This window comes from Salvia splendens, chromosome 16, assembly GCF_004379255.2.
Source record: "Salvia splendens isolate huo1 chromosome 16, SspV2, whole genome shotgun sequence".
Lineage (NCBI taxonomy): Eukaryota > Viridiplantae > Streptophyta > Magnoliopsida > Lamiales > Lamiaceae > Salvia > Salvia splendens.
Window position 1 is genome coordinate 23,737,463 of NC_056047.1, and position 144,179 is coordinate 23,881,641.

General features: G+C 39.1%; 8 protein-coding genes and 1 pseudogene across 14 annotated transcripts; 5 read left to right on the forward strand and 4 right to left on the reverse strand.

The window, feature by feature from the left end:
• The first annotated feature begins 40,862 nt into the window (after positions 1–40,862).
• Positions 40,863–45,115, forward strand: LOC121770888 (protein ANTHESIS POMOTING FACTOR 1-like). Of its 2 annotated transcripts, XM_042167671.1 has the most exons (12): positions 40,864–41,081; positions 41,216–41,307; positions 41,401–41,444; positions 41,709–41,809; positions 42,327–42,427; positions 42,509–42,575; positions 42,676–42,775; positions 42,856–42,969; positions 43,053–43,190; positions 43,288–43,372; positions 43,926–43,975; positions 44,419–45,115. In XM_042167671.1, exons 4-12 carry the CDS (start codon positions 41,727–41,729, stop codon positions 44,560–44,562), a joined length of 882 nt encoding a protein of 293 aa, XP_042023605.1. In that variant the 5' UTR covers positions 40,864–41,081; positions 41,216–41,307; positions 41,401–41,444; positions 41,709–41,726; the 3' UTR covers positions 44,563–45,115. The 2 variants fall into 2 exon arrangements, with proteins under 2 accessions (XP_042023604.1, XP_042023605.1); XM_042167670.1 differs by lacking the exon at positions 41,401–41,444 and having other exon boundaries at positions 40,863–41,081.
• Positions 45,116–49,203: 4,088 nt separating this feature from the next.
• LOC121771168 (protein WUSCHEL-like) lies at positions 49,204–50,924 on the reverse strand. Its single transcript, XM_042167954.1, has 3 exons — positions 50,493–50,924; positions 50,257–50,330; positions 49,204–49,633 (listed from the first exon to the last, which is right to left on the reverse strand). The coding sequence occupies exons 1-3, from the start codon at positions 50,800–50,802 to the stop codon at positions 49,349–49,351; spliced, it is 669 nt and encodes a 222-aa protein (XP_042023888.1). The 5' UTR covers positions 50,803–50,924; the 3' UTR covers positions 49,204–49,348.
• A 7,794-nt stretch (positions 50,925–58,718) lies between these two features.
• LOC121772682 (RNA demethylase ALKBH9B-like) lies at positions 58,719–62,535 on the reverse strand. 5 transcript variants are annotated; one of them, XR_006044387.1, is made up of 7 exons: positions 62,174–62,526; positions 61,318–61,863; positions 60,169–60,254; positions 60,012–60,097; positions 59,624–59,695; positions 59,145–59,540; positions 58,719–58,945 (listed from the first exon to the last, which is right to left on the reverse strand). XR_006044387.1 is itself a non-coding variant. In XM_042169875.1 (6 exons), the coding sequence occupies exons 1-6, from the start codon at positions 62,316–62,318 to the stop codon at positions 59,357–59,359; spliced, it is 1,119 nt and encodes a 372-aa protein (XP_042025809.1). In that variant the 5' UTR covers positions 62,319–62,526; the 3' UTR covers positions 58,719–59,356. The 5 variants fall into 5 exon arrangements, 1 of the variants encoding a protein (XP_042025809.1); XM_042169875.1 differs by having other exon boundaries at positions 58,719–59,540; XR_006044389.1 differs by lacking the exon at positions 58,719–58,945 and having other exon boundaries at positions 59,399–59,540; positions 59,806–60,097; positions 62,174–62,535.
• Positions 62,536–67,217: 4,682 nt separating this feature from the next.
• Positions 67,218–67,796, reverse strand: LOC121770387. Its single transcript, XM_042167124.1, has one exon. The coding sequence runs from the start codon at positions 67,794–67,796 to the stop codon at positions 67,218–67,220; it is 579 nt and encodes a 192-aa protein (XP_042023058.1).
• An 8,946-nt stretch (positions 67,797–76,742) lies between these two features.
• LOC121770388 lies at positions 76,743–91,087 on the forward strand (annotated as a pseudogene).
• Positions 91,088–119,562: 28,475 nt separating this feature from the next.
• Positions 119,563–121,179, forward strand: LOC121772467 (serine/threonine-protein phosphatase 7 long form homolog). The gene is made up of 4 exons (XM_042169583.1): positions 119,563–119,596; positions 119,672–119,759; positions 119,846–120,292; positions 120,384–121,179. The coding sequence occupies exons 1-4, from the start codon at positions 119,565–119,567 to the stop codon at positions 120,627–120,629; spliced, it is 813 nt and encodes a 270-aa protein (XP_042025517.1). The 5' UTR covers positions 119,563–119,564; the 3' UTR covers positions 120,630–121,179.
• Positions 121,180–122,157: 978 nt separating this feature from the next.
• On the forward strand, positions 122,158–125,872 carry LOC121770702. Of its 2 annotated transcripts, none has more exons than XM_042167471.1 (2): positions 122,158–123,921; positions 124,026–125,872. In XM_042167471.1, exon 2 carries the CDS (start codon positions 124,043–124,045, stop codon positions 125,513–125,515), a length of 1,473 nt encoding a protein of 490 aa, XP_042023405.1. In that variant the 5' UTR covers positions 122,158–123,921; positions 124,026–124,042; the 3' UTR covers positions 125,516–125,872. Both variants share the same exon structure in this region, with proteins under 2 accessions (XP_042023405.1, XP_042023406.1).
• Positions 125,873–127,047: 1,175 nt separating this feature from the next.
• Positions 127,048–127,728, reverse strand: LOC121770389. Its single transcript, XM_042167126.1, has one exon. The coding sequence runs from the start codon at positions 127,726–127,728 to the stop codon at positions 127,048–127,050; it is 681 nt and encodes a 226-aa protein (XP_042023060.1).
• A 3,452-nt stretch (positions 127,729–131,180) lies between these two features.
• Positions 131,181–133,381, forward strand: LOC121769911 (peptide methionine sulfoxide reductase A5-like). The gene is made up of 4 exons (XM_042166693.1): positions 131,181–131,474; positions 132,371–132,483; positions 132,568–132,712; positions 132,886–133,381. Exons 1-4 carry the CDS (start codon positions 131,199–131,201, stop codon positions 133,081–133,083), a joined length of 732 nt encoding a protein of 243 aa, XP_042022627.1. The 5' UTR covers positions 131,181–131,198; the 3' UTR covers positions 133,084–133,381.
• Positions 133,382–144,179: the final 10,798 nt, after the last annotated feature.

Sequence of the window (144,179 nt, forward strand, 5' to 3'; positions counted from 1 at the left end):
AGCGTCTTCACGAAAGTCGACCACCTTGGGCAGATACCATCGGCGAGATAGTAACACATGTGGTATGTAGTTCCGTTGACGGTGAAGTCGATCGTCGGTACTACACCATTCATCACATCATTGAAGAGTGGTGAAGAATAGAGCACGTTCAAGTCGTTGTTGGATCCGGCAATGCCGAAATATGCATGCCAAATTCATAGGGGGTAGTCGGCGACCGCCTCAAGGATAAGTGTTGGGCCGCCACCTTTGTGACCGCTTAAGTGTTTCCCCCTCCAAGCAGTCGGGCAATTCTTCCACCTCCAATGCATGCAGTCAATGCTGCCAAGCATTCTGAGAAAGCCATGGACTGATTCGTGAAGACGAAGCAACCGTTGGCAATCATCGGTGGTGGGTACCCGAAGGAATTCATCACCGAAAGCTGAACGAACGCCCTCACAAAAATTCTTTAGACAAAGGATTCAAGTGGACTCACCGACATGCAAATACTCGTCGAAGAGGTCGGCCGTTTGCCCAGTAGCGAGTTGTCGGATGGCACACGTACACTTCTGCAACGGCGTGACACTTTGCCGGCCGGCTGCATATGGACCTGTTTGGAAGAATTCAACACGTGCGGACAATGTGTTGACAATTCGCATGAACAGGCGCTTTGACATGCGAAAACGGCGCCTGAAGTAATCTGCTGGAAACCGCGGCTGGTCGACAAAATAGTCTGCAATGAGCCTTTCGTGAGCTCCCTCCCGATCACGATGGATGTAGCGGCGAGTTGATCTAGTTCGTTGAGGAGGAGCGGGGGTATTCGCCGCGACATATGCTTCGTAAGCGGCCTAATGTTGTTCGTAGTATTCTTGTTCTTCGCGCTCCGCTTCCGCCATAAGATGGGTGAAATCCATTTGAGGTTTTGAGTGAGGGATGAATGTGTTGATAGTTTGTATGAGAATTATGAATGAGAGATGAATGAGAGATGATTTGAAGTGATAAATGGATGATGAATGTGTGTATTTATAGATGATTTTGGGGGAAAAAAATAAAAAAAATAAAAAAAAAATTCATAAAAACGGGCAAAAAACGGCCATATTTTTATGATTTGGAATTTTTTTTTTATCATTTTTAAAAATTAAACAACGAATTTTAAATAAAAAAATTCAAAGTCAACGGCTATGCCGTTGCCCAATCGCGTGCCGCCACGTCGCCTGCTCGCTGGCACGGCGCTGCTCGATGCATCGAGCAGCGGCGGCGAGCCTCGTCCTTGTCAGCGGCGCGGATGGACGCGGGGCCGGCGTCCACCGTTGTGCATTCTCTTAGGTTGCTGTCCTTATTTAGATATTCATAAACATTCATTTTGACATATTAACCCAATATTTTCAGTGCTTGCAGCTATTGTATTCATGTAAGATAGTGATTCCTGGCTATATAACACCGATACGCCACCCTGTTGCCGTATCGCGTATCGGATACGTATCCGATAGCGATACGCGACGGATACACCGTCGATACGTATCCTGGGCGTATCCGCGAGCTGGGCCGTATTGGGCCGGGAAACCTCAGATTCGATACGTATCCTTCGGCGTGTCCGCGAGCTGGGCCGTATTGGGCCTTCATCCTCCTCTATCTGCAAAGATCTGAGGTTCTCCTCTTCGAAATCAACGTCCATCTCTGTCGAAGAACTTCGCAACTTTCAATTTACGAACTTCAATCCGATTTGGGAACAAAATCGACAGTTAATCGGATATGAAGAAGAAGAAGAAGAAAGGGGAGGCGCCGCTATTGCCTCAACTAGGGATTGAAGAAAATTGGAAATGGGAGAATGAATTGGGCAAGAAGTAGTCACGATGGAAAAGGAGTATATTTGGGGCTCATTTTTTGGGCCAATTTATTACTCCATTAACTTTGTCTAATTTTGTAACTAGAAATAAATATTTTGATCAATATTATTGGTAATATGGATAAGTATAACCAAAAAATCGATGTGGTGTAATCGACCATAAAAGAAATTGACTTTAGCTTTTAATATTTTGTAATTTTATTATTTTTATTTGTATAATAACATTAGAATATCTATTTTGTAATTTATTATGCACTATTATTATTTATTAAAAAAATAGTTAAAACGTATCCGCGTATCGGGTTGTTTGGGAAAGAGCCGTATCCGCGTATCCGTATCCTTCGGATACTGATACGCGTATCCGTATCCGTGCCGCATAGATTCCTGGTTTACTTTTTCATATTGCTTTGAAATCATCTAGTTTTTCATGATTAGTCGTTGTTCTGTTTGAATTGTTTTCTCGTTAGTAATCACTATTTCCAATTAGCATCTCTGGTATTATATAGTACACAAGTAGCTTTATCGCTATGGCTTTACTCATCTTTATGGTTTGCTTCCTGTAATGAGCAACAGATCCTAAAATTGAAAGACGGGGAAGCATTATGTGTCCTTAGAGATATATTTCATGGGAGAACTGCAAAGCAAGGAAGATCATGTCCAGTTGTCCTGCTATCAATGATTAAAGAGGAAGAGGGAGAGAAGTATGATTTAGCAACAATTGACAAGTCAGAATTTATTCTGCTGGTATAAATGCTTTTCCTTTTTGTGTATAGGGTTGCGAAGCCGAATCCGAGCTCGTGGTTCAGTGTGCTAAAGAAATGCTTTGCTGAATCTGAACGTGTTCTTAAAATGTTGGGGATGCATTATTTAGAGAAGGCTGCCGACTATGACGCTTTTTAAATGCTTCAGAAATGCTTAGGGTCTTAAATCTGCTATGCATTCATGCTCTTGGCACCAAGTAAGGATGTTTCTGTTTTAAGTGCCACTCCCTTTTTCATTTCTCACCTAGATTGATTTTCTTCTACTCCTTATGCACAGAAAGCTAAGAAATTGGATAGAATACCAAAAAACACAATTTGACCAGAAGGCAGAGGAAGCTAAACTTAAGGTTTTTGAAGCAAGAGCCGAGGTAATTAAACATTTTACACAAACTAGACTTATATCACATTTCTTCCTCTTCTCATACTTTACTCTCAATTGATAAAGACTTTGAAGCAGAAAATAAAAGAGGACACTGCCAAAGCTATTGATGCTAGGGATGGGGAGCAGGAAGCAATTGTTTCTCTTAATAGATCTGCTGCAGAGCTCGCTCATGGAAAGCTGAGGCTATGCTTTTGAATCGGAAGTTCTATAATATTTATACTGCTTTTTATTGTTAAGAAACAAATTCAAACCAGAATCCCTATTTAAACTGAGAACACGAGTATGGAGATCTACGACAAATGAGGCCATTAGAATCCCTATTTAAACACGGGTCACGGGTTCAAACTCCGCCACTCGCTTGGAGACATTTGACCTTAATTCGCAAACCCGGTTGAGCAGGATTAGTTGAATTGCTCCAAAGGTGGGTTCGGTACACCTTAATTAGAAAGTTCAAATTTTTTTAAGTCAAACTAATAAGGAAATAGTTCATACTTTTCCGAGATGAAGGGAGTATGATTTTATTCATTTAATTTGAAATTACTTTTTATAATTACTACTCTCACATCCATCCATGAAAAATAATCTTATTTGTAGATGACACCATAAGTCATGATACCACATATTTATCATTTATGTTTTTGCTTACATTTTTTTGCGTGAGTTATACTTTTAGAATTACTATTATTTATAATAAATCTTTTACATAATTCTATATTATAGATTTATAATATGTGGTATCATGACTTACGTACTAGTTAATATTTTAAAATGTTGATTATTTTTAAAATTAATTGTTTGAATTATTATTTCAATTAGTATTGAATTTATCAAAATAGTATTATATAAAATTTTGAATTATTAATATAATACTGGGGAAAATTAAGAATTTATATACTTCCTCCGACCCATCCAAGATGTTAACATTCTTGAGTGGCACCGGATTTTAGGAGTTATTAGTTGAAGTAAGTATCGAGAAAATAGTAGTTAAATATTTTAATGAGGAGAGATGAGAGAGAGACTTATTTTCTAATACAGAAAGTGGATATCTTGAGTGGAATAAACTAAAAAAGAAAGGTAAATATCTTGAGTGGGACAAACTAAAAAAAAGGTGGACATCTTGAGTGGGACGAAGGTTGTAGTGTTTTTGCTTATTCGAAAAGGATGAGTATTACCGGTTGCAATTAAGACAACTCATTGTTGATTTTCTAACAATGTCGACACAACCGGTTACCTCCCCTCAAGCGCTTTTGGTTAAAGTCGTTAGCTCGACTCCTTCACACACAGCTTGCATCATTTCACTCCCCCATTAATGGGGTTGTTGGTTTCTTCTTCATGTTTAAGCAGATACATTCTTGCCAAACTCTTCTTCCACCAAGTTTTCTTCACTATGTTATCATTTGATTTGAGCTTTAACTTCGATGTGATCGATATTTGAAGTAGCTAGGAATAGAGTGTGTGCACTATGTGTTTCTTAGTCCAACAAGTCCAGAGGATTCACTAGACTACAGGGTCTAGGAGATCATGAATCTATCAGAAATGGTCGTTGGACACACTTTTCAATGCTTCAAAACCTTAACCCATCATACTATTGGCTAGTATATGGAAGTAAGGATCGACCCCACAGAGACGGAGGTGTTAGCAAGTATTTAGAGGGTTTGGGAAAGGTCGGCTGCTGCCACGCAACTCATGGGTTAAGATTTCCTTAAACTACTGGACTCGAGGGAATTAAAAGCACTTAACTAAATACTGGACCTAGGAAACGAGAAAAACATGAACGCATACATGACTTATCATATCGTAAAATTAACTAAGAACGAATTAAGCAAACTACCAGGTCAAGTAAAATATTTTCTCAAAACAGTGAGACAAGTACGCCAGAAAAAGCAGTGGGAATAATTTCCCGAATTAGCTACGGTGACAGAAAAAAGCTGCAAAAGCAAATAAACAACAAATCTGACTCTAACTACCAACGATCTTCATCTTCTTCAGCAAATATGAAATGAACACAGACGCAACAGAGCATCAAACTCGGAAAAACAGGACAAACTCAGATCGGCCTTCAAACATTACGATTTAGCAGGAAAAAACTACCAGATCTACACTACCAGGTCGAGTAAATCGAAAGCAACAGTAAACAACCATAACCATGCAGATCCAAATCAGTATGTATCAGATCGACAACTCCAATTCACAATCCACTCCAGATCAATCCAATCCAAATTCGACCACATCTAGATCCATATCCATCAACTCCAATTCAAACAATTCATCAACAAACCAACTCCGATTCAATCGATCTCAACTCCAAATCGACAGCCAATTGCAAAAAACATCCAAATCAGTAAAAACCGAAATCAAGCATCAAAACCAACATAAACTTACATAGCAGCTGGAAAAAAAGGTTCAAACAGAATAGCAGTCGCCGAGCTTCTGGCAAAAAAGTTCACGGCGAGACAAAACAACAGAAATGTAAAAACGATTGTATCTTCGCCCCCGTGGGGACGGTGTTACACCACAGACTAAGCTAAACCGAACCCAATATGCCCAGAATTACCCCATCAATGCCAAATGCTTGTGTGAAGTGAGCTAAAACTAAAAGTGGAACTAAGGAGTGTGTTGAAGCTGGTGTAGAATGATGATGCCTCTCTTCAAGGTAGTTGTCCCTTTTATAGTTGAGGCTCATATCCCTAGGGAACTCCTTCTTCATGATTTGTCATTTTTGCCCTTCAAAAAAAGGATCCTTCAGAATTTGCTTCTTGTTCACTTATGCTTCCTGCCAGCGTTTTCATCATTTCCCGGTCAAGTAAATTGCTGGCGCTTTTTCACTTTAATTTCCTCATTTGTATGTCCGGTTGATTTGCATGCATTTCCTGGGTCTGGCAGATTTTTTACGCACCTGAACTTACAAACATTTATTAGTTCACTAAAATCGCAGAATTTAACCCCATAACTAATGCATGAAATGAGCCTTATCAATATTCCTGCTTCCTTTTCTATCGCCTTCTTGGGCTCTCTTTTCCTTCCTTTGCAATGAGTTGATCCACCATATGGGCCAATAGACACTGTGGTAAGGAAATGTTCTCAACCATGGGCTTGACCACCTGTGTCTTCTGAACCTCTGTGATGTGCACAACTTTGCACTCTTTCTTCATAGCATTCTCTTCCACCTTAAGACTCTTCGTAGCATTGTCCAGAGCCTTTGTCCTAGCGGCAATGAGCTTAGACATTATTGTATGAGGTGCCGAGTTCGAGCCCTCTTGACCTCAGTTGTAATTTCCTCCTTTATATAGGAGTTTATTTGTAATTTCCTCTTTCATATTGGAGTTTAAAAAAAAGACTCTTCATAGCATTGTGAATGGACAAGATATGTCGTTTGTTGCCCATGTAGAGAGTGAGCTCCCCACTTGACACATCGATCAATGCATTTCCCGCAGCTAGAAATTGTCGACCAAGTATAAGCGGCACATTCATGTCTTCCTCTATATCAAGTACAACAAAATCAACATGAAATATAAAGTCATTGACCTGCATTAGAACATCTTTTATGATCCCTTCAGGATAGGTGACAGATATATCGGTCATTTGGAGAGTAATTGAGGTCGGCTTGAGAGTGTCGATTTTCATCTTCCTGAAGAAGAATAGGGGCATCAAGTTGATGCTCGCCCCTAAATCACAAAGTGTCTTTATTTGTTTATCATTACCAATGACGCACGATATGTTGAAACTCCCAGGGTCCTTAAGCTTTGCCGGCAATTTCCTTTGGATTATGGTACTACAATTCTCCGATATGCTCACTGTTTCATACTCCACCCACTTCTTCTTCTTGGAAACCATATCTCTTAGGAACTTTGCGTACTTGGGCATCTGTTGCAATGCATCTACCAGTGGAATATTTACATTCACCTTCTTGAAGATATCTAGGAGTTTTTCAAACTTTTCATCGATGATCTTTTTCTTGATTCGGGCAGGGAACGACACTTTAGGAATATATGGCTACAACCGAGGTGTTTCAGGCTGATTCTCTTCTTTCTCAGCAGCATTATCTCCTGCAATCTCTTCATCAACTCATTCTTCCACTTCATTTGGTTGGTTGCTCGCACAGATGGCTTTGCACTCCTTGGGGTTGACGGGCTTGATAATTGTAATTCCAGGAAATTTGCCCGACTGTTGTAGAGCTCCCACGGCTTGGTAAATCTGACTGACTTGGGTGTCAATGCTCTTCATGTGTATGTTCAAACTTTGCATATTAGCTTCTACCTTGTCCAGCCACTGATTAGATTGTGCCATGTACTCGCCTATGTGCTCTATGAAAGTCATTAGGACTTCTTCAAGCTCAACTTTCTTGGTCTCCTTAACTTGGCCATCAGATACTTGGAATCCGGGTGGCGGTTGCAAGGCATTGTTTAGGTTCTCGTAAGGCAGGTTAGGATGCACCTTGTTCCCATCGTGGTTGTAATTTCCACCCCCTTAGTTGGGGCGGTAATTAATGAAGTTTCTATTTTTACCACATTTATGAACATAGTTCACTTCTTCGACCCCTTGTTGGTTCTCTAACCTAGTTGGCTCTGTTCCCATATAACCAAGCTTGCTAGTTAGGAAGTCCAGCTGATTGGACATCGTGTCCATCCAATCAAAATTAGAAGTAGACGCCACCCTGTAGGATTTGCTCCTTTCAGTCTTTCCCCCTTCGTCATTCGAAGCCACTCTTTCAATCATCTCTAGTGTTTCAGCTTCTCCCAACTTAAGGAGTGATCCCCCTGTGCTCATGTTCAATTCATGCATTGCCTATAGAGTGCTTCCCTTGTAAAATGCCAGAATCTGTTGCCCCGAGCTTAAACCGTGGTTGGGGCATCTTCTTATCAGATATTTGAATCATTTCTATGCCTCTTGAACATTCTCCTGATGCTGCATCACATACTGAATCACTTCTGTCTGCCGCTTGAGTGCCTCACTAGGTGGATAATATTTCTCCAAGAAGAGCTCCACTATTACATCCCAAGTTGCGACCGAGTTGGGACCCATGTTATCGTACCAATCCTTGGCGTCATCCTTCAAGTAGAATAGGAACAGTTTGAGGCGGACTTGTTCATCTGAGACACCATTAGCCTTTACAGTATTGCTGATCTGTATGAATTCAGTCAGATGTTTGTTAGCATCCTCTGAACTCCTGCCACCAAATGAATGTGCCTCTGCCATGTTTATCAATCCGACTTTAGTTCAAAGCTGTTGGCGGCAATCCCATAGTTGCCAACTGGTGGGTTAGCAACCGTCTGTATGCAAATAGATTCTGCACTGGTGCAAAAGCTGGCCTTTCCTCGTTCTGTTTATCCAACTGCATCTGCATGGATGCCATCTTCTATAAGAGTTTAACGACAACAGGGTCGTGATGTTGCACATTGTTGTTCTCATTGTTCTCTTCATGGTTGCGCTCCATTTCGTTCTCCATTAGAATTGGAGAATGAAGCTCGTACTGTATAGGTGATGGATGTGGAGACGGAAAAGGAATAGGTGATGGAGGTGGAGGTGGAGATGGATAATGAGAAGGTGGACGCCTATGACCCGGCGAAGATACCTAGATCCTTTGGTTTAACCTCCTCTGAGCGTTCCTCTTCTGTTGGATGCTTCGATCTCGGGATCGATGGATTCTAAAGGTGGACCTTTAGAACGTGTGTGCATACAACTTGAATAAGAAAACACAAGGATTAAAGAATTCAAAAATAAAAATAAAAATGAAGCAAATAAAATCTAGACTAGTAATCTCAATTATTGTCACGGTATTAAGCTATAACGACAAAAAATTGTCCGTGTCACGGCGCCAAAAACTTGACTCAACTTATTTTAACACAAGTAATACCCGCAAGTGTACAGGCCTAGTGCAACAATTAGTAAGCAAGAGTATCGTATCCTACAGAGACAAATTTGTACTAACTTAAGTACCACGAAGAAATATTAACTACCATTTAAACAAATAGGAAATTGTTTGGTTTGTTCTAACAACTAATGAAAACATATAATAAGGAAGTAAGCAAATAGGAACAAGTGAACAAGATGTGAAAAGATAATGTGGAGAAATGTAGAATTCAATGATCTGATGCACAATTCCAAGCTCTTATCCAATCTATTTGCCTTACCTTTTAGTGTCCCTAAAGTTATTAAGTCGATCACAAAAATAGTTTAAACCTCCTCCCGAGGTGAGAAACCCGTAGATTAGGTGCTATGATTGAAGTCCCCTTCTAACCATAAACCCCTAACTCCCAAAAGCACGATATGATCAAAGACCTCACTCAAAACCTCAACTCTCCCGAGTTTATTGTATTAATGTGTGAATTATTCATATTTCCAGATTAATTATTTCATCTCCCGTTTAATCTAATTAATCATACACAATCAAGTGGTAATCAAGCAATTGAAAGGAATAAAACCAAGAATAATCAAACAACTACAATAGCAAGGTAAGAACAAAGTCAATTGGATAAAAACAATGAAATTAGTGCATCATCACCGAGAATTCTACTAGAAAGGGTTTAGCTACTCATTTTCTTCATAAAAACCAAGTTCAAAACTAGGAAATCGATCAAATAGATGAATAAATGTTACTAAGTATTCCCAAATGACGAATTGACGAAGCAGAAACTTCAATCTTCAAGATTAAGGCCTCTAATCTTCAAAATCGCCTTTAGAAGTGCTCAAAGGTGTGTCTTTCGTGTTCTGGGTGGCTGAGAGTCTTCGAAAATCATGTTGTAAGTGGTATTTATACCTCGGCAAAATTTAGAAAGAAATCTGTAACGTCGTCATCGACTCGGTCGAGTAGGGTTTGATCCCGCAGTGATTCGATCTGAGTCAGATCTTCTAGGCACACTTTTGCAAATATACTCGGACTGTGTAGAACCTAGGAGGGAATGGATTTTTTGTCTTGAACAAACTCCATTCTACTCGAGTCGAGTGGATTCCATGGTGAATGCAACTCGATTCGAGTGGAACAACTCGGTGTTGATTATTAGTTGGTCACTTGATGCACTTTTTATTAGCACTAAATAAACCTGCAAGTATATAGAGTATATATAGGGTAGCTAAAGGTTAGTACCGAATATCGAACACAGGGAAAATAAACACAAATTATCTACATTCTACTAAGCTTCTTTTACTATTTGAAAAACCGAAAGTTTTGGGATTTTTGAAAATAAAAACAGAATCAAACAACTAATGCAGATAAAACACAGAGACAAGACAGATGAGATAAGAGAATTCCAGGGATGTGCTTTCACAGTTATGGTTATACAAATTCCAACTACAACACCCTAGCACAGTTCATACTTTGATAGAACGAGTTACATAAGTTTTGTCCATGTGGCACAAGTGTAGATTACATACACTAGGGGCGTCAATCCTAGATTTGTAACTCCCTAAAGCTCCTAAGACCCTTGAAAAGTCCTCACTCTCAATTAACAGTGCCGTTTTAAAGGAAGCTAATTGTAGTGTCAACTAAGCTCTTCTAACTCGCCAACCTCCTCTCACGATTATGTAGCAAGTCAATAGATCATCACAAAATGTCTCAATTAAACGTGAAGCAGCTATCCAACACTTAGAATAGAAACAGATCATGAACAAAACGAATATTAAATAAAAAAGGATTGTATAACCAAAGTCGTTACTAACACATCCCTAGAATTCTATGAATTTAGTTACACATGATGGAATAATCTAAAAACATAGTTTGTAGGGAAATCATAAAGAACATAAGAACTAAAGCAAATAAAACCCGAAGGTTAAATCCTTGTAGCCTTGATCTTCTCTTGATTCTTTCTTCAAAACCCTTAAGTAATGGAGAACTCTCAAATATTTCTCTCTCTGGAATTATGGAGCAAAAAGAAGGTCCTTAATGATGAAGCTTAAAGGGGTATTTATAGCTGCAAATTCGTCCCCCTTAATTAAGGAAAAGGCAGCAAAGTATGGTAAATATTGGGAGGAAAGTAGGTCAAATCTATGCGCTGCATTTTCCCAGCGGGCCGCTGCATAATCTTCAGTGGTCGCTGGTGAGTGATCTGTAGACTCTGTCTCTTGATCAGCGGTCGCTGCACTTGGCTTCAGCCGTCGCTGGCAATCATCCCGCAGCTACTGGAACTTCTGGAGCGGTCGTTGCGCACACCCCAGCGGTCGCTGGGCATGTTCTTCGTTTCAGCACAACTTTCCCGGAGCGGACCGCTATCAGTTCAGCTGTCAGTGTAGGCTAGCGGTCGATGGGTATGTTGCAGCGGACCGCTGGACTTCTTGAAAGCTCCAGATTTCCAACTTCAACTTTTAGCTATTTTTTCGGACTCAATTTTACACATTTCTCACAAAACACGTCAAAATACCAAAAAGAGATAAAAATATGCAAAATATGGACATGTAATGCGACTTTGACATTCAAAACGAACAAAAAAATGGCATTAAAATAGTGTAAAATCCGAGCATATAACTTGGACCGAGTGGTATTTTGGGTTGAGGACCACTAGATCGAGTGGAACTCTCTGGACTGGAAACATTTCTTTGCAGTGTCACTCGAACCGAGTGATTATTCAACTTGTGGTCACTCGGTTTGAGTGACATTCCCTGAATCTCATCTGATGTTGCTTTCTTATCTTTTTACGCTCGTTTCACCTATTTTCTTTGAACATTCTGAATAAACTCATTAAACTCCCAACAGTCATGTAATTGATCAAAAATTATAGAAATAGACAAATAGTCTCCACATTACACACACTTTATGACCAATTGAACCTATCATAAACATGAGTTTGTCACCCACCAGAAGTCTGCGGACCCTGATAGCTGAAAGGATACACAAGTCAGACGTTCTCAATCTGTGTATTGCAGAAAATCAAATATAAGCTCGAGTGCACATATCCATGATTCGGCTTTAGTGGGATCGCCCATTCCGTTGATTATTGGTGACTTTTGTTTCAAGAATGTTTCCTCGATCCTCAAGGCTGGTACTGGGGCTGGTGGAGGTGGGGGTGGAGGAGTTGGCGTTACCGCTCCCCATTCTTCGAAACCACCCTGTTGCTCTCCCTGTCCCTCCGGGTCACCCTCGGAGTCATCTGGCTATCCTTGGCACGTCATTCTACATTTACAGGAATATTACTTGATAAATTACTTACACATTCAACCACAGAAAAATTTCAAACAGATAGATGATACTCTCTCCGTCCCATAGAAATAGGCCATATTTCATTTTTCGTCTGTCCCATAGAAATAGTCCAATGGAAACCTTTTTCTCCTTCTTTTTCCTTTATCATTTATGGGCTCATAATCCACTACACACTTTGAACTACTTTTTCTCTTTCTCTCTTACTTTACCAATTATACATTAAAACCTGTGCCGATCCCTAACGACCTATTTTTATGGAACAGAGAGAGTATAATTTACTACCACACTTAATTAAATATTACATAATCGTGCTGATGACAACAGATAACTATAACGATAACATAGATTAAAGGAAACAGTACTTAAACCAAGATACACTCGATCATGCAGACTCGAGTGGCTGTTCATACATATTCAAATTATCAGAGTCTTAAATATATAAATTTATCAGAGTCTTAAACGAAATGAGTGTTGCCTTCATAAAAGCACAACGGAAGCAAAAGAACTCGGTTCTATGTATGAAGACATGAACCTCCGAGAGTTTATTCTTGATGGACTAACTGTTAGGGTTTTGTATACTAGAAATCACATTTCGAGTGATTGAATACTGTAAAACTCTATATATTCTTTTTCCAATGAATGCAACAGATTATTTTTGTCATAATGTTGTTATGTTTTACATTTAATGGATGTTTATTGCATGTTTAAATGTATAAGCCAACGTAACAAAGTCTAAGTCTTTGTTTTAGTAGACCGGTTGTGGGCGCCGTCCACTTTAAGGTAACACGGTCAGTTCTGAACAAAGAAAAATAAGAATTTCACAACCTAGATAGGCCTAGACTACCTATTGAAATAAGATGACATTGGTGTGGTATAGCACTGAATTGGATCTAAACGGCAAGACGAGTCTTTATGCTATCTACTGAAAGACGAGGTCTTGATAATTAATTTCTTAATCAATGTATGTTAGCATTGAGCATACGATATTGATTATCTACTACTTTGACTTACAAATAGGTGCGGGTTTTTCGTAACCCAACGATCCTGGTATCTTGGGTAGTGGTGATTAATATCTAGCGGTACTAGGATTGCTATTATATTGAATCGTGCGCGAGGTGAGTCTCGTTTCATAACATCCACAAGAGGAGCTCGAAACAAGGTTTTATTATTCGGAACATAGCTAGTTGGAGTTTGATTACTCTATGAATAATAAATAAGTGTTTCTTGCTAAGTCCACTCTTGGATTATATAATATGTTAATTAATTAAGTCCATAGCAGACATTGATTAATTAATGGATGTTTCTATCTTAAGCGCGGGAAATATTACACACAAATAGAAACCCGAAATACTTGTAATTTCGGATTTGGATAGGCAGTGCAATATTACTTCTTTAGTGGCTGACTGTAATATTCCAATATAAGCTTATATTAAATTGTGGGTTCAATTTAATTAGTAAAAAGCTATTTGGGGGAGGCCATATCCAAATTCTTCCTTAGACCCCTGACTGGGCCTAATATGTGACTTAATATAAATAAGAGAATAAATGAGACAGAAAACACACTTGTTTTTCTTAAAAAAAATTCGTCCCCCTTATTCCAAGGCGAGGAACGATTTTTTGTTCTCCTTCCGTGAGCAGGATTCTGTCTTCTTTATTTAAGTCCTAGTATTTTGGTGAGATTTGCCCACACAAATATCAGCTTACAGTCCGGGATACCAGTCAGAAGATCTGAGGTCGAGTACTCAAGATCTTCACGTGGAGAAGACCCAAGCCATTTCGATTCTTAAGTAAATCAGCAAGGTAAGTTGGCTTACTTCGTAGCAAGCATGTTTTAAGTATTATTTATGCTGAAGCATGTTTAAATTCAAGTTATAAGCATGATACATGTGATAATTACACGAATAGAGTTAATCTAAATAATCTGCTAAATAGATTAGTTTTTATGTGATCCGTTAGAACGCACGCTTCCGCTGCCAACCCCTTCAATTGGTATCAAAGCCAGTCTTTGGCTCTGATTATTTAGATTTAAATTTCGCATAATTCATGTATGCATGTGTTATTTGATTATGAAGCATGTTCTTGGTGTTTTGTTTATTTATTTTGCATGATGAACTCAAGAACTATCGAATCAAGAAACTTGAATATTTCGATCGTACGAGACGTGCAATCCGTCGGCCCTCACGCCGAGATGGATCGCATCACGCGCGATTGAGAAAGGGTTATCAATTGAGTGGAAGCCAAGGGTTCACGGTCACAGGGCGACACGCAGACGAGCAAGGGCTCGTGCGCGCCGCCGACCGAGAGCAAACCCTAGGCGGCGCCCGCACTAAGGTCGACGCTAGGCAGCAGGCGCGGCGTGACGGTTCGACCCAGAGCCACTGAGACACCGCGAGCCACCAGGCAGGAGATCCTGTGACGGAGCCCTAGCTCCTGGCCGAGACGGGTGTGCCTCTAGGCGAGACGTGTGCCGGAGTAGTGGGAGCGGAAGGCTGAGATGGGTGGTCAGAGCTGACCGAGAGGAGGCGCGCCACCGCGCACGCTGCTGGCCGAGAGCTAGCACCACCCGAGGAATCACGGCGCCGAGACGGAAGATCGTGGCTGGCCGAGAGGAGCCGCGCCACCGCGCATGATCCTGGCCGAGAGTCTACGACACCCGACGGACCAAATGGCCGAGACGCAGGCGCCACCTGTGCGCTACTGGCCGTGACGGCGTATTCGTCATGATCCGGCGATGAACTCGTCGGATCTTCGTCATTCATCGTTCGTGCAAACCTCGTGCGATGAGATAACGATGAAAGATTATTTTAATTATTATTTAATTTTTTAATTAAAAGATATCATTAAAATATTATTATTTAATGGAAATAATATATTTTGGGAAGATTTTCCTAGATTTTAGGAATATTTATATTATTATCCATATCTATGGAAATAAATAATATTATTTTGATTCCTAGATGATATGGACAAGAATAATTTAATAGTTTCCTAATATTTATATATCTAGAATCCTAATTAGGATAGATATGTAAGAATACATTAAATAATAAAAATTTCTCTTCCTAATCTTGAACATAGAAATAATTTGAATTTAATTTTTCGTGTCTTATTAAGAATTAAATAACTTGTTTATTTTAGATATATTTTATAGTAGACATGGATAAGAATTAAATTCTAGAATAATGATTTCCTAAAGGAAGATACCAAAGTAAATAAAAGATTTAATTATCCAGCAAATTAAATGCCAACAGAATTTAATTAAGCCTTAATCTGCCTCAAGGCTAAGGATAATTAAAAGAAAAACCATAGCCCAAATATCTAAGCTATAATTACGAACTTAATGTTTGTATATGATCTCCATCAATTGGTCTGTGATTTATGAAGCTTATTTCTAATATTATCGCCACCCATTATGTGAGGACAATAATCCTACGAAATAGCAAGTTCATGAGGGCGGACTTCTCAAAGATAAATAGTATGAACTAGGATGTGGTTTCCAATATTATCGCCACTCATTATATGGAGACAATAATCCTAAGAAACTGCGAGATTCAGAAGTTCACACGGGATTTATGAGATAACTTGATTTTGTTAGCAGCACATGAACATTGTTATGAGAGTGTGTTGTAGAAATGAGACTCTGTAATGCTAAATTCGGTGGTCTTTCTTAGGTAACATTAGGCGGCCATGTCATTATGTGGTCTCTAGACTATTCGTCGGTGTTGTGACCAGTAAAATTATAGAATTTTAATGCGTATTGACCTCTTATGGAGGGTACAAAATTTTAATTTTACAATTGTAAGATTTTGAAAAGTTTTATGGTTAATCTAATGAAACTTCTTACATAAGCATATGACAAATAGTAAATAAAACAGTACAAATCAAATCGTCAAGATGTCATTCAATCCTCTTTCTGCAATTCTTAAAGAAAACAAACTCGAGGGCCAAAATTACATAGAATGGAAACAAAACTTGGACATCGTTCTTACAGCAGAAGAGTACAGCTTTGTACTCACAACCCCGCGACCTCCAGTGCCGCTGGCTAATGCTGCGGCAGGAGTCAGAGATGCACACAGACGGTGGCATAAGGCGAATGAGATGGCTAAGTGCTACATGTTGGCTTCTATGTCTTCAGTACTCAAGCATCAGCATTCTGCCATGGAAACGGCCGCCGAGATCATGCAGAATCTCAAGAATCTTGGTACTTAGAATCGAACGGCTAAGTCCCAAGCCTTTCGGAGTATCATGTCGAAGACAATGAAGGGAGGTTCGTCAGTGAGGGACCATGTCCTCGAGATGATGGGCCACCTCAACCAAATTGAGGTTTTGGGAGGGACGATCGATCCTGAGTCCCAAGTAACAATCATCATTCAAAGTCTCTCCCTAGCTTCCAACAATTCAAGCTCAATTTCGAGATGAACAAAAGGAATTACACCTTGGCAGAGCTGTTGACTGAACTTCAGTCGGCAGAGAACCTTATGGTTCAAGCTAAGGCGGCCATGATGACTTTGGCACCTTGTTCCTCTGGCTCTAAACCTGGCGCAGGAAAGAAGTCGGCACCGAACTCAGGAGCGGCCAAGATGGCTAAGGGAAAGAAGAAGAAGAAGAAGAAGAAGAGGGCAAACAAGAAGCTCACGGGGAAGTGTTTCAAGTGTGGTGAGAAGAGGCATTGGAAGCCAGACTGTCCTAAAAGGGGCAAGGCTACAGGTATGCACCAAGCTCTAGTAGTCGAGTCTTGTTTGACTTCGACATCTACATGCACTTGGGTTATTGACACAGGAGCTACTGATCATATTTGTTTTGATCCTGAATTAATGCATGTGACAAGACGGCTACATGATCGTGAGATCGAAGTCCAGCTGGGCGACGCTACAAAAGTGGCGGCCGTTGCAGTGGGAGATATTTATTTCCATTTTAGTAGTGATAGAATTTTGATTTTGAAGAATGTTTTGTTGATACCTTCTTTTAGAAGAAATTTAATTTCGGTTTCTAAATTGGTTTTTGATGGATATTCGATTTCTTTTAATGACAATTGTGTTATTAAGAAAGATGGTTCTTATATATGTCGTGATATCATGGAAAACAATCTGTACACGATCACGTCTATATAGTTTATTAATCGCAAATCAGAACTCAATACAACATCAAAAATTTCAAAGAAACGAAAAGAACCTTCAAGTTCAATGAACGAAACGTACTTATGGCACCTTAGACTTGGTCATGCCAATGAAAGGAGGATCCATTCTCTTGTGGGATAAGATCTTATTAAAGGTCTAGAGGAGGAACCTTTTCATAAGTGTGGGTCATGCTTAGAAGGCAAGATTACCAGGAGACCTTTTAAGGCTAAGGGCAATAGGGCCAAGGAAGTACTTGAGCCCGTTCATACCGATGTATGTGGACCAATGTCAACAGAGGCAAGAGGTGGTTTTCGATATTTCATCACATTTATTGATGACTTCTCGAGAATTGGATATGTCTATTTGATGGGCCACAAGTCAGAATCCTTTGACAAGTTCTAAGACTTTAAGGCTTATGTGGAGACGCATCATGGAAAGAGTATCAAACGCCTGCGATCTGATCGCGGAGGCGAGTACCTAAGTGCCGAGTTTTTGGACTACTTATCGGAGTTGGGAATTGAATCCCAACTTACTGCGCTGGGCACGCCCCAGCAGAACGGCGTTGCTGAAAGAAGGAACAGAACCTTGTTAAACATGGCCCGATCGTTGATGAGTTATGCACGACTACCTATTTCGTTTTGGGGACATGCCTTGCTTTCCGCAAGCCATATTTTAGACAACTTACCGTCAAAATCCGTGCCTACTACTCCTTATGAGTTGTGGACTGGGCGCAAGCCCAATCTAGCACATCTCAAGATTTGGGGTTGCCCGGCTCATGTATTGGAAAAGGATCCAACTAAGCTAAGATCAAGGACGGAGGTATGTTTGTTTATAGGGTACCCTAAAGGATCAAGAGCTTATGAATTCTTTAGTCTCTAAGACAAGAAAGTCATTGTGAGTACTCACGCGACATTCTTAGAGGAAGACTATGTAATGAATCATAAACCCAGCAGTGAAGTGGCTCTAGATGAGCTAACTTCAGTCACAAGTTCCATTAACCAAGAACCCGTACCTAGTGTACAAACAGTTCCAGAAACTTCAACTTCTACTCCAAGCATTGTAGTGCCGCGGCGCAGTGGGAGGGTCTCTCATGAGCCCGATAGATACATTGGTTTGGGGGAATCTATGGATTACTCTTCGGACGGCAATGTATTAGATCCCAGGAACTTTGCAGAGGCGCTGGCAGATGTCTATCATTGTGAATGGGTAAAAGCAATGGATTCGGAACTACAATCTATGATAGACAAAGACGTCTACGATTTATCCGTCCTACCCGAAGGTTGTACTGCCATTGGGAGCAAGTGGATATACAAACGTAAACGTGGACCCGATGGACGAGTTAAAGTCTTTAAGGCAAGACTAGTGGCCAAGGGGTATACCCAAAAGGAAGGTGTCGATTACGATGAGACTTTCTCCCCGATGGCCATGCTCAAATCGATCCGGATACTATTGTCTATAGCAGCTTATATGGATTGAGATGTATGGCAGATGGACGTTAAGACTGCGTTCCTGAACGGCAGTCTTGAGGAGACCATCTACATGGAACAACCTGAGGGATATGTCATAAAGGGCAAGGAACACATGGTTTGGAAGCTTAAGAAGGCTATTTATGGCCTTAAGCAAGCATCTAGATCATGGAGCCAGTGTTTCGATCAAACTGTTCGCAAGTTTGGATTTGGCCCAAATGAAAGCTGCGTTTATAAGATGATTGAAAAGGGGAATGTTGTGTTCTTAGTTTTATATGTAGATGACATTCTTCTAATTGGAAACAATAAAAAGATGTTGTCGTCAGTAAGAACTTGGTTGTCAAACCAGTTCGAGATGAAGGATATGGGAGACGCGGGACACATCCTCGGTATCAAGGTTATTCAGAATCGAGAAAAGAAGATGTTGTGCTTATCTCAAGAACCTTACATCAACACAGTACTTAGTCGCTTTAGCATGCAGGACGCCAAGAAAGGTTTCTTACCTTTTAGACATGGCATCTATCTATCTCAAGAGATGTGCCCCAAAACGTCGTCTGAGATACAAAGAAGGATTCCATAAGCTTCGGCAGTTGGAAGTCTCATGTATGCTATGCTTTGTACGAGACCTGATATTTGCTTTGCTGTTGGCATGGTGGCAAGATATCAGTCTAATCCGGGCCAAGGACATTGGAATGCCGTAAAGAACATACTCAAGTACCTTAAACGGACTAAGGACTATGCTCTTGTTTACAATGCAGTCGAGCTCTGTCCTTTGGGATATACTGACTCAGACTTTCAAGCTGATCACGACTCGAGAAAATCTACTTCAGGATATGTGTTCACCTTAGGAGGTGGAGCTGGAATTTGGAAGAGTGTGAAGCAGAAATGCATCGCGGACTCGACCATGGAAGCCGAGTATGTGGCCGCTTCGGAGGCTGCAAAAGAGGCAGTATGGTTCAAGAACTTCCTTATGGATTTAGGTGTGGTTACGAATCTGCCCAAGAGCATCACCGTTTATTGTGACAATTCTGGTGCTGTGGCAAATTCGAAAGAACCAAGAGCTCACAAAGCGAGAAAACACATAGAGCGGAAGTATCATATCATCAGGGATATAGTGCAGAGAGGAGACATACAAGTGGTCAAGATTGCGTCAGAGAACAACCTGGCAGATCCTTTTACAAAGGCATTGGCGGTGAAACCGTTCGAGGGCCACATTGAAGGGATGGGAGTTCGACTCATTCAAGACCTCAACTCGCTTTCAGTATAAGTGAGAGAAACTTAGACGTGTGCAGTACTGTCTTGTATACTCGAAAGCTGTTTTGAGTATAAGTGGGAGATTGTTAGGGTTTGTATACTAGAAATCATCTTTTCAAGGGATTGAATACTATAAAACTCTATTTTCCAATGAATGCAACAGATTATTTTTGTCATGATGTTGTTATGTTTTACATTTAATGGATGTTTATTGCATATTTAAATGTACAAGCGAACATAACAAAGTCTAAGTCTTTGTTTAGTAGACCGGGTGTGGGCTGCGCTCAATTTAAGGTACGCGGTCAGTCCTGAATAAAGAAAAATAATAATTTCACAACCTAGATAGGCCTAGAGTACCTATCGTGAAAGGTTGCAATGTCAGACCGATTATTTCTAAGCCTTATTGAAATAAGATGACGTTGGTGTGGTATAGCACTGAATGGATCTAACAGCAAGACGAGTCTTTATGCTATCTACTGAAAGATGAGGTCTTGATAATCAATTTCTTAATCAATGTACATTAGCATTGAGTATACGATATTGAGTATCTGCTACTTTGACTTACCAATGGTGCGGGTTTTTCGTCACCCAACGATCCAGGTATATTGGGTAGTGGTGATCATTATATGGCGGTGCTAGGATTGCTATTATGTTGAATCGTGACCGAGGAGAGTCTCATTTGATAACATCCACAAGAGGAGCTCGAAACAAGGTTTTATTATTCGGAACCTAGCTAGTTGGAGTTTGATTACTCTATGAATAATAAATAAGAGTTTCTTGCTAAGTCCACTCTTGGAGATTAAAATATGTTAATTAATTAAGTCCATAGCAGACATTGATTAATTAATGGATGTTTCTATCTTAAGCACGTGAAATGAATTACACACACAAAAGGAAACCCGAAATACTTGTAATTTCGAATTTGGAAAGACAGTGCAATATTACTTCTGTAGTGGCTGCTTGTAATATTCCAATATAAGCTTGTATTAAATTGTGGGTTCAATTTAATTAGTAAAAAGCTAATTGGGTGAGGTCATGTCCGAATTCTTCCTTAGATCCTTGACTCGGCCCAATATGTGACTTAATATAAATAGGAGAATAAAGGAGACAGAAAATATACTTTTCCACATCATAATTTTTGTCCCCCTCATAATTGAGAAAGGATCGAAAATTGCTCTCCTTTCGTGAGCAGGTTTCTGTCTTCGTTATTTAAGTCCTAGTACACTAGTGAGATTTGCCCACACAAATATCAGTCTACAGTCCGGGACACCAGTCAGAAGATTCGAGGTCGAGTTCTCAAGATCTTCACGTGGAGAAGACGCAAGCCATCTTCGATTCTTAAGTGAATCAACAAAGGTAAATTGGCTAACTCTGTAGTAAACATGTTTTAGTAATTGTTTGTGCTAAAGCAAGTTTAAAATTCAAGTTATGAGCATGATACATGTGATAATTACGTGAATAGAATTTATCTAAATAATCTGCTAAATAGATCAGTATTATGTGATCCGTTAGAAACGCACGCTTCCGCTGCTAACCCCTTCATTATCAAGGTAACACTCGGGGTTTTCACAAAATGGTCGGAGCTTATTAAAAATCTTTGTTTTGACTGCAATTCAAATTCTTTCTGTATTTTTCCATATCTGATCACCTTGTGCAGTAGAGATAGTGTTTTCTCACGGTCACCGTAACATTCTTATGCCGAGAAGGTGGCAATCTTCCTCGGTCACCAGACCCGCCCTTTGGCCATAGGTCTCATGTGTAAACTAGTCTGAGTAGGGAGACAAGCCTCACTTAGACCTGAATTCGATTCAAAACTGACTTGACCATAGCCATCAGATAGGCATTAAACACAAAATATTTATGGCAAGACAAAATCAGTTGAAAGAAAGAAGATAAACTACGAACATAAGTTTGGGTTTTCATAAAATATCACTTGAAAATAATTTGCATTTTTATCCACATTAGTATGAAGGATAGAAAAGTTAATATTGTATGCTTTCTCCGATTAATCTTAAGTTCCCAAAATTGATTTGGCTTAGGTTAGATTACTAAAATCTAATCCGAAGATTAAATTAAATTATTTTAAGCTTAATTACACTATTACAAGAAACCATAACAATTTAGTTAGTATGTAAAGAAAAATAATTAAATCTTAATTAAAAACATAGGCTACATTTTTAAAACTTATCCCAAATAAATCATTTTTTCGAACTGGGCTAGTATTCTCTTTCTAAATTGAGCCCAAATAATTAAAATGAGCCCACATACAAATACCCTCTCCTCACCTCCTTCATCGTTAAAAATATGAATAATAATTTATTGTACAAATGATTACTATATCCGTCCCACATTTACTTTTCTTCACTCATTTTGTAAAAATATAATAAATAGTTAAAGTCGAAAAATAGTAGAATAAGAGAGATAATTATTTATTATATGAGTAATAATTTATTGTACAAATAATTATATTTATATATGTGCATAACATCAGTTTTACCACAATAAATTTGATTTATAAAATACCAATAAAATGATAAAATATACCTTTAAAGTATAAATGATAAATATTTATTATAATATTTTTTTTCATAAATAAAGGATTGCCAAATGCTATAGTTAAGTTTGAGGTGGAAATAAAGAGCAAAAGTAAGAGAGGATATTTTTTGTCAAAAAAGAAAATGACTCAATTAAATTAATACAAACTGAAAGGAATACAACTCAACTATTTTGGAACGGATGATTATAATGTAATTGGTTAGAGTATCTCCAAGGGGAGAGGTAAAGTATATAACTACCATATTCACATTTTTTTATGAAAAAACATTCTCCAATGGGAGAGGTATTTGAGAAAGTATTATACTGAGTACATTTTTCCATTTTGAAGAGATATCTTTAGCTCTCTATCAATAGAGAGGTAAAATCTCATAACTATCATATTTGTCTTCTTTTCATGAAAATTCATTCTCCAGGGTAGAAATATTTGAGAATGTATTACACTTTATGTTTTTAAATGCATTTTTTACTATTATTTTATTTTAAAATATATTTTACCTTTTCATATATCTTTCCCTTTGGAATGTGTTACTTTTTGGAGTGTATATTTCACTTTTTGAGAAGGTAAATAGATGATATACATCTTTCATTTACGTTTCCTTCTTGGAGATGCTCTTAGTATGTGTTAAGATTTTAGTATATCAAAATTTTTTGTATTTTTAATTTGTTAAAGATTGAGCATTTTTTTATCACTATTATTTCTTTGATCATAATTTTATAATCTTATTAATATATAAAGTTTGATTTATAGTATTTTATAAATATTACTGGTATTACTTTTTTAACTTTAAATACAAATAAAAATTTCAAATAAATTCATGTCTTATCAATATATAAATATTATTGGTATTACTTGATTATAATTTTATAATCTTATTAATATATAAATTTTTTTTCAATTGGTACAATCATATATAATCATATATACTTGTACACAATACGATGATAATTAGCTAGAATACAATATGTTTGCAATTGCAAATATTTTTAATTAATCATTGTTTACAAAATACACGCAATAATAATCCATATATATGGCTGTTGTAAAATTTTGTTTCTTTATGCAAAATCATGATATTTTATTAATGAGATTACGAACGTATAATAACACAAAATGTATATTAGTTCCATCTCTTTTACCCAATAATTTATTTGCTACATTTTCCAATATTGCTTGTCACGCCCGCATTTTCTGATAGAAAACACGGTTAATCGCAATTAAAGGAGGGTTAAAGAAGCGAGTAAGAAAGGGAAAAACAACACGACAACACCATAACTCGAAGTAACAGAAATAGCTCGAATAAAAATTAGAGTATCATCTCAATAATTGACAACTCAAAGGGATAATATCTCAACAATACTGGAATTCAAAAGAAACAACATTCAGCGGAAGCATTCGAGAGAAGAATAGTAGTATTAAGTATGAAGACATAATATATTCGGAACATTTTATTTACTATCTTCTTCACTCTTGTGCTCAACACCCACCACGCTCGTCACAGCTCAACATGCACATAGAAAAAACACATGCATGGCTGAGTACTTGATATACCTAGTAAACAAATGCCAAAACATTTTAATAAAAACAGTTATATCATGTCGCCATTGAGTGACCTCGGGGTTTTAACTTTGGAAAGGCCCCGAGACACTAAAATATTTCTTAATCACAACTTTCAACTCATCTGAAACTGCCATATCTGTTCTTTAGGGTGCCGTGTAAGGTGGCCACTTTCCACGAGCACGAAAACTGGTCAACCAGTTCAATGACTCACGGTCCTCATCATGTACACTAGTCCGAGTAGGGACACACCCTTGCTAGGACCTGAATTTGATTACCATGATCCGGCATAGTAGGGTGACTCCTAGCCCATCATCAACATCAACATCAATCTCATCAACATCAACCTCATCAACTCGTGAAACGAGAATGTGGCCGCAAACTCGATCACTGGACCGGCCGACCCAAAAGATGGCTCACGATCCTCATTGGTGTACAATAGCTTGAGTAGGGACTCACTCTAGACCCAAATTCGATTATAATAGGTCTAGTAGGGACAACTCCCTTGCTAAACGAACAGATAGACATTTCTCAAAACAAAAACATGACACGACATACCTTTTGCAAACTTTATTTTTCTCATAAAACGTATTTGAAACACCAATCATTTTTCTATCAAGGTCGAGCATCAAATCACATCACAACAACAAAGTTGAGCAAGTCCAGAGCCTTTGTCCTAGTGGCAAGGAGCTTAGACATTATTGTATGAGGTGCTGAGTTCGAGCCCTCTTGACATCAGTTGTAATTTCCTCCTTCATATAGGAGTTAATTTTGAAAAAAAAACAACAAAGTTGAGCAATTCACAACCACTAAAAAAGCTACGTCACTCAAAATGATGCTCAAACTGATATATTAAAACGAAAGCTCTTGAAAATACTTTAGTTTAAAAAGTCCACCTCATTTGTTTAATTTTCTAAATTTTGAATTTCATTCCGTTCTCGAATAGCTTGCGTGAAGAAGCCCCTTGCTTAGTGTACTCCGGCTCAATCCTCCATTCTTGAATTTGTTTCAGTCCAACTAATTAAAGTCCAGCCCAAAAGCATGAATTAAAATAGGCCCGAGCTCCTTTCCTTTGTTTGAACAGTCAGCCCCATATTTCCATTTTTAAGCCCAAAACCAAATGAGTCCAAGAGAAAAAAAAGGAAAGAACGTATGTTTCACAGCAAAACCCAACTCTCTCTCTTTTCTAATCTATTCTTATCATATATAAGAAAATCGTGACTCCCCAATTCTAATCGTGATTTTGGACTCACAACGAATGGGTTTCATATTGGACTAAGAAAAAATAATTGTTTAAACTCAACAAAATAATTGTTTAAACTCAACATTGCATAATTCTTCTCTCAACAAAAGAAACAAAGGCGAAAATACGTTACATTAGTAATAAAAATTAGTAGAGACATTGAATAGAATGGTCGGTAAGTCGGTCGTGGGGAAGTCATATTAAAAGTGTGTAGATTAATTATCACAAATAAGTTATAATAAAAAAGTGAGCACATGTCTACATGTGCACCCTATCCCTATCCCATGATTTGTAAATTTAATTTGACTTAAAAGCCTCCTACACCGCACAACAGCGATATTAGTCTTGTTCTTACATAAACATAAAAATAAAATTAAAACTACATAAAAATTTATTAACATAAAAATAAAATTTTAACTACATAAAAATTTATTACTAGTTGTGTTGTGTATTATGGTTCAATTAGTAATTAGGACAAGGACTAGAATATTAAATCGCCTAACTGTAACACCATTATTGATTGGACTTTAAAAGATTTCATTAGTAGGGGCCCCTCAAAATTGTTGCGTTAATTAATTAAATATAGATGAATTATTCCAGCATTTTAAGCCAAAATTTCTGGCCAAGTCATTGTCCTGGGGTATATAGAGAACACTGCTTTTTAGTTTTGATTACAATTTCTCTAACGATTATTTACAGCCTCACAGAATCAATCAATGTGACATATAATGTTAATTATTCGTAATCACTTAAGATAATCATTTTACGTCACTTCTTTAATTTACAATAAGCCCATTTTCTGACACAAAATATTATGGATAAAATTTTAGTTATTTGTGTAAAATTGTCATATCACAATTTTTGCGATTTAAAAAACTAGGCAAAATTAAAGATAGCACGATTTTGAAACAACAATACACGGTAATTTGTAAATGTAGTAAATGAATGCTTTATCTACCAATATTTATGAGCCGTGTTATAAATAAATGTCAATGTATGTAGTAGTACACTCTTATTAAATATTCAAAAACAATATTTTCACGATCCGAGTGTTTTATATTGCTAACTTTTTGAGTTGGTAACTCTGCTAACTTATTAACGCGATTTATTAAAAATGTCAACATGATAAAATTAAATGTCAACACAATATATTGAAATGTCTACAAAATTATGTCTTTACACTGCGTCAACATGATAAAATTAAATGTCATCATATTGACATTTTTAATACACTGCGTTGATGAGTTAACAGAGTTAGTTAGCAATTTAAGAAAATTAGCAATTGATCACACCCCTTCTCAATTCTATACACAAATAGATAATATTTTTTTTCCGTCCCATAAAAATAGTTAATATCCATTTATAACAACCTTTTTGTCATTCTCAATTGAAAAATAAAATATTTTCTCATTCTCTTTTAATTTATCATTTATGAGTCTCACCATCTACTATACAATTTTAATTATTTCTTATTTTCTCTCTTACTTTACCAGTTGCGTATTAAAACCGTACCAACTCTAAATAGCATATTTCTATATTACCATTGAATTATAAATGTACCCATTAATCATTTATTAACTACTATGCATGTGCTTGATAGATTCTCCTTCACTACACACACAACCTCACACACACACATACAAATTAACCAAACCACCATGATCAAGAACCCATTCTGCCGTCCCCGCCTCCGCCTCCGCCCCTCCGCCGCCAAGAAGTCCCCCATGTCTCTGCTCGACCGCCTCCGGGAGGCCGTCTTCCGCCTGATCATGATCTCGGCCCTCGCCAAGAATCGATCATCGCCAGAGCCGCCATCGTCTGAGCATTACTGTAATTACCTCAACGACCACCACCACAGCGAAGCCATCGCCGACTGCATACAGTTCATCAAGAAGTCCACCACCACCGCTGATGATGATGATTCCGCCTCCGCCGCCGCCTTTCCTCTGCCGGTCATGTAATTACAGGAGTCGTTTAATTTGTGTAGTTTTCTTTTTTTTTTCTTGGGTTTTAATTTTACATATTCCCTTACACAAACATATGTAAATTGATGAACATTCAGAACCGGTTAGCTTCTTTTTTTATTTGGTTGTCTAATTTGGGTTAAATTGATCTTGATTTCTTGGTAGCTTGGTTCCTTAAAATCAGATTGTGACAAAAAAAATTACTCTCCAGTCCCTATTATTTGGAAAATTGGTCTCTAAAATCATAAACTTTGCCTAAAATTTGATATTTCCTATGAACTTTGAAATTGATATATAATTACTCAAACTTTGCACTTTGTTAGGTATTTCCCACGGCATGTCTATTACTATATTTGACTAACTTACGAGCCTTTTTTAATCATATTTGACACAATTAAATCAACGTGGTTTTCAACGGGACCTTTTATCCTACATGTTATGAACTTAAAAATTGATTTAAAATGTCATAAAACGTATCACGGTTGCTTACGTAAAATAAGATTTTGATGAATATATCTTATTTGAGTGAGTTTGGGAAATACCAAACAAAATGCAAAGTTTGTGATATAATAGAACAGTTTTAAAGTTTATGGGAAATACCAAATTTTAGACAAAGTTCATGGTTTTAGAGACCAATATTCCTTTTTTATTTGGGCAATTTCCAATAATCACTTTTACTATTTTGAGTAAATAAACCATACCTTTCAGTTAAAACTATTGCATAAGCAAGTCACATATATATTCCACTAAACCCTTTTGTTTTTCTTAAAATTAGACAGTTTTTTTTTAAATTCACACTAATAAAAATGAAATATTTATTGAAGACATAAAAAAAATATGCTATAAATAAAATTCAAAACACTCCCTCGGAAACTATGGTGAAGCATAATTCGCCTATCAACCGTAAAGTAGAGTCTCGCAACTTTAAACAAAGTAACAACAAGGTTGTTAATATAATATTATAAAATATCACTATAAATTAATGAATGAATGATTTATATCGTTTACTACATATTTTCACTACGAAGATAGAGCATCCACAACCGTGCTCTTGCCAGCGGCACGGTTGTGGGCCCGGCCCCACTTTTTCTGTCTGTTCTCTGGCAAGAGCACAACACCCACAGTTGTGCTCTTCCGCAAGGACGAGCACAATTAATTTAAAATTCAATTAAACAATAACATTTCAATAATACTAAAATTCATTAAAAAAACCTAAATAATATTACAAATGACAAATAAAATAAAAACGACATAATTAAAATCCTAAAAAATTAAAAATTACATAATTAAAATACTAAAAATTAAAAAAACCACTACGCATTGCCGAATTTCGCCCACATGTGTTTGATTAGGTCTTCTTGTAGTTGATTGTGGATTCGGGTATCGCGCATTGTGTGCCTTGTCTCGATTCTTTGGCCGACCGTCGTATGCTCGCCTCGGCGTGGGGGAGACCTCGCTGTTGAGCTTCCGGCTTCGTCCTCGTCGTAGAAGCTAGCCGCCCTCGGCCCTTCGTCGGCTATAATCATGTTGTGTAAGATAATACACGTGAACATGATGTCGGCGATATTATTCGCATGAACAAGCGCTTTGACATGCGAAAACGGCGCTTGAAGTAATCTGCCGAAAACCGCGGCTGGTCGGCAAAGTAGTCGGCAATGAGCCTTTCGTGGGCTCCCTCCCGGTCACGATGAATGTAGCGCCGATTTGATCTGGTTCGTTGAGGAGGAGGAGCGGGGGTATTCGCCTCGACATATGCTTCGTAAGCGGCACGATGTTGTTCGTAGTATTCTTGTTCTTCGCGTTCCGCTTCCGCCATAATATGGGTGAAATCCATTTGAGGTTTTGAATGAGGGATGAATGTGTTGATAGTTTGTATGAGAATTAAGAATGAGAGCTGAATGGGAGATGAATTGATGTGATAAATGGATGATGAATGTGTGTATTTATAGATGATTTTGGGTGGAAAAAAATAAAAAAAAATCAAAAAAATTCAGAAAAAACGGGGAAAAAACGGCCATATTTTTGGGATTTGGAATTTTTTTTTAATCATTTTATATAATTTAAAAACAATTTTTAAAATAAAAAAAAATAATTCAAAGGCAACGGCCCAATCATAAGCCGCCACGTCGCCTGCTCGCTGGCACGGCGCGAGCGCAGCGGCGGCGGTCCTCGTCCTCGCCGCTAGCATGGACGGCGGCCTTCACTCCCACCACCGTTGTGGATGCTCTAACCAATAAGTATTTTTACTAAAAAAGTTACGCGAGTCGAACTGTATATTAATGAATGACTTATATTGTTTAGGCCATCCACAATAGGAATAGCTCAGCAATAGCCCAACCATAGCCTAGCCACTGCCACATCATCAGCACTAAAAATCCTCCTGCCACATCATCAAAACAAGTAAATAGCCCAGCAATATCCTAGCCACATAATATCCACATCATTGTTAACAAATATATACAAAAAAATATAATTAACAATCACACAATATACGAAATTTAATTTACGAGACATATACGAGAAACATTAATAATACTATTAAAATTTTAAAAAGTACAATAATTTTAAAATAGTACAATAATTAAAAAAAATTACAATAATTTTTAAAAAAAGTACAATAATTCACTCCTCGTCGCCGTCGTCGTCTCCTCAATCGCTGTCGCCACCATCGCCTCCGCCTCCGTCGCCGCCGCCTCTACTCCCGGCGGCTTCCCTCCGTGCCGCCTCCAAATCCTCCTGCATGCTCAGGAGCAATGTTTGAAGCAAACTCTTCTCCACGGGGTCCACCGCCGCCCGCCATTCGGCCATCGTCTTGACCATCTGAGCGCGCGTTTGTTGACGAGCGAAGAATTTGAGATCCGCTGTGGATTAGCCAAGGGGGGATGCCGACTGGACCTCCTGTGAACCCCCGGCGACCCCCCTCGCCTCCCGTTGAGCCCGTCTGTGCCCAACCGGGCGAGTACGGCGAGCAAACGAACGAGGGGTCGGGACCTCCTAGGCCGTCTCAGGGAGGTCGTGGGAACCACCGCTACTGCCGCTGAAATCACCGGAATAGTTCAACCGTTGCTTCTTCGGCCAGCCAGAGTCGACACCTACTCGGAACTTCTCGGAGTCGTTCAGCACAAGATAGCAGCTCCAGTAGGTGAATTCCTTGTACACCCCCTTCAGGGGGAAGGCTTTCTCCGCTATCCTCCTGCAGTCGTCCTCCGTTTGCCCACTGCTCATCATGTGGAGGGCGTTGGTGTACAAGCCCGAAAATCGGGAGACCGCAACCCTGATTCGGTCCCACCCCTTCCGGCAATCCTCCCCATTGCGTGGCCTCCCCTCCGGGCAAAACCTCTGGTAGGCTGCTGCTATCTTGCCCCACAAGTTGACGATCCTCTGGTTGTTCGAAACGAGAGGATCGTCGCAAGCACTCACCCACGCCTTGGACAGCGCGACGTTCTCCGCGTCCGTCCACCTCCTCCGTACTGAGTTGTCGTCCTCACCCGGCTGCGAGGACTCGCCGACCCTTTTCCCCTTGCCTTTCTTCTTTGGGGCGCCCCGACCCCGCCCTGCTCCCCCCGTTTGAACGGGAGCATCCGGAATACCGGAAAGATCTAACCCCAAGTCATCGAAGGAGAAAGTGTCAAACTGGGCCGGAGGCGCAGCCTCCGTTGGCGTCGATGTGTGCGACGAATCAGTCGAAAAATCAAAATTGGGGCGATAGACGTCCCCCGGCGTCCCCTGTGTCGCGGGCGTCCCCTGCGTCGCCGGTACCCCCCCGGGCATCATCTGCATCCCGGGTGCCCACCCCGGCATCTGGACACTGGGTGCCCACCCAGACATCGCCGGAAACGCCCCCGGCGGACTCCCCCCGCTGGTATCCCGGGCATCATCTGCTGCCACGGGTACATGTTGTAGTATGGGTGCATCTGACTCCATCCACCTCCCACGGGGATTGGGGGAGTTTGAGATCCATTACTCCCTGAAGCAGGCGCGTTGTTGAGATCCATTTACCGTTATTGATCTTGTACAGAAATTTAGATAGAGAGAGTACTAGTTAATACAAGTGGTGCGAATGAAAATGACAGGCAAGTCGCGTATATATAGTGTTTCGGAAAAAAAAATTAAAAATTTGCGCTAGGCGGCGCGCTAGGCGATCCGGACGCTGCAATAGCGCCTAGCGGATCGCCTAGCGCACCGCCTAGCGCCGCGGAACCGCCGAGCGCTAGGCGGTTTTTTTTCGCGAAATCCGCTAGGCGGCTGCAATAGATCGCCTAGCGCACCGCCTAGCGCCGGCCCTCGGCTAGGCGGTGAACTAGGCGCTATTGTGGATGCTCTCATGGGCAGACCCACATAGACAAAGGGCGGGGCTTTAGCCCTTAATGAATTGTTTTTTTTGACATTTTTTTAATAAATTTTTATAATTTATTCCTATTTTATGCCTATATTTATATTAAAGCCCTTATTAATCACATAAATTACCTAGAAAAACATTTTCAAACTATATTTTGAAAATATAGCCTTTACTAATGTTTATTTCTGCGTCCGCCCCTGGATGCTCTTACTACATATTTTGGCAGGCGAGGTAATATGTCTAAATTACAGACTAATTGAGTAAAATATTATTCCAAATAATTTGACTATAGTTGTAGTACTATAATCTCTAAAAAATTTGGAAGTCGGCGAAAAGAAAGAGGAGATATAAGCTAAAATGACGAGTAACTTAAATGATGGTTCCGCGAATTTCTGGTGGTAGTAAATGCAGGAAAGTAGAAATCACAACACAGAGATTTACGTGGTTCGATTTACTGAGGTAAATCTACGTCCACGGGAAGAAAAGAGGGCAGAGTTGTATTGCTTGATCTGTTTTCTACAGCTTACAAATACAAGCTTGCTATATGATATTCTCTCTCTAGAGTTGGTGAATCCTCTATCGGATCTAAGTTCCGTTTATATATAGAACTGAGATCGTGGCTTGCATCACCACCCTAAGTCGTGGAGGTCACGGAGGTCATGAGATCCTGCATGGCCACTAATTAGGCGGTGGCTTACATCATCAGTAATTATGTCGTGGATGTCGTGGAGGTCATGAGAGCCTGCATGGGTCCACCACTAGATAGATTGTGTCTCCCAGTCCGGTATTGCCGAGCAGCTTTTGCCGATGCTGAGACCGAACTGCTGAACTATTGCCGAGCAGCTTTTGCCGATGCTGAGACCGAACTGCTGAACTATTGCCGAGCTGATACTCTTTCTTGGGCTTTGTGCTGGCTTGTTTAGTACGTACTCCATCACTACCCCCCCCCGAAAAGCGAAGTGAATCACTTCGGCATCCTGGATAATGGTACGGGGTAAGTTGATGTTTGTCCTCGGTCTTATGAAGTGAACTCTTCTTTGACCAGACTTGGTCCTTGGTCTTGATGAAATAAACATCTTTGACCGGACTCGTCTTTGGCCTGATGAAATAAACATCTTTGACCGGACTCGTCTTTGGTCTGATGAAATAAACATCTTTGACCGGACTAAGCTTGTGTCCTAATTTGGCGAGTTTTATCGCTCGGATCGGACTTTCCGTTGTCCTAATTTGGGGATCGGACTTTCCCTTGTCCTAATTCGGCGAGTTTTATCGCGTGGATCGGACTTTCCCTTGTCCTAATTCAGGCAAGTTTTATCGCGAGAATCGGACTTTCGTTGCAGTTCGTTTCAGACGAAGTGCTTGATTTTTAAGCCGAATTGTGGTCTTGTATCCTCTTTAGAAGCTTGGACTTCACAATCGTTGGCTTATTGCAGCTCGTTTCAGACGAACTGCTTGTTTAAGCTGAATTGTGGTCTTGTATCTTCTGTAGAAGCTTTGACTCACAATCGTTGGCTTGTACATGTTCTAAGAAGGGGATCAGCCTTCGAAGAACAAGATACCTCAGTTACATTTGTAAGAGACGACACTCACATAGACAGACACAACGCACGTAAGACAAACAAAAACGCACATAGGCAAAGAGAGCAAAATAAAAAACAAGGAAAGCACATAAGACTGACTGACCGACCGGACTGTCTCTTACAAATGGAACTTCTTGAGGTTGGAAATGTGCCATGTTCGGGGTACCTGTTCTCCTGACATGTGAGCCAATCTGTAAGACCCTTTGCCGAGGACTTCTGACACCCGATACGGACCTTCCCATGTGGGTTCGAGCTTGCCCAGCTTTTCTGCTCGGCTTACTTCGTTGTTTCTCAAGACGAGATCTCCCACTTGAAATTGCAGCTTCTTCACCCGTTGGTTGTAATACCGGGCTACTTGCTCCTTGTACTTGGCTGCTTTTATGCACGCCAATTCTCTTCTTTCTTCGGCCAGATCTAACTCGGCTCGCAGTCCGTCATCATTCATTTCTGAGGAGAAATGTAGAGTTCGTGGACTGGGTACGCCGATCTCAACCGGAATCACGGCTTCAGTGCCGTACACCAGACTGTACGGAGTTTCACCGCTGGAGGTTGTGGGTGTAGTTCGGTAGGACCATAGGACTTGAGGGAGATTTTCTACCCATTGTCCTTTGGCTTGTTCTAACCGAGCTTTTAACCCTTTCACCAGGATACGATTTGTTACCTCCGTTTGTCCGTTTGCTTGTGGATGAGAGACCGAAGTGAACCGCTGTTGAATATTCAGCTCTTGGCACCAATTCTTGAACGTCTTGTCGGTGAACTGAGTCCCGTTATCCGAGATGAGGATGTGGGGTATGCCAAATCGGCACACTATGTTCTTCCAGACGAAATCCAATGCCTTCGAGCTCGTTATCGTAGCTAATGGTTCAGCTTCCACCCACTTCGTAAAGTAGTCCACGGCAACGATTAGGAATTTCATTTGCCGAGGAGCTTGAGGAAGTGGTCCCACTATGTCTATGCCCCATTGCATGAAAGGCCAAGGGCTCTGCATAGTGGATAGATCGGTCTGCGGCATCTTTGGGATATTTGCATGGATTTGGCACTTCGGGCAGGTCTTGACGAGCTGCACTGCTTCTTGTACCAAGGTTGGCCAATAATATCCCCATCTCAGAACTTTTTTAGCTAAAGCTCTGGCTCCGATGTGGCTACCGCACGATCCTTCATGAACTTCTCTGAGGATGTAGTCCGTCTCTCCTGGTCCTACGCATCGCAATAATGGCTGGAGGTAAGACTTTCTAAAGAGGACTCCTTCATGAAGTTCGTACCGAAGTGCTCGGCACGTGATCTTCCGAGCTTCTCTCCTATCCTCGGGCAATTGTCCTTGATCCAGATACTGCAAGATCGGCGTCATCCAGTTCGGCGAGCTGGATACCGAATGTACCTCGGCTTCATCAATGCTTCGATGCATTAATTCTTCCGCCTTTGAGCTCGGATCTGAGGCCAACTTGCTTAAGGTATCTGCTCGGCTATTTTCCGCTCTAGGAACGCGGATTATCCGAAAATAGGAGAAACTTCGGCTGATGCTTTGCGCTTTGTCCAAATACTTCTTCATTCTCTCGTCACGAGCTTCACTTGTACCCAACATGTGATTTACTATGACTTGTGAATCACAATGGAATTTGAGAGATTTGGCGAGCAGACTTTGCGCTAACTGGAGTCCGGCAAGAAGGGCTTCGTACTCGGCTTCATTATTAGTAGTGGGGAATAGGAACCGAAGTGAGTAGGTTACCTCGTGTCCGTCGGGAGCGACGAGTAAAATACCAGCTCCACTTCCCATCTTGTTTGAAGCTCCATCTACGAATCCGCTCCAGCAGTCTGGCGGCTCTACTTCGGATTCCAAGGGCTGTGCTAGTTCGGCATTGGCAGACTTTTTCTGTTCGGCAATGACAGGGATTGCTTGATCGAACTTGGCCTCTGTAAGAAAATCTGCCAAGGCTTGTCCCTTGATGGCTTTCCGAGGTAGGTACTCGATTGAGTGTTCTCCCAGCTCTATGGCCCATTTGGCGATTCTGCCTGATGCTTCTGGCTTGGTCAAAACTTGCCGAAGAGGCAGATCGGTTAAGACGCATACCTTGTGAGCATAGAAATATGGCCGCAGTCTCCTTGCTGCATTTACTAACGCCAGAGCAATTTTTTCCAGAGGTTGATACCTTGTTTCTGGACCTCTTAATGCTCGGCTTGTAAAGTAGATGGGAAACTGCTTTAGGCCTTCTTCTCGTACAAGCACCGCGCTGATGGTTTGATCTGATGCCGCTAAGTATAAGAATATTACTTCGGCTTCGGTTGGAGCAGAGAGAATAGGAAGCTCGGCTAGATAACTTTTGAGCTCGTCAAAGGCCTTTTTCTGCTCGGCTCCCCACTCGAACTTTGGTGCCTTTTTCAACACCTTGAAGAACGGCAGTTGCTTTTCGGCTGCTTGGGAAAGGAATCGATTCAGTGCGGCTAGACATCCAGTTAGCCTTTGCACGTCATGTATGGACTTCGGCATTGTCATGTTCTGAACGACTTGAACTTTGGAGGGGTTTGCCTTGAGTCCGTCCTTTGAAACCCAACAACCCAGAAACTTTCCCGAATCTACCAAAAAGGTACACTTTTGGGGATTAAGTTTGAGGTTGGCTTTCTTGAGCACGTTGAGAGTGGACTTGAGGTTGTCTTCGTACTCCGAAGTGCTTTTGCTTTTGACAACTATGTCGTCGACATACACTTCAACCTGTTTTCCGATTAGGTGCCGAAAAAGCTTGTCTACCATCCTTTGATAAGTGGCTCCGGCATTCTTTAAACCGAATGGCATCTTTTTATAAGCGAAAATGCCGAAATCGGTAATGAAAGCTGTTTTCGGAGCGTCACTCTCATCCATCAACACTTGGTGATATCCTTTGTATAAATCAAGAAAACAGAAAATTTCGAAGCCGATCAAAGCTTCTACTTTTTTATCTATATTCGGAAGGGGATAGCAATCTTTAGGACAGTGCTTGTTTAGATCGGTAAAATCTATGCACATCCGCCATCCTCCTCCTTTTTTCTTGATCATCACAGGATTGGCCACCCAGGAAGGATATTTTACCTCGAATAGTACATCCGCTTTTAGTAATTGGCGGACTTCGTCATGGATGACTTGGCTTCTTTCTGCCGCAAAGAGTCTTTGCTTCTGTTTTATCGGCCGGACCGAAGGATCAATATTTAACCGATGAGTGATTATCTCGGGGGGCACTCCGGTCATGTCCAACGGAGACCATGCAAAGACGTCTTTATACTCCTTGAGGAGCTGGATGGTTTTTTCCCGGAGTAGAGGCGTTCCTGCGAAGCCGATCTTGACCACTCTGGATGGATCATCTTCGTATAACTGAACGGTCATTGAGTTCGGCTCTGAAGTGACTTCGGTCATCTCGCTTGCCTCTGACTCCGGTTGCTGTGATTGCTATGCTTGATGATGCCGAACTGGTTGCTCGGCACTTTTAAGCGCAATCTGCAGACATTCTTTTGCTCTCTTTTGATCACCTCGGATGACCGCTATCCCACCTTTAGTGGGGATCTTGATGGTGAGGTGATAAGTAGAGCAAACGGCCCGAACTGTGTTGAGCCAGTCTCTTCCCAGGATGATGTTGTACGGGGACCGAGCTTTTACCACAAAGAACTCGATCATCGTATTGGAGCTTGTAGGCGCTTTTCCCACCGTGATCGGAAGGCTGATAATACCTTCAGGGCGGGTGTCTTCCTGGGCGAAACTTTTCAGAGGAAGTGGAGCCGGACTGAGCCGAGCTGGATCCACTTCCATTTTATCAAAACATTCTTTAAAAAGAACGCTGACTGACGCTCCTGTATCCACAAATACTCTGTGGATCAGTTTGTTTGCCACTCCGGCTTGAATGACAATAGCGTCTTGGTGAGGAGAGATGGCTGGGACGGGATCGGCATCTGAAAATGTAATCACTTCGTCTTTCTTCAGCCTTTTATGTGTCGGCTCCTCTTGATTGGAACCTCTGCGTTCTGCTTTTAGGGACGACTTAGTTTTCCCGGCAGGGAGAGCATCAATAGTCTGGATTACTCCATCATATTGCGGCTCGTCGTCGTCTTCGGGATCTTCATGCCTTTTCGGATCCTGAGGATTGCAGTTCGCACCTCTCTGCTTTTTGTTCTTTTTCGGCTGCTTGCTTTGGTATTTTTTTAACGTTCCTGTTTTCACAAGAACATCAATACCTGCAGCCAAATTTCGGCACTCCTCGGTATCATGACCGTGGGCTTGATGGAAGGAGCAATATTGATCCTGAGGTCGCCGCGCGGCTGATTTCGTCATCCGCTTTGGTTTTTCGAACATATCGGAATGTAGTTCGAAAATTTCCGTTCTTGACTTGTTTAATGGTACGAACTGAGCGGGCGGCTTCTCAGGATTGAGCCGTGGCCCCAATCTGCCTTGTACCGGTGCCCTTTGAATTCTTTCAAAAGGAGTTCGGCGAGGAAGCACCTGGCCGCTTTGATCGGGCTTCTTTTTCTCTTCTTGGGATGAGCTGTCTAAAGACCGTTTTCGACGGTCTGCCTCATCCGCACGGGAAAACTGGTCCGCAATGTCCCACATTTCTTGAGCTGTTTGCGGGCCGCACTCCACGAGCGTTCTGTAGAGAGCTCCGGGCAGGATTCCATTTTGGAATGCCGAAATGACAAGTAGATCGTTGAGATCATTTACTTGTAGGCATTCCTTGTGGAATCTCGTCAGGAAGTCGCTGATCTTTTCGTCGCGACCTTGACGTATAGAAAGCAGCTGAGCCGAAGTAATTCGGGCTTCCGCTTTCTGAAAGAACCTCCTGTGGAAAGCATCCATTAGATCTCGGTAGGATCTAATGCTGCCTTGAGGAAGGCTGTCGAACCACCTTCTGGCGTTCCCGATGAGCAGCTCGGGGAACAGCTTGCACATGTGGACCTCATTGAGACCCTGGTTCGCCATATTATACTGATAGCGTCCCAAGAAGTCATGAGGATCCACGAGTCCGTCATAGGTTATCGACGGAGTTCGGTAGTTCCGCGGCAAAGGAGTTCGGATGATATCGTCCGAGAACGGAGTCTTTAACGCTCCGTACATGGCGAACCCGACATCTCTTCGGTACGGAGGAGAAGGAGTTCTCCTGTGATTCCGGTGCCGAGGAGAAACAGGAACATGTCGGGGTTGAGGATTCTCTCTCCTGGAAGACACGTCACTACTGCGGTAGTGACTTTCATGCCTAGACGAGGAGGGAGAATCCGTCGTTGTCTTCTCCGGCTGTTGGCTCTTCTGCAGGAAGGTTAAGAACTCCTCCTGCTTCTCAGCCAAGAACAGCTTGACAGCCTTATTCAAATCAGGCTGCTGGGAAGACTCGGTGTGTGGACCTTTTGAGCGGCTTGTTCCTTCACCGTGAGAACTGGATACAGACTTCTCACGAGGCTGCTTTCCAGGCCTATGGGCTGCTGGGTTAGTTTCCTCATGGTCATCACGGACGGAGGCACGGGAGTTGTGCGATCTGGCATGCATTTTTTTTTTTTTTTGTAGCGGAAAAAGGGTCAAAAATTCGCTTTATCACAGATTTGGTTCTCTGGTTCCCACAGACGGCGCCAGTGATGGTTCCGCGAATTTCTGGTGGTAGTAAATGCAGGAAAGTAGAAATCACAACACAGAGATTTACGTGGTTCGATTTACTGAGGTAAATCTACGTCCACGGGAAGAAAAGAGGGCAGAGTTGTATTGCTTGATCTGTTTTCTACAGCTTACAAATACAAGCTTGCTATATGATATTCTCTCTCTAGAGTTGGTGAATCCTCTATCGGATCTAAGTTCCGTTTATATATAGAACTGAGATCGTGGCTTGCATCACCACCCTAAGTCGTGGAGGTCACGGAGGTCATGAGATCCTGCATGGCCACTAATTAGGCGGTGGCTTACATCATCAGTAATTATGTCGTGGATGTCGTGGAGGTCATGAGAGCCTGCATGGGTCCACCACTAGATAGATCGTGTCTCCCAGTCCGGTATTGCCGAGCAGCTTTTGCCGATGCTGAGACCGAACTGCTGAACTATTGCCGAGCAGCTTTTGCCGATGCTGAGACCGAACTGCTGAACTATTGCCGAGCTGATACTCTTTCTTGGGCTTTGTGCTGGCTTGTTTAGTACGTACTCCATCATTAAAGTTAATAAAAAAGATAAAAGAAGGCAATTACTTTCAGATAAATAATGGGATTGATTTAATAGCAAAGTCTATAAAACAACTAAATTAGCTCCACATAATCATAATTAGCTATGATTCACACAGGGGTGGAGCCAAAAATCTGTAGAGAGAGTGACAAATTTATATATGAGGAAATTTTAAGAATTCGAGGAGGGATATTTAAAGAGAAATTGAAATGATAAAATATAGTATAATATGTATATGAATATGAAAATATGAGGTGGGGTAATTGCCCCTTTTTCAATAAATGTAGATCCGCCCCTAAATTCACATACATGAGAGACCATTAACCTGAAAAAGCAGGACACATTGATGAAGAATGGAGTTCCAAAGCTGGTTCACCCCTACTTAAGCAAACAGTGACAATTATAACAAAATTTAGTTAGTCTTTGTTTAGTACTACTTGGATTCCAAGTATGTGAAATTGGAGTCTTCACTTTTAAAGCCAGTGTTTCGTATCATAAAAATACTTGGATTTTGAACTGAATTATAATTCTAAGTCCATTCAATTCCACAATTTAAATTACATATCTAAAATAAATAATTGAAAGTTCAAAACAGTTATAAAATACATTCACGCATTGCATTTTTTCTAGGTTCAGAGATTATGGTTTATTAAATATGTAATAAACAAAATTTTAAATAAGGGGTAGATGGATGAAGATTCAAGGTTCTAATCTTATGGCAAAGTGATGAGAGTTACAAGCCCTCGTATTTACGAAATAAGATTTGTAACAAGGTATATTTAAGAGTAAATGCCAATTTTGGTCCTTAACATATGAATGAAATACGAATTTGGTTCAAAACATTTACTTTTTAAAAAATGGGTCCATAACAAATGAAATTCGTGTCGATCAGGTCTTTTTTAACGGCGCCGTCAATTTTCGACGGTCAACCGTTAATTAGTGTCTTTTTTAAGAGTAAATTGACGGCGCCGTTTAAAAAGAACCAAATCGACACGAATTTCATTTGTTATGGACCCGTTTTTCAAAAAGTGAATATTTTGGACCAAATTCGTATTTCGGCCATATGTTTAAGACCAAAATTGACCTTTACTCTATATTTAATCCCTAAATATGTATATAAATCCAATTATTTCAACTCTGCTGTGTATCGAGTAGTGTTCTAAAAATAGATTTAGTTTTGCGAGTTTAACTTCTAAATTTTCGTAAGTCATCATATGAGATCCTCAGAATCAGTGATCTTTGATATATCTCCAACAATTGATATCGGAGGCTTATTGTTCTGATTTTTCAAACATGATAAGATCGTGTTCGGATTTGAATATAAAAGGTTAAGTTCGTGTTTGTATTGAAAGTTTGTTCACTAAATCGTATCGTCTTAATGGATTTTGTCATTATAAGGTCAACACAATAGAATTTAACCCGTACAATTGGTGATTCTTTAATTCTCGTGCCCAAAAATATTATCCCATGATAAAAGAATAATTTGAAAGAAATTACATAAGGTTTATATCCAAGAATCACAAGCAATTGAATTATTCTTAATCTTATTTGATCCAATTAAAATTACCATCGCAGTTTACCCCTAAATCTTACAGTCGAAAACCCTAGTGCATCTTCCTAATCGATTGTTCAGCGACAACCCCAAAATCCGTAATCCGCTTCTAATTGTGAGTGTAACTGGAGCTCGGATGAATCAGTTTTATCCACGTTTCTGAATTGCGAAGAATTCGGAGAAGCTCCAACGTTCTTCAATGGCGGGTAATGCTAATAGGCGTATTCAAATCGCCTCTCATCTCTGTGTGTTCACAACTTGATTTGTCATAGTTCGTAGCAGCTTGAGTTTTTGCAATTTGAAGTTTAATTCGACTTTTTACCTTTTTTCTCCGTAAAAGGAGGTCAGTCGGAGAGAGAAGACAAAGTTTCATTAGAACTGACGGAGGAAATCCTTCAGAGTATGGAAGTTGGAATGGCGTTCCGCGACTATGTATGTGTTCTTCGTAGCTTTATTGATTCATTGTGGAAAAATGTTGACCTTTTAGCTGACCATAATTTTCTGCTCGCTGTTGGCTATTTGCAGAACATTTTAATTTTGTGGTTTGGATGTATGCTCAGCTGCTCTAGGTGAGCAGTGAGCACTGGGTCTCTTGGATTTGAATACACATTTGATTGGTTAATTTTGGCTTATATGTATTGGTGGTTTATAGTGTCTGTCTGCAAACGTATTAAACTTTGCATAAGTTATTGTTGGATTGCTGAAAGAAATTTTGTAATGTTCAGGAAAAACTCTATCGGAGTATAGTTTTTCAAAGTGCAAAAAAGTTATCTACTTTTGCATTTTTTTTACATATTCGCTACGTAGCTTGCTAACTTATTTCTCTTCTGCAGAATGGAAGAATCAGTTCAATGGATTTCCATAAGACATCAGGTTATTTGGTAACTGCTAGCGATGATGAATCCATTCGTCTCTATGATGTTGCTAGTGCAACGTATGCATCCTCTCCTCATCTGCAGTTCAACTCTTCATGATGACTTGAGCTTTTTATGTTATGCAAGATATTCTTCTTCTTTAATGCAAACAAAGTTGCATACTACGAGCTCTTTCTTTTTATGCGTATATATGAAAAAAGAGAAACTCACTGCTTTGTGACTGTGATCTTCAAGACTTCAACTAGTATATTCTTGCAATATTGACATGTGGACTTTTGGTAGTGTATTTCTCTAGAGTAGATTTTATAGATGTCTATGAAATGTTCTAAGGGATAGGGATTTATGGCTCTCTCATCTTGCATCATGTGATTTCCATAATTATTAGATTATTGTCTTAATTTACGCCAGCACTAAGTCTAATTTTCCTTTCATATGTGGGAAGGCATGCATGCATTTTGAGTGAAGTTGGAGTCTCTTTAAGAACTTTGATTTAGCTTCATATCTTTGAGTAAAGTTGGTGTCTGCTTAATATTACATCTGCATGATATGCTAAGAGAGTCTTCTCATTGCATTCAGATGTTTGAAGACAATAAACAGTAAAAAATATGGAGTTGATCTGGTTAGCTTTACCTCTCATCCTACAACTGTTATTTACTCGTCAAAGAATGGCTGGGATGGTATGTATTTCAGATTACTCACATGCCTATATTTTGATGTAACACATGCCACCGCTAACTAAACATATTCAACTCCAACAGAATCACTACGACTTCTTTCGTTGCATGATAACAAGTACTTGAGGTACTTCAAGGGTCATCATGACAGGCATGCAGACTGAACCTTACAGGGGCTTTCATCTTCTAGAATTTAGCTTTCTCTCTTATGAATAAGTATAACAATAGAGAATATGATATTGGATTTACAGGGTTGTTTCGCTGAGTCTCTGCTCCAGAAATGATTGTTTTGTTTCTGGGTCACTGGATAGAACTGTATTGCTTTGGGACCAAAGGGCTGAGAAATGTCAGGTGCAGACTGTGAATTGCATTCTTAATTTGTTGAATTATTTTCTCGTTGATCTTTGTTAAAAGTGTTCCTCTGGAAGTAGGGTCTTCTACGTGTTCAAGGGAGACCAGCTGCAGCTTATGACGATCAAGGACTTGTTTTTTCTGTTGCCTTTGGAGGATACATAAGAATGTTTGATACTAGGAAATATGAAAAGGTCAGAATATATCACATGAGTGAATCTTCATAAATGTCAACTATTTACTGTTCTTCAGGTCCTGATTAATAAACTGTTTATAGGGCCCTTTTGACATATTTTCTCTTGGGGGAGATGTTTCAGAAGCCAATGTTGTGAAGTTCAGTAATGACGGAGGACTTATACTCCTGACGACGTCAAATGGACATATTCATGTCCTTGATTCCTTCCGTGGAACCCTTGTGAGCTGTCTCATATTTCCCTAGAAAGCTAACATGTAATTTATTAGCTTCACTGGATGAGAGTGGGTTCTTATTTTACCTTTTGCATTTGCTCTAGTTGTCGACACACAATGTCAAGCCAGTTTCAAGCAATTCTACTTTGGAGGCTTCTTTCAGTCCCGACGGAACGTTTGTCATATCAGGTTCAACATCTTACTTATTTGCAGGAGACTTTGATATCGATGTTCTTATTTGGTTTTATACTACTGAAGTTTTCTTTTTCCTACGTTAAGTATTTTTCACCATATTGTACTTAAGAAGATGTCCCCAAATGGTGTTTGATAAAAAAACATTTTCCATCTTATACAGACAATTTGTTTCTACCAAATCCAGTTGAATTGATGCATTTGTGATCTAATGCTGATTGGTTATTTTGAGAGACTAAGGCTATTTGTAAAGGAAGTGAGGAACTACTACTTTATTTCAGCTCTTTTTTCTGCTCAATTCACAAGTTAACCACACATTGGGTAACTGCCAGCTCAAGATCAATATTGGTCGTTTTTATAATTTTTCATACAATAGAGTTTTTATTACTACATGCTACCTAATTATCTAATATCTCGTTGTCCTTTGTGAATCTTGATCCTTTTGAATGTGAGCTCATGAAGCATTTTTGTGTTGGATTTGATACGTTCAGGCTAGTTGAGAGGCACTGACAATTTTCTTTTTATTTCTTGCTTTTAAACTACATGGAAGGTTCTGGAGATGGTAGTGTTTACGTTTGGAGTGTTCGGAGTGGAAAAGAGGTATCTTAAAACTGCTTTTACTCCCTTGAGTTTGTTTTATTGAATTTCATTCTTCATTCTTCACTCTTCTTTTGTCCGATTAAGTTGAGGGTATCAACCATTTATTACATGACTGGTAATATTTTCTTTAACAAACTCGTTAAGAAATTGATTCTTATTGAACCAAGTTTCATAAGCTGCTTGATGCAAAAATGTATAGTGCATGTGCGCACTTTAACTGCTGGAAAAACTTGCATACAAAGAGTATTGTCAGCTTTCTGAAACTATGAATTCTAACTAACTTGTGATATTAATATGCTTATACATGGCAGTCCTTTTGCATATTAGTCCTGCAGAACTAATATTTGTCATGTGCTGATCCATCTCAAAATTGTAAACTACAATTATTGCTGGAAAATGGAAAGCTATGCCACTACTGTCTTCATTGTTTGTACATGTTTCAGGTTGCCAGTTGGATGAGTACTGAAGCAGAACCACCTGTAATCAAATGGGCTCCAGGAAACTTAATGTTTGTAACTGGCTCTTCTGAATTATCCTTTTGGATACCCGACTTATCTAAACTCGCAGCTTACGTTGGAAGGAAGTAGGAATTTCCAGTGGTCGCTTCTCTGTGCTTTGCCTGCATGTATGTGGTGTGCTGTGCTTTTACTCGGTAATCCAACAGAATGACAAGCGATTTCTTATTCACTGAACTGCTTATCTGCTGGGACAAATCAGCATGAAGAGATGGAGATTATGAACTATTGCTGCATCAGCTCCACGCGAGGAATCAAATCAGTTGTATATGCTTTCATTATTCTTCCATCTCATGGCTGACACTTGAAATCTGGAGCATGAGGGGGGTTGAGGATTGTCCGAGCAGTAAGTTATCTTGGAGCGTTTAGATAGGTATTTTACTTGTGAAGACTTGTTTGGGTTCTAATTTACACCTTGCTTGCTACTTCTAATTGTGTATATGCATACAATGTGTCTCTGGGCTGTGTATCACTCATTTGTTTTTGTTAGGCGATCTAATCATAGTTTTGAAACATGAATTGCGAGTGTATAACTGCCTCGACTAGCCAGAGAATACACTTATATGTTTCCAATGTACTTGTACCTGATGAGAGAGAGAGAATATGGGAACCAAATCTTGATGGATGAGGATGCTTCATTGCACATGCACTCTTAACCCCTATTTTTGGGATTATGCCTCATCAGTTGCCATAAAGCATGCAGCATTGTCAATACAATTTCAGCAAATGCCATCCACATAAAATCTTTCTGATTGCTACCTTCTAATAATCATTAACATCACTTATCTTTCTCTCAGTTTAAATTAGGTCAGTAGGGTTGTTGATCCACTAATGATGTGAGAATATGCACAATTATTCATTTCAATAAAATGACGTATACTTTGTAGATCTTCATGATTGGAGTGTTGAAAATGTATTCTAGTCTATACTAAGGCTCATTTATTATATAATACTACTATGTACTAAGATGGAATATGTTATTATTATTATTATTTGAATAATGTCATAGTGTAGTGTTGTTATTTGAAGTTATAATGTAGAGAGTGTGTGATTGGATAGATGTATTAATAGTGATTTATTTTTTTCAAAAAGCAGAAATGTGATATTTTTCGTGAGACAATAGAAAATGAAAGTGTGATATTTACCTAGAGATAGAAAAGTTTTTTAATATAAAAGGTATTAATGTTATGCCTTATACAAGTAGTTTTTGTGATTCTCGTGATATTAACATAATATATTAAAAATATCAACCCAATGACACGAGTATGTCAATACAACTATATTGACATTTTATAATATATATGTTGACATTGGGCTAATTATTGAAATATATAAGAATTCAAATAAATGTTATCAAAATTTATTATCTGAACATATTCGATTGAGATTTCGTTGATTTTTTATAAAATTACCTTTAATTTGATATATGTTTTGTAAAAAAATATTTTTAAATCAAGATGGTTATAGTTTTGAGAAATTTTTTAATTGAGAGTATATAATAGGTATAACTTATAGTAACTAAAATTGATACTCTTATAACACTAAAATCATTGGTGGCATGTGTCTTTTGAAATGAAGAATCAGAATCACTTGAACACGTCAATTTTAGTATTTTAGTTGCAAGATGTTTAGCAATGTGAAAGATGAAATAGTTCTTTGTGCTTACCCAATTAACCGACAACTTGCCTCCTTTCCAAATGTTTGGCAATAAAATGTGGACCTCAGCTCCCTTTAATGTTTATCAGAAATAGGGTGATCTTTGATTACTTCAAATTCGTTTGGGATTTGAAATGATATGATACCACACGAGGAGTTTGATGATGGCACAAATTGATTTTTCAGGCTTTACCACTGCGTACTGAATTTTGATTTAAATCACCAAGTTTGGACAAGATATGGTATATCCTATAAAGTTTGAAATCCGCTAATTATATCAATTTTCTTAGTTTATCCGATTGATTGAATTTTAGGTGTAATCTTTGCATCTCTATATTAGAATCCCTATTGAAATCTCAATCCAAGTTTAAGATCAAGTTTTTTGTGAATTGTGATTACACATTGGATTATTTATACACACATCTTCTTTGCGATTTAAATCTCAGCCCATCTTAAAATCTCAATTCATGTAACATAGATTCCACCTAAAATTCAACCCATGAGATAAACTAGAAAAATTAAAACTTTATAATTTAATTAGCGAATTATAAACTTTGTAGGATAAACCAGATTTTGACCAAATTTAGTGATTTAAATATCTATTTATCCCTTGAATTTTTGGTGATTAAAGGTGTGATTTAGGGTGAGTGAGGCTTGGATTGGAGGGGGTTGTTTTTGGGTCATTAACTTTATTTATTTTATTTGTTACCAAAAAAAATTCGAAACAAAATCTTGGGCTAGGTAACTAAATATCTGCCGCGTGAATAAAACGTGACAAAGAAATGAAATATACACAAAAGAGTGAAAGAGCAAAGAGAATTGGTACAGCGCCTATGACTGCTGACTGCAAAACATATAATTTGTGGCATTTTCGATGCAAATACACAAACTTCAATATATACATACAGAAATTAAATAATTTATGTACGTATTCATCAAAAATAACGGCTCAATATCCCCTGCTTTTAAACTTTGATCATTGATCCTATCACTTCCACCTTTTTGCAGTCTAATTTTCAACACCCCCATCATTACATCGCATCATAGTTACTAGACATTTTTTTTGTATAATCAATGGCCTATAATTATTATGAATAATTGCAGGTTTTAAATTCTTTTTACATTTTCAGCACAATTCCTTTGAGGTAGTCTATAGTTGGCTAATTTATTTGTCATTTTTGATATTTCTCGACCCAATTTTACCTGACTTGCCTACCGCTGAATAAAAACAAGTAATCATCAATTAGAATATTGATGTATATACAAAATAATTTATTCTCACACAAAATTTAGTGCAAATATTGGCCCCAACGATGGAGTTAGAGAGTGGCGCCAAATTAGTGTAAGTTGCAAAATAGATAATACCCCCCCAAAAAAACAACAAAACCTCCTTTTCCTGCCCTAAGTAAGAAATGCACAATATTTAAGAGAAATGATGTTAGTAGGTTAAGCGAAGAAAATATTGCACGAGAGAGAATAATGTAAAGAAAATACAATAAGAAAGAGAAAAAGTTTTAATTTTTACTAAAACACGCATAATTTTAGCTGGTACGATCCAAAATAGAATGTGAATCACTTTTAGTGAAACTGAGGGGTTAATTGTTAATACCTACACAATTGATAAGGACTAAACACTATAACAAAAAAACCTATTAAGAACGTTTTTAATGCATTTAAGAATGCTAATTTGTGTTTCTAAATATACCACCAACGCTTCAAAAATTATCTTTATTGTTGGTGTCCCAACTAAAATTAGATGACGCAAATAAAAGCACCTCAAAAAGCAAAAGATTAAGTTCATTTATCTATAATTTAAGGACACTTTCTTTCGCGTCCTTAATTGTTGTTATTTTTAAAAAATTTTCCAACGCATGTAATTGCATCTCAATTTGTGTGTCTTTAATAAATAAGATTTTTTTGTAGTGTAAATATAGTTATTTAAAGAAAACTTCGTATTTGGTCTAGTAATAGATGGTTATTGCTAGATGACAAAAATTTCAGGTTTAAGTTTATCATAATGCAACTTTTAAATTTAATTCTATTTATTAATTATAAAAAAACTCATTCACATTGCCAGGGAAAATTAATTAAAATTAAAATATCAAGAACTTATAATGTTATCCAATTACTACTCTTATATTAGTATTTTATTATTATATTTTAACAGAATTTATGATATTAAAATTTTTCTTTTTGAACTTTTGTTTATTTATTTATTTATTTTTGCCAAAAACATTGAACTTCATAGAAATTTGAATCAACTTGTCGATATCTCAAGGGGAATGTACAATAAATGATGACATTTAGTATGAGCTAGGTGGTAAACAAAATTTTATCAACATTTATTATATACTCCTTTTATATGAGAATCAGACGAGTCTTCGATATCGAAACATTTTTTCAAACTAAGCAAAGCATATCATTTTTAATAAAGGCTAAAAGAATTGGATTATAAACTATACTTGCAAGGAAACTCCTACACTTTTTAAAAGGAATTAAGAACCTCATTGTAGTATATAGTTGAGTGAAATTCATTTTGAATTTTCAAACGAACAAGCTGAAAATGTTTGCATTTATATTGTGCTAAGAAAATTTTCTGAATATGGATCATTATAGATAGCTCACTGTCATTGGTCCTTTTCTTCACACTACTACAACTAGTTTGGTAAATAGTTGTGGGGATTGCTTGTAAGAACAGTAAATACTCCTTAACATATATACTAGTATGTCAACATCAATAATTTAATGTTACAATAAATAATTAGGTTCTTTTTTCCAAAGTAATTCCAGTACTCTGAAGTGATACTAGGCCTCCACCAGTTCTTATTATGTAGAATATTCCATATTGTAATATTTTAAAATATGAGTTCAAATCAATCAGTAATACACTAATGAGGTGTAGTACTTATTAAATATAGCTTCAAATTCAAAATGACCAACATTAGTCACCATTGCATAGTTGCAAATTATCATTCCTTAATCAAATCATATGTAAATGCAAACACACTATGTAATAAATCAAGCTAATTTAATTACACTAGCTAGATCAACCCATAATTATAAATATGGATTCATTAAAAGTCCCTAATTAAGAAAGGGTAAGTCACCATCATCATCAATTAATGATATAATAGAGAGATTAATAGTACTAATGAATTTGTACAACTATTTCATGTAGTAGCCCTAGCTAGATATTGACGCCTTAATGACGGAATCCGGCGGCGTAGGGGTTGAGGCTGAGCTCCAATGAAGCGGCGGCGATGGCATCATCGCCGCGGTGGTGCCAGTCTTGCTTGGCGTCGCCGTGCATTGGGAAGAGGGGGAGGGTCTCGATCTCCGAGGCCTCCTCCTCGGCAGCTTGAAGTAGGGTTTGGTTGTTGATGCTTCTTGACATTTCAAGAAAAGGGTAGGGCGAAGGATAGGTATCAACCCCAAACCATGCCAAATTCTGCCCTCCCACATTTGCACTTGGTGTTATGGTGCATTCCTGCATCATTACATGCATAAATATATGATCTTTTTATTATGAATCTCCATCAATAAATTACTAATTAATTAAGCATGAGGCATAAGCTAATTAGGTCTTGCCCTTATTTCTCCCACCCCTCAACTTGTTGAAAGGTGAAATTGTTGAAAAATAAATTTGAACCAAGAAAACTCATTAGAGGTGGGCTTCTCTCTCTCCATCTCCAAATTTTCAAAAAGATCAAAGTTTTGAAAAATGAAAATGAAACAAGAACACACACACTCTCTCTCTCAAATTTTTCCTAAAGATTAAATTTTGGATAATGAAAATGAACCAAGAAAACTTAATAAAGGGCTTCTCTCTCTCTCCAAATTTTCATAAAGATCAAATTTTGAAAAATGAAAATGAATCAAGAAAACTTAATTGAGGGCTTCTCATTCTCTCTCTCCCTCTCATGATTTGGTTGAAAACTCTTACATTGGAAAAGGCTGAACATTCGATTTTGTGTACCAATCACAGAATCAAATAGACAGGCTGTTTAGATACACATATGGACACTTATGTTTGTGCTGTACGTTGTCTGAAAGTGTGGCCATGTAATCAAACAAAAAAAGAGAATCTGTACTAGAATTAATTATACTCACTCTAAAGCTATTCTCCATGGCCACAGATCCATAGCCATTGAGCAAGCCAGCAGCAGAAGAAGACGCAAAATTCCCTAAAAAAAAGAAAAAAAAGCAAACATCTTTGTTGAATTAAGAATAAAAGGGAGAAATTAGAGAAAAAGGTGATGGATGGAATTGCAGTAATTACGAGAAAAAGCGAACATCTTTCTTCAGTTAAGGAAAAAGGGTGGAAGAAAAAAGTGATGGGATTTTACCAGGAGGGTTTATGTTGTTAGGGAAGTTGGAGTAGATGGGAATGGGATGATGATGATCGGCGGTGAAGCGCTTCTTCTGGCGCTCGCGGGCCTTGTGATTCTGGAACCAGTAAAAGACGTTTTTGCCCTCGATCTTGCCGTACTGCCTCAGCTTGGCGGAGATTCGCTGAATCTGCTCGGCCGTGGGAGACCTGACGCCACTGTTGTAGTATAGATCCTTCAAGATTCTTATCTGGTCGCTTGTCGGCGTCCACCTCGTACTGCTCTGTCTGCACACCGTTTTCTCTTCATTTCCACCTTGCTGTTCCATAGTGAGAGAGAATTAGAGAGAAGAGAGGGGGCTAATTAGTTGAATTCATATTTGAGGGAGGAGGAAAGGGAATTATTATAAAGAGGAGAGAGAGAGAGAGAGAGAGTGACAATTGACAGGAAGGGCACATGAAGGAAGGATTTGAGAGAGAGAGGATATCAGAGAGATATCTGAGAGAGAAGGACTGAAGTTGACAGAGCAAAGGCTAACAAAAAGGAAGGTACAAAAAGAGACTAGAAAGGAGCAATTCACACACACACCAATTGCTTGGATCAAAAGCCATCATCTACATTTTCTTCTCTCATTATTCCCTTCCCTCACACACGCACACATTAAACCCTTATTTTACCCTAGGTAAAGAGAGACATTTCTTTTCGACACGAGATTTAAGAGATTATGTTAAAAGTGAGTTAAGTGAAAGGGGAATAAAATAGAAAAAGAAAAAAGTAAAAGAACAAGAGAAAGTAAAGTAAGATAGAAGAAATAAGTTGTTTTTTGCCAAAAAAAGAAATGACTCAGCTACAAAAAAGAATATGACTCAGCTACAGAGGAACATAGAGAGTATTGGATGAGTTTGCCTAAAATTAAATCCCCATTTTCTACAAAATTATACTCCTAGTAATTAAGTTCTATGAGCATAAATCAAACCCTAGCCCTTATTTTTTTGAAGATGAGCCTAAATCAAACCCTAGTTTTGTATGAAAAGGGTGGGTTTTAGTAATTAATCCCTTATTTAATAGAAAAAAGGATTGGATTTTTAAAATCCCATATTTAGAAGAAAAACATACAAATCTGTACAACCATTTGTCCAATTAATGTGTGTGTTATGGAAAAATATTAGTATGATTTTAATGTTTGAAGGATGATTAATCTTTAAATGGTGATATGTAGAGATAGACTTTTCTTACTACACGGACCTTTCGAGATATGTTCTAGTGTACTTTAATAAAGGGACTACGATACTATAAATGGTTTCACTTTTTAACTGCAACAATTAATTTATGTTCTTTTAGAATATATATGGAAAAGTTGTGACAGAGAAATTAATTAGTGCGTGACTGATACATTGTTGAATAAGTGCTGAAATTTGACCATAGTATGACTGACCACAAAGCATTCGCTCTCTTAACTCGGAAATTCATTTTTTCGTTAAGTGTGCTCAGTGATTTATGTGTGCAATGAAATAGTTAGGGTTTTAAAAGAGATATATCATCATAGTATATTAGGGCATTAACAGTGGGGCACCTTAAAGCCCGCCATATGCACCGCCACATCAGAATTTTATCCTCTTATCCTTCCACCTGCAGTGGGGCACCCTATAGGTTTTACTATTGTTTTGTTAATTAATTTAAATGTTTTCAAATATATAAATGCAAACTAATTAAAAAACACAACGATTAACTAAAAACGGCAAATACTACATTGATTAAAAAAGAGTTACACGAGTTAGAAATAAAAAAAAATTGACTACTCTACAAAAGTCCCAACTTCCGGCGCAGCTCATCGATCAACCCCTAGAGGTATTCGGCTCTGGCCGGGTCCGTACACTTCATGAAGGCGTTATGTGTGTCCAACAACGTCCGCGCCATCGAGGCCGTTGCCAACTCCACGTAGGCAAGTGCCGTCGGGGTCGAGATCTGCGATGGGGGGCGGCTTGCGAGGAGGATGTCGCCTTCGCCTTCCCCTTGTTCTTCGCAGCCTTGACACCTACGGGACGCCGGGAGGACATCGGTGTGCCGAAACTCTCATCCCCCGTGTACGTTCGGTTGAGGTCCACCGGATATGCGCCGCTTTCCCTGCTCGTGTAACCACCAGTGTCGGTGGTCTTCGTCCGCTTTGTCGCACCGGTGTGCAGAATCCCTCCTTGGAACTTCTGCTTGTCCTTTAAGAGCGCCCAGACATTGAAATGCTTGAAGTCGCTGTACATAGACTGGTACGACAACATCGCTCTATCGTGCACATCGCTCAAGCTCTCGCCGCTTCCCTGTTCCCTAGAGCACTTCTCGTACTCCGCCGCGAACAGGTTGACTTGCTTCTTAACCTGATCCCAGTGCTTGCGGAGCTGCTCCCTATGGCGCTTGTACGCGCTCGGCGGCTTCACCTCATTGTAGCTCTCGGCGATGCGCTCCCAGTACGCAAGCTACTTTTGGTTGTTCGCGAATATCGGGTCCTTCGAGATATCCACCCAACACCTCGCCAAGACGAGGGTTTCATCCGGTTGGTAGTTCGTCCTCCAGGGGGCGTACTCTTCATTCGTTGCCGGAGGTGGCAACTTGTACGCCCGGTACTTGATCCGCTTCTTTCTGGCTGGGGCGGCAGCGGCGGAGGGGGCGGCGGCCGAGGCGGCGGCGGCGCGGCGGGAAGGGGCGGAGGGGCGAGTTGGAGACGGCTCCATGTCAGACAGACCGTACGAATCCGTACTGAATTCGAGATAGTACTGCGTGTCGGGGTCGAACGACAGATATTCATCAGGTTGTGTACCCAGCCAACGTGCACCACCTCCAAACATCGGACTATTGAGACTTGAGTAATCACCGGATTCCATTTTCTAGTGTAAATTGAGAGTGAAAATGCAAATGAAAATGTTACAAATGAAAGTGGGGTAGGTATTTTTATAAATGTATTTTTTGAATTAAAAAAAAAACAAAAACGCGTTGCATCGTCTGCGTCGCCCATAGTGGGCGGACGATGGCGCGGACGATGCCCTATCGTCCGAGCTTCCTCCACGGACTATCTGTCGGGCGAGGACGACACATCGTCCATCGTCCGCGCACCCACTGTAGCGGACGATGGAGCGCCCGAGGCATCGGGCGGCCTATCTTCCACCCAACTGTGGGTGCCCTAAGACCTCGTTACTATAAGTTGTATCCATATATTTCTGATTGCGTGGGAAGCCTGAAATGATGTTTCTAATAATTGTCGACCAATTAGTACCCCCTCTCCCCAAACAAATTATACTTTTCTTTATAATTTATCCTATAAAAAGTATACTTCTTTTTTTAAAAAAATCTCTTTCATATTAGTATTTATTAATATATTTCCCTTTTGTACTTAACATACAACACAAAATCATTTAAAATCTCGCACCACCATCCAAATGTGACATCAAGAGAGTATTTATTACCGAGGCACACACAATTATCGAAGCTCCTATTATACCCTAACTCATTATTCTAGATTTGAGCTGCCTTGTAGAGATGCTCTAGCCGAATGGGGCTTTGCGCCTTTTTTATTTGGATAGAAAGCTGAATTATCCTTTATTAAGTTGCTAACTAATCAACGTAGTATATTAAAAATGTCAACATATATTTGTGTTGACATTTTAATAAATTGTGTTGACATTTAAATATTAATGTCAACATAATATATTAAAATATCAACTTAAGTTTATGTTGACATTTTTTTATCATCGTTTTTACATTTTTAATACACTATATTGATGAGTTAGCAAGTTAGCAACTTAATACACGTGTTTACAATGATATAAATACATTGTTATCATGTTGTTGACGTGATGTATTATTGCCACTCTTATTTTGAATATTTAATGTCACGTGTCATTTTTAACAACAATAGACAATTTTAAAATATCACAAAAAAATTAAATTTTATATAACTCTATCAGCTTAAATTATTTTTTATATGTTAGTATATATCAATTTAAAAGCAATTTTATTAGGATTCTAACTAAATCAAAATTGTATATGTTTGTATGAAGAAATTTGTAAGAAAAAATATTAGCACTAGATGGGAATGAAACTACAGAACACCTAAGAGAAGTAGCATAACAAGTGTATTAATTAAAGCTTGTGGTGGTCGATTTTAATAGTTTCGTTAATGGCAAAACCGTATAATACTCCTTCCGTCCCATAAAAATATGTGTATTTTTCATTTTTGTCCGTCCTACAAAAATATGTGCATTCTATTTTTGAAATATTATATCAATTTTATAATATAGGGCCCATTATCCACTAACACTATTTTAACTACTATTCTCTTAAAATAGTCTATTTTTGTTATTATCCGTCTGCACATTATAGACTAATTGTAAGTTTCATTATTCGTATTTATACTATTTTTTGTAACTATATTTTCCTGAGAAGATAGGAACCTAGATGGAACGTGGAAAATGAGCTAATTCTAAGATTGAGGTCGCAGGTGCCCAAATTTTTTTTATTTACCAGGACAAAAAAAAGTGAGAATTTGGCTGAAGTGAGAAGATGATCGAGAGGGAGTCGCAAAACTAGGCTAGAGCTGAAGACCATTGATCAAGTTATTTTTGGCTGATCTATTTCTTGTTACCTCTTCGGATTCTTGATGATCTGCGTTGTTGGAGGTCTTGCTCTGTTGGCCTTTTCGTGCTTCTTGTGTTGCTTGGTTTCTGTTTTTTTTTTCTATGTGGATATGATTTATCTGTTAGCTGGTGGCTTAATTGCTTTGGCTATATTTTCTGTTTTACCTTGTTTTGGCTAGAAGTTTGGTGTGTTTCTTATTGTTGCTTAATTACGGTTAGAGCCTTTTTATGTATAGAAAAAACTACTTCGTTTTTTTTCCTTTCTAATGCTTTATTAATTTGTATTAAAATTTATGTCATTTTCAAAAATTTTATTTTTAAGATAGAAAGAAAGTATAAGTTATATTTTGTGAATAAGTACCAAGTATATTTTGGGCAAGGCTGTAGCTTCGATTCAGATTAAAAAAATCTTATTTTGCGACAACATGAACGCTTGCAATAGACGTATAAGTGATTTGCATTGAATCTGACTATAATTTAGTTGCACTGAACTTATATCACTACAATAATATTAGTATACACATTAATATGAATGGTGCATATATTTTAAACATTCAGTTCTATATGATAGATTGATAAATAATTTGTTTTTGCATTTAAAAAAATGTGATGTATCAATTAATAAAGAAGTGGTTTATTATAACCAAAAAAGTGATTTATTCATTAAAATGATAATTTGACCTATTCATATTTACAAAATAGTTGTTAGTTAAATCATAATTTTGCATTCACTTTTATTCAATACCATAACTTCTGAAATAATACATTAAAATGAAGAATTTTCAATGTTAGCAATTGTCCCATAAAGAATTTTCAATGTGAGCTCACATACATAAAATTTAATGTCTTAATGAGATGAATGTTATTACTCTAGATGATATGACTAACTAAGTATCATGAATGTACAAAACAATGTCACATTAGTTTATGAAATTGAAAATACAATGAAAATAGTAAACCTCAACTAAAATAGTAAATCAAGCGATGGATTGACCAAAATTATCTCCACACTCTCAACACCAACAAAATCTACACCGATGCTCTAATCCCCAACGGTTTTTTCAACAGTGGGACATGCAATTATGGAGCATTGCCAATTTTGAATTTCTAATGTAAAAAATTATGAAACTAAGCATAAGTCATCACAAAGGTATAATTTAAATGATAATATAGTTACTTTATGTTATCCTATGATAATGGTTGAAAGAAAGGAGCTAATGTGTAAAATAAATGTAGGGTGCCAATGGAATAAATGAAAACTTGGAGGATGGATGGCAATGGAATAATTAATGTTACCACTACAATACCTATATTCCTCTATTATTTACATAAATAAATAGGAGTAAATATCTCTCTCTCTCTCTCTCTCTCTCTCTCTCTCTCTCTTCATATAATCATAAATATGCACACACTCTCACCTGCTAATTAGTGTAAATTTTGAGAACAGCAGTTTTATTACTTAGTTAGTTATTAATAAATAAAATTAAAATTCAATACATATGGATAATAGAATGATTGTGCAGTACGAGTGATTTTATTGATACAGATTCGATTCAACTCTCGGAATCTTACAATATAAACACAACTTTGTGTTTCGAGTTTAACTAAAAAACATTCCACATTATTATGGCACAACTCCCAAGGAGATTCTTGAGTAATCCAATAATCATGATTGAACATGTGGATAGATAAATAGGGGTTTTTTTAAATAATGGTAGGAGGATTTCTTTTTTACTTATTTGTCTTTTCAGTGTGAAGGGAAGATGTGATGAAAAATGAAGTGAATTTTAATTACAAGTAGTGTAATTTATACTAGAAACAAATAGGTACAAACTTAGATATATGTAATTAATTATGTGGTGGCTGTTTTAGTAATCCTACTTACAATCATAAGAATATGAAAAAAGAATAAAAAATGGCATTTATTGATGAAGCAGATTGCCAAAGTGGGTTAAAAATTATTCCTAGTCCCTCCTTGAATTCATCCTGCTTTCTCTCTCCTTCATTGAAGGATGGTTCAACTTTTGAGATTGCTTCCCTATTTTCTTTGATTTAGACACTCCTAAATCCCCATCCCCTATCATTATACATTATACTCTTATGTTACGTCGGTAAATAGGAGTCCCGTTTATTTTTAACACATATTTAAAATAATATTAAAAAAAGGGAATGAGAGAAAGTTAGTGAATAATGAGTCTTATTTATATATATTAATTTTAAATAAAATGTGATGAATTGAGTTACTGAATTATGAGACTTTTTTAACATTTATAGTAGGACTAATTATGAACTGGCATGTCTATTAATAGACCTATCAAAATGAAAAAACGGATTCCTATTCGCAAGAAGAAGTATTTATCATGTACTTACAAAATCAATATTTCATGTCACTCTTAAATGTGAAAAATGGATGTGGTGATGGTGATTTGTGAGTGTAATAAGCCATCAAGTAGCTGTTTGATTTGGCAGTCCTATACAAATCCTGAGTAGCTTACCTCATGAGATTATGCCTCCCTACCTACATTCTAATTTCCAATAACTATTTTTTCCAATGTGTAATCATTTCTTCTTTTCCCATATCTCCAAAGATCTCTCACTTCTCTTCTCTCTCACACACACATTCTTGGTTGCTATTGCTTTTCTTGAATTTAATTCACCACACCATAAAGAGCAAACTCTAACTTTACTCGACTGCATGAATATGAACATATATAACAAGTAGTCACACTAATACTACCTATCTCAAAAGTTGAAAGCTACTACTCATAATTCTACTATAACAATTCTCTTCCAATTAATTTGTCTTTAAAGTGACAATACTGAATTAGAAACCTCTCTAGTCCAAAACTTATTAACCACGTTATCAATATAGATAAACAAGCTACATTTTTGTGATAAATTGATGAATTTTATATGTTAAAAATGAGCCACTTTTTTATAGACAAATCAGGAGCACCAATTTATCAATAAAAGAGGCAGGTTAGAGGAGTTAGTATCACTAATAAGCCAATGTGGGACAGTTTCAATACGATCTAGTGGCTAGAATGATAATTGGACTTTCACACTTGCAACAAAGAAACCCATCAATGATATGGGCTTGCTCATATATATATATACTATGATAGAAATGAATTACTCATCTTTTAAAAGACCTTATAATAAAGAGGATTATCCAATCATTTATCAAGCAGTTAGAATGACCAATTTGTTAGTAATATAAAGGGAAATCACAGCCGTTTATTTTCATCTCTAGTTAATGTTTATGCCACTTTCTTGATCATCTCATCACATTATGCATTGCGTGTAATTGTGTTGAGAAGGGTCCCTCTTCAATCACAAATGTGGATAAGAAATGATACAATAGTTCTTGAGCTTGAAAACTTCCATTCAAACTTTTCTTTTTATTAAATATATTCTTGTCTTCAATGATTTTCATACAGAGAGGAGAGCACTTAATTCTCTCTGATCGATTACTTCAATGTTTTATTTTCCACATATGAAAGTTTGTACAAGACCACGTGCCCAAGAATACTACTCACAAAAACACATCCAAAAAGAAGAAAAAACAGATGGCATTAATTTCAGTAGTAAAATAACTACCACAAAATCAAACCAACATGACTAGGAGAAAAATCACTAATACTCATTTATACTGAAAGCTAACACAGCCTTGAAAAATCCCAACTCAAAATGAAATATACAGGTTGATCCATTCTAAAATACTACATGCAAATGTAAAAAAAATAAAACTGAAAAATAATCTTCAATGAATTTCCTCTTGAATAGCTGTACCGGTTTTCTTACATCCCAGCCAGCTCTGTAAGTTCGGATTCAACTATTCATTTGAGCCTGCGACATTAATACCATTCAGAGATGAATATCCTCGAAACAGGAAGAAGAACACAGACCACAGCAACAATTCCCAACTGACATAGAGTTCTTTAAGTACGGACAAGACTCGGACAGCATTTTGCTATAGCTATATGCAAAGCCCACATGTTGTAATAGCCTTAAACTGAGATACTTTTAGTGATAGTTTAGACGGTACCTGATGAGTGGCGCAAAAATGTGCTCAACAGATAGGTTGAGAAATATATTTAAGACTCTTGAAATCCAGTAACTAACTGTAAGTCTGTAACATAGTAATAGTTAACTCGTCAATATTCCTGATTAGACCCGCGCCTTCTCCTGTATGGAGGACCTTGTCTTGTTCGGCCTGAAGAACGGGAATTTGGATTTTCTGAAGCCAATCCTCTTCCCCTATCTACCATAGGTTCTCCTCCATCTGCTGGCTTTCTCGAAATATGTCTGTCTCTTCGAAGCATTATCCTTGCTAGATCTTTCCTCTTCATCCATCAATGGTTGAAGCCCTTGCAAATCTGGTTCTGGAGTATAGCCCATTGGCCTTTTAGTGTCATCCATTCTCCTAAAGGTAATCGATATCCTGAAAGTAAAATGGGGTAGGCATCTTAATTTTGCTCGATGGTGATGGAGAGAAGAAATAATCAATCTCCTATCCAAAAATACCTTTTGGAAGGGACAGCTGGGACACAATGCTTAGCCACATCAGCTCCGTTTCCTTTTAATACAAGAACAGATCTGATCCAAAATCAGAGAAGATAATTTAGATGAAATGAAAGATCCAGATTAAAATAAATGTGTTATGTCCATCATATACTTGCCCAAGTGTATGGGAATCGCATAAGAACCTTCAAATTCACCAGGGCCCATTATTTTTAAGTTCAAACCAAAAAGTATATCACACTCGCTAAGAAATGAGACTGTACAGAATGGCCTCACAAACTCATGATTATCAATATGAGGCGGTATACAGTCCCCTTCTTCGTAGATATTCACAATACAGCTATCAGGCACGCAAGAAGGAGGCAAAACATGCCACCGCACAATACATGACCTTGAACAATTGGGGCAACGGATCGACAATTTCGGCCTTGAGGATTCCTGGCGGATTGCCCTTTTTATCCTGTCACCCAATAGAATCTGTTCGGTTGAACTTTTGAAACAACTTAAACATTATTTTCATATCACAAGCAGCATTCCTGGACACTTACTGTGGCATAGTTGTAACAGCAACCAAATTGAAGAGTTATACGCCCCTTCCCCCTCATCCACTTCTGAGGAGCAGTATATGTGCGCGCTACAATCAAGTTACATATAAAGAATCTTAAATTAGCAGAATGCATCAAGTACATAAAAACTACTCTTAACAGCCGTTTAAATCATGGAATGGAGTTTAAATTCCCTAAGCAACCAATAGGTAGGAAACACCACATTGAAAGAAAATCTTCAGGAGTATTTCCTCAAGTTAACTCTAGATGTCAGGTCAAAAGCGTTGCGAAAAATATGGATACTACAGTAAAAAGTCAACAATCGCGTGTCTATGAAACTAGGTCATGAAAGGCCACAACAGATTTTGTCAAATTTTCATGTTTAGTCAATGCACCTTCAACCATCCCATGAAGCACATAATACATTACAAAACTAACAAGTCTTATAGTAACAAAAAGGATTAAAAACAAAGGAAAGTCTAACTATCAGTAGATTCACTGATTCAAGAAATCCAGAAAGAGTTGGAAATAATGAAACCTGAATCTTTGAACCAGATAGGGAAGCTATCCTTTAGCAAATTATTCAAGTATGATGCATGTAGACAAAAATGGTAAACCAAATCTTATAATGTAAGTTACAAATGGTAGATATAAATTTCCCTTATAATATAGGACAACACTATTACTTATTCAAGTTAGCATATAGTTCATATATTTTCACAAAGGTATACATCTAATTAGTCACTATATTAACATGGTATCTTCTGTAATGAACATGCATGCATGCATATCCATGGCAGCGTATGAGACAACGTAATTCTTTCCAGCATACACAGGTAGCTAAACCATCACTATATATATGCTACATTTGAAACTAAAAGTGGAAACCACGAGTACTAAAAACATTTTTCCTTAGAAAGGTATTTCGCTTTATACCTAATAGGAAAATAGGCTTCATTGCTATTTTCCAAGGGGGAAAAGTAGTTAAGTAAATTGATCGACAATAATAGATAACAGAAAAATTAAAAAGAATGAGTTACACCATTCTGAAGGAAGTGCTCACAAAATGCATAAATAGGTTTTCTGATGGGAAAGGTTAATAAAGGTGAACTAAACATGCAATATACACTCAATTATGTTATGAAAGCATACCTTTCAACTGGCCCTTTTTTCCCATCTCTTCGAGCTGTCCAACAAAACTGACAATCCTCTTTTGCTCTGCTGCACTGAAGATAGCTTTGTGTAGCTCCAGCCCTTCCAGTATGTTGACAGTTGATCCTTTCCAAACATAGAAAGTCCTTTTTCCTTTCAACGCCACCTTTGGCTTAGCTTCAGCCACAGAATTTACCTCCGAAAAAGAATCATTAGCATCAACAAGCCCATTGCTCTCATCATTGTCATCTCCTGCCACAACCTCATCCTCCATAGCCATATCTGCCCAAGACTTTTTCAACATAGGTCTTGGCTGTCGTGCTGACGAGTTTAATGGTTCGCTTCTTGATGATGCCTCAACAGCTTGTTCCAACATTCGATCAGCCTCGTCCATCCAACTACCCAACGAATGCGTATCATCATCATCATCATAGTTATCCGCACTGTCTTTCGCACTCCCAGTGGAACGGGCAGTGCAGTCACCCAAATCTTCCTTACAGTGATTCGCATCTACAATACTCTGTGTAGAAACAGCAGCATCCCGTTCTACATTAAAAAGTTTCACAACTTAATTATAGTATTAATAATTTAATAGACACCTAAACATAAAAATCAAAGAGCACAAACTTGATAAAGCTATCGAAATTTTCAAAATTCAGAGCAAAAAAAGTACAAACTTGTGAATTTCGCAGCAAGACAAGAGAGAATCCCTAATTTCAATTAGGCAGCTAAAAGACAGTATCTTTAGCGAAAATTGGTGGACAATCGTGAAAGGGGAAAACAAAAATTAACATAATTAAAGCAGCAGAGATGAAATAGATGCAGAGATGAGGAGGAGGAAATTGAGTGTACACACCTGTATGGAGAGATCGGATTCGGTGGGAGATGGTGTGCGTGCAGGATTTGCAGAGGCCGCGGGCTAAGAAAGGCAGCCAATTGGACAAGAATTCGGAGGCGATCCGGACTTCGTCGGTGTTTTGAGCTTTCGCGTGGCCATTCATGGCGGAGGAGTCGCTGCAGAGTAGGAGTGTTGAGAGAGACGGTAATATATGTTCGAATTAATTTGAGACTAATCCACTAGCTAATCAAATTGGGAAACCATTGAATTCTAGGGTATTTGAGCAAGATATTTTCTCCAAGTAAAATTTATATCTAGAAGAATTAAGGAAAGAATTCCAAGAAACCAGACGATTCCAGGATTTTTGACAAAAATATTAGTACTCCATAAAAATAATTTATTAAAAAAATCTAAATAATGAGTAACCTATCATTCTATCAATGCAATATCATCCGAAGTAAGTATTTAGTTTTAATTATATTTTGAATTATTGAAACAAATTACTGGAAAAATTTGTATTTTGCAGAATAAAATAATCTGGAGAGTTGCATATGGATCAAATTAAACAAATTTAATTAATCAAATTGGATAGAAATAATAATATAAAATAAACATGGGAACATAAGAAGGAACTTAGAGAATTGAGGACGGAAGAGAGCTAGCCTATAGATGTGAAATTAATGAGAGAATAATTAATAAAATCACTAATAAAACTTTGCACGAGGAAATCATAAGTTAGGATATCTCATTTAGTCCATTGCCAATAAATAAGAAGGCTAGAGGTTTGAAGGCCCTCTAGCTACAAGAAAGGCAACTAATTTTGAGGAGGTATGAGAAATGAACCTGCTGCTGTAAATGAAGACCATGGAGTATCTCACATCCGAAGGACCAAGCTGTCCTGACAATAAGATAGTGAAGTAGTTGCATCCAGCTCAATCCAAATAGAGTACTTACTACATAGCAAACGAGAAGCCTTGAATAAGAATGAGAAGTCCCGACTCAAAATTTGACACTGCTCTAAAGGAGGAACAAAAGGCCCTCGGAGGCCACCATCAGGTCCACGAACAATACCACTACCACCGGTCTCAAGAGTCAATGTAAAAAATGCACCATTAGTGTTCAGCTTTACACAAGGACCATCCGGAGGACGTCAGAAAACCATGAGTGAACCCAGAACATGCTATTTTGGAGGCACAAGAGGCATAAAATCAACGGACGACGAGCGACCTCTTCAATGAACACTGACTAGCTTACCGGCTAGCACATAATTACGAAGATGATAAACAACCTGCCAAATAATGTAAGAATGATGGAAAGGAAGGTCGTGATACTTGTGATTATTCTTTTTTTTTTTAATAAAAAACTCTCATTGTGGGCGGGGGTTTAGGCAGACCCCCTACCCGTGAATAAGCTCAAAATATAATGTTCCCAAAACATGATCTTAGCCCAAAAGTGACTAGGAACCAAAAACAAGAACATGAACATGCAAAACCAGATGTCCCACAAGCCGTGATCCTCCAAGCTATCAAGAGGAAAAAGAAGGACTAAATAAACAAAAGCAAGAGCCGAAATTACAAAAAATCTAACCATCATGAGAACGAGGTCAACCCACATCTCTACGTCGGAAACGAAAGTTAGGATATCCCAGCTGGTCCATCATAACCAGCGCCTTTAGATACCGAGGCGCAGAGATTGGATCATAGTAAGTAAGAGCAGGGGTTTGAATCCCCCTACCTGCATGAAAGTCGGCAGCCCGGTTCCCTTCTCTGTAGATGTGTCAGAACCGAACATGCCGCTGAGAAGTCATACTCCGGATCAAAGCCATGTGATGTCTAAGATCCGCAGCGCCAAGCTGTCCAGATGACAACAAGGTAACCAGCGCCAATCTGAACCTCGAACCAATCCTCCCTCCCCCGCCTCCAGTGTCGATGTAGAGAAGGCACCGTCAGTGTTTAGCTTCACCCAAGGGGCATCAGGGGGATGCCATAGGACCATGAGTGACCGCAGAACACACTGTTTGGGGGAGAAAGGCATGAAATCAACCGACGGCGAACATCCCCTCTAGTGGGTCGAGGTGATCTTGCCGGCCAAAACAAGCACGTGCAGGTGGTGAGTGACCTGCCAGATAACATGAGAGTGACGAAAAGGACGACCGCCATGCTTGCAGCCGTTCCTCTCCGTCCAAAGAAACCAAGCAATCAAACAGGGTACAAGAAAACTAATATGTAAGGCGGGAGCCCTCTGGAAAGAGGACCTCCGCAAGTGTCCTAGTCTAAGTGCAATATCAGTGCACCTGTGAATCGGTGTGTGCGAGGGAGGAAACTAGGCATCGAAATACTCCCATGCAGAAATCGCCGACTGCTTCGATAAAAAGACATGACTAAGAGACTCGACCGAAGGAGACCGACAACACTGACACCTAGACGCTAATTCATTCCCCCTCCTCTGCAACTTCTCATCCACCGGCAGCCTACCAAACAACAACCTCCAAATGAACACCGAGATGGTAGGGGTCAACCCTTGATTCCATATAAGCCCAAAAATCTCCCTCTTCGGAAGTTTAGTCCGGATGCTTTCCCAGGCTGAGGTCACAGAGAACTCGCCATGGCTCGTCAAACTCCACCGCCTCACATCCTTCACCCCCAACTCGATCGGCGTGGCTCTAATATGGTCTTTCACATCTGGAGGTATGCCAAACCTGTAAGATAAACTATGCAGCATATCCTCATCCCATGCATGATCATGCCAATATGATGCAACGGCCTGAGATTGAGGAGGATAATTTCCCGGGACGCACAGATTCTGGATGGGGCTAGCCCCAAGCCAGACATCATCCCAGAAGCTGATCTTCCCCTCACCCAGGGACCAACGAATATACTCATGCATGTATGACTAAATACGACGCAAACGACGCCAAGTAGGACTATCATGCGACGAACAAGGAGATGTATGCAAATGACAAGGACAGATACTGTATTTCTGGATCATGAACTGGGCCCAGAGAGAATCCTGTGCCAGAAGTCTCCACCACAACTTGAACCCAAATGCCACTGCCACTGCCACTTCCCTGAAGCGGCGAATACCCAAGCCACCCTCATCAAAAGGCAAGCAAATCTGTCTCCAAGAAATCCAGTGTAGCTTCCTCTTCTCGCCAGCTGTACCCTAGAAATATCTAGCCAGAATCTGCTCCAACTCGTCCAGAAAACCAAGCAGAGGACTCATGACCTGTAAGATGTGCGGGATGGCGGCGAGGGTGCTCTTAATCAAAGCAAGACGACCCCCAAAAGCAAGGTGTCGATGAGACCAACTGTGGATCCTGTCCATGAGCTTCTGTCTAAGGGGTAAAAGATGATCTGCCTTCCTCGCTCCTCTGAAGATCGGGACCCCAAGGTATGTGAAAGGCATCACCCCTCTCTGAAAGCCTCCAACCTCCTCAACAATGCTAGCAAACTCCATGTGCTCAGTCGCCAAATAGAAATGTGTCTTCCCGTTATTCACCTTCTGGCCAGACACATCAATGTAATGATCCAGACATCCAACCAACCTTTCCACCGCCTCTCTATGTGTCCTTGAGAATATGATGATATCATCCGCGTAGGAGAGATGAGTGATAACGAGGGCCTTTTTCCGGCATCTGTAGACCATCTCTCTATCTCCCTTGATCAGTCTATCAAGATATCTCGAAAGGTAATCTGCCGTCAACACAAAGAGAGAAGGTGATAAGGGGTCCCCTTGTCTCAGCCCCCTGGAGGACTGAAAGAAACCCGTCTGACCACCGTTCACCAGTACAGAGAACCAGCATGAAGAGATGCATCTACTAATCATACCCACCCAGGTTGTTGAGAATCCCATCGTTTCCAAGACCTTAAGCAAATACGGCCACTGGACTCTATCATACGCCTTTGCCATATCTAGCTTGAGGGCCAGATTAGGCGATCTCCCTCTACTCGAGAGCTCCTTCTCCAGATCATGTATCAACTCTTGGGCCAGAAGAGCATTGTCACTAAGCAGGCGGCCCTTGATGAACCCACTCTGATTCGATGCAATGACAAGGGGAAGTAAAGGTGCAAGTCTCGAAGCAAGGATCTTTGTGATGATCTTGTTAGTAACATTGCAGAGGCTGATCGGTCTATAATCTCCCCTTGTGACCGGGTTAGGTTTCTTTGGAATGAGGACGATCATGGTCGCCGTGAAGCTTAGGGGCATAAACGCCCCACTGAAGAAGTCTCCCACAGCTGCAAACACATCCCTTCCCACAGTGTCCCAGCAGTGCTGAAAAAACAACGAAGTGAACCCATCCGGCCCGGACACACTGTCACTGCTGATCCCAAAAACTGCATCCCTAACTTCCTTCTCCTGCGGCGGCGAACACAGGGCCTCCTGATCAACTGAATCTGGAAGTGTATGGATAAGAGATAAGTCGGGCTCTGCAAGGTCCCCAACATCCGATGTCAGAAGCTGCTGAAAGAAGGCTATCGCCGACTCCCTGATGTCTGTCTTATCCGTCAGTGCCTGCCCCCCAAACTCGACCGTGTGTATCCTCGATTTAACTCTCTTCTGTCTGACCCAGCCATGAAAGAATTTGGAGTTCCTTTCTCCATCAGCAGCCCATCTAATTGCCGCCTTTTGCCTCCAGAATTCTTCCTCATCTTAGTCGTGATGATGAGCTCTGCAGACACTCTACTGAATTCGGTTCTATGTGCTGGTGTCGGGTCACTATCATATAAAATCTGTGCCTCAAGAACTGCCTGCTCTGCATCCTTTAGGTTCTGGATGATGTTGCCAAATGCCTCTCTATTCCAAACCTTTAAGAACTTCTTGGTCCTGATAAGCTTGAGTTGGAGGTTCATCATGCCATTATATCCTGTCTCTGCCTCCCAGACTCTGGCAATCTTGTCCCTAAAAGTCTCATGTCTCACCCACAAATTCTGAAATCTGAAAGCCGGTCACATGGTCTGGACAGAGAACTGACATCTCACCAAAAGTTGCGCATGATCAGAGCTAAATCTCGCCAAATGTGTCACACGGGTCGTAGCAAAAACCGATGTCCAATGCTCTCCAATCAAGATGCGGTCCAACCTCTCCCAAAGTCCCCCCTGTGCCATGTAAAGATCGGTCCACCGAAACCTGGGTCAATCAGCTGGCACTCGGCAATAGCATCGGCAAAATCCATCATATCTCTGTGTCTGTCTGTATCACTCCCCTGTCTCTCTTCATTGGTCAGGAACATGTTGAAATCTCCTCCTACTAGCCACGATCTTCCCTCCATAGCCAGCGAGATGTCTCCCAACTTTTCCCATAGTGCCTGTCTCGTCTCTCTCGTGTGTCGCCCATAGACTACGGTGATGTAGATTGGGAAAAGGAAGACTGCGGCAGAGACCCTAACGTGTAAGGCATGTCTCGAGTTATCAACCACTTCCACTGTCCAATCCTCATGGGCAAGAATCCAAATATGACCACTTTCATTAGATCCCGCAAACCGAAGGCCCTGGAAGTTTCTCCCTAAAGCTGGTGGTGTCCTCTGTGGTTCAATCACTGCCGCAAACAAAATCTTGTGTTCTCGAATCAGATATCTCAGATGTCTCTTAGTACGAGCATTCGCCACACCCTGAGCGTTCCACACTAGGAACTGGCTCGTCATGGGGAAACAAATCAGAATTTGCGCGAGGTAGAAACCCTCACTTTCTTCATCGGTGCTTTAATCATAGGTCGGCGATCCCTATCGCTAGCGATCTCCATCAATGAGCTCCCATTTCTAGCAGCCCCAATTCGTATCCCCTTTGCCCTTCTAGCCTCGTGAATAATCTGAGCATCTGCGGTCCTGTCATGCAGAACCAAGGCCATTGATGCCTCTGTCTCAAGCTCCTCATCCTCTAGAATATCGAAACTGTTACTATGAACCCCAAGTCCCATGTGATTCTCACTATCCGGCATGCGGCTTCCTCTAAATGTGGGTGAGAGTAATCGCGGTCTGTTCTGTGGCTCCCCCATCATCAGTCTCAAACTCCGAGCCCTCGGTCTCTGACGTGGCTCTTCCCTCAACCTCCTCTAGCCTCCTCAACCTTCTTCTATCTCTGTATCTAGCTCTGCTTTCCGGGCTTCTCTTCTTCTTTCTCTGGCCCTTTTCAGATGGGTGCCGTCCAGCATGCCTGAGTCCGGAGCAAGAAGAGGCTCTCGAGTCTGTAGGCTGGTACCAGGGTTGTTGTCATTTCGGGCTGCTACAGCTCTGTATTCATACCTTGGTGCCTGAATTCCCTTACTCTGTCCGTGCGCCGCTGATTCCCTCAGAACACTGCCTTTCTTACCCACACGATTCCAACCTGGCTCTGCCTCTGTTTGTACGGCTGGTTGCTTTCCCCGGGGCTGATCCCCTTGCTCTTCTCTCATCTCATTCTGCTTTTGTTGTGCTGGTCTAGAGAAGTCTTTCTTGGGTGGGGCTGGTTTTCTCCCATTTGCATAGCAATGTTCCTCTGAGTGGCCAACATGCTTGCAGGCTGAACAGTAGTGTGGGATCTTATCCCATCTCACCTGCAGGGTCACATCTTTCCCCCCAAGTTGAAGAATGTATTTCTCTGGGACAGGCTTTGAGATGTCTATTTCAATGCAGATGCGTGCATATGACAATCGTGCATGTGTGATAATGCTATGATCAATTTGAATGGGCTCACCGAACAATTTACCAATGGAAAATGACATAGATTCCTCAAATAGATGGATAGGTAATGCATGCAAATTGCACCAAACAACAGCAATGGGAGTTTCAAAATATAGATCAAAATCAGCAGTCCATTTAAGCATTCTCATCGGATGATGCTCAATAAACCAAGTATTATTGTTACTACCTCCACATAGAATTTTCACATAGTCATCAATCTCATATAGGGTAATGAGGATATGCTTTGCATTAATAAAATTCCAATTTAGCGTACCTTTCAGTTTGAAGTTTGAGAGGGCCTTGCGAATCAAGTGGGGGGCTGGAATGGAGTGTGAGAACTTTCCAATCAGGGCGAGTCCCATGCGATCTGCAAGCTCATTGTTATAAGAATCACGTAAATGCAGACAAGGAATACCGTCTTCTTGGGATGTTGTGCCCCTCTGCTTCACTTTATTGGGATCCAAGATGAACGGTACATTCGATGGCTTTGGCTGACCATCCTTAAGCATATCTGCCATGGTCTTATTTGTCTTCACCCAAGGATTTATCTTATCTTTCCCTGACCCCTGCGAAGTACGGGATGAGCCTTATTGGCTAGGTTCATGTATGATAGAGCGATCCATCCATTCCGGGGAGGGTATGGGAAGAGGTTCTTTCTGTTTGGTTGCTCGGGTTTGGGTGGAGCGGATAATTTTGGGTGGCCGAGAGGGTCGGGAGGAAGTAGGCTTGGTCGTGAGTTTTTTTGTAAGGGACGGCTCGGGAGAGGGTAATAAGAGGTGGACAGTTTTGGGGTTGAGTACGGGTTTCCGGGGTTCGGGTGAGGCTTGGCTGGAAGATGGGTTAGTATTTAGGCATTCTTGGGTATGGATTTTTCGAAAATCACATACCTTAAGTTTCGAAGCCAGCCTAGATATGGGTGCATTTTTTGCCCCCGGGATGGATGCTAGGATTAGTTCAATTTTCTCCCACGTGCCAAAATGTCTCTTAATTGTACCTGGTCCCACCACAGTAGATATGGCACGGCTGATCTCAATTTGGCTCGCAGCTTGTCCCTTTTGTACTTGTAGCACACGTGTTTCTTTCAAAATCTCGAATATCGTGACTTTTACTTCTTCAATTTGTAGTGCTCGTGACTCATCAATCTAGGACGTCGATTTGTTGGGGAATGGGACCTCCTTCTTCATCATTGAAAGAAAAGTGTGAGTCAAAATATAAATCTAACTCACTTGCCGAATTTGCCGTCCTTCCTCCGCTGCTGTAGCCGTATAGGTCCGCCAATTGGGATTGGGCGTCGGGGTCTTCAACTTGAAAGAAGCCAAAGTTATGTGTTTGACGGGGGGGTCTAGGTCTCACTTGGTGGGTACGGTTGTACTTGGGTTCGTAATCATGAAAGAGAGCCCGCAAGTCGAACTCAAAACTTCTTTGTAGGGTTGAGAGGTGGGGGAGGTTTATTTGGAATGTTTGGGCTATATTTATGTTGTTGTCGTTGTCCTCGTCATTCGATTGCAAAGCTCGGAGTGGTTCAAGATCAATAGAAGCCAAATTGTTGTAATAAAATTCTAAAATTTTTAAAGTACCAACTAGTCTCCATTTTGGATCCAAAACTTTTGCAAGCAAAAAAACCGTTGGGATCTCATTGAAATACTTAAGCCATTTTTCAATCATATAATATAAAACACACATTAATTCAGGATTATTTACGAAATTTTTCATTGCAGTTTTAAAACCAAGTGATATATACATGCAATGTTCTAAAACACGAACGGATGTGCAATAATACACGCCCGATAACTCAACGGTGGCATTTCTAAAACCTTTGAATAATTTAAATAAACTCATGCTTTGATCCCAACAAGAAGAGGTTAGATATAAATCATCTATATGGAAAGTTCTATAAAAATCAACCAAATATTCTATATGATCTAATGTAGAAATGCAACATATCATATGTAGAGTTCCATCTAGTAGACACATCTAAATTAAAAAATGTGTACCTTATTTTCTTCGAATGACAATACTTCTTCCATGCCTTGACAATATGAGGCTTCCAGTGGATCAAGGATACAACTGTTGTAATAGGTTGAATATGTCTTTGCCATAAAGACAAAGCATCTTGTACACATAAATTTAAAATATGACATATACATCTTTGGTGAAAATACTTACCACTTATCACCGGGGAGCAAGCCGCAATTAATTCGAGTATACTTGCAGTGTTAGCGGTTGCGTTATCAAAACCAACCGAAAATATTTTGTTGCATATATCATAATCATTCAAAACTTGAATAATTAAAGATCCAATTGCTTGTGCGGTGTGTGGTGAAGGAAATTGTCTAAAACCAATTAAACGGTTATTTAAAGTCCAACTATTATCTATAAAATGACATGAAATTCCCATGTAGGAATTTCTATGGTAAGAATCCGTCCACACATCAGAGCAAATATTAACTTTGTGTCCCAAGGTAGATAAAAATTTTCCTACTTCTATTTTTTTTATCAAAAAACTGCCGGTTGTTAGATCTTTGAGCGGTTGAGGGGGAAATTCTTTTTGTAGTAACATTAAATGCGGTTTGCATAGTAACTTCATATTTTTTGTCATTAAAAAAATTAAACGGAAAATGCTTCATTGCCACCCATCTTACCATAGCATCGGTAACATTTTTGGGATCATATTTAAATAGAGGCGTACCTGTTTAAGACGATGAGCCGACAGGGAAGTTTATTTGGCTTTGAGACTTAGCATGCCCATATTCCAAGGGATGTTTTACCTTCAAATGGCGATGGAGAGTACCATATCCCCCACCGGTTCCAAATGGATAGACTTTCTCGCAATAGTTACAATATGCTTTGAACTCATTTGTCTCTATGGTAGTGGTCGGATCATTAGGATTTGAAATTACCACTGGGACCTTCTTGTAATGTTTGGTGAAAATATCGGATTTCAACTTTGGAGGCATCTTCTTCTTTTGTCGTCCTGAAGGAGGAGGAGCATCGACATCCTCATCATTTTTGCCAACTTGGCCGGCGCTAGAAGGGGAGAATTGATGCGATCCATCATCGCCTTCGTCCGATGATAGATTCACATCGTATTCGAAATGCGAAGCCGAATGTGAATGCCCCCTCCTTGGTCGGCGAGGGCAAGTAACAAGGCCGCATTTCGATCTTCTTCCTCCTACGAAAATTATACAATTAAGTAAAAATATTAACAAAAATAAAACACATAGACACATAGATGTTAAAAAATGAAATTATGAATTTAATAAAAATGAATTTAAAAAAACAAAAAACATATTAGAACTTACTTGCGCTCGAAGAGTGGCTCGCCTTCTCACCTCCTCCGTAACTTGTGCTCTAGTAGGGGCACGTCGACGACGAGTATCACTTTGATCCTGGGCAATTTCCTTGCCCCGATCACCACCACGACGAGATGAAGACATGATATTTATGGAAATTGAAAGTGGAGAATAGAGAGTAGTGTGATTGTGTGAATATGATAACGTAAACAACTTGAGTAAATTCTGAACGCAAATAACTTAAACAACTAGAGCAATTAGAGAGAATGGGGATAGAGAATAGAGAAATTGAGATTGAGAAGAGAAAGACTTGTTAACACAAGAATGAGGTGAGTAGAAATGAAGAGGAAGGGGATATTTATAGGGGGAAAATGTGATTAAATTAAATAAGTGACTCAACTTTATTTTACCCTAATATTACCCGCAAGTGTACGGGGTTATCGTAGCAAATAGCAAGCAAGAGTATATCGTATCCCACAGAGACAATTAAGTGTAAACCTAAGTACCACGAACAAACTTCAACTACTATCCAGACAATCAGGAATTTTGGTTTTGAAACTAACAACTAATGAAAACATGTAAATGCAAAGATTAAAATAGAACACTTAAACAAGAAAGCAAGGAAGCAAGTTGTGTAAGATGATGGAGAAATATGCAGAATTCAAGGATCCGATGCACAACTCATAGCCTAACCCAATTAAAACCAATTTACCATTTAAAGTCTCTAGAATTGTTGAATCAATCACAAAGGTGGATTAAACCCCCTCCCGAGGTGAGAAATCTGTAGATTAGGTGTAATAAGTGAAGTCCCCTTCTAATCTTAGACCTAACTCCCAAAGGTTTGATTAGATTAAAGATCCCACTCATAATCTCAACTCTCCTGAGTTTTATTGAATTAAGGTGTGAATTATTCTTCTTTCAAGATTAATTAATTCATCTCCCGATTACTCTAAGAAATCCTAACACTCCCAATTGGTGATCAAGCAATTGATAGGAAAAAGCACAAGAATAATTCAAACAATTACAAGAGCAAGATAAAAACGAACTTAATTGGATTAAAACTATGAATCAATGCATCTTCACCAAGAATTCCACATAAAGGGTTTAGTTACTCATGTTTATGGCGGAAATCAGACAAAAACTAAGAAAAACAAGAGAAACCATGATACGAATTACAATTGGCGGAGGAATCGAAGCTTGAATCTTCAATCTTCTTCCAAGAGTTCTTCAGAGAGAAGGAACGTGTGTTTTGCGGCTGGTAGAGAATGCTTTTTCGTTGCCCTAGCTTCTCTCTCTTATTTTTCCCTTCAGAAAAATCACGTATGGGCTAAAAAACGTCAGTCAGACGGACCCGGCCGGGTGGAATTATTGCACATAAAATTCACCCGGTCGGGTAGAAGTCTCTGGACTCTTTATGAACAAAATTGTCCACTCGGCCGGGTGGAATTATTGCACATAAAATTCACCCGGCCGGGTAGCTCCCGGCAGTCCGCGCAGCTTTCGTAGATCGGCCGTATCTCTCTCATCCGAACTCCGATTGGGGCGTGTGAGGTACCCACGCCAAGCTCTTTCGATGATGAAGACAATGGTACTCTCAAAATAGGATTTGGACCCCATATTGATAGGCAGATTAACGTTTGAAGCAGACCCCAGTCAATGCTTGGCTCATTTTGACCCTTTTTTACCTATTTTAACTTCAAACACTGGATAAACTCATCAAAGCACCTTTATAGTGAAATATGGACGTAAACTCAAGTAATATGCATTTAAACACCAATTATCATCACGTTTAACGCCCAATAAAACAGTTAAAATATGAGTTTGTCAACTTCCCCAAACTTGCCGAAAAGGCCAAATCGATTGATACCATAAAATAGAAGCCAAGTATTCAATTACATGGTCTCAAAAATAGAATAATCATCTCAACAACTAAATCAAAGTTCGATGGTGAGACTTTGAAATTCTCACTTAACAAAAGTACAGCGGAATAAGTCCTTACTAAATGACTTCGTGTATGAAGACACGAATCGTCGAAAGATCCACTTGATTAATTAATAACACCGACTCCGATCAATACTCCTTCCTCTTAACGTTCAACCTGCACATTTAAAAATACATGCAGGGCTGAGTACAGGAGTACTTAGTGGACATGTGCCGAAAAGTAAAACATACATTATATAGTAGTCATCCATCAACAGTAACACACGGGGGTTTCCTTAAAAAGGCCTGAGCTTACTAAATTCTTTTGTGATCTTAAAAGTTCATCTGCAGACTAAGTTCTTCAACTTCATACCATATCTGTAAGTTGTGTACCGAGAAGGTGGCCACCTTCACGGACACCATAGCCGGCCAACCCTCTTTGATGGCTCACGACCCTTGTGCACAATATTCCGAATAGCTTTGGCGTCGCCAAAACCCTCGGCATATAGCCCCAACAGAATTGGCCTCAAAAACAAAACATTTTATGGCATGACAACAACTTGAAAATAATCACAGCTTTATTTTGAGAAAAGATTATACTTCATAATTTCGCCAAGTATTTGATTTATATCCACACTAATGTGCTGGATATTAAAAGAAAGCTCACCTGATACGCTTATCTCCAAATAACGACTCTCGTTTGGCCTCACTTGCCCTTGAATAGTTTATCCTTCGAAATAAATAGCGTAGCAAGCTAATTAGTACTCGAACTATTTTTCCTGAGAGAAGAATGCATGCATCCTATTGGATAACACCTATATCTTAGTCTCTTCTTATAGGATTTTTCTTAATCCTATCTCAGCTTCAGTACTTTGCAGAGTTTATTTATTCACTTTACTCACTTTGGAGAAATTCTACTTTTTCTAAAATAAGTATTTGGACACTTATTTAATAAAATATGGATTCTTGGAAGATCCTTTTTTAAATCCTTTTTCTTTGAATTTTCTTAAGGCCGCCCATGGCGTAGCGGGGCGACGCCGGTCGGCTCCTCGCATCTCCCGCTTCAACATTTTCCATCATGGAAATTAACAATTTATTCGGAAATTAATTTATTCCATCGAGCTTTCAAACTCAATTCCATAAATTTAATTCATCTCCAAGAATTAATATCCTAGCCCAATCAAATATTTAATTTGGTCCAACTAGAATAATTTAGTAGTCACCAAAGTTTAATCATGTGCATCCCATCTACTAATCAGGCCAATCTTTAAATCAAAGTCACCCCATTCTTTTCATTACTCATCTCGGCCCACTTATCAATTTATACAAAAAATACAGCCCAGTTTACTTAGTCTAATAGATAGTCCAAATCAAAATAAAACGAGGCAGTCCCCAAATTATACTCCCTTTCACCCATCGGGGAAAATCGGGTTTCTAGGCGAGTTTGCCACTAAAATAACGAAAATGTACCCATTTTGTTATCTATTCCATATATGGGAAAAACGCCAATGAAACTGGCATGTCTATAAGAAAAAACGCCAATTGTACTGGTGTGTCTATACGTAAAGAAGCCAGCAGAGTTGGTGTTTTACAATGCCGTCGTATTTTACTCGTATTTTCTCCAAATACAGTTAAGTTAAAACATGTTAATTTGGTTGGCGTGTTTAATTTGAAAACGCATTTTGGATTTGATTGTTTGTATAAAAGAAACACCGTAAAGAATGGCGTGTTTATATACGCCATCACGGATGGCGTTTTACAATTGAAAAACGCCAACACGAGCGGCGTGTTTATACAGACTGATATAGCAGGCGAGCCTCTCCCAAATCGCGAAAAACTCACACCACACACTTCGCGATTTTATCCAAAGCAGCGCCTCTCGTCGCGATTTCGCCCTCCATTCATCAATCGGTGCTATTCTTCCCCAAATTTGTATTTTTTCGGTTAGTATGCTTATCTTTTACATTATTAGAGTAATTGTTGGATAGTTAGCTAGGGTTTGTAATGGGTTGTGAATTGAGTTGAAATATTGTGTATTTTGGATTGTTTGAATGACGTTATTGTTGATTATTATGTTGGATTGTTTGGGTTTAAGTGAATTTGTGTATAAATTTGATTATAAACCTAAACCCTAGGGCTGTTATAGCTTAAAAATTGGGCAAATTGATTTGGTTTATGTGTGTTTTGGTTGATGTATATTGTTTAGTTTGAATTATTAATTTTGTGTATATTGTTAGGTTGAAGTTGAAATTGAAATTGAAATTGTTAGGTTGGGCAAATTGAAATTGGGCAAATTGAAATAGTTAGGTTGATGTATATTGTTTAGTTTGAATTGTTAATTTTGGGTAGGTGAATTGTGTTATGATTTTGAATGTGCAATGTTGTGTAGGTGAATTTGTGTATTGTGAATTATTTGATTTTGGTGTTCCATTTTGTGATATTAGATTAAATTGTATCTAATTATTGAAATGGTTTAGGTTTGGTTATTGTTTAATTTGGATTATGAATGTTGTGTAGGTAAATTATGACATCATCTTCAACTTCTCGTCGCCGGCTTGCATGTGGTCCTGCGGATCCTTCTATATTGTATTTTCAGAGACAACACGTCTCTAATAACATATGGGCAGGAATTCCATCAGAAGACGTCCGCTGCCGACGATATGAAGGAATCATTTGGGATGTTCCCATACATGATCGTGTTTTGGAAATAGTGGACCATATGGGGTTCGACGGTATATTGAGGTGTGGTCAACCAAAGGACATTGACCACCATCTCATCACCGCATTGATTGAACGTTGGACGCCAGAGACTAACACGTTTCACTTTCCAGTTGGTGAAGCGATTGTGACATTGGAAGACGTGGAGTTCTTATGGGGCCTCAAAGTTGACGGAGAGGCTATGACGGGTTACTTCCCCACGAAGGATGTGGGATATTGGAAGGACGTGTGTTTGGATTTTCTAGGATTTGTGCCAGACGCAGCTGAGTTGAAAGAAATGGTTTGGAAGCAGACAAGCTTATCAAATCAATTGAGGGTTGAGCTGAATGGTGAGCACGATCACAACATATATGCTCAACGGGCTCGTATCTATTGTCTGCTATTACTTGGTGGGCTGATGATCCCGAACGCCTCCGGAAATAAAATTTCATTCTTCTACCTGCAATTTTTCATGGATATAGAACAGTGTTCTAACTATAGCTGGGGTGGTGCGACACTTGCTTGCTTGTACCACAATTTGTGTGAAGATGCCGTTGCTAAGAGGACCGATGTCGGGGGAGCTTTAACTTTGTTACAACTATGGGCTTGGGAGAGAATCCCAAATATTAGACCAAGGATGCTAAATCCTGTGCTTATAGACTACGCACCATGTGCAAGCGCGTAAGTTGTTCACTAATTCAGTTTTTATGCTTAATGTTCATCAATTTCCGTGTTATTCGCTCATAATTTAACTTTTTCAGATGGAATGTCCGGCGTCATATGTAAAAGCACCCGGGCATTGTATTGAAAATTTCTGAGATCAGTTCTCCATGATGCACGCCAACCAGGTAATTCATATACCTATAAACTGTTTTTTGTTTGTTGTTTTTGATTCAAATTATTTTGAATAAATTTGTTTCACATGTAGTTCCATAAACCAATTCCAACTTTCTATGGTTTCCTCATCAACAATGGCATATGCAACAGGCAAACATTTCTTATTAGCATCAAATCCAACGGCAACAAGAATTTTACCTCGACATCGTCCACGTAGATGAGTTCCATCAACCGTTAAAACTGATTTGCATAGTTGAAAAGCCTCCACAGCTGGACCAAAAGCCCAAAATACGTACTTGAAAACCTTGTTCATACCGTTGTTTAATCTGTCATCATGCAACCATTCAACAATTGTGCCAGGATTTTGTCTTTGCAACTCATTCAAATAAGCTGGTAAAACTTTGAAATTCCACTCCCACGAACCATACACAAGCTCAATAGCTGTCCTCCGAGCATACCATGCTTTCTTGTAACTAACTTTCACATGAAATCTAATTTCAATATCCACCACAATTGCTTTTACCTTGTAGCAAGGATCGTTTTCTATGTGATGTCGAACACTCAACGCTATCATATCCGATGAAAGATTAGCGTGCCCATTATAATTACGATCCCCATGCAAGTATGAGCAGTGCTAAACACTCTAATTTTCCAGTGTTCACCATGCTTCCTCAATGTTGCTCGGCACTCCCACAAACATGGCGGTAAGGACTTATCTTTCGGATTTCCTTGTGGCCACTTACAAACTGCATGCCATCTCTTTCCTTTACTTTCAGCAACTGTATATTGTCGGATTTTTTCCAAATGCCAAAAAGTCACAGCTGATTTCAATTCCAATTTCGTTTTAAATTTAGTATGCAAACCGACATTGCTCGGATTTTTTTCACTCCAATAATGCACATTGGGATCAGCAGACTCAAAGTTTTTGGATCAAAACTATCATATGGACCTGGTAAGGTGTGAAAATAGTTCATACCAGGTTGTGGGAACTGTGGAACTACTCTTCCTCGTACTGCTCTTCCTCCAACTGTTGTTTCTCCAACCACTATTTCTTCAACTATTGTTTCTCCAACTGGAATGGATGGTCTTGAAGCAACAAATTGGTCATCATCCGACGAAGCACCATCTGAGTCTGTACTATCCGGGTCAACATCTTCAGAATCATAAGGTGATTGTGGATCAAGAAAGTCGGCTTTATCAGGACCAATTATAGCCTCAACCACATCACAATTGTCACTGTCCACTAAATGCACGCCTCCAACATCAAAATCTTGTGTTGTATCGAAACATGGTTCTTGGCCTCTCGTAGACGTACCAACATCAGAATCTTGTGTTGCAGCAAAACATGGTTCCTGGCCTCTCGTAGACGTACCAACATCATAACTTATGAGATGATGACTATGTTGTTGAGTAATTGCCGAATACTCAACATACAATTCAATTTGACCTCCTGTAGTCATACTCTCACTAAACATTAGTGGCATGTATACTTCTTCTAGTAGAATACCTATAAACGTGACTGAAGATCCATAGAATATATGACGTTTCCATACTATTTGAACTTTGTTTTCAAATATGCTTATCCTCATCCTTTCACAAATTGTTTCCACAAGCTTATCGTAGGAAATGCTTTCATCCAACATAATGAATACTTTTGCAAAAGGAGGATCATATGAAATAACTGGTCCGAGAATTATTTTTCCACCCCAATATAAATTGACACACCACGTCATACTATCTGCATTAATGTAAAACACAAATATTGGTAAAAAAATATTTATATTAAGTACACTACAATATATACTATCATAACAACCTATCAAATATTGGTAAAAAATAGATATACTACAACATATAATACCATAACAATTGGTCAAAATATTTCTATTAATTACACTACAATATATAATACCATAACAATCCATCAAATAATTATATAAATTACACTACAATATATACTATCATAACAATCCATCAAATATTGGTAGACTAATGTTTGGAAGAATGAGTAAAAAAAATAGATATACTAACCGATTGGGAGGACTAATGTTTGGAAGAATGAGCCAAAATCGAAATCTACACGCTTAAATCCACCACAGGGTCGACCCGAGCAAGGGAAAGTGTTTTCGCGTTTTTCCGCCTTGGGAAGGGTTTTCGCGTTTTGGGGAGGGATAGTGTTTAGGGTTCGCTATTTTGGGGGAGATCTGGGGAAATATGGTTCAACAGAAACACGCTGACTAGGTTGGCGTGTTTATGTTAAACACGCCAATGACCTTAGCGTTTTTTTAACTTAAACACGCCAATTCCATAGGCGTCTATAACTATTAAACACGCCAACTTTGTTGGCGTGTTATCACGTAATACGCTAACCTAATTGGCGTGTTTTAACTTAACTGTATTTGGAGAAAATACGAGTAAAATACGACGACATTGTAAAACGCCAACTCTGATGGCGTCTTGCGTCTTTACGTATAGACACGCTAGTACCATTGGCGTTTTTACTTATAGACACGCCAGTTTCATTGGCGTTTTTTCCATATATGGAATAGATAACAAAATGAGTACATTTTCGTTATTTTAAAGGCAAACTCGCCTAGAAACCCGATTTTCCCCACCCATCGTATCTCTCCCTCATTCAAATTCTTTATTTTAATTCTTCCCCAAATCCACCTTCCAATTGAAATCCCTAAACGAAGGAATAGAGAAGCATCGGCGCCTCTCTTCCTCACGCCTCTCTCTTCTCATGCGTCAGCGTCCCCCAAGCTGGAGTGCACCGAGCTATCAGAACTCACGCCAGATCCCTCCGTCGAGCTCTCCCCTTCTAGCTCTTTCTTCGTCGAGCTCTCTCTGTCGAGCTCTCTCTCCATCGAGCTCTCCGTCAGGTTCATCACGCGGCGGAGCTATCGATTCGGGGAAGGAACAAAAGGCGTCGCCTTTCTTTCGTGAGCTAGCCGTTCCCGGCTCTGCACTGGAAAGTTCCGGGGTCGCCGCCGAGCTCACGCCGTCAGCCTCGGCGAGTGAAGCCGCTGATCGCCTCTCCTCCGCTGCGTCAGCACTCGCTCGTCGCCGGACAGCCCCTCATTCTCAAGCTAAGTCATCCTTCCCCCTTCCCCTTTTATTTATCTCGTAAATCTGGAGTTCTCGGTTGATTATTGCGTTCGGAACTTGGGTGTTCTTATTTACTGGGAGAGTTGTTATCAATCTGCTACACAAAGTCTTGTTCCTGTGATTCTAGTACTTGGTGTCTACTTTAATAAGATTGTGGCAGAGACTCTATATTGTGGTTCTTGCTTGTTGAGGCTTAGCCTATGTGATACTTGTGCATGCTATTGTTGTGGGAATCTATTGAGCTTTATGTTATTGGCTAAAAACTGTATTGTTCTACATGATGCGAGAGGGTGTAGTTATGGGGGTTTACCTTAGTTCGGTGAATCCTTGGTTTGCCCTCTTACTGCCACCGCCTTGCGCCTCCGCTCCTCACTCCGTCGCACTCATTGCCTTGTGAAAATCTGGCAGAATGTAGGTGTGGAGTGGGGAGGGAGACGACTGTATTTATAGGCCAATCTCTTGGCTTCGTGTGGCAGCTCCTGGGGCGTTGGGGTTCCTATTTTTTGCTACAAGCTTAGCTCCCTTTTGAGCTTTATGATATTGTTGTTTCATACCAATTTGGTGAAATTTCTTGGGAGTCTCATGGGGCTGATTTCATGTCTTGTTTGCCCCAGCTGGAGGGGGTACGGTTTGCCCCATTGTGAGCTCATTCTTCATGTTCCTATTTGGTCTTTGGAAAAAGAAATGATATGGTGACATATCCCTTGCAAAGACTTGCTGCTCTCATACTACCATTGTCCACTACCATCTTGGTTTACGTTTGCTTATTGCTTTTTCCATGGTACATGTTCCTTCACTAATTGGGTAAGTGAACTTTTCTTGTAGGTTGTGTCCCCTTGGAGCCTTGCAGGCTGCAAATTCGAGAGGGAGAGAGTGGAGGAAGAGAATCTATTCCTGTAGCTCTTCGGTTTCTATACCAAAATAGCTGACTTCCAGACTTGTTTACTAGAGTTGGTAGGATGAATGATGTAGTGTAAATAGCTGACTTCCAGACTTGTTTACTAGAGTTGGTAGGATGAATGATGTAGTGTATGTGTGTTTAGTCCATTTCTCACATGTAAGCATTTGCAGGCATTTCAAAAGTTGTGCTCTCATCTATAAGTCATGTATTTCAATTCCTTCAACGATTTCACTAATAAAAGTATTTCCTCCACTTTTATTCTTGCAATAAAAATTTCTTTGCATTAAATTTCTCCCAACATCAATACTTAGATTATTCTAAGGTAGGAAATTACAACGAGAGTTCTATGATTACACGGCTCCCAAAAGAAATTATTAATGCTAATTAAACTCGATTAATCTCAAAAAGAAGAGATCGAAATTTCGGGGCATCACATTTTGATTTTCATAACCTACATTTGATACCCTAGTTATTTTTTTCTAATAATTCCACCTTGTGTGGTAGGAAAGTTTTGAAATCTAAAAGAATAGGCAATGACGTATTTGACCTTATCAAAATCTATTTATTACCTAAATTGTCCTTGCATCTATATAATACCCATCGTGGAAAAAAATGGAACATTACATTTCACTCTTTTTCTCATTGTTATTTCTCACAACGGCTACAAACTAAATTGGTTGTTCTTGTACAATCTTCTTTGAAAGGTAAACAAACCTATGCTATTAGGTTCTGTAAATAATATAAACTCTTGTTATTGAACTATATTCTGTAAATAATTTAACTAGAAGGTTATGTACATACTTCATGCATGTATGTCGTTATTGGCAACAATAATATACTTTACACATATTCTTTGTGTTTTCTATCAAATCTTACTAAATATCTAACAAATGTTGGATTTTTTTTATTATATGTGTGATTGTCATGCCCAAACATAATGTCGTTGGTTTTTCTGGGCAACATGGTTGATTTCCGGGGTAGCAAAGCTAAACTCCTCTTCTGGTGGTTGCAGTTTGTGTAATGAGAATTTATTTTGGCTTTTGTTAATTCTACTAATCATATGTGTTGATTTTGGTGTGGTTTTGTTCAGGAATTGATAGGATGAATTGTGTCACGTATTTTAATTCACTTTTGCGTTGTAATAATGATATTTGCGTGTTTAGATGCAAGACTTTGGTGCTAAAATGGAAAGATTCGTGAAGAGACTAAGTAGAGGGAACCATCCAGAGTAAAGAAGAAGAATAAAGAGTTCTGCACACCGATGAAGGATGATCAAGTGGTTCCAGGTGCTCAAGCTAAGAAAGTTGGCCAACTTATGACATGAGCTCAACCTAGCAAACGGTTCCGGCTGCAAACTAAAAGGGTGGACTTCTCGAAGACTGGGCTCTCTATATCATGTGCAATTCACATGATGTGGATTCCTTACCCTTGGCTGATTACTATAAAAGGGTGACTTGTGTTCTTAGAAGAAGACTTTTCAACCTTAGTTAGTTTTAGCTACTTGTAGTTTTAGATCTTTTGTTTTATGCTTTTGAACCTTTACTGCACTTTCTTAGTAAAATCTACAAGTATTCTTACTTGCTTTATAGTTAAATCTACAAGATTTCGTACTTGCTTTCTAATTAAATCTAAAAACTCTTTCTCATACTCTTTTTAACATATGGTACGTGTACATTGTGGACGCGTGTTTCTCCATAGCCTTTTATGGAAAAGGTGGAATATTGGTTAAATCAACATAATTCAACTTAGAGCTGGTCTTTTTTTTTTAACTTGGAGTGTCATTTCTCTGGGCAACCAATGCATGATCAAAACTCATTATGAATTCAACGAGACCTTGTGAAAGTTTTGTAGAATCTGTCCTCACTCTCAGAAACGACAATGTCCGAATCAATGATCCCATGGAAAATCTCTAAAATAAGTAGGGACCCACATTTTCTGATTATTGTGACAAACCAATCTATGTCAAGCAGCCCATAACGTTCCATTATCCCCATCCAAGTCTCTTCAAATTCGACAGGCTATATTAACTTTGGAGTAGACATAAGCCCTAGTCTCTTTCTTCGGAAATTTGTCAGCAAGCTTTAGCATGATAGGGTGCACCATCTATGCTTTGTACCAACCAACACGTTCTGAAGTGCCGGTCTCATTCCCAAATCTTGATCCGTAAAAAAAATCATCTTAGTTGCTGAAGTGTCGATCTCATTCCTTAATCTTGATCCGTCAAAATCATCTTAGGTGTCTGCCCCATAGTTTCAACAAAACTACAAATGTGCCCTTGTCGGATAACAACACAACCAAATGTGACTGGTTTCACATGGTTTTCCTTATCATGTAGTAGCTGTATCAAAATAATTTTAAGGTATTCGTATATAAAATGCAAACATTACATTGTTATAAAGCAATATACGCAATGCTAACATGCATTTTGGGAGTAATAATCTATAAGAAATAAAAAGAGACAATGAAGAGGGAGATGCACACAATTTAAGCACACGAAATGCAAATATCCATTACGTAAAATGCAATAACCAATGCAATCTGGGTATTGTTATATTGTATGAGAATTAGTATTATGTAGTCTGGGAGTCATAGAAATGCAAACATTACATTGTTATAAACCAATATCTACAATGGTGTTATGTAGTCTGGGAACTATAATCTGGAAGAAATAAAAAGAGACAATGAAGACAGAAATAAACACAATTAAAGCAGAAGAAATGCAACAGGCGTTTATGTGAAATAAAATAATTAATGAATAACCATGCAGTCTGGTAGTTATAATATTTACGAATTAAAATAACAAAAAAAATACCTATTAGTATTGTGTGTGGAGTCAATGAGACAACATTATCATACATATGATTTTTCGAAGCAAATATTTCAAGGAAATATAAACAAATAAACAAGGGCCTAAATCTCACAACCGCATAGACTTTATCATCAGAACATTGAGAATATAAAAACAAAAAAGAAACGACATGTTGGAGAAAAATGCAAAGGGTTATGAGTCAATCAAACAACTTCAGACATACTTATCTGAAAAAAATGACTTTAAAAAAGTGGAAGAGGGTGGAGGCGGTGAAGGGAGGAGGAGGAGAGTGGAGACGGCAGAAATTCAATCCCTTTCAGAACTATCACGATTGTGGTATTAGATTGGGGGATTAAATTTTGAGTAGGTGTTTGGTCAATTCATAAATGTTGTGAGGTGTTGGGTTATGGCTTCCAACTTGTGGAAAAAAGACCCATATTGTATTGACCCATTTATTTAGTTAAATAGGTCACATGAAAACTTATAAATACATACCATAAGTGTATGAGCCGTTCATATTGAGAGAAGAGAGAGATAAAGAAACATGTAGAAGGAAAGAAGTGATAAAAGAGTGTTCTCGAAGTTTATGCACTGCGCAGTCTCGATTTTTGTCAAAATCGAAGGTCCAAATGTTATCTGGTCGACTTGAAATTTTAACCAGAGGTAAGAGACTTGTGAAGTTCATTCTGACTTAAGGAAATTGAATTTGAATAGTTAGATGTTCAGTTATGAATTTGTGAATGTGACTGTAGATTCTGGAGATGTTTATTTCGTCTGTTCTGGAGTTGTGTTGATTATCCAATGCCTTCGTGTTGTTAAGGATTAGATATCATTGTAAACTTCTTGATTGTATTATTACCTTGGTGATAGTGGATTTGGTAGACTGGTGATTTGTTGATATTTTCTATTATCGCTTGTCATATCATATCATTGATTCGTGTACATTAGGTTCTACTATATCTTGCTTCTAACATATTCTTCCAAATTAGGGAGGTATGTTTATTTGTTGCGCCTAAGAATTAGGCAACTCTTCCTGCCATGAGGGAGATTAATAAAAAAAAGACAGAAAAAGGGTTGAAATCTTTTATTCTGAAAAATTTGAATGTCTCGATATCCCTTTTGAAAGGTCAGTGAATTTAATCTCTTCTAGATGACACATTTTTGTGCCAGCACAGGATTTTAGGAGTTGTAGGTTAATGTGTTTAATTGAATAGAAAAATGTGGGTGTAAGTATTAAATGAAAAGAGCAAGAAGTCGTTGTTTAATATGTTTGAATTGAAGCAAGAAAATGTGGGTGTAAGTATTAAATGAAGAGAAAAATAAAGTTGAATATTTAATTAAATAGAGAAAAAATGGTTGGATGTATTAATTGAGAGAAATTGTTATTTTATTGTCTTCTAAAATAAAAATGTACTCCATCCATCCCATAAATAATGTCTAACTGTCACATTTTAGTTTGTCCTATTAAAGATGTCAAAGGGTATACTAGAAGAGTATAAGATCCTGTAAATGAAAGCTCGACAAAGTCCAGACCCGACCCAACAGCCGAAGCCAAGTAGTTGCGGATCCAAGACTTTTGATTTGAGGGTGCAGTATTTAACTATAATGAATTGAAACTTTAAAATTGAGCAATCAATTTTCTTCCATTTTATTAATTATAGATGTTTTACATCTTATTTTTATCATAATTTTTAAATTATTCTAGAGATATAAAGAAAAAGAAAAAATATACTCCAATTACCCAAAGGATAAAATATCTTGAAATCATTGACAGAAATATAAGTAGACTCCTCAGTTAATAGATTACTTTTCTATTTTGGGAAGTTCTAAGTTAATTGAGTCATTTTTATTTTTGACAAAAAATAATTTTCTCTTTCATTTTATTCTCTCTTCATCTCTCTTATTTATTCTCTCTTCATCTCTCTTATTTATTCTTTCTTCTTTTATTCACCATCCATTTAACACACTATTTTAAAACTCCGTGCCGAAAAAAAATGTCTCTATTAACATGAATACTACTAACTTAAATAAATTATTTGAGAACATTCATGATAACAAAGAGAAAAGTAACAGAAAAAATAAAACATTTAGAAATCATGGATAGAAATATAATACTCCTAATTGAAATACTCCATATTATATTAGAACATTAAGAGCATCTGCAATAGTGGACTAGCCAACGCCCTAGCCGCCGACGTGCAAGTAGGGCGCTCGGCTATTCCACTATTGCAATCGGCTTGCAGAATGTATGAAAAGAAAAGCTCGAGAGGTCATGCGTGGACTAGCGGCGTTAGGCCGGGCTTGGGCTTGGGCCGGGCTTAGATGGTCCTGGGACTGGCTGGGTCTGGGTATACAAAACGGCCTAATTGGAGCCCATCTCAACTAATGAGCTCAGCCAAGACCCACTTCGTTTCACGGCCAAATGCATTGAAATAGTCAAAATCCCTAATTCATCTGGAACGAAAATCGCGAAATTCTACTTTCCATATGCTCGACAATGACTGAAATTGACGGTCAGTTGCAACGAAATGCCAAACGCAGCGGATCAAAATTACAAGAGCTTATGACGACGGAGATAAAAAGGTACCTCTTTCAACCCAATTTGATTTCCAATTTTCATGTTGTTGACAATTTATGTAGATTGTACGCTTCTAATGTACATAAGCATGCAGTATTTATGTTGTATTTTTTGGTATTATGGAATTTATCCAACTTTAGAGCTGCATATGCATTGGCACAGCAAGCTGCATGGACGACTTAGAGAAATGAATGCATCAGTGAATAAATTGCAGTCTCACTTTGAGTATATAGTTCTTACTCCTTTTCTGTAGTAACGGTTAGTTAAGGAAGTATTCCATACCTCGTTTTACCCTGTTTATTCACAATGTACATTCCCAAATTGACTACTCGTTGTGCGTGGTTTGGCTAAGGTTGAGGTGTGTATAGTTGAGATTTTGACTTGCTTAGGCTACCTCGACTTTTATTGTAAATTCGCGCGCGCACACACACACACGCAAACATGTTTTATGTACACATATAGTGCTATTAATCTGCCTGTCTTCTTCGTAGTTTCCCTGCTGTTGAATTTCATTTTGAGAACAAAACTGAAGCTATATAATTTATAATATTTATTATGTCCATATGGTGACGATCTATTATTTGAACTGGACTCTTCTGCTTCTTGTAGAGGGTAAGATCAATAATCAATTTCATGTCATGTCATGTCATAATTCTTCCTGATGGTCATTATTATTCAGTTCCACGGTTCCACCTAAAAAATATTTGCTGATCATTTTCATTGAACTGGAAATTTGGAATTTTAATATAATGTTTTGCACAGGTTTTGCAAAAGAGACTCAAAGATGTTGAAATCTGTGTTCCAATAGTTTATGGAAAAATCGCCTTTTGGCTTGGTAGAAAGGCCTCCGAGTAAGTTGAATATCATAGTTACATGCCTTTCTTGTCGAAGTTCATTTTGTTGGTACACCTATTAACCTAGTTGATGGTTTTGTCTGATGTCTTTGTTGGTTATTAGAACTCAGTCGCACAGGTGGACTGTCTATGTCCGAGGGGCAAGGAATGAGGATATTGGGGCAATGATCAAGCGTGTTGTGATGCAACTCTGTATTTCAGTTGCATCCAAGTTTCGAACCCTGTTAGAGTTGTCGAGTCTCCACCTTTTGCGTTATCGGAGTGTGGTTGGGGTGAATCTGAAATTGTTCTCTCTCTTTTCTTCCACAATAATGTTTGCGAAAAGCTGTTGGACTTGTAAGTAAATAATTTTGGCTTTTAATATGCTTCTTCATTTCTCACCAGTCACCAGTATATTTGATAATGTCTTTCTATATTTTAGGTATCACCATCTTAAATATATATGCTGAAAATGAAAGTGGCCCTTGCCCCTCAGTCAAGTAAAAAGCATGTTGTCGTGGAGACATACAATGAGATAGTCTTTCCTAATCCCTGTGATAGTTTCTATGCTCGTATCCAGAAGCATCTTGTTGTAATTGTTCCTCGACTTCCAATCATGTTAAACTAGCCCACTGGTAATGTCATTACAATCTATTTTACTTCCATAATGTTTGTTTATCATTGGCATAATGGGCAACACTCATATTTCTTCCTACCTTTTCCGGTACCTATATAGAAGATCTGAATGAAAAGAAAGGTGATACCAAAGATAACCCGTTGAGTCAAATGGTTTATCAATTTGACTGAGACAGATGAACTGTTAAAACTTGTTGCTGCTCATCAGCAGGTAATACAAATGTGTTACATTTGCATGCTAGCTGGACCATAATTTCCTGATGACATGCCTGCAAATATATTTATGCATTTTCCCATGAATTGCCAAAATGTCAGATGTTGATTATCAACAATTTTTTATACTGTTGTGACTATAAAGCTTAATTCCAAAATGTCATAATTGAATCATTACTCCCGTGTTTTCTTAAGTGGGCTGGGAGGAGTGAAAGAGACCATTTCCAATATTCGTAACTAAATTTTCATTTGTGTAATATCTTCCAATCTGCAATGATTTGGTGAGATGAATTAATTTCTTTCTTTCCTTATCCTCTTATCCTTAATAGCTGCCTATCAACTAGAAATTCCAGATACTTATAACAGGTGCTTTAATATTAAAATAATAGTATATCTATAGATGAATAAATTTATGTAAGTTGCTCTGTATGTACCATTAATTTTTTTTAATTTGTCTTATGATATGGGTTCCATGGCATTTTCTACAGCAGTAAAACAAATTTATTGCTTCTTCTATGGTTGATGTTTGTACATCACATGCATGGTATGATCGATGCAAGCATGAACTGAATATAGTTGCAATTTCAAAATTACTTAGAACGCTACATGTGCAAGAGGTGTTAATTTAATTGCTTTCTCACTATCGACATATAGTTGTGTCCTATTTTTAGTTCTGTTGGTTGATTAGTGATTACTTTGTGATTGAAACTTTTGTTTTCTTATACTATCAAGCATTGAACTCATCCAAAAAGTGTCTTATTCTTCATTTATCGTCTCTCATTTATGCTAGCTGTTTTTTCCCTGTCTTTCAATTGTCAGTTTCTTGGTATTTTCTTGTGGAACATATTGATTTATGGGGACAAGACTTGAAGTAGAGTGCAGTTCTCCCCTTAGAGATGGGGATATTTTGACAAATTGAAGTTGTTTGTTGCTTTTAAAATGCTTATTTGTGCTGCTCAATTTAGAGTACTAGGGTTTTAGTTTGACTGTCATAATCAAACATTAGTGTCTGTATTGTAGATTTTGGCATATTATGGACAAACCTTCTGACTTTGTCTCTTCTGTGGTACGTCCAAGCCCATATCATCAAGCTAAGAAAGCAAGATCATTGATGGGCTGCCACTAAAGTCATGGAAATCAGGTTCTGGTTAGTGAACATGATGAATCATGGTAAAACGACTTGGGAATATACCTTGGACATGTACATTATGTATTAGCCTAGGGTGGGGAATTAGTGATAATTGCTATTTCTTATTCCTCATGCTTTCCATTGCATTTGGGATTTAAGAATCATTGTTATCTTGTATTAGAGGATTGTTTCATAGAAAATGTGGTAGTGTCATATTTTGTGTGTACAATATTGGAAAATATAATGCCTTGCCTATGTTCTGTAATTTCTTTCAACAAGATTACTGGAGAGTAGTTGTACACGGGCATTTAATTCAGATTCGTTTCCTCTCAGAAGGTATAGTAGGGGAGATGTCTCATGTTGAAATGCGCTTAGAGGTTTTTACCATTTTGTCTTTATAAGAAAACTGGTAGTCAAGAATAACATACTAACATGTTGCACATGCCAAGTTCGAAAGTCATTGTCATTTCAATTATGTTTTCCTGCACGTAGCTCCTTGTAAAATTAAGATCCTTTTTCTGTTCTGGTCCTTTTTTGGCTCGAACTTCTAATGTATATATGTTGTATCACTAAAGATGACCTAACACCCGGCATGGACCATCGACTGTAGACTGGTTTACACCAGACAAGTGTACTATGTCAAACTTTGTTTTAGCTGCTTTGTTTGGAATGTTCCCATAGATAACTTGCGTGGTGGAATGGGAGGTATAGAATAAGGCTAGCTGGCTATCTGGTCCCCAGCAAATAGGAGATATCTACTTTTCCATCACCCGAAAATATACTCTGTTTATGGTGGTGCTTCTTCTGGTTAGGAGCTTTATTGCTTTGTATGTTTGATTTATTAAAAATTTGGTATTGCACATGGGTAGATATACCAGAGCATTTATCTTAAATCTGCTACTTCTGATGTAATGAGGACAAACATGCAATGGTACTTCATAGTAGGTGGTTTGGTGACTTGGTCCAACTTTAATTGATGAATATGGCTTTTGTGTTTGCAAACTATTTTGCATCTAACCACCTGCCTTTACAGGTATCACTTTCGTTCCAATTAATAATGCTGGGCAATGCCCCCAGAGCACAGAACGCGCAATTATGGTATTGGTATGATATTTTGTTTTCGTTGCTTTCTCATGAAAAGAACTTGTGCAGTGAATCTAGAGTGACTTTTGGTTGCGCTCTATAGTGCTTCTGTGAATGTGGTCGTGCGATGCAATGTTTCGTTTTTCAGGGTCAAAAGATGCTTTATTTGCATGTTGGTTATGCTATCTTGCACGAGTTTCGTGTAGGAGTTTTAATCGGGCCACCTTGCTTTTTTTTTCCTATGCTAGATGGCAGGCCAGTAATTTACTCATTTTTACATATTGTATATGAAAAATGATCAATACAAAAATGCTCTCAATACAAAATCCAGACTAAATCCTAATCATAAGATTTATCAATCTAATGGTCAATAATGCACCAAAAACACGGATGGTCATTATTAGGCAGTTTTATGTCATATTATAAAATTTGGGTTTGATATAATGTTAAGATAATTTTAGGGCATCCTTACTATAATGACCTAAAAATAAGCTAAAAATGACCTTCGTATGCTTGGTTCTGCGATTTTGTATTAAAATTGAATTTCACATTGATCAAAACCCGTGTGTATATTTCTTATTGATGCCCATATAAATGATGCTCGAATTTCTGAAATGAACATAGGCATTAAGAAGTAGGTCGAAAAGGAATTGAAATATGATTAAATTGGTAAAGATGAAGAAGATGATCTAAGCCAAGAAATAGTACAAGATTAGTAAGTTTGGCCATGCATTGAATCGGATTAAATATGTCGGTAAGCAATTAATATCATCATCAATTATTGATGTTTTATAGTAAGTAGGAACTTAAATGAAATGGTACATTATATGTTACTTGAGTCCAAAAATAGAAATTGAAATAAGGTTGTTCCCTCTTAAAAAGAGGCGTGATTCATTCATATACAAGCATTTCCTTTTGTAGAAATCAGGGGAATATAGACGATTGAGCTTTTGGTTAATTAGTTTGATATGATATTACTCACATATCTAGAAACGGTATGATTGCAAATTTCAAATGATCAATAATCCAAATCAATTTTTATATCTTATATTAGGATGGTTTCTGCCATAACTCATAACTATGTATACAAAGATTTGTACATAACTGTAAATTTTACTATTCTCTCCGTCCTTAATAATTTGTTATCATTTGACGGTACTAATTTGTCATCATTTGACTAGTACGAGTTTTAAGTTTTAAGAAATGTAATAAAAAGTTAGTTGAAAAAGTTAGTGAAATGTGAGTCTTATTTTTATATATTAGTTTTATAATAATGTGAGTGAGAATGCATCAGTGGAATGCGAGATTCACTACCAAAAATAGTAAACGTGTACCAAAAATAGTAAATGTGAAATGTGATAATTTTAGGAGACAATAAAAATGGAAATAAGTTGCAAATTTTCGGGGGCGGATGGAGGAGTAATTTGTTTTCGGTGAACTCTAGAAATGAAAAATATTTAGTAAATATTGGAAGCTTGTTTAATTCACTATTATTGGGTTAGACAATCTCATTACAACTTACAAGACTATTCAAGATTTGAATTTAAATTTATAGTAATTAATAATATATTTATATATTAATAATAAACAGTACATATAGTAGTGGGAATATGAAAGAAACGATGAAGGCTTTCGAAAGGACAATTTGATTTATTTCTATTTTATTTCATTTCATTGAATCCCTTGAATAGTGCATACGTTATCCTCTTTTTGGCTATTCAACATATAACAAGTTTGGGCAATCTATGTCTATTTGCCTCAATATTATTCAATGTAGACATATTAAATGATTGTACAATAAATGATATAAATTAATACACAATTACTATACATGTAACAAACATTGATGGTGTGATAAGAGATAGTTCTTTCAATTATTAGGAATAAAAATAACTAAAAATAATCTAGAGTCTACTTCTTCGACTATGACTTGTATCTTTAATTTTTTTTAAGCTATTCAAGAAAAAAGATTGTCGTTTAATAGAGCTCCAACTAATTGAGTTTCTGAAATATAGTACTCCCCTCCATCCCACAATAATTATCACTATTTTCCATTTTGGTCCGTCCCACAATAACTGTCACACTTCATTTTTACCATAAATGGTGAATAGGTTCTACATTCCACTAATTCACTTCACTCACATTTTATTATAAAATTAACCAATATAAAAAGTGGGTCTCACATTCCACTAATTTTTCCAACCAACTTTTCTTTATATTTCTTAAAACTCATGCCCACAATAAGAGTGACAATTATTGTGGGACGGAAGGAGTATCCTCGTGTCATAATTATCAGTAGAGGTCATTTGAAAATTTTATTTAGGGTATTGTAAATAAAGACAAATTATAAGGATTTTAGATGAATTTTTTTTGAGATGCCCTTGTGCTTGTGATGGTGAGACACTTGAAAAATACTCCCTCCGTCCCCCAAATTTTGTCATAGTTTGACCGGCACGAGTTTTAAGAAATATAATGAAAAGTAGGTTGAAAAAAATGGTAGAATGTGGGTCTTACTTTTAAAGTATTAGTTTTATAATAAAATGTGAGTGAAAATAAGTTAGTGGAATGTGGGGTCAATTACCAAAATTGGTAAAAAAGTGAAACGTGACAAATTTTGTAGGACGGACAGAAATGGAAAAATGGAAAAATGTGATAAAATTTTAGGGACTAAGGGAATAATATTTTATTCTTTGTTCATTCTATCCATTATCAAATACAAGTAATAGAAGATGGTGATTGTAATTTCAAATTTACAAATTCAACAATAGTAATATTCATTTGTCATAATTAAGCCTTTGAACACGAATAACGACTAATTAGTAACTTCATGATATTTAAAAAAATACTTCCTCCATTCCATGTTAATTAAACCATTTATCTATTTTGAAAAGTACTAATATTCACCATTCATTTAACAAACTATTTTTAATCTCTCTTACTTTATTCACTATTCATTTAACAAACTATTTTTAATCTCTGTGTCAAAAAGAAGTACATCAATTAACAAAGAACGGAGAGAGTAGCAGTAAGGTGGGAAATCAAAAATTAAACATTGGATGGCCCAATTGTTCTGTTGAACGGAATAATGTGGGGTTACTTAAGGAGTGGTTGATGACCTCTCAACATGGTTTCTTAAAAAAAACACCCATGCAACAATTAGTTCTTTGCCCCCACACTCCACATGTTTTTGCTTTTTCCATATTTCTTTTCTCATTTTCCCATATATATATATCTGTAGGCCGTTCATTTTCTCCCCATCACATAATTCATTTCAAATAATATCAAGCCAAAAACAAAAGAAAAAAAAGACATGGCTATATGGAAAACAAACAAGAGCTCCTCTAATCCTACTACCGCCGCCGCCGTATCCCTCAAGTGCTCGAGCTTTGGGAGGAGGAACGATGTCCCAAAAGGCCATTTTGCAGTCTACGTGGGTGAAAGTAGAACCAGATATATCGTTCCTATTATATTTCTTGAAAATTCATTGTTCCAAAGATTATTGCAAAAGGCCGAAGAGGAGTTTGGCTTTCAACATGATATGGGATTAACCCTTCCTTGTGATGAACAAGATTTTTGCTCTTTGGTTGCCATGATTAGATGATTAGGGTTTGTTTAGAGTTTGATTATGTTTTCACACAATTGTTGATTAATTATTCTTACTAGTTATGGCTATGTCTTAACATCCCTTTACTTGCCATTCAAGGCTTAATTTGTGTACATGCTTAAACTATATATCTATCTATGTACGATTGGAAGGTTGAGTCAAAGTTTTCATTTCTATAAGATAACTACGTCCATTTATAGTTAAAAATATAATCTATATTACTTCGATTTTCAAATAAACCCATTGCAAATTATTTTTGTTCAATTCGAATTAGAATTTAATATTTGAATGTTCTATTTTTTTTGTTTATTAACATTTTCTATTTGATTATGTAAATGATGTGATCTTAGGTTCAATGCTAACTAAATTTATATTCCTCAAACCTTTTGTTATCGAGCTTTTGAAAATTAAAGAATTACGCTTGTTTTAATATTTACTACTTTTTAATTTAGGTAACTTAAATTTTTAAAAAATACTGTAGTATTTTTTAACGTAGGAATTGGTCAATCAGTTTTGTAAATTACATCGAATAATTGGTTTGCACATCAAGCGAATATTGTTGTAAGCACAAATGAATAATCCATCCGTCCCCCAAATTTTGTCACAGTTTGACCAGTCACAGATTTTAAGAAATGTAATGGAAAGTGAGTTAAAAAAGTTGGTAAGACGTGGGTCTTACTTTTAAAGTATTAGTTTTATAATGAAATGTGAGTGAGAATAAGTTAGTGGAACGTGAGGTCTACTACAAAAAATGGTAAAAAGTGAAATATGACAAATTTTGTGGGATGGATTGAAATGAAAAAATGTGACAAAATTTCAGGGATTGAGAGAGTACTAAATAAGACGGATTAGAAATTAATTTAAATATTAATTGCTGTTTAATTCTCTTAATACTAATAATTCGTATGCATCATCAAAGATTAATAATTTAATACTAATAATTCAAAATGGATCCCAGTTCTTGTCATTTATCTATGTAATCATTTTCGTATTAAATACTACATTCTTATATATTAATTTTTTTAAAAGAATAATTATTATTTAAATAATAACTTTGGAAATTGTGAGTATAAAATTATATCTATTAGATTTCTTAATTACCCTTAATAGTCAAAATTTAAAATAATATGACAAAATTAAATATAACATGACAACAAACGACATGATTTTAGAAAAATAGTTGTATTTTAAGTAACACTGCAAATATTATGACGTCATTTTCTTATCACATTGTTTTTCAGTTTTGATTATGCTGGACAATTGAGAAACAATTACTAAATAATTATAATTTTATATTTATTTTTAAAGTTATGGGGCTCAATAGAAATAATGAAAAATTAGAATTTAAACGATAATTATCTCTTTATTAAAATGTAATTTTGTTTCCTCTATATATATAATATATGAGTTGTGATCAATGTCGAACTCTTCTTAAAGACCGAACTAGAGACCAAATTAGGGCCCTCCATTTTCTTAATCTCGTGGTTAGGTTTAATTTACAATTAATTTAATATTTTATTCAATAAAAACTTGCTGGAGCGCGAAGCGGCGACGCCTCCTGGTTGTTGAGGCAGTCGCGACTCCACAACAGCGCCGGTGAGCTGCAGCACCAGCAACTCCGGGATGACACGGCGTAGCCGAGACATGGAGAGACCGAGGAATTAGTAGCAGCAACGAGCCAAACCGTGAGGTGCGACGACAAAGACTGTTCGGAACTGCAACATCAGTGACATTGTGTAGCCGACGGCTGGAGTCCAACGGACGGTGAGAATCGGGCGACAATTTGTGAGCGGCTGATGCCGACGTGAGTGAGGAGAGCCGCGGAGGTGGGAATCGGCACTGATTTGGCGGTGAGAGCCGAGAGGAGGCGACGAGAGATTTAGGGTTACGATTTGGGGGAAATGAGTCGGCGGCTTGGGAGTGTGGACCGACGGCGTGACTTCGCCGGTGTGAGGACGCCGGAAGGGGGTCGACGGCTTTCTTCCATTAGGGAGGTCCGATTTTGGAGAATTGGGGGAGAAGTGAGGTGAAGATATCCCAATGAATTATATTCACTAAATAATGAACTAAATGAACGTATGTTATGAAGTAATTTTGACATGTTATTGAAATACATTAATGTTACAACAAAATTTAGTGTTAAACGTTAGTAATGAAGTATTAATGAACTATATTCAATAAATAATGAACCAAATGAACGTTAGTAATGAAGTAAATATGACATTTTATTGAAATACAATGTTAAATGTGTTAAACGTCAAGCAGGAGTAATGAACTTATTACTTCATTAAGTCATGCTATTACTTCATTCCATTAGTTTATTACTTCATTCCATTAGTTTATTACTTCATAATGTGTTATGATATAATTATCTTTCAGTTGAAGTAAATTCGGTATGTAAAGAATGGAAAAAATAACACAACATCAGTCCATCTAATCCTTCAAAAACAAGATCTAATGGTCCTAATTTGGTCTCTAGTTCGGTCTTTAAGACTGGATTTGTGAATAATGAGACTCTATAATATATACTCCATCCGTCCCATTAAATATGTAACCTTTGCTTTTCGGCACATGATTTTATGTAGTGTTATTTTGTGAGTTAATGAAGAGAGAGTAAAGTAAGAGAGAAGAAAAAGTAGAGAGAGTATTGTTTCCATTTTTAAAAATGTTTCATTTTTAATGGGACAAATCAAAAGGAAAACGTTTCGTTTCTAATGAGACAGAGGGAGTATATGTGATAAAAAATTTTATTTAGTTAGATATATAATTGCCAGATTGCCATTAATTAGTCGTTTAGATGTTAATGTCACGCTAAAGGATTCACAATATAATAAAATTATTCACAAATATAATCAAAATCCTAAACTACATTGACCCTCACCTTGCATCACACACCATAGCTAAATAAATGTTAGAGATACACTAATCTCTGATGTAGACATGCACAAACCGAATCGGACCACCGGTTCACAAACCGGAACCGGAACCAGCGCTGGCGGTTCGGCGGTTCAAGCGGGCCGGTTCAGGTTCAAAAAAAGCGTGAACCGTAACCGGCGGTTCAAAACCGCCGATTCGCCGGTTTGAACCGACGGTTCAGCGGTTCCAACGGTAGGATTCCGGCTAGGCGTAGGTTTTCAGGCTAGGTGTGCAGAAAAACCGGCGGTTTCCGATGGTTCAGCACCTTTTTCAGGTGGAGCGTATATGTGGCAATGTATAGGCCTGAAAATCGGTCAGAAACCGCTGGTTTTTTGCCAGAAACTGACGGTTTTTGGCCAGAAACCGGCGGTTTCCGTCAAAAACCGTGGACTGAACTGCCGGTTCAGTCCGAAACTGCCGGTTCAGTCGGTAAACTGGTCGTAATTTGAAATTTGAATTTTTTTTATTTGTTCCAATTTTACTCCTATAAATACCCCACTTCTCCCATCATTTTTACTCACCCCATTCTTGTGTTAACAAAGATTTCCTTCTCAATCTCAATTTCTCTATTCTCTATCCTCATTCTCTCTAATTGATCAAGTTGTTTACTACTATATTTGTTGTTGTGTTCGTAATTTACCATTTATTCAATACTCCATATTCCATACTACTTTCATTTTGCATTATGTCTTCTTCTCGTGGTGGACCGAGACGTGGTGATCGGGGCAAAGGAATTGCCCAATATCAAAGTAGTCGTCCCCAAAGATCAAAGCGACCTAGTCGTCGAGAAGTTATGGAAGAGGTTTCCCGAGTGGCGGCTAAATGCATGCAAGTAAGTTCTAAAAAATAAAATTATTTTTACAATTCATAATTTCATAAGATTGAGTTTTTTAAATTTTTTTTGTGTTCCTAATTAAAACTTCAACTTATATAATATTTACAGATAGAAGAAGATATTAGGATGACCATGCTACTCGCTGAAATGCATTAAGGTGGGGGAGGGGCGGTGGTAGTTCCCAACAACAAGATGACGAGTACGACGTGTCTATATCGTCAGACTCGGACAACAATGATGATAGATCTCATTCTCGTATTCCGTCTAGCACCGGCGGAAATGAGGACATGCCTCCCCCTCCACCTACTAAAAAAGCATTGAAATCTGATATTTTTGTTAAACACTACAAGAAGGCCCCGGTGGTAATTCCAAGTCCTAATGATCCGTTCTCTCAAGAAGAGACATCGGCGTTTCATGCATATTGTACCTATTGTGATAAAGTCTACAAATTTGCGAGTGGTGGGGGATATGGCACCCTCCGTCGTCATTTGGTGACAAAACATCTGGTAGAATGTGACACTGCCTCTACCCAAACCCAACTAAACTTCCAACCCGGTGGCTCAGGTTCGTCAGGTACGCCTCTTTTTAAATATGATCCTAAAATTTTTGCTGACGTTATGACTAGATGGGCTGCAATGAAGCATTTTCCTTTTAATGTTTATGATGACAAAAAATTTGAGGTTACTATGCAAAGTGGTTTGAACGTAGATGTCAAAAGAGTAGATCGAATGACCGTTCAACGATCTACCGTTCGACAATGTTTGGAGAAAAAAGTTGAATTATCACGTTATTTACTCAACTTGGGACACAAAGTGAGCATTTGCTCAAATGTATGGACTGATTGTTTTAATAGACATTCATGCATGGGCATTACGGTTCACTTTGTGGACAATAGTTGGACTTTGAACAAGCGTTTGGTTTGTTTTAGAGAATTTGAGACACCACACACTGCACCCGAAATTGCTTCTTTAATTATTCAAGTTTTGAATGAATTTCAATTATGCAATAAGATATTTTCTGTTGGTTTTGATAATGCAACTGCTATCACGCATTTCAAACTGATTATGATGACCCCAACGCGCAATCCCAATTAGCCGACCTATAAAACTACAGCACCGGCGGAAGGTCGACCTCAGGTATAGTAAGTGAGTTAGATTTATATTTCGATTCACTCTTTTCCTTTGGTGATGAAGGTCCTACTCCTCCCACCCAAATCGATGTCCTCGATTGGTGGGGAACACACGAGAAAGATTTTCCCATACATGCGTCAATGGCCAAGGAGATTTTTTCGGTTCCGGCTTCCACTGTCGCCGTCGAGTCCGCTTTCAGTGTTGGATCACGTGTGTTGGATGAATCAAGAAGTAAGCTCTCCATGAAAAATATGGAAGCCGTGATGTTACTTGATGATTGGGCCAAAGTTGACGTCAGAGAACAAGAAAATGATTGGGATGATCGTTAGGATGAATCACAAGAAGAATTCACCGGGGATGAATCGTAGGTCAACCGTCAACCGCCGTCCAAACAAGCCAAATAGGTAAGTAAGGTAAGAGAACTACGTGGGCTTTGATTCCCTAATGCAAATGAGCATTAGGGATACGTAGGCACCTCAACTTAAATTTTAAATTTAAGTTGAGCTCAAGTCCTTTTTCCCTTATTTCTTTTTTTTTCCATTTATTTCTACTTTAAAAATATGCAAATACAATTAAATAATTGTATTTGTATATACTCTAGTCGGTTAAGTAGATTTCTCTATAAGGCTAAATCCGGGAAACTTTTGACAATTCTACAATAATTGTTGATTGTTAGACTAAACTCAACATTTAAGGTTGAATTGCGAAAGGTGTCCTCAATTTAGTTATGTAGAAACATCTCCTTCGCCGACTAAGAGTATATATACATATAAATTTATTGTTCAGAACTTCAAGTCTATTTTGTAATTTGTAATTAACTTCGTTGTATTTAAATTTTTTGTTTAAGACTTCAAGTTTTTTGTGATTTATAATTGTTGTAACTTGTAATCTCAATAAAATTGTAATTTTCATCGAAATTTTTTGAATTTTATTTACGCACATTTCATAAATAAATAAATAAGAAAATGCAAAAAAAAAATCACGAACCGCCGAACCGGCCCGGAACCAGACCGACAGTTTTGAATCGCCCCATGAACCGGTGGTTTTTTGAACCGGAATCGGAACCGCCGAAACCCTTGGTCGGGCCGGTTCCGGTCTATGAAAATGTTGAACTGTGAACCGCTGGTTCCGACCGAAACCGGCGGTTTTTGGATCCAAGACCTTTGCAATTAAAAACACCGTTCGAATCTCACTGAAATACTTAAGCCATTTTTCAATCATATAATATAAAACACACATCAATTCAGGTGTAGAGGAAGCATTTTTCATTGCAGTTTTAAAACCAAGTGATATATACATGCAATGCTCTAAAACACGAACAACAGTGCAATATTAAACACCCGACAATTCAACAGTAGCATTTTTGAAATATTTAAACAATTTAAATAAAGCCACACTATGTTCCCAACAACTATGCGAAAGATGTAAATCATGAACGAGATAGGTTCTAAAAAAGCACATAAAGAATTTTTATGCATCAAAGTAGAATTCAGACAATCATATGTAGAATTCCATCTATGAGACATATCCATAGTAAAATTCGTATATCTTACATTCTTTTGATTGCAATATTTCTTCCAAGCTTTGCCAATAGCTGGCTTTTGGTGGATTAATCTAACTGCAGTTCTAATAGGACTAACATGCTTTTGCCATAATTCAAGCGCATCTTGTACACATAAATTTAAAATATGACATATGCATCTTTGATGAAAATACTTACCTCCAATAACCGGAGCACAAGCCTCAATCAAATCACTAATACTTGCGGTGCTGGCAGTTGCATTATCAAAACCAATAGAAAATATCTTATTGCATAATTGAAACTCATTCAAAACTTGAATAATTAAAGAAGCAATTTCAGGTGCAGTGTGTGGTGTCTCAAATTCTCTAAAACCAAGTAAACGCTTGTTCAAAGTCCAACTATTGTCCACAAAGTGAACCGTAATGCTCATGTATGAATGCCGGTTAAAACAATCAGTCCATACATCTGAGCAAATGTTCACTTTGTGGCCCAAGTTAACTAAATAACGTGATAATGCAACCTTTTTTCTCTAAATATTGTCTAACGGTAGATCGTTGAACGGTCATTCGACCTATTCTTTTTATAGCCACGTTTAAACCACTTTGCATAATAACCTCAAATTTTTTGTCATCATAAACATTAAAAGGAAAATGCTTCATTGCAGCCCATCTAGTCATAACGTCAGAAATTGTTTTTTGATCATATTTAAAAAGAGGCGTACCTGACGAACCTGAGCCAACGGGTTGGAAATTTAGTTGGGTTTGGGTAGAGGTAGTGCGACATTCTACCGGATGCTTTGTCACCAAATGACGACGGAGGGTGCTATATCCCCCACCACTCGCAAATTTGTAGACTTTATCACAATAGTTATAATACGCATGAAACACCGATGTCTCTTCTTGAGAGTGCAGATCATGAGGACTTGGAATCACCACCGGGACCTTCTTGTAGTGTTTAATAAAAATATCAGATTTCAAAGCTTTTGTAGTGTTAGTGGGTGGAGGGGGAGGAGGCGTCTCCTCATTTCCGCTGGTGCTAGACGGAATACGAGAATGAGATCTATCATCATTGTTGTCCGAGTCCGACGATATAGACACGTCGTACTCGTCATTTTGTTAGGAACCACTGCCCCCGCCCCCACCTTGATGCATTTCAGCGAGTAGCATGGCCATCCTATGATCTTCTTCTATCTATAAATATGATATAAGTTGAAGTTTAATTAGGAACACAAAAAAAATTAAAAAACTCAATCTTATGAAATTATGAATTGTAAAAATAATTTTATTTTTTAGAACTTACTTGCAGGCGTTCAGCCGCCACTCGGGAAACCTCTTCCATAACTTCTCGACGACTAGGTCGCCTTGATTTTGAGGGATGACTACTTTGATCTTGGGCAATTCCTTTGCCCCGATCACACGTCTCGGTCCACCACGAGAAGAAGACATAGTAATAAATGAAAGTAGTATGGATGGAATATGTATGGACTATGGAGTATGGAATAAATTTGTATATTACGAACACAACAACAAATATAGTACTAAGTAGTAACTAGTAAACAACTTGAGCAATTAGAGAGAATGATGAGATAATAGAGAAAGGGAGATTTAGAATGAAATCCTTGTTAACACAAGAATTGGGTGAGTAAAAATGAGGGGGGGGGGGAGTGGGGTATTTATAGGAGTAAAATTGGAAGAAATAAAAAAAAAATCAAATTTCAAATTCGGCCGATTTACCGCCTGAACCGGCGGTTTGGACCAAAACCGGTGGTTCAGTCCATGGTTTCTGACGGAAACCGCCGGTTTCTGACCAGTTTTCAAGCCTATACACTGCACTCTACGCTCTGCCGGTTTCGGAACCGTCGGAAACCGCCGATTTTTCTGCAAGCCTCGCCTGCAACCCTACGCCCCTTGCCGGAATTTTCCCGTTGGGAATGTTGAACCGCTAGTTCAAACCGGCGAACCGCCGGTTCATGGTTCATGATTTTCGCGAACCTGAACCGGCCAGCTTGAACCGCAAAACCGCCGGCCGGTTCAAACCGCTAGTGCCGGTTCCAGTTCCGGTTCATGAACTGGCGGTTCGAAACTGCCGGTTAATGCCGGGCCGGTTCGGATTATGCATGCGTAGGTGGGTTGTTCAAACAAACGTGAAGTTGGGCAGTTTAAAAAGGCTTTATATATCATCTGGTCCTATTTGCAATGGTAACCACTGCATTACATGGCCCCACGTTTGCCACTTAATTTCTCGGTGTTCAATTACTTTTATTTATTACGTACATATATATAATTTATTAGGATATCAACACCTTTAGGATTAGGCATGCACAAACCGACCCGGCCCGGCGGTTAACCGCCGGTTCGGGCCCGCCGGTTCATGAACCGGAACCAGGCCCGGAACCGGCGGGTTGAACCGGCAGAAGGGTTGAAGGGTCGGAAGGGCCGGTTCAGGTTCGGCAATATATTGAACCTGAACCGGCGGTTCAAAACCGGCGGTTCGGCGGTTCGAACCGCCGGTTCAAAGGGTTAAATAGTGTTTCGTAGGTTAGGGGTTCGTAGGGTTCGCGTAGGGGTTTAGTATAGCCGTTGGAACCGGCAGTTCGCGGGGTAAACCGCCGGTTTGAGGGGTAAACCGCCGGTTTGTCGGGGTAAACCGCCGGTTCGGGAGCCGGTTTCTGACGGTTCCGGCAACTTTTCAGAGGCTAGGCCGTAGGGTCAGTGTGTAGGCCTGCAAAACCGGTCAGAAACCGCCGGTTTTCGGTCAGAAACCGGCGGTTTTCTGACGGAAACCGTGGACAACCCGCCGGTTTAGGGTTGAACCGCCATATGTTTTTGTATATGGAAAAACAATTACATAATTGTATTTGTATATACTCTAGTCGATGAAGTATATTTCTCTATACGGCTAAATGAGGGAAACTTTTGACAATTCTACTATATTTGTTGATTGTTAGACGAAACTCAACATTTAAAGTTGAATTGCTAAAGGTTTCCTTAATTTAGTTATGTAGAAAGATCTTCTTCGCCGGTTAAGAGTATATATATAATACACTTATACGTTTAAGAACTTCAACATCGTTTCTTGTCATTTGTAATTAGTTCTTCACTAGTAGTCTCATTTGTATTTAAATTTTGTTTAAGACTTCAAGACCGCCATATGTTTTCAATTTGTAATTGTTGTAACTTGTAACGTGTAATTTGTAAACATGCAATTTCAATAAAATTGCAACTTTATCCGTATTTTTTTCAATTTTATTTACTCACATTTCATACAAAAAACAAACTTGAAAAGTGTAATGTAAGTTGATTAAAATTGAAAAGTTGAAAAATGCAAAAAAAAAAAAAAAAAAAAAATCGTCGAACCGGCCCGGAACCGGCGGTTTTGAACCGCCCCGTAACCCGCCGGTTTTTTGAACCGGAACCGGAACCGCCGGGAGCTAGGCGGGCCGGTTCAGGTTCATACATTCCCCGACCCTTGAACCGCCGGTTCATGACCCTGAACCGGCGGTTTTCGACCCTTGTGCATGCCTACCTTTAGGATCATCCAAATATGTCTAAGGTCATCTTTGACTCTAAGGTCATCTTTGACTCTTCCTCTCTTAGGGTATTCATGTAAATTATATATATCGTACAAATTTCAAACTTCTCAACACAATATCAACATAGTTTCAACGTAATATCAATATAATTTCAACACAATATCAACACAGTATAAAATTTTCAAGATTTTGGTGTCAACACAGTGTCGATACAATATCAACAAAGCATCAACCGTTGACACTGTGTTGACAAATTCTATTGCTATTATTTTGTCATTTATTGACATTTTCTAACAATCTAAATCATAATTTAGAGTTTATGAGTTTGCATTTGATTACATCCCTCTGTCTATTATTCATATCTATAATAATACATTTTTCAATTCTAATAGTACTAAATGACTTTATAATAGAATGATACAATTATTCAATATAGGTCATTGTTAATTTTTTAATACAAGATAGTGTGATATTTTTTGTCACATGGTCAGGAATAAAAAATGCTAACAACTACTGCAACATTTAGGACACACTTACAAGAACTTTTCTTATGTCGGACCCACAGTGGGAGTTGGGGTAGGGATGTCAATCGGGCTGGCCCATCGGGTTTCGGGCCAACCATACTTGGATTGCGGATCAATCAGGTGCGGGCTAACCGAGTTGTATGTTTTCGGGTTATAAACGTTCAATCCTAACCCTAAAAGTTCGGATTTCGGGCTAGCCCAACGGGTTAATCGAATTTCTACCGATAAGATTAAGATGCAAACAATCCAATAAATCATGATGAAAATTAGTTATATTTATAAAATATAAAATATTTAATTATGATAAATTTGAGATATATGCTTAAACTCAATCATAAACATGATCAAATAGTAATATTTGAGATATTTTGTGAAATTTTAATGCATGTTTTAGAAATTTTAATTTATTTAACAATTATAATATTAATAAAAATTCAATATATAATTTATATATTTAATATAAAATTGAAAGTTATTTTTTTAGTTATCAATATCATAAAATTAGTCAATGAAGTGTCGAATTAAGAGTAAAAAAAATAGAATAATAGAAATTTTATCGGATTTTCGGGTTTGGCCTTAACGGGTTGCGGGTTAATCGGGTGCAGGCTTATCGGGTTTTAATTTTATCGGGCTTGAAATTTTCGGCCCGATAATTTAGCGGGCTATTCGGGCCAACTCACGGGTTGCAGCTACACTGACATCCCTAGTTGGGGGTGTCAGGCCATGTACCACGACATAGACCATAGTCGCAGGTGGGATGCGGACGAGCCACACGCGTGCGCGCACCTCCTTCGTGTCTCCATATGAATCATGCAACCACGTGTGGCTCGTCTTCCAACATCTTCCAGCTAATCACAACAAAATCCTTTTATTTTTAAAAATCGACTACCATTCAATTTTAATTTCATTTTTACCATATCTTGAACCTTTTTTTATTTGGTTAACCATTCACGACATATTTCTCATTTCTATAAATATCTCAGTTATCACATTTATCATGCACATCCCAGTTTGTCCAATTCTCATCCAAAATTTTCCATTTCTCATTCATTTTCTTCTCACAACTCTCCTAAATTGTGAATCCCCACAAATTGAATGCGCATTCATTTGATAACACATCCAACAATCAAATCGACGAGAATTTATCGTGGATGAGAAAGTCATATGGGAATTGCTGGGAGTTCACAAAGGTGATGCAGAAGTAAATATTAAAGAGGGCAACAACGCCTCCATGGCCTTGTGTATGGAGGACCTACGTGCACCGAGAGTGTAACAATACCGCACGATGCCTCGTCGATTATTATTTATTCGACAAACCACGACGGGGTGCAACTATATTTCGTTGTTGGTTCTGTATGCACATAGCATTGCTCGTAGGCATAACTGAAATGTTAAAAGGGACATTTTTTTTGATAAGAGAGAAAAGGCTCAAACCGCAAAAAAAATCAGTGAGCAAAGGAACCAAAGTTCAGAACAAACAAACTAGTCCAGAAAAACAAGAAAAAACACCTCAAACCAAAACAAGCAAGCTAAACAAAGGAAAAACACCCTCCATGCAGAACAATGAAACCAACAACTAAACAAACATCAACCAAAGCCACCAAACAAAAACTGACCAGGAAGTAGGGCGAGCTACATTGCACCTTTATGTTTACCAGTGTTGCTTCTGTGATTATGCTCCGTCCATCTTCTAGCTTTAAGTAAGTCCTCACACATTTGGCCTGGTGAGAAAGGAAATTTCGGGCACCACCCTTTAGTCCATGCTCCAAGCCTCCAAAGAATGAGTCTCTTCTCAGTTTCCCAGTTCTGTTCCATTTTTTGAAATATAACTTTATTTCTGAACCGCCAAATAGACCATGAGATCATATAGAATAAGGACAAATTCTAAAGTCAAATCTCGTGAATGGTGCTGGTGCATCCATCCATGTAAGGAAGCAAGCCATCGGATCTTTGGGGAGACAAAAAGCAAGGTTCCAACAGTTGCATCCGAAATACCACAAGCTACTTGAAAACCTACAACCAAAAATAATACTCCCTCCGTCCCGCACTACTCGCACCTTTCCTTTTGGGCACGGAGATTAAGGAGAATGAGTGATAGACAAAGTCAACAATTACGGTTGTAGGTAAAAATTGTTACTAAAAATGGAAAGAGTGCAAATAACTTGGGACGCCCAGAAAGGAAATAAGTTCAAGTAGTGCCGGACGGAGGGAGTATGATACACTGTTTCAGGTTCTCTCCACATAATGCACAAAGCTCATCCTCAACTCAGGGGAATCGGAATCTGAAAAGTCTTTCCTTTGTATTTAGTCTGCCATGTAGGACAAACAAAAGAGGAGTTGTGCACGCGGTGGGGCCACATTCTTCCATGCGTGCTTCCCATGACAAAAGCGGTTGCTTTCCTGTCCTACAATGCGAAAGACCTGTGATGTGAATTAAATTGTAGTCTTATGTTGCATTGTATTAACACACTTTTTAAGGTGAAAAATGAACTCATTTTGATATATTGTAGGACAAAAGACCAAGCTCAATGAGAAAGAGGAGAAAGGAAAAAGGTCCGAATATGATCAGTAATCAGCCCTGCAATATGATCAGTAATCAGCCCTGCAAAAGTAATTTCAAATGCTTCTACAAGGCCACCATTACATTCATCTTAGAATAAGCTTCACGTGGATACGTCGCACGCCTCAATCGGAGCCCGGTAGAAGATACGGCTGTTTTACGAAGATTGCGCAATGCGGTGAAAAATGCACGGGCCGGGCGTAAATTGCCCGACCCGGCGTTTTGCGCATATGTCGCGATACAGACAAACGCCCGGGCGGGCGATTTATGAGCAAAAAAATGCCCGACCGGGCAAAATTGACTGGGCCTGTTTTTTCAGCCCAAACTATTTAAATAGCTAGGGCACGACTTCCTATGGGACTTTTGGCGGCTGGAACGTATTAAGTGAGAGAATTGGAGAAGCAAGATTGAAGCTTCATCCACCCAAGCCTTGTCCCCCATGGTATCTTTAGCTTGTTTCCTTGTTATTGTGACCACCATGGGTGGTTAGAGCTTTGGATTACTCCTAATTTGAAGTATGGTTGTTGAACATGAACTTCTTTAATTGAATATTTATGATTTCCTTTGCTTTTTAGTTCTTATCTTTGGTGATTATTCTTACCCTGGTTGATTTGAGCATGTAAACTTAATTCTAATGTCTCCTTAACTTAGAATAAGGAGCAAATAAAGATAAGGAACCTTCGAGTTAGAACCGATTATGTGATAAATCGAGGGCGGATCCTTTGTGTTGAATCGTGTTAGAAGCTAATCTAAAGCCTAGTATGCGTCTTGTAGGGGTGATAGGTTAGTGAGTAAAGCCTAGGAGACGTGATCAGCCTATCCTAGGTGTACAATTCCTCGATCAGTGATTAGTTGTGAGCGAGTGTAAAATCAACATGATCCCTAAAAGCATTGGAAAAATAAGTAGGAAATAGGAGTCATGTGAAAAAGCAACCCGAACCAAATTAGGAGTAGTTCTTTCCCTTTATTGTGTTAATCTCAAATTTACTTTCTCGATCTATTTGCTTGAGTCGTTTGTCCAAACCTTTAAAACTAGAATTTTATCACTTTTTAGTTAGATTTAATAGTTTTAGCAATTATCGTCCTCCCTGTGGATTCGATACCCTTTCTACTACATTGCACGTCTGTATACTTGCAGAAGTAGTGTTTTTAGGGAATTAAAACTTGTTTAGTGAACCTAAATTACACCCTAGAAATCACAACAACCTGCTGGTGAAAATTAGACACAGAGAAAGAGCCAGACTTGTCAAAAGCCCATAGTCTCGCATCCCTCGCACTCTCACTCATGGAGTCATGATCCACGACTAGGTTGAGATCTTTCACCAAATCCTCCTCCCATACAAATAGCCTTCTTCTCTAAGTAAACTTCCACACGCATCTATTTTCTTCTCATTTGCCTATGCTCTCAATCAAATTGTTTTGTTGGGTTGTTGAGGGTTGGTGCCCCTTGCACAACGGAAGTCATGCATAAACAAATAAATCAGATCTACAGATCTATTTGACCGATTATGAGATTAATTAACTACATGTTAAACAATCAAATTGCATGCTAGAACACATATATTTCATGCTAAGGAATTAAACCCTAATACATGAAAATACTACGGTTTAGAATTACCGAACTGATTCTCCAAAGAATCGTCAATTGCTTGCGCCTTCTCCACGTGATGTTCTTCGTACTCAACCACGAACGTTCTAATCTGTGTCCCGAACTCAGATAATGATCTTTGGGTGGGCAAAGCTTGTCAGAATTAGAAAAAAGATAAAACTTTAGATGTGTGAAGAACTTAAAATTCCCACTACCGGTGAAAGTAGGTCACGAAAATTATGAGAGAATTAATTATTAATCTCCTTTAATATTGAGTTATAATGGGCCAGATTAGGGATCCATGGAGGTTGGATTTGGGTCAAACCTGTTGGACTTTTACTAATTAAATTGAGCCTCAATTTAATTCAAATCTAAACAGAATATTATTATCATCCACTATAGTATAATAATATTGACTGCCCGTCCAATCCCAAATTACGAGTAATCCGGGTTTTACCTCTTTAATTTATTATTTCTCGTGTTTAAGATATAAATATTCGTTAATTAATTTAAGTCTGCTATTTGACTTTAATTAATTAATATATTTTTTCAAGAGTTGTCTAGTTAAAAATCATTATTTATTTATTTGGAATAAATTCTAATAAGCCGGGTTTCTGAATAATAAAACATTTTTCGAACACCTCTTGAGAATATTATCAAACTGGACTCACCTAGCACACGATTCATTGCAATAACAATACTAGCACCTCTAGAGATTGATCACCACTACCCAAGATATCAGGATTCTCGGATTGTGAAAAATCCGCACCATTTGATAAATCAAAGTAGTGCATAATCAATATCGTATGCTCAATGTTATGTCAACAATGATAAAGAAATAACAATCACCGAGACCTCGTCTTTCAGTAAATAGCAAGAAAGACTTATCTCAACTGTTAGATCATTCAGTGCTATACCACACCAGTGTCGTTTATTTCCTAAGGTAAGGAAACATGCGGATTGACACTGCAACCTTTCACGATAGGTAGTCAAAGCCTATCTAGGTTGTAAAATTTTATTTCTCTTCCACAAAGGACGGACTGCGTCACCTTCTATGAACTCGTTCACGACCAGTTTACTATGCAGATGAAGTAGACTTGTTTGCTTCTTATAAATACATAAGCTAACACCAATGCGATAAAATTACTTCTTCTCGCCTTGGGTTAAAAGTGGATTATAGAGTTTATTGTATACAAGCAACTCTATCCGTGCAACGTGCTCGAAATATGTTTTTCAGTATACCAATCCTAACTGGGTAGAAATCATGAAAAGTCTAGAGAAGAATGACTTTAGAGTATCATTTCCATTCCATTTGTCAAGCCAGAATCTTGTTCTAGCTCCATTGCCCACTTTTATTTTATTCCTTTCTCCGCCACTTCTTGCACTTCTTTGCTAAATTATGAAAAGTTTAGAAATTGACACCACGTGCTTGATGAATTTCTGTTCTCCATCTTTTGGAAGTCCCTGATGTGTCTAGTGTTGTGTATAGAACTCACAACTTTCTTCCATTGAGGGCATTGGTTTACTGCAAATTTCCATCCATTTAAATAACAACACTGCATTCCTTATGTGAATGTCTCCGACTGCTAGCCCCCCTTGATCAACAGGCTTCTGAAATAAATCCCATGCGATCAAGTTTCCTCCATTCGAGCCATTCTCTTTACCCCAAAAGAATCGTCTTTGTAGTTTGATAATGCGCTTAGCAACATTCTTCGGTAGTCTAAAAAGACTGAGACAGTACATTGGGAGGTTGTTGAGAACCGCTTTACTAAGAGTTAGCCTACCCGCTTTGGAAAGAGTTGTTGTCTTCCACATTGCAAGTCTTTTCTCAACTTTTTCAATGATCGGCTTCCATGTGGAAGTTTTTTTGGATTAGCTCCTAGCTGAATGCCGAGGAAAGAAATTGGTAGCTTAGCCACTCCAGAATCTAGTGTTGCCAAAATGTCCTCAATCCATTCTTCCCCACAACCCATAGGAATGAGAACTAATTTCCCATAGTGAATTCTTAGCCCGTCATCAACGCAAAACAATTTAGCAGCTTTTTGTAGTTCTCTCGAGTCCTAAGCTGCTCACCCTCAAGCTTCTTGATTTCAGCCTCAATATTTCCATAATTCTCTTTGTTCCATTTCCTCAAGGGTCGGTGTATTGCAGTCTATTTCTTATAGAGGGGTAGATTACTCAGGCTTCTCCATTCCTCTAGAACCATTTTGCTAAACTCCGGATGCGAGAACCACGCGTTAGTACTTCTGAAAGGCTTATAGACGGGAGCTTAAATGTCAGTGACATAGACAGTGGGGCGTGATCTGAATTTAAGTTTGGAAGAGCCTTAAGATTCAACTCTGGGAACTTGAATCTCCACTCTTGGTAAAAAAAGAACCTATCTAGTTTACTTCTCGACGTTCCCTGGCCCAAGTATATTTTCTTCCCAGCAATGACACCTCCTCAACCAACATCTCATCACTCCATCTTGTTAAGTCTCTACTACTTGATGCACAACTATGAACATGACGAACACTCAATATTATTCCCCATCGAAGTCAGTTATGTGGCACTAATCACACATTATATATTGACTTCATGGGCGTTCGGTTTGCAAGATTGTATCTCGTGATTAAATATCTAGTGTGTTTGGTTCATAAAAATCATTCTCATAACTCAATCATAGATGGATAATCATAGGATAATTAGTCATAGCTAACTCTCTATGACTAAAATAATCTCACAACTTAATCCTAGATTATATCTTGGTACTATTTTATCTAGGAAACCGAACACCACCTTCGTGTATTATCCGGTACATGCTTATCGAGTATGAAGTAAACATCACAACTAATTTTGTCGATGAGGGAGACACATCTAGCTCGGAAACAAACCACAACAATCTAGCTCAAGGTGAACCACACCCATCAATTATGACATTTTCAAAGTTGGCGCGCTTCTTTTCTCGAAGAATGGTTTCATGACCAACTGTCCTACTTCAACTGGATCTCATCGATTAAATTTAGGCATGCTCCTTGATTGGATGAACAATTTTTATTTACATTTGATTTTATGCATGTAATTTTTTTATTTTAATTTGTTTTTTAAAAATCTTAATATTTACTCCCTCCGTCCGAAGTTACTTGAGTCGTATTCCATTTTGGGTTGTCCCAAGTTACTTGAGTCATTTCTCTTTTTGGCTTAAAACAAAACATCTAATCACACTTACTTTATTCTTTCTTTTACTTTACCCTCTCTCCTATCTCTTACTTTACTATCTTTTCTACTACTTTATTTAACTCACTAAATACAACTTTCTTAAATCCCGTGCTGAAAAGAAACGCCTCAAGTAACGTGGGAATGGGGGAGTATTAATTATGAAAGGTCATAATTGAAAAATAAATACTCCATCCGGTCCTTATTAAATGCACATATTTTATTTAGTTGGACTTCAATAAATGTCTCATTTCACTTTTACTATTTTCAAGTAGGTGGATCACACAATCCACTAACTTATGCTACACACAATTATTATAAAATTAATATTCCATCATCCACAAAAAATAGTCCTATTAGTGTACGATGCAGGTTTTAATCAGAAATTGGTAAAGTATGAGAAAATGAGAAAAAATAGGTAAAGTAAAAGAGATGGAGGGAAAAAGTAGGTAAAGTATGGAAGAGAAGAAAAAAGTGGATAAAGTATCAGAGAGAAACTTTCCATTTTTAGAAATGAGACTATTTTTTGTTAACATCCCAAAATAGAAATATAATACTTTTTTTATAGAGGAGTGTATAAAAGTAGACCCACATTCCACTAACTTTTTCAAACTTTCCTTAAATAAATTTTTAAAATCCGCATCAGTTAAATATAATACTCCCTCCATCCCACTTTAGAAATTCTCATTTGAGTTCGACATGAATTTTAAGAAATATAAAGAAAAGTTGGTGAAAAAAAATAGTGGAATGTGAGTCCTACTTCTATATATTCCCTCTGTTCCATTAAAAATGAAACGTTTTTCTTTTTGGATTATCTCATTAAAAATGAAACGTTTCCTAAAATGGAAATATCTCTATCTCTACTTTTTCGTCTCTCTTACATTACTCTATCTACATTAACTCACAAAACATCAATACATAAAAACTCGTGCCGATTCCCTACTGTTGCATATTTAATAAGGCGGAGGGAGTATTAGTTTTATTATAAAATGTGAGTGGAAAAGTTAGTGGAATAAGGAGTTTATTACCATTTATTGAATATTCCAACCAGGACTCCTAAAGTAGGACACCAAAAAATAATAAATCGGGACTCCTAAAGCTAGACGGAGGGAGTACTAATAGACTGAAGGACTATATAAAACTGAGGATACTATAAAATAAAAATAGTGCAACTTATTGAAAAAGTAAGTGGTTCGGGAATATGACTTTTGTTGTTGGTTATTACTTTCTCCGTTCCATAAAAGATGTCATACTTATGAGATGATATGAAATTTTATGGGTTTTATGTAATAAGTGGAGAAAGAAAATATAATTTTTATATTAATATTATAGAGAACTTTTTGAAAAATAGAAACGTAACATCTTTAGTGGAATAAATTAAAAGAAAAGAGAAACACCTTTTATAGAAAGGAGGGAATAATCAAGTATAAAAAGTTGACATGATATGTACTTAAATATAATACTAATATTACTACTCCCTTCGTCCCTCAAGAATATACACTCTTTCCTTTTTAGTCTGTCCCACAAGAATATTGTCACGCCCACCCTTTCTAAGGATAGAAAAAACGGTTGATCGCGACTAGTGGGGGATTAAGAAAGCGGGGAAGAAGGGGGAAAACAACTGTATGATTGGACTTGGCTCAAAATCATAGAAATAACTTGAATAAAATCAGAGTATCATCTCGACAATTACATGAACTCGGAAGAAATACTGTTTAGCTGAAGCGTTCAAGAGCGAATGACATCATGTATGGAGACACGATGCATCCAAATACTATCGAAGGAAATTCGCCATCTCTGCTCAACACCGCCCATCGTCATCACTGTTCAACCTGCACATTTTTAAAACATATGCAGGGCTGAGTACTTGATATGCTCAGTGGTCACATGCCAACATACATTTTGATAAAATATCATGTCAAGCCCTCATTGAGTGACATCGGGGTTTTAACTTTGAAAGAGCTCGAGTACACTAAAACATTTTCTCGTAAAATATGACTGCGCAATCAAACTTCCTTTCATCATTCACCATATCTGAACTATACATGACAGAGAATGTGGCCACATTCAAAGTCACTAGGCCGGCTAACTCGAAGGATGGTGCCCGATCTACATGTTGTGTACACTAGTCCGAGTTGAGTTTGCGGCTCTACTAGGACCCGAATTCGATTAACTATACATGGCAAAAGCCACTTCAGATAGGCATTCCATAAAAATAAAACATGGCCTGACATAACATATATTTTCTCATAGAACGTGCTTTAAACATAAACCATATTTAAACAGAAAGCCCACACAAAAATGTAGGATAGAAATGCCCACCTCGTTCGCTTAAAAGATCTCACAACTTGTAAATTCCTCATTCCTAAGTTAGAGTCTCACGGAATAATTCCCTTTAAAGAGGTAAAGTAGTAACATAACAATTAGAACGAGAAAACTACTAATTAGAATACATGCACCCTAATTAAAGTCTTTTATCTTGTTTCACGGTTTTTGCATATTTTCGATTATTCGGCTGCCGCCTAAGGCGTCGCGTGCGACGCCGGTCGGCCGCTTACGCTTATAACTCCTTTGTTGACTCCTCATAATTTTCCTCCACGATATAGGATTTAATCCCAAGATTTTGATTAAGCGCGTAACTCACTTTCACCAATTACTTTCCCTCGAATTAATTATTTCGGACCTGGGATACAATGTCATTCGAATTATTCCAGAAATTAATTAATTAAAAACCCTCCATTAACATTATCCCTCAACCATATTTATTTAGAAGGCCCAAGGTTCCAATTTAATTAGCCCAAACTTTAATTAAAAGAAAAGAAAAAGGAAGGCCCAAAACGTGGAACAATTCTATTTTTGTTCTAGCCCACTAATGGAATTCTATTTTAATGAAGGAGATTAGATTTATTCCGAATGGGGGAGTGACGAACAAGGGTTATGCATCGTTATTAATGAAACGCACAACCCTTATGCGTCTTTGGTTAATGACGTACAAGGGTTATTCGTCGTTTAAAGACGCATAAGCAATATGCGTCTTACCCTAATGACGCATAACCCTTATGCCTCACGCTGGTAAGCATTCCCGCATGTCACGCTGGTGACCCGGGTTCGATCCCCGGCAACGGGGCATTTTTTTAAACGAATTATTCTAAACATTTGTTTTTGGCAAATAGATACGGACGATCAATCATGAAAATTGTGATATATTTTTCGTGAATGGAAGGATTAATAGGAGAACTAAAATCCGCTTACGAACGGTTAAGAAGAGGCTTTACAACTAAGTCTAAGTTCCTTAATTGATTACTACAAAATATTTTTCTAGTTTGCAATGTTAGAATATTTAATAAATATTGTAAATAGTATCATCTCATATAAATTAGCTGGAAAACAAATTCATCTTGATCAACAATGATCTAAAACGCCATTTTATGAGTAGAATTGCTTTTTATAGAGATGGGATCTTTTCTCTCATTTTTACAACCGTTGATAATATTATCATCGGACTTCATATGATATACCTAAAACATTATCATGAGAAAAACTAGTGTGACTAATTTTTTTTCATCCTAAAGAATGAGGTAGAACATATAAGAATAATTAAAATGTAGTAACAAAATTTCTATATATTCTCATACCTCATTTTTTTATAATATATTCAATTACAATAAAAAGCACACCCCCACAATTCAAACTCAAGAAAACAAATCATTACGTTATACCATAATTACTACTATGTGTTATCTTTAATAAAAACTGTTGAAAAATATTTGTTCACTATATTCACATATAAAAAAGGTAAAGAGTAGTTAAATATGATTAAAAATTTATACTTTCTTTTTCTTATCCACTTTTGTAAGATAAATTTTGCATGAAAGAAAAAAAAAGAAACAAAACATTACATTATACCGTTTATTTGGAGACTGAAATCCATGGCTTTTGATCCTCTGTTCATCATCTCCATCCCACAAAGTTAAACGATCATCACTTTCACCTTCACGAAATACTATTTTAGGTGGCAAAACCATCTCCTCTCCACCACCTCTTCTCAGCACTTGCTTAAAATACCTTGCAAAAACCCTACAATTATCTTCCAACAAACCCTCATATCCCCTCTCCAGCTCCTTCAGCTCCTTGTTAGTAGAAGATAGATACAACCCCATACGTCTTCATTTGCATTTTCTTTAATACGCCAAATCAGGGTGGAATATCAATACGAAGTCATTATACAAATGAAATTATTTGAGACATGTTTATAACAAAAGAAGCTTATGCGAAATGTCTATCAAATTCGTAAAATAATTCCAATTAACTTCTTTAATGAATTATTTTATAAGAGTAATATCTATTTGCCAAAAACAAATGTTTAGAATAACTCATTTTTATCAAATACTAATCACTTAAAAAAATGCGCCGTTGCCGGGGATCGAACCCGAGTCACCCGCGCGACAGGCTGGAATGCTTACCAGCGTGACGCATAAGGGTTATGCGTCATTAGGGTAAGACGCATAATGCTTATGCGTCTTTTAACGACGCATAATCCTTGTGCGTCATTAACCAAAGACGCATAAGGGTTGTGCGTTTCATTAATAACGACGCATAACCCTTGTGCGTCACTCCCACATTCGGAATTAATCTAATCTCCTTCATTAAAATGAAACTCCATTAGTGGGCTAAAACAAAAATAGAAAGAACTCCCCAAAACATATACCCCTTCTCCACCATCGGGCACTCCCCCTTCTCTCTCATTTCTCTTATTCACCAATTCTCCCAAATTGAGAGATACCCAAATCGCAAACCCTCAATTCTGTAGCCTCCCTCCTCACGACTCCACGCCGTCGCTTCTGTCCCAGCTCGCTGGGTCAGCCCTCGCCAGCCACCGCCGCTGCTGTCTCCTTGGCGGAAATCGCCGCTGCAGCGAGAGGGGTGGTCATCGTTCAGCCGCTGCTGCTGTCCGCCTTCGCTCGGAAAGCCCCAATTCACGGTTCGGCAGCCCCGAGACGGCCCCGATTAGATAAGTTCTTTACATTCCGTTATGTTCAATTCGTGATCTTCGATTAATTCTGATTGTTGATTGAGTTATGTGTGGGAGTGATGTATGATGATCATGATATGATATGTTCATCGAGTTCGAAAATTTGGTTGGAAAAATATACCTCCGTTTGCAACTAATCGACAAAGGAAAATGGAGAAATTCCTTGTTGGTTTCGATCACTTGAGTTTAGAATGGAAATCGAATTGAGGACTAGGCAGTTGTTCGAACTCTCGGTTTCTGCCATGAATTTCATAGAACATTCCACGAGTTTTTGGTAGGAATTGAAAACAAGTTCTTCCACTCTCTTTCTCCCTCTCGGCTCTCTCTCTCTTTGGTTTTTGCTAGGAGTTTCAGATTGTGAAAGTGAGGAGGAATGGTGAGACTACCGTGATTATGAAAGAGTAGAAATTTGAGAATTGATTGAGATTAAATCTCAATTAATTTGGTGATTAAATTGTACTTAGTGGCTAGTTTAATTGTGATAAATCCTCATGATTAGGATTAATTTGGTGGTTTAATTCCTTGCAGGTAACGGCTATGAAATGGGGATCAATTCTTTTTTTGGTAAAGGACTTTAATTGAATTCCATTTTAATGAAGAGCATTACTTGTATTCTGCCTCAGGGAGTGACGCATAAGAGTTATGCGTCACTAACAGAAAGACGCATAATAATTATGCGTCGTTAGTTATTGACGCATAATCGTTATGCGTCGCTAATAAACAACGCATAAGGGTTATGCGTCGTTAGATATTGACGCATAACCATTGTGCGTCATTTATTAACGACGCATAACTCTTATGCGTCGTTTATTAGCGACGCATAATTCTTATGCGTCGTTCGTTGAGTTTTAAACCGGGCAGAAGGCAGAACCAGCCAGAAACGAACGCGCAGAAGCAGGGGACGAAATCAAGCTATTTCCGACGAATCTGAGCAAAATCCGGCGAATTTCCACCATTTTGCAACCATATTCCGGTAATTGTTCTTCAATTTGGCTAAATACATCCTTTTATGTTTAATTTGGGCAGGTTTTCCGTAATTTAGTAAAAGTAGGGTTTTTGATTAAATTGATGGATTTTTGGTATATTTTTGTTGTTTTGTTGTATATAATTAGGGATTATGATGAAATTATGGGTTATGATGAAATTGATGGAATTTTTGGTCGACTTTCCGTAATTTGTGTATTTCATATGGATTTAATTTAGCAAAATTAGGGTTTATGATGAAATTGTTGGATTTGTTGGTCGATTTTCCGTAATTTGGGTATTTCATACGCATATAATTGAATGATAGAAGCAATTGATTAAGTTTTTGTAATTGTGCCCCTTTTGGTGGGTGATTTTATGTAATTTGGGTATTTCATATGCATATATTGGGCCCCTAAGTTGCAATTTAGTTAGCTTGTTGAGTTGTTATGAAAAAAATTGAATCATGGGTGAATGTTTTGAAGTAGATGGCATCTGCAAGTTCCGAACAACAGTTATGCTATGGACCTGAGGATCCATCACTACTGTTTCATCAGAACGAACATATTTCAGGCTCCTTGTTGGCGAATGGCACAACAAATGTGTTGAGAAGTCGTAGGACGAAGAGTAAGGTGTGGGCATTGCCAATACATGAAAATGTGATGTATTGGCTAGATGTATGGGGGTTCAGAGGCGTGGTTGAATGTGGAAGGCCGATGAGGATGGACAATGAGCTAATAACGGCCTTGATCGAGCGCTGGAGGCCTGAGACACACTGTTTCCACCTTCCAGTTGGTGAAGTTACTGTAACCTTACAGGATGTGCAAAGCCTGTGGGGTTTGAGAGCAGACAGTCGTGTTTTCACTGGCCGTGACTACCCTGTTGGATTTGAAGATTGGTCCAGCAAGTGTAGAGATTTGTTGGGATGGATACCTGACGCAGAAACCGAAACGAAGCACGGTGGTTTGTTGATGACGTCTCTGATCCACCAAGCGACGATGCCGTTGGGTGATGGGCTGCCTGAGTATGCATACATTCAAAGAGCACGTATACATGCTCTGATCTTATTAGGGGGACTTATTTTACCGGACACCACAGGGTGCAAGGTCCCCTTTATGTGGTTAAATGCCTTAGACGATCCGGAAGATGTGGCTAATATCAGTTGGGGTAGTGCTGCTTTAGCATACCTGTATCATTATTTGTGCGAGGCTTCTATAGGCAGACAGAGAAGAGATGTGGGTGGACATATGGTTCTCTTGCAGCTGTGGGCCTGGGAAAGAATGCCTACATTGAGGCCAGCCTTCTTGATATCGCCTATGCACACGCCGTATACCCCGTGTGGAGCCAAGTAATGTTTTTGTTTAAATTAACTCACATAATTATGTATTTTGTTGATAACTTTTGACGTTAATATTATGTATAGGTGGCACGGAGTTACTGAAATTGGAAATGCTCCCCGACATTCAGTAGCTCATTATCGTGATCAGTTATCACTGATCCGTCCTGACCAGGTGAAATTTATTTGTGTTGTCTTAGTTAATGAATTTACTTACTATAGTATGAAATTAATTGTATTTTTTATTTTATTTGTTTGTAGTTTATGTGGACACCCTATGCAGACTGTATCCTCCCTGAGTACTGCATTGATTCAACTGCATCCTACTTGTGCGATACTTATTTGGTGTGCTGGTCATTTGTCGAGGCACACGAGGCTGGACGCGTTTCCCGACAATTTAACCGCTACCAGCGTATTCCTCAGTGCTGTGATAGGATGCTACATAGCTCCGGCCATTTGAGTAAAAGTCACCGTCGTGGGAGGAAGGGCGCTGATTGGGCTAAGGTACATAAGTTCTTCATTGATGAGTGGGACTTGCGCCACGACAGGTTCCAAGCAACTTTTGACCATGCAACGACGACAATGGATGGTCGCATTAATCCGGGCTATATGGCGTGGTACAATAGGATCACCGTGTCGTACCTAGTTCAACCTGGGACACAGTCAACTGAAGGGATGAACGAGGCAGCCCCTTCTAATTTATTGGCGGTATGTGATGTTTTTGTATATAAAAATGTCTTCAGTTTAAAGTTTGTATTGCTCACCGTGGTATGATGTCATTTGTATTTGTGTTTTCTAGGTTGAGACCCTTCAGGGGATATGGCATTTGACCTCTGAACATGACACAGACCCTCGGTTACGGCAGATTCGAGAAATGGCTGCTTCGGCACTTCGTGCGATGAACCATGCTGATGCGATGGAGTATCCATCTTCTCAACGGCGAAATGTGGTCATGCCGCCACGCCCACCAACTTCTCTTCGTCATGGACTGCCGGGTGTCCGGATGGGTGGGCACGGGATTACGCGACAGCATAGGTTGTCGTAGCAGCAGCAGCCGCAACCTGAGTATGCGGTACCAAAGCCCTTGAGTCCGGAGTACGATCCACCAGGATGGTCTCAGCTGAGTGGTGCAAGCCACGAGCCCTCGCAATGGGGAGCACGCGCGTCATGTGATTCATTCTTTGGCAGTGTGTCTGATTGGGATGCAGCTCAACCAGGACGTGATACGTACTTTCAGAATTATCAATTTATGGATCTGGTGGGGGAAGAAGAGGGTCAGGAAGAAGAGGGTCCGAAAGAAGAGGGCGGGGAAGAAGAGGGCGGGGAAGAAGAGGGCGGGGATGAACATGACAAAGTAATATTCCGACCACCGACCGCGGGATCCTCACGACCATCAAGTACGATTGCGAGGGCTATGCAGAATGTATTCAGGGGATTTTCAACAAGGAAGAACAAAGGGAAAGCTCCGACAAAGTTCACGCCTCCATCTAGATAGATTTCGGTCATATATTGGTATTTGTGTCTATTGAAACAGGTTGTGATCGTAAGTTGATTTTTGAACATTTTTGATATGATGAAACATAATTAGTGTGGAATGTTTTCTATGGTGGAATGAACAATATTATGATTTTGATAAACAAATATAAACAAATATCGTCAAATGCCCGAAACATGTTTCAAAAATCAACATACGACCACACCGGGCGAAGTGGCTGGACTCGATACAAATTTACATAAAATTGCCCGACCGGGCGTTTTAGAAAAATAAAATCTCCCGACCGGGCAAAGTTTCTGGACTGAATAGTGCGTGACGAAATTCACCCGGTGACGCATAACCCTTATGCGTCGTTCTTTGGTGACGCATAACGATTATGCGTCGTTCATTGGTGACGCATAATTGTTATGCGTCACTGGGTGAATGTTGTCATGCACTGTTGAGTCCAGAAACTTCGCCCGTGGGTTGATTGGGGTCCGAAAAGAGGGTGGAGACATGTCAAGGTGCTCAAGGCCTCGTGGGGGGAGGGAACGGAAGCGACGCCCGTCCAAACATTTCTTATGGAGTCATTTGCCCCTCACTGCGCGACTTTCGTATAATGGTCATAACTCTCTCATCCGGACTCCGATTGGGGCGTTTAAGATACTCACGCGAATCCCTTTCGAAGACGAAGATAGTGCTTTTAGAGGATTCCAGAGAAATCGCTCGACCGGGCGATTTTCAAGGGGAAAACGCCCGACCGGGCGTTCTGTCAGTTTTTGGTCGCGAATTCCAGAAAGTTCGCTCGACCGGGCGTTTTGCATGAGCCCAAAACGCCCGACCGGGCGTGTTGCGCGACTTGCGTTTTTGGACTCTTTTTGTCTCTTTTATTTAGCACTTTTAGTCCCTTGTATAAATACCAATGTCTAGGGTTTTGTGGGGAGACTTTTGAACATTATTGAAGAACAAAGACACCATTGGAGCACCCATCTTCATCATTGAAGATTTATCCAAAATCCCTTGTGGTTGCATTTAATCTATTGCCGGGCTTAGATTATTTGTTAAGGTATGCTTGCTAGTTCTTGTGTTGCTAGTTGGTGGAGCCATTAGGTTTTTGTTTGTGAAAGTAGCCATTGAGTTTTTCTTTCTTGAGCTTGAATCTAAATCATAACACTTATCATCTTCTTCTTCTTTTCCATCTTTTTATTGTCATATTTCTTGTTTGGGTTATTGGATATTATTGCAAGAACAAATCCGGGCAACATATGTTTATTGAATCCTTAAGATTCACATTATTTGGTATCAAGAGCCATTGGTTCTTGTTCTTGTAATTGTAAGAAATTTATCAAAAAAAAAAGAAAGAAAGAAAAAAAAAGTGATACTTCAAAATATATCCACGGGCTTTAGCTATAAATCGGTATACATATTGTTGGGTATGCCAAATTGATTATTCCAAAGTTGTAGACCAAAATTGAATCAATTGTTGGGTCTATTGTTGTTGGGTGAAATTGTGCACACAAATTGTTTGTTGATTTGTCCCATTGGCCTAGCACCCTACTTTCACTTATCTTGTGGCTTCTTGGACTAGTTTTCACTTGCCTAGTTGTATATCTTGTTTGTGCTATTTGTGCAACCCTTGAGTTTACATCGTCGAGAGCAAGTGAGAGAGAGTATCTAGCCACTAAATCTCTAAGCCTTCCGAGAGATTTTGGGTGTGAGTTTGGGGAATTGGGGACATGCTTTGTGGGTTGGAAAGTGAGCTCCTCACTAAAATCTCCATTCTTGGGTGTGTGCGTTGTTTGTGTTACTAACAAAAGGGACTTGTCCCTAGTCTTGTGCAATTTGTTTTGTAGGTACTTGAAATGGTGAACTCTAGGCATGACTCGCCTATAAATCAAGTTGCCTCACCATCCGATGTTACTATCGAAGAGATGTTCTCCTCAATCATGAAGTAGATGCACGAGGTGCGGGACAATGTGAATGCTATGCAAGGAGGATTTACGACTTTTCATGAGGATATAGCCCTCCTCAGAGATCGAGTTAGGCATAACCATTCCATAGCACCTAGTGACCGAGAGAGACATGATTGGAGTGGCTACAACTCTTGGTACCATGATGATGGACTTGATAGAGGGAGTAGAAGGGAACGAATTCCAAAGTTCCATGGAGAGTCACACTCTAGGGGGATGAGGGATCATGGTCATCATAAGGTGCATGAGTGGCTAATGGGGGAAGAAACCTCAAGTAAAGCAAGGAAGAGCTCAAACTCACAACATTATGGTTGTGGCACAAGCGGAAGAAGTGTCCCACCAAAGAAGGTGGACTTATCTCATCCTAGCTATCACACGAAGGTTTCGTCGTGGTTGTCATCCAATTTCCCTCCTTCAAAGAGCTTGATTCAAAGTGAGCGTGACAATGTTAATCGCATTGTTAAAGAGCGTGTCAAATATAGGGTGGATTTTATTGCCAACGAAAATGAAGAGCAATGTGACGATGAAAAAGAGTCTATGTCCATATATGAAGAAGACGCACACCCAACTTTCAATGATGGTGTGCCAAGCATAGTGGAAGCCGAAGACGAATGTGAACCGTTGAATGCCCTTCAAATCTTGAACACCGAACCAAAGCTACATGAGGTTGCTAATGGAAACAAGCACTTGAGAGAGGATCGAGAGAAAGAGAAAAAGCTAGAGAGTGAGGGCATGCTTCAAAAGCCAATAGAGTGTGAGAAAAGGCAAAAATGTGAGACGCAAAAGCCAAGAGAGAGTGGTGGGGGTGAGTGTGAATCAAAGCTATCAAGAGAGAAAAACTACAAGCATGTGAGAAAAAAAAGTGGCTTGTTAGATTATAAGGTCAACCTTGGGTGGGCACTAGATAATCCTTTGCTTTTTGCCCTTGGTGAGAAATATAAACTTTTACCCACTAACACTTCTTATATTTCTTTTTGTGTTGTTGAGCCTTTTATAGTGAGTAAAATTGAAGACATGGAAGTGAGACATCATGATGCAAATGGCTTGGAAACTACCTCACCGAAAAATGATCAAGAGGAACAAGAGCAAGTCGAAGAACTCATTGCCCAAGGTTCAAGTACACTATCCTTGCTTCCTTGTGATGTTTCTTTGAAGTGCTTAGATAAGATTGATGTGTTGGACAATAACTTGCTTTGCAAAATTGATTTGAACCATGTTGAGCCTATCTTGTACTTAAAGCATGAGTTTGTAAATTCAAGAGTGACACATGTGAATAAGATTGATTTTGAAAAGCCGGCTTGTGATGATAGCTTTGTCATTGGTGATTTGTGGCATCAAGAGCTTGAATATTTGAATACCAAGTCCATATTTTCATCTTATGTTGACCCCTTCTTGAGAAATCCAAGCATTGATAAGTATGTTATTTCGATTTTGGATTCTAACTTGAAAGATGAAATGACTTCCTTGCATACTAAGATGTCTAAGCCTTCACTTATTCGCAATTTTAAGTTTCATAAACATGTGGATGAGAATGTTGATGACTTTAGAACTTGGTATTTGCTATGTTTTCATTGCAAAATGGTTAGACCCTTCAATGGGATTGGGATGTTCTATGGTTGTTTTGTGAAGGACTTTTCCACTCACATGTCTTTTGTGGGTTATGTTGTGATTAAAGTCATAGTAATGCATTGTTCCCATGTGTGTGCCCATGTCTTGAAATTGTTAGAGCAATTGCGAGGGACTTATTTTTATAAGTTTCTTATGTTAATTGATATTATGTTTTACAAGATTCATGTGGTGTTATACAAGGTTCACATGTCTTGTGTTGAGCATACCCTACATGCTATGCACAATGATTTTTGGTCACATTCTTCTCATAATAATGATCACTTCTTCAAAGTATTGGAGCAATTAAGTAAGCATCATGTTGACAAACTTGATTCTACATTTGGCATAATTCCTTGTAAGCTTCAAGAAAATAATCTTAAGATTGAGGTCTCCTTTGTTCTCATTGCTAAATTCGTTTTTGAATGTGATAGTGGAAGTTGGTTCGTTGATTGTGATTGTGAGAACCATCTCCTTGTTTGTGAAATATCTTTTGGGTTCCAAAGTGAAATCAACCTCTTGTATTGTACTATGATATTTGATTTGGACTCGCTCGATTTTGTAGGTGTACTTGATCGGGATTTGAGGACAAATCCTTCAAAAGAAGGAGAGGATGATGTGAACCCGAGTGTCCCAAAGAAAAATCGAAGAACCGGATTTGAGGACAAATCCTTTCACAAAGAAGGAGAGGATGATGTGAATCCGGGTATTCACAATCATAAAATACAACGATGTCGAGGGCCGTGGGTTGATTGGGGTCCGAAAAGAGGGTGGAGACATGTCAAGGTGCTCAAGGCCTCGTGGGGGGAGGGAACGGAAGCGACTCCCGTCCAAACATTTCTTATGGAGTCATTTGCCCCTCACTGCGCGACTTTCGTATAATGGTCATAACTCTCTCATCCGGACTCCGATTGGGGCGTTTAAGATACTCACGCGAAGCCCTTTCGAAGACGAAGATAGTGCTTTTAGAGGATTCCAGAGAAATCGCTCGACCGGGCGATTTTCAAGGGGAAAACGCCCGACCGGGCGTTCTGTCAGTTTTTGGTCGCGAATTCCAGAAAGTTCGCTCGACCGGGCGTTTTGCATGAGCCCAAAACGCCCGACCGGGCGTGTTGCGCGACTTGCGTTTTTGGACTCTTTTTGTCTCTTTTATTTAGCACTTTTAGTCCCTTGTATAAATACCAATGTCTAGGGTTTTGTGGGGAGACTTTTGAACATTATTGAAGAACAAAGACTCCATTGGAGCACCCATCTTCATCATTGAAGATTTATCCAAAATCCCTTGTGGTTGCATTTAATCTATTGTCGGGCTTAGATTATTTGTTAAGGTATGCTTGCTAGTTCTTGTGTTGCTAGTTGGTGGAGCCATTAGGTTTTTGTTTGTGAAAGTAGCCATTGGGTTTTTCTTTCTTGAGCTTGAATCTAAATCATAACACTTATCATCTTCTTCTTCTTTTCCATCTTTTTATTGTCATATTTCTTGTTTGGGTTATTGGATATTATTGCAAGAACAAATCCGGGCAACATATGTTTATTGAATCCTTAAGATTCACATTATAAAATCTCCCGACCGGGCAAAGTTTCTGGACTGAATAGTGCGTGACGAAATTCACCCGGTGACGCATAACCCTTATGCGTCGTTCTTTGGTGACGCATAACGATTATGCGTCGTTCTGTGGTGATGCATAACAATTATGCGTCGTTCATTGGTAACGCATAATTGTTATGCGTCACTGGGTGAATGTTGTCACGCACTGTTGAGTCCAGAAACTTCGCCCGGTCGGGCGATTTTATTTTTCTAAAACGCCCGGCCGGGCGTTTTTATGTAGATTTGTATCGACTCCAGCCACTTCGCCCGGTGTGGTCGTATGTTGATTTTTGAAACATGTTTCGGGCATATGACGATATTTGTTTATATTTGTTTATCAAAATCATAATATTGTTCATTCTACCATAGAAAACATTCCACACTATTTATGTTTCATCATATAAAAAATGTTCAAAAATCAACTTACGATCACAACCTGTTTCAATAGACACAAATACCAACATATGACCGAAATCTATCTAGATGGAGGCGTGAACTTTGTCGGAGCTTTCCCTTTGTTCTTCCTTGTTGAAAATCCCCTGAATACATTCTGCATAGCCCTCCCAATCGTACTTGATGGTCGTGAGGATCCCGCGGTCGGGCATTTGATGGGTTGAAACATGTTTCTGGCATATGTTGGTATTTGTTTATCAAAATCATAATACTTGTCGTAATAACAATCATAATAACTGTCATAATAAAAAGCATAATGACTGTCGACAACATCTCACAAATGTTGAAACATACACATAGTAGCTATCACATCTCACAAATGTTGAAACATACACGTAGTAGCTATCACAGCTCACAAATATTTACCACGACTTTACGGAACAGCACCGGCTGAGCAATTTCTTCGGTCATGCCCCTCTATCCCGCAATTTCTGCAACGGCGGGGAGCTCTCGGTTCATCTTCCTCCTGGACATCCATTTGATTAAGTATCCTCCTTCTTCTAACTCGGCCACGCGTTCTAGGAATCAACTGCTGAGGGGTGATGCACAACTTCCATGAAGGTGCAACCCAATACTCTTCGTGTCTTGGTGCATCAAATGAAACTTGAGTATAGTACTGTGATCTCCATGTACCTAGGTAGTACTTCTCATCAATGAGGTCAATCATAACATGACCTCGGTCTCTAGCAACCGCACAAGCATGCGAACAAGGGATTCTCCACATCTGCCACTTACCACAACTGCAACTCGATTCCAAATACCTCACTAATTGAACATTGTTGCCCTTTGACACTCCTTGTACGATTCTTCCTCGAGTTCGGACATGGTACTTCCCTGTATCTCGGTCAATGACAGTGATGTAATGTTTTCGCCCCTTTGAGTCATTCTTAGCAAGTTTGTCCCTCGCCCATGGGGTTAATTCACCTTCGGTGTGTTCGATTGTTGTCTTCTTCTCCACCCACCATTTTACCGTCCTCCAAAATGTCAAATCAACCAACGCTCTAATCGGCAACTCTCTCACACCCCTCAAGACGTTATTGTAGCACTCCGACATGTTTGTTGTGGCCACCCCCCACCTAAGTCCACCATCGTAGCACAATGACCAACATTCTTTTGTAATCCTATTCAGGATTCGAACCGCACCACTGTTGACATCATGTAGTGCTCGACGTCTTCTGGCAAATTTACGTTCCTGAGAACTGACCCCCAACTTCCATATAATGGCCTTCACATTGTGGCCCTTGTGCTTCTTCAACACATTTGCCCTCACATGAAGCAAACAAAATTTGTGGTGTATCTGCGGGGCCCTTGTCATGATTTCAGACTCCATTGCATTCAAGAGTCCTTTATGCCTATCTGATATAATGCACACCTCCCTCTCGTATTTCACCACATGAGTTTTGACATGATCCAAAAACCACGACCAACTGTCATTGGTTTCTTCATCCACCACAGCATATACAATAGGCAAGCATGTCTTGTTAGCATCAAAACCACAAGCAACAAGCAACTTACCTTTAAATCTTCCTCGGAGGTGAGTCCCGTCCACTGTTAACACCGGTGCAGCCTTCTGGAACACATGTATTGCAGGCCCAAATGCCCAGAAAACATAGTTGAACACCATTGTACGCCTCCGACTCAACAGCTCGTTATGCTTCCACTCAACAATTGTGCCCGTATTCTGTGATTGGGGTTCAAACATGTAGCTTGACAACTGCCTAAATGATTCCTCCCATCCACCGTACACAAACTCTATAGCATTTCTCTTTGCATACCATGCCTTTTTATAACTGATTAACACACCAAATCTGTCTTGAACATCAGCTATTATTGAGAAGACCTTGAAATCGGCACATTGTCGCACATGATGTCGAATCAACAGAGCTATCATTGGGGATGAAAAGTTAGCATGATCTCTATTAGCCCGGTGGCCTACACAAGTATGTCGATCCTTGCACTTCCTAACTTCCCACATATCGTCATGCGACCTTTGTGTAACTGAAACCTCCCACTTACATTCCCTCGCCTTTTCAGCGTCGGTGGTGCTGATGATGCCTGCCCCTGTTACTGTCGTTCCTGCTGGAAATTTGCATACATCATGCCACCTTCTTAATTTGCTCTCGACAACCTTAAACTGTTTTTCATTCCACAAACTCCACATAGTTACAGCAGTCTTCACGTGTAGCTTGGAATCAAATTTTGTTCCCAACACAATCCGATGCGGCTCATTCTCATTCCAATACAAAAGGTTGTGTTCATTACCACCCACATCATCCGATACTCCAGAAGGACTACTTGGTAATTCACGAAAGAATCTAAACCCACTAGGATTGTATTCCGGAAGTGGTTGTTCACCTTGCATAACAGGTTTACATGGTACTATCTCATCATCAGAACTAGCATCGACATCATCAGCACCATCACCATCACTGACATCGAGGTCTGGCTCTGTCTCAGATAGTGGCCTTGGCTCATCAAGATCATCTGCAACATCTACCTCATCATTCAATCCAACACCAACATCAGCAACATCTACAACATCTACAACATCTACAACATCTCTCTGCTCATTCATACTACGATCAAAGCTCATTTGATCCACCCTGGCAGATGATCCAACACCACAGTCAAAACTCATTTGTTCAAACCTCGCAGATGCTCCAATACCATAATCAACAACTGGTGGGATTTCTGCACTCCTCACCGGTGAATACTCAACAAATAATTCAATACACCCACTTGAATTTTGAGCATTGTTGAACATAAACATTACACTTTCATCATTGCAAATCACAGAACTTGTATAACTCATACCGGAAGCATAGACTATACATTGTCTCCATAATAATTCAATTGTGTGTTGGTTCATATCTATTCCCATCGCATCACAGATCATTGCTACCAACCCAGAATAGGAAACACCTGAATTTAATATGATGGAGCTCCTCGCACGAGGTGGTTCATAACCAATACCCATATGTGGTAGTTGAACTACTCTACCACCCCAATACAAACTCACAAATACTTGCATGATTTCTGCATAAAAAACATTTAAAACAACGACAATTAGGGACATTTTTCCTACAAGCCCTAATTTGTATAAATTGGGTAAAACTAACAAATGAAAGCACAATAAACATGAATAATGATGGATGTAGCTAAATTGATTAACAAATTACCGGATCTTATGGAGAAATCGCCGGAAATCGCCTGAAAACGCCGGAAATCGCCGAGAGAAGAAATGAAAGTGTGTGAAAGTGCGTTCTGTGAGCTGCGTCTGCCTGGAGGGCGTTAAAAGCCGCCTTAACGACGCATAACCATTATGCGTCGTTCTTTAATGACGCATAACCCTTATGCGTCGTTAAGCGACGCATAATCATTGTGCGTCATTAAAGAACGACGCATAAGGGTTGTGCGTTTCATTAAGAACGACGCACAACCATTATGCGTCACTCCCTCAATTAGAATGAATCTATTCTCCTTCATTAATTTGGAATTCCATTATTTTTTAAGCACAAAAGAAGAAAGACCTCTATGAAATGGAGGGGAATTACTGAAGATTTTTTCTGGAAAAAAAAAGGAGCAGTTCCTTATTCAATCTGCTGCAACAAACGTGTAGCATGGAGGGGAGGGTTGGGCTCAAGAAACATCTCCCACATATTTAATTTAATTGGACTCAAAAGATTGTGAAGCCCAAATTGTAATTATTTTATATATTGCATTTCCAACTTTTATTAATTAAAGTTCACAGTAAACTTTAATTAATCTCGTCGTCTTGTTCCCAACAAAATTAAATCGTACAACGTAGTAAAAAATATAATACTTGGTGTTATTCCACGTACTAAACATAACTCGAAACCTTTTCCTTAATCACCATGAACGTAAAAATTTTCGTTTATTCGACAAAAGAAACTAATTAAAAAAAACGGCTTGAACTTCGACGTCTAAAAGACAGAAAAAGTCGGGGTGTTACAAATATGTAATTTTTAATTTTGAAATTTTTTTTTCTCTCTAATGAGGTGAGACCTATTCCCACTAACAATACTTTTATTTAATTTTTCTTTATAGTTCTCTTTTACTTCACTAATTTTACATTAAAACCCGTGCCGACCTCAAAGTGCATATTCTTTGGAACGGAGGGAGTATAATTTATGGTTTGAGGTTATAAATGGACTGAATACTTATTTCAGTAAATAACATTTGAAATGACACGAGTTTTAATGCGAAATTGGTAAAATAAAATATAATTAGGATGAAAAAGTGACTGGAGCGAGATTTCCTTAAATAGAATTAATTAATGTCACCTATTTTTAACCTATTTTTAAAATACAGAAGAAGTAATATTTAAAAAACTCATGATTTTGAATATTAATGATTTTAATAAAAATTCATAAATCTGACATCAATTACTTAGTATTTGAATATTGGCAATTCGTTTATTTACATAGTCTGAATAATTAAGCTTTGTCTTCAATTATTCTATTTATTAAATTTCCAATCATTCGCATTTCCCTGTTGGTGAGAATGAAGGTAACTGCTTTATTTTTCCTCCTCACTTTTATTTCCCTCTCTGCGAACTCAGCTCTGAGCATCAGATTTCCCGATCGGATCTCCAATGACCCGATTCAACCATCCGATCTCCCCATTAAAACTGCGGTTTTCGCTCTCGGCAGCTTTTGGAGGTCCGAGGCCGCCTTCGGATGCCAAAACGGCGTCGTCAGAACCACCGCCGGTTACGCCGGCGGATCTCGGCTCAATCCCGAGTACCGAAGCTTAGGAGACCACGCGGAGTCCGTTCAGGTTTCACTCCTCTCATTTTCCACTTTCGTTATTCTCCATTTTCTGTCGTCCAATTGATTATTCAGATTAGCTTTTTACGCTCAATTTGGCTCTCCAATGCTTTATTGTAGATATGATTATTAGATATTTCAGGGTTTAGTTACAGCTAATTTTATCGTGGCGAGAAATTTTGAAGGATTTATGTAAATGTAGATATGATTTCTATCCATATTGTTATTGGTTATCTCAGATTTCATGTATGCAGTATGTTTTTAATGTGGAACACTAGTTATATTTGACTAGTTGAATTATAGTTTGATGTATGGGATCTGGTAAAAATTGGTACCAGTTATAGTCCGTTCTCATTTAACAAGGGGATGTTCAGTTTGCAACAATGTATCTCGTGATTAAATATGTAGAGTGTTTCCTAGATGGATAATCATGTGATAATTAGTCATAGTCAACCCCCCACTAAAATAATCTCATAATTTAATCCTAGATTATATCTTGGTAGTACTGTTTTGTCTAGGAAACCGAGCACCACTTACGTAAACAAGACGTGCAATTATGTTTAGGTTATTGACAACCACATGCTCACACAAAATGAAGGTTTGATGTAACCAAGTTTTGTAACTTGTTGGTTTCCACAACTCGGAGTTCATATAATTTATGATGATCATGAAGTTGCAAGAATTTGTACTAAAAGCATTGATTGTAGGGAGTTTACTTTTATAACTATGCGATAGGTGACATCGTAGTTAGATAAAGTTAAGCTGAAACACCCTCTGGGGCCTGCTCCTCGACTGGAAGCTCTATAACACTCGACTCCTAGTTTTACTTTATATGTAGCTGCCTTTCCTTGCCCTGCCCGGGTGGATGTTGGAGTAGTTTCTCAGTGATCGAATCATTCCGTGCAGGTAGAATACGATCCCAGAATTACAAGTTTCCGAGAACTACTTGATGTCTTTTGGAGCAGTCATGATTCTAGGCAAGTGTTCGGTCAAGGTCCTGATGTTGGGAATCAATACCGGTACTTATTTTCACTACCAGAACTCCTCTTATACAACCATGCCCCAGAAACATAAACTTCTTGTATCATATATGACCTGAGCAGATCTATAATATTCACAAACGGCACTGAAGAATCTAGGATAGCTGCTCTCAGCAAAGAAAAGGAACAAACACGGTCGAAGAACAGCGTTATTACCACTCAAATTCTACAGCTAGGAGTATTTTATCCTGCAGAGCCTGAACACCAGGTTTGTAATTTAACATATATTTCAAGCTTGCATTTCCTTTTTTGGTTTGTCCGAATACTTAGTACGATGATGCAAGTTTTTCCGATTTCAACATAGCAAAAATTACAAAAGGCACACTACTGTATACGCATTTCTTAGATAATTAGCTTACTGTCTGCTGGCCTTTTTTGTAGAAATTTGAACTTAAACGCAATCATTTTCTTCTCCAATTGATCGGAAACTTGCCTGAGGAAGAGCTCGAGAGGTCCAACCTAGCAACAAGACTGAATGGATATGCAGCAGAGCTCTGTCCACCTAGGTTGCAGGGGCAGATTAATGCCAAGATCAATAACATCGTAAGAAAAGGCTGGCCAATGCTAAGGGAGATCTAACTCGACTTTCTTAAAGTCCTCGACCACACTAAAATAGCTGCCCCCATCGGAGCCGACGGTTATCAGCTGACTGCATTTTCCGCGTTGATCAGAGCTTCATCATCTTAGCTAAAGCTGATTAACTCAAGGCTAGCCCACTTCTGATCGAGGCTAGTGCCTTTTTGGTGGAGGAGTTGTACTTATCGATTGTAATAGATGTGTCAATGATCGCTATTCCTTTATATATAAATTTATATATGTAAACTCGAACTAGTAGAGTGAGTTTTCCTCTTTAATTGATGATTTACTTGGTATTTTATTTTTTCGTGTATATGTCCTTCCCTTGAACTTGCACCGTTTAAGGACCGAATAAAATCAAAGCTAGTATTTAAAAAAGGGATATTGGCTTCTAAGAGTGTCCACGATAGAGGCGGAACAACCACGCCACAGCCACTAAACTTGCCCGCCCAGTCAGCACAGCCACAAAAACTTGTCCAGCCCAATAACAGTCATGCCACAACCACAAATCACATTATTTTATCAATTGTTGGTATATTTTAATTGAACTAGAATATAATTAATTGAAAAAAAAACATATTTCATTCATAAATAATTTAGTCAATGAGAATTATAAACAAAAGTAATCACGATGTGCTAGCTCCCCTACGTGCCCGCTTTAACCATAGATGTTCTCTTTCCTTGCGTATATCACAGAAAGCTTGGATAAAGTATTCATCACTACACGATACACCCATTTGCAGAGGGGCAGTGGCAACACCGTGACTTGATCCAGCACCATCGTCCGATGACCAACGCTCCACAAATGGTCACACATCATCTATTATCATGTTATGTAATAAATATGACACATGCATACATGATATCAGCGACATCCTCTTCGTGCCAAACTCGTGCTGGGCACCGTATAATGCTCCATTGCGCTTGGAGCACACCAAATGCTCGCTCAACATCTTTGCCCGCACCCTCTTGACGTTGCGCGAACCAAAATTTCTTCAGACCAATTGGATGCTAGATCGTCTTCACAAATACTGGCCACCAAGGGTATATCACATCTGCCAAATAGTAGCCCCTGTCGTACTGCCTGTCATTGGCCACGAAGCTTTCCGAAACCTCACCCCGGCACTGCTCATTGAAGAAATGTGACGACTGCAGAACGTTGATGTCGTTGTTAGACTCTGCAACACCGAAATACGCATGCCAGATCCGCAATCGGTAGTCAACAACGGCTTCCAGGATCATCAACGGGTGTTTGCTTTTGAACCCGGTAATGAACTGCTTTTTCCAAGCCAGCGGGTAGTGAATGAGGCGGAGGGGGGGGGGAGTGAATCGAGAGTGAACACTCGATTGTGAATGAGAGAGAGTGTGTGGGTGGGAGTCAACCCCAAGCCAATTCCCCATCTCTTTTCTTTTTTTTTTTTAAATTGTAAATAATGGCATTTTATTGTAAATTTTGCCAACAATAAGGTTATTATTCATGTCCAAATATAGTAAATAAAAAGTGTGACAATTTCTCATATTTTTGGTCCGAATACAAAATTAGAATTTCCGCCACTAACATTAATGATCAGGTATAAGATGTGTATGTACCTCAACTGACTCGTAGAGTACCTAGACATAGTCCTGTCGTCGAGTTTGTGCCTATCTCTCTTAACAAAACCTCAACCAGCTTCTACCGGTTAGTATAGCGTAGTAAAGGATTGATCTCACATGGATGAATGATGCGTCGTACACTTGTAATGACACTTTGGAGGGGTTGGTTTACTACCACGCTTTTAGGGTTGAGTTAAATTAGACATGAAAATCAAGACTCCATGGATGATTGCTCGAAATTAAACTCATAAAATTCAAATCTATACTCAAAATCGAATCACGAACACAGACTCATGCAACAATTGGCGACTACGTAAACTGACTGACGTTCAAGGTGACGGAAATGAAACAAAGCATAAATCCCATGCATTTTCGAAAGAAATGAACCGAATGAAACTTGTAGAAACTTAAGGAAACTCTAGATTTGAACTTAACTGGGCAAAATCAAGCTTGTAAAGATTAAACACAGGATAAATCATAGATCTGTCTAACTAGGCAGAAAGAAAACACACGAAAACTTAAACGCGAATGAAAACAAAAGAAACTCCATTGCATTCCTTATCATTCAAATCCCAAGATGTATTCGAACAAGGTGATTAACAAAAACCAACTTCGAATGCAAGGTAGAAATAAAGTAGTCGAACTAGACATTAATAAAACAAACGGATGGGCAATTAGAGAGAGTAATTCAAATCCTCGAGGACATGCTTCAGAGATATATCATAGACTTTGATGGAAGTTGGGAGAAATATTTACCGTTGGTAGACTTTGCATATAATAATAGTTATCAATCCAGCATCTAAAGAGCACCTTATGAAGCATTGTATGGTCGAAAATGCTGAACAACATTGTTCTGAATAGAACTAAATGAAGCAAAGATTGTGGGACCATAATTAATACATGAGACTAAAGATAAAGTTAAATTGATACGAAATAGATTGAAGGAAACATCTGATAGGCAAAATCTTATGCTGATTTGAAGCGAAAAGATATTGAATTTAGTGCAGGTGACAAAGTCTTTTAGAAGATTTCCCCATGGAAGAAAGTGCTTCGTTTTGGAAAAAATGGCAAGTTGAGCCCAAGATTCATCGGACCATATGAAATGCTCAAACGTGTTGGTCCAGTAGCGTATAGACTAGTGATAAGGCGCATTTCATGCATCGGTTTAGGGGTAAAATGTACGCTACTTGATCAGTTTATTGCACAAAGCAAGTGTTAAATATGCAGGAATGCCGCTTGACCAAGGCAACAAGGCCAAACTGATCAAGCGAGTACAATAGGCGAAAAAGGCCAAATATCGGGGGAGTTGATCAAGAGAAGTAATCAAGCAGTCAAGGAGGGGACCACTGTTTCCAGAAGCAGGACACATGAGGCTATGAGCTGGTGGTGAGCATTATTCTGTTATCAAGGACAACTTTCTAGAAGGGGACACGTGCTGATATATGAGACGCAAGGACGGAGCTGAGTCACGAATCTGTTACTGAAAAACATCGTCATTCTAGAAGGAGAGCACATAGCAATTAATGAGTCGTTCACTCTCAGCATGAGCAAATATTTCTTGGCAAGATCATTATCCAGCTGGAGGTCGTGCCGAGCCTATAAATAGAGGATATGCCACCACATTAAGAAAAGAAAAAGAGAATCATTTTCCTTCCGTCTTTAGTTTAGTTAGCTCTCTAGTAGTTAATGCTTAGTTAGAAAGGGCGATTGAAGGAGCGCTGCAGAATACTTGATATCTGTCGGCGTGTTCTTAAGTTTCCCGCCGAGGATCTCCTCGGTTTTCTTGCTTTCGTAGTTCCGAAGTGTTAGCTTAGTCTAAATTTCACGCTGTACTGTTCTGAGTTTTGGTTTTAATCAAAGTTGCTTTCGTTTTCATCATCGTGTTTACTGTTCTGAGTAGTTAATTTTCATTCTAGTCTGAGATTTACTTGACCTAGTAGTTAAAGTTCCCTTGAGCAAGTAGTTAGTTACTTTTCTGCCTAAGTTAAAATTAGTAGTTAAAAACTCCAAAAAGTAAAGCGTGGCAGGAGTCAACCCCCTGTTCACTACTCACACACTTGATACACTAGCTTCTCTGTAGGATCGACCCCGAACTTGCCGCTTTACTGTTAAAGTAGTGCAAAATTGGGAGTTTATAAATTACATTGGTGGCGTGCGAAAGCGAGATCAACTTGATCAAGTGGCAACGACATTTGCTAACTGATCCATCCAGTTCAGTTATCTCTTCCATATAACTTGAATAAAAAAACCGCATTTTCGCATCCTCCGCCAAAATGGCGCCATTGCCGAGGAAGCATGGTGTTATTTTATGTTTGTGTGTAGCGCATAGGTGTTATTTTGCCTGGGAAGCATGGTGTTATTTTACCACCGCAGCAACCACTGAAATCACCCTCTTATATACAGAGGCACTAACGCTCATTGGAGAGTCCAGGAAGCTGGTGTAGTTACCACTCGTTACACAGCCGCACTAGCAGCAGCAGTAGCCGCTGATCAACTGACCAGCGAAGAAGAAGGAGAGCAGAATGCGCAACCTAGACCACCACCACTTGAACAAGCAAAAGAAGAGATGGCCCTCATCGACAACGACTCAGGAATTGGCTCTCTTCACGCTCATGACGAGAAGGAGCCCACACATGCCATTGCCGTTACTCCTGGGATATGGACCATCGCGATCAAGTCAGGAGTACTGGCCGTTTTGTCCCATTTTACGGCCTTTCAAAAGAATTCCCGTATTCCTTCCTGGAGGAATTTTGCCGATACTGTGATATCCAGCCCGTACCGGCTAGATCTACGTCTGAAGATTATAGGCTAAAAGCCATCTCTTTCGTTTTAAAGGGTGAAGTTGGAGTATGGCTGTCGAGACTGCCAGAAGGGTCCATCAAAACATGGGCCGAGTTCCGAATGATATTCCTCGATCGTTTCTTTCCAACATTAAAAACGAGTGCCCTCAAGCGGGAGATTACAGAAGCCAGACAGGAGTACGACGAGCCCCTCGGCCAGTACTGGGATAGATTCCAAGGGCTGCTTCAAGCATGCCCTAACCACAAGCTGGGGGAGCGGGAGATCTACTCGATCTTCTACGGTGGACTGACATTCGATAGCAAGAATGATCTCAACCTAGCAGCCCAAGGGGATTTCTCAAAGACCCCATTCAGCCAAGCTAAAAACATCCTGGAGAGGCTGATCGAGGCTAAGCGGTTGTACGAGACATCCCGTGGCCAGTACAGAAGGGGTACGGTGCACACAGCCTAGGCGCGTAATGACGAAAAGCTAGAGGCTCGATTTGAGCAGATGGAGAAGAAGTTGCTTGAGGCAGTAGAGAAATCCAGAGCACCTCTGCCACCTGCACCCAAAGAGCAGCAGTATGCGCCACCACCACCGCCGGAAGAACATCACTATTACTATTGCGAGTTTCCCCCTGAGGCGGAGCCGCAAGCCCAAGTGAATGTCGTCGACCACTGGATTGCGAATGACAACTGGATCCAGGGCAACCAGAGAGATGCGCCGTGGAGAGACCATCCTAACTTCAAATGGAGTGATACAAATCAAAACCAACCACCGCAACCAGCGCAACAGTATTTACAATTCACCGAAGGGCAGCCCAATTGGCCCGCACGCGTTCAGGAAAGGCCACATGATGGAGGTAACAGAATACAAGGCGGTCAGGGGAGCTGGTTCGCGAGGCAGCAGGGCAACTGGTCAAGTGGAGGACAACCTAACTGGTCAAGTCGACAACAGGAAGGAAACTGGGGGTACCAACACCAAGGCCCTCAGTCAAGCAATCAGGGAAGACAACCAAATAATCAAGTGGAAAAATATGTCCCGCCGCACCCGAGAGGAAACCAACAACCCGAAGGGAACCCACAGTACTTCCAAGGGAGCCAACAAAATCATTTTCCTCATAACCAGCCAGAGCTTTATGGACCTTCCGGTTAACATCAACAAGGCCATGGAGGAGGTCGTTTTAATCAGAGATATAGCAAACAGCAAAATGAATGTCCAGGAGATATGATGATCCCATATCAGCCCCATGATGCAATGTGAGAAATACAAGAAGCCCTGAGAGAACAGAGGGCTGCACTAGATATACTTACAAAGTAGTTATCTTAGGTCGCCATGTCACTGGGCGAGCTGAGGGGGAATGAAGGAAAAATTCCGGCTACAGTACAACCACCTACTGGGCGAGAGAATGTCAATGCAGTATCTCTAAAATCAGGAAGAGTTTATCAAAGCCCATCTGCGAGTTCTCCAGCACCCACAAACGGACCCAATCATGAAGAAGGTCCTGAGTCCAGCGCCTTTGATCATGTCACAAAAGAAGGAAAGTCTAGTGCCCTTGATCAAGTCGCTGAGAAAGGAAGGACGGTCGAAGCAGAAAATGCAGCCGTGGTGATCCAACCAAGTGATCTTCCACCGAAGAAGACTGACCCAAGGGTGTTCACACTCCCAATTTCCATCAGAGACGTTCGAATGGAGTACGTAATGTGCGACCTTGGGGCTTCCATCAATATCATGTCGTATTCTATATACGAAAAGCTAGGAGAAGCTAAGCTTGTCAAAACCGGTATGGTGATACGGCTAGCAGACGGGTCTTACATTCAACCAGAGGGAGTTCTGGAAGATGAAATCTTCAAGGCAAAAAATTCAGGTACCCCGCCGACTTCTTCGTCATAAAGATGACAGAGCCATGAGCGGAGGAGTCTATTAGAGTCCTTTTGGGAAGGCCATTCCTATCTACAGCCAGTACAGTCATAGACGTTCACCATGGGACGATGAATCTGGATTTTAATGGAGAACAACTTACATTCGACATTGATAAAGCTGTGAAAAAGCCAAAGGACAGTGAGAGCATATAAACGGTAGATACTATCGGACCTTGAGAGCAAAGGTATCTAGGAAAGGAACTCTTCAAAAGACCGTCCACTGATTCCATTGAAGATGAACAGCTTAAGAAGGAAGCAGCTGAATGGTTCGACGCAACAATGACTGGGGAAATGGATGATCAAGCCATTGAAAGGGCAATTATGGATTTCTGTAAGCCGCCACGACCAGCTGAGTTAAAAGAGATCACTCAGCCAGCAAGGGTCGAAAAACCACCTGACCAAGCCGCCCCATTGAGAATAATGTTGAAGGAAAGTCCTGTGCCTACAAGACAACTATTGTCTTTACCTGCATCATCAGTTACCCTCAAGAGCCTGTCCAATCAGACGTACCAAGAACCAGTCAAACCAAATCTGCAAGGACAAGGAGGAAAATTGATGGAAGAACTGAGGTTGGGTCAAGAGGTGGTCAAGTGGAAAACAACAGACTTGAGAGAGATTAACCCAGATCTGTGCATGCATCCCGCCATGTTAGAAGAAGGAGTGACATCCCACCTTGATCGACAACGCAGATTCGACCCCGCTTTGAGAAAGGAAGAGCTCAAAGTGGGGCAGAAAGAGCTACTCTTCTAGTGTCAACTCAAACTGATACCCAGAAGGAGGAATTCAAAATGGGCGAACCCTCGTACTATCATGACAATGCGCACACAGGAGGCAAACATACTCCCAGGAGACCCCCCAATTCGTTCTCATTCATGGTAAAAAGTCAACGGGTAGAGCCTTACAGAGACAAGACCGAAGCGGGCATAGTGGAAGAAATTCAACTAATCCTGCCTAATCTTATCTAGTGAGCAGGTAAAAGGAGTGATCGGGTACTCATGGGTAGTCTGCTTGATCAAGGAACAAATTCTTAATCTATTAAACTGATCAAGTGATGTCCCAGTGGAACTTGGTCAAGTCCTTTGTAGTTAGTGTAAATAGTTTTTTTGTGTTAGTTTTTAAATCTTAGGAAAATTAAAAGTCGGAAGTAAAGAAGGAGACTGATCAAGTGGAATTATTTGAGTTTTCATCTGGAATTAATTGTCTACTTGATCAGTGCAATTCGAATTTAATTGGTGGTACACTACTTGCATTGATCAGGGCAGGTGATGATAGGACGTATGCAGTCATTAAAGAGGTGTTCGGAAGCGCCAATTGCTGCATTGGACAGAATAGTACTGGAGAAAGAGAAGTAGCGTATCGGAGAAGCTTTGCCAGCTGGCACTCTGAAAAGGGCGCACCTGTACATGAAGAGTTGCAGAAATTTGAACAGCGCAGGGATCTCAACGTCAATGATCCCAACAGTCGTAATATCAGTATAATAGGCAGATTTCAGGACAGTATTTCACTTTCATCCAAAGCGACCACAGTGCATTCCATTTATTCTCCCATATTGCTCCAAGTTCCGAACCCTTGCCCAAAAAAAGAAAAAAAAATCATCATCTCCATCACCAGTACCAGTAAGAATGTTTCGACTTCATCCTCATCCTCAGATGCCAGTACCGAGAGTGGCGATCGGGAAACCTCGTTTCAAGCCCAAGTTGAAAACCGTAGCCCATCCTATCAACTTCCCCCCAAACCAGCGCCGCCGCTTCACCGCCCGCAGTGGACGAAAAGACCCTACGGCGCCTCGATAAAATCCTCCGGAGTATACCCTTCGAGATGGACAATGCGGCCGCTTACGCCCTACTCAAAGCTAAACTTGGGATTTCCCGGTTTAAAGAGCCTGTTTCATCTTCTAAAACAAAAATCCCACCTAGCTCTCCGAAATCACCTTCACCATCTCCCATCCAACCTTCGCCTCCTTCCCCAACATTTACCCCTATCCAGCCGGTGAAATACGGCGGGGAAGCCTCCGACGATGAAGGCTGGATTGAGGATTATGGGCAACCATTTGCTATCCCGTCGCCAACAAGCAGTGGTGGCTCCACTTCGATCCACGAGCAGCATTTGACTGGGGGCAGCAAAATCAACGATGAAGAAGAGGAGAACCTCTACCCGTTGTTCGACTATAGGGAAGCTGAGAAGGAGGATGAACCACCACGCCATCAGACGCGCCATATGACAACGGACCGGCTCCTAGAGGAAGCTGAAACCCTGAAAACCCAAGGAGAGGGGGAAACGGTGATGCAGAGACCGCGCACAGTACGACGGCTGGTTGATGAAGAGGAGCCGGAGGAGCCATAAAGCCAAGAGGCCGTTAAGGAAAAGGAGGCTAAGGAGGATAGCCGTCAGAGAAGAGAGAGAAAGAGGAAGGGGGAGGAAAGTGTTTTTCCCCCTCTAAAGAGAAGTCGTCCCGCCAACGAGGGGGTCATCATTACAGATGCTTCCGAACCCGCCTCCCCACTAACGAGAGAGAGAGAGAGATGAGGGCATTGATGCGGAGGAACAGGAGTTGCGCTGGACCCGAACATCCAGGAGACAACAAGGAAGACCTACTACATCTCCTTCCACCATCTACTCCCCTCAGCATGTAGCCTTAACCCCAGTTATTCTCCAACAGATGTTGAAATTTGATGATCCCAAATGGCAGGAGGAGGTTCACCAAAGGGTGACCTCTCAAAAGAGGTTGAAGGCGGGGAAGATGCCACACCAGCCGTCCTTGGAGAAGATTGAGATGAAAGAGAGGTTTGCCGCCTACATTGCCGGCATCGGATTTGAATGGTTGCTAGAGGTCAATGAGACTCCCGTGCCAGAGGACCTGGCCAAGGAGTTTTTCACATCCTTCCGATTCATCGGAAGCTCAAACCTGAACGACAGAAGTGTCTCCTTTAGGGTCTTTGGCAAGGACCAACTGATGAGCCTCAATGAATTCTCCATCCGGATGGGCCTCTACACAGAAAGCCAAGTGGCTAATGGGGTTTGGGTTGGGCGTGATATCGGTTTCCCTCAGAAGAAACCCGAATTCGATCAGCAAGCCGTTTGGAAGGTCATATGCAATGGGCGTGCCCCTACCTTTACAGCCTCTGAATCCAGAGGTCATCACATTGCTGATCCTGCCCTCCGCCTAGCCCAGATCTACCAGGCCTGTAATCTCCTCGGATAGGCCAATACGCTGTCAATCATTACCATGTCCGAACTCTACTTTATGTAGAGTATGAGAGAGTAGAGGAAGGTCCATCTGGGATTCTGGTTGGCCTACTTCAAAAGTCAAATTGCTACCCGCGTTGCCCGCCTATTTGAGGAGAAACTGGATTATGGAGTGTGCCGAACGTTCCATCCTTGGCCCCAGTCCTGAAATGTTTGACCTTGATTTCTATGTTAGAACTCAGGTACTGGAGAAGACGCAAGGAGGGGGTTTTCAATTTTATGCAGTCAGTCGGCGGGAGCAACAGAGAAGCCAACCCAGAAGGAGAACTAGGCCGGAGGAGACCTCAGCAACCCTTGCCGAAGGAGAAAAGGAGGATACACATCTGGTGCCCACTCCGAGGATGGAGCAAGAGGAGGCTGCAAGTGCTGATGACGCATGGAAGCTCCGAGTGGAGCAGACATTGATGCAGCTGGTGGAGAATTCAAATTCTCAACTGGTCCTACTGGCCAGGTTGCTGGGAACCACCCACAATCAAAGCCCTGCCAGCCAAACACCACCTCCCTCTACAAGCTCCCCTCCGCCTCGGCGCCCATCATCCTCCCGGCCACCCTCAGCATCCCCCGGTCAACCTCCCAGAAGGCATTGAGTATACCCCCCCAATCTCAGTCATTTCAAGTTTAAACAATCTTACTTTTTATTTGTTTTTGATTTGTATAACTGACATCCTGCTCAACCTCACACTTAGACCTGTGTTGGGTCTAAGTGTGAGAAGTTATGCATGTTTTTGTTGGTTTATATATGCCCTTGTGTTTTAGTTATTGTTCTTATGTGTTTATTGGCATGTTTGATTGTTGGCACTGTCTCACACTTAGCCCAGTGTCTGGTCTAAGTGTGAGAAGTTTTCCTTTTTCTTTTGTGCCGTTGCCTGTACCTAACCCTTTTCCACTGCATCCAGTCCCTCGAGGACGAGTTCATATGCAGTGGGAGGGGGGAGGGTTAGTTCCAGAAAATAAAAATCATTCATGTCAAAAAATTTTAAAAAATACAAATTTTCAGTTAGAAATAAATAGGGCAGTATACATGAAATTGGATAAGTGGAAGACTTGATTACTTTGGGAAGAGTTAGAAAAATGACTCAGTATGTTTACATGTAGAAACTTGATTGCAAAAACTTGATCAGTTTGAACGACGCAAGTATGATGGAAATGCTCAATTTGTAAACTTACTGTGAAGCCTCTCTATATGTGAGTTATAAGCCAAAGTAGAACGCTTTCTACTATTTTTACAAAGAAAAAAATATTTTACGAGAGGCTGATTTTAATATTTAGATGAAAATTGCACAAGTAGCGAGGAGTAAAGGCATTAGGAATTAACCGATTGAGCCTTTTCCTCTTTCGCTCCACGAACCCGCCTCGTCAAGCAAGGCACCCCTTAGTTAACCACATTGAGCCCAAATACACTTTTACCCGTTCTTTTGAAACCCAATCCAACTTCCATATACTTTTTTATATATATAAACACGTGAGGAAAAGGGGTCAGAGAGATGAGTTAGGATATCGATAGAAAGTCAAAATAAAAGGGTAGTCGGGTTGAGCAAGTTAGTCAATCAGGTTGAT

What these genes read in the sequence shown, in the direction of transcription:
- LOC121772682 (XM_042169875.1), bottom strand. Translation starts at nt 62,318, where the DNA reads ATGAATGGCCACGCGAAAGCTCAAAACACCGACGAAGTCCGGATCGCC. An exon ending in AATCCGATCTCTCCATACAG is followed by an intron (nt 61,864 to 62,173) that starts GTGTGTACACTC and finishes TTTTTAATGTAG; the next exon opens with AACGGGATGCTGCTGTTTCT. An exon ending in CCAGCTGTCCCTTCCAAAAG is followed by an intron (nt 59,541 to 59,623) that starts GTATTTTTGGAT and finishes TTTTACTTTCAG; the next exon opens with GATATCGATTACCTTTAGGA.
- LOC121770888 (XM_042167670.1), top strand. An exon ending in GAATGGCGTTCCGCGACTAT is followed by an intron (nt 41,308 to 41,708) that starts GTATGTGTTCTT and finishes TCTCTTCTGCAG; the next exon opens with AATGGAAGAATCAGTTCAAT. An exon ending in ATTCCTTCCGTGGAACCCTT is followed by an intron (nt 43,191 to 43,287) that starts GTGAGCTGTCTC and finishes CATTTGCTCTAG; the next exon opens with TTGTCGACACACAATGTCAA.
- LOC121770389 (XM_042167126.1), bottom strand. Translation starts at nt 127,728, where the DNA reads ATGTCGGAGTGCTACAATAACGTCTTGAGGGGTGTGAGAGAGTTGCCG.
- LOC121770702 (XM_042167471.1), top strand. Translation starts at nt 124,043, where the DNA reads ATGGAAGTGAGACATCATGATGCAAATGGCTTGGAAACTACCTCACCG.
- LOC121769911 (XM_042166693.1), top strand. Translation starts at nt 131,199, where the DNA reads ATGAAGGTAACTGCTTTATTTTTCCTCCTCACTTTTATTTCCCTCTCT. An exon ending in ACCACGCGGAGTCCGTTCAG is followed by an intron (nt 131,475 to 132,370) that starts GTTTCACTCCTC and finishes CATTCCGTGCAG; the next exon opens with GTAGAATACGATCCCAGAAT. An exon ending in CTGCAGAGCCTGAACACCAG is followed by an intron (nt 132,713 to 132,885) that starts GTTTGTAATTTA and finishes CCTTTTTTGTAG; the next exon opens with AAATTTGAACTTAAACGCAA.
- LOC121772467 (XM_042169583.1), top strand. Translation starts at nt 119,565, where the DNA reads ATGCACACGCCGTATACCCCGTGTGGAGCCAA. An exon ending in TATACCCCGTGTGGAGCCAA is followed by an intron (nt 119,597 to 119,671) that starts GTAATGTTTTTG and finishes TATTATGTATAG; the next exon opens with GTGGCACGGAGTTACTGAAA. An exon ending in CACTGATCCGTCCTGACCAG is followed by an intron (nt 119,760 to 119,845) that starts GTGAAATTTATT and finishes ATTTGTTTGTAG; the next exon opens with TTTATGTGGACACCCTATGC.
- LOC121771168 (XM_042167954.1), bottom strand. Translation starts at nt 50,802, where the DNA reads ATGGAACAGCAAGGTGGAAATGAAGAGAAAACGGTGTGCAGACAGAGC. An exon ending in TAACAACATAAACCCTCCTG is followed by an intron (nt 50,331 to 50,492) that starts GTAAAATCCCAT and finishes TCTTTTTTTTAG; the next exon opens with GGAATTTTGCGTCTTCTTCT. An exon ending in CCATGGAGAATAGCTTTAGA is followed by an intron (nt 49,634 to 50,256) that starts GTGAGTATAATT and finishes GTAATGATGCAG; the next exon opens with GAATGCACCATAACACCAAG.
- LOC121770387 (XM_042167124.1), bottom strand. Translation starts at nt 67,796, where the DNA reads ATGACGAGCCAGTTCCTAGTGTGGAACGCTCAGGGTGTGGCGAATGCT.